General features: G+C 43.9%; 8 protein-coding genes, 1 long non-coding RNA gene and 8 other non-coding genes across 17 annotated transcripts in view; 4 read left to right on the top strand and 13 right to left on the bottom strand.

The window, feature by feature from the left end:
• Positions 1–22396: 22396 nt before the first annotated feature.
• Positions 22397–26212, bottom strand: CMTR2 (cap methyltransferase 2). The gene is made up of 2 exons (XM_033146125.1): positions 26073–26212; positions 22397–24766 (listed from the first exon to the last, which is right to left on the bottom strand). Exon 2 carries the CDS (start codon positions 24745–24747, stop codon positions 22465–22467), a length of 2283 nt encoding a protein of 760 aa, XP_033002016.1. The 5' UTR covers positions 24748–24766; positions 26073–26212; the 3' UTR covers positions 22397–22464.
• A 178-nt stretch (positions 26213–26390) lies between these two features.
• Positions 26391–69861, top strand: CEP295 (centrosomal protein 295). Its single transcript, XM_033146126.1, has 29 exons — positions 26391–26476; positions 33150–33282; positions 34002–34202; positions 35249–35373; positions 37055–37148; positions 39128–39259; positions 40597–40737; positions 42237–42420; positions 43823–43981; positions 45802–46026; positions 47872–47978; positions 49048–49270; positions 50006–50093; positions 50215–51226; positions 52179–52356; positions 52825–52977; positions 53643–53858; positions 55025–55131; positions 56038–56185; positions 56375–56611; positions 57834–57967; positions 58731–58875; positions 60081–60739; positions 61092–61265; positions 66680–66800; positions 67376–67576; positions 68053–68152; positions 68639–68738; positions 69573–69861. The coding sequence occupies exons 2-29, from the start codon at positions 33175–33177 to the stop codon at positions 69618–69620; spliced, it is 5520 nt and encodes a 1839-aa protein (XP_033002017.1). The 5' UTR covers positions 26391–26476; positions 33150–33174; the 3' UTR covers positions 69621–69861.
• Positions 55654–55737, top strand: LOC117046181. The gene has a single exon (XR_004426544.1). It is a non-coding gene; the product is annotated as a small nucleolar RNA U2-19 (small nucleolar RNA).
• A 1419-nt stretch (positions 69862–71280) lies between the features above and the next one.
• Positions 71281–73969, bottom strand: LOC117045245. The gene is made up of 3 exons (XR_004426414.1): positions 73324–73969; positions 72451–72485; positions 71281–71881 (listed from the first exon to the last, which is right to left on the bottom strand). It is a non-coding gene; the product is annotated as an uncharacterized LOC117045245 (long non-coding RNA).
• Positions 72018–72138, bottom strand: LOC117046177. The gene has a single exon (XR_004426540.1). It is a non-coding gene; the product is annotated as a small nucleolar RNA SNORA32 (small nucleolar RNA).
• LOC117046179 lies at positions 72557–72687 on the bottom strand. Its single transcript, XR_004426542.1, has one exon. It is a non-coding gene; the product is annotated as a small nucleolar RNA SNORA18 (small nucleolar RNA).
• Positions 73677–73751, bottom strand: LOC117046172. The gene has a single exon (XR_004426536.1). It is a non-coding gene; the product is annotated as a small nucleolar RNA Z40 (small nucleolar RNA).
• A 441-nt stretch (positions 73970–74410) lies between the features above and the next one.
• Positions 74411–74544, bottom strand: LOC117046175. The gene has a single exon (XR_004426538.1). It is a non-coding gene; the product is annotated as a small nucleolar RNA SNORA1 (small nucleolar RNA).
• A 475-nt stretch (positions 74545–75019) lies between these two features.
• On the bottom strand, positions 75020–75158 carry LOC117046174. Its single transcript, XR_004426537.1, has one exon. It is a non-coding gene; the product is annotated as a small nucleolar RNA SNORA8 (small nucleolar RNA).
• A 104-nt stretch (positions 75159–75262) lies between these two features.
• TAF1D (TATA-box binding protein associated factor, RNA polymerase I subunit D) lies at positions 75263–82442 on the bottom strand. Its single transcript, XM_033146128.1, has 7 exons — positions 82394–82442; positions 80634–81037; positions 79577–79752; positions 79211–79268; positions 77765–77826; positions 76419–76581; positions 75263–75285 (listed from the first exon to the last, which is right to left on the bottom strand). Exons 2-6 carry the CDS (start codon positions 80988–80990, stop codon positions 76566–76568), a joined length of 669 nt encoding a protein of 222 aa, XP_033002019.1. The 5' UTR covers positions 80991–81037; positions 82394–82442; the 3' UTR covers positions 75263–75285; positions 76419–76565.
• On the bottom strand, positions 75538–75663 carry LOC117046182. Its single transcript, XR_004426545.1, has one exon. It is a non-coding gene; the product is annotated as a small nucleolar RNA SNORA40 (small nucleolar RNA).
• Positions 76917–76992, bottom strand: LOC117046185. Its single transcript, XR_004426548.1, has one exon. It is a non-coding gene; the product is annotated as a small nucleolar RNA SNORD5 (small nucleolar RNA).
• A 189-nt stretch (positions 82443–82631) lies between the features above and the next one.
• Positions 82632–92939, top strand: C4H11orf54 (chromosome 4 C11orf54 homolog). Its single transcript, XM_033146127.1, has 9 exons — positions 82632–82693; positions 84606–84700; positions 85164–85262; positions 86244–86317; positions 87333–87434; positions 88479–88655; positions 91073–91222; positions 92144–92260; positions 92566–92939. Exons 2-9 carry the CDS (start codon positions 84643–84645, stop codon positions 92737–92739), a joined length of 951 nt encoding a protein of 316 aa, XP_033002018.1. The 5' UTR covers positions 82632–82693; positions 84606–84642; the 3' UTR covers positions 92740–92939.
• A 2532-nt stretch (positions 92940–95471) lies between these two features.
• Positions 95472–105503, top strand: MED17 (mediator complex subunit 17). Its single transcript, XM_033146130.1, has 12 exons — positions 95472–95864; positions 96941–97107; positions 97569–97785; positions 98739–98875; positions 98957–99041; positions 99412–99564; positions 99934–100064; positions 101728–101912; positions 103270–103407; positions 103783–103900; positions 104515–104674; positions 105089–105503. The coding sequence occupies exons 1-12, from the start codon at positions 95618–95620 to the stop codon at positions 105295–105297; spliced, it is 1947 nt and encodes a 648-aa protein (XP_033002021.1). The 5' UTR covers positions 95472–95617; the 3' UTR covers positions 105298–105503.
• A 1129-nt stretch (positions 105504–106632) lies between these two features.
• Positions 106633–118706, bottom strand: VSTM5 (V-set and transmembrane domain containing 5). Its single transcript, XM_033146131.1, has 4 exons — positions 118417–118706; positions 114479–114811; positions 109605–109742; positions 106633–106957 (listed from the first exon to the last, which is right to left on the bottom strand). The coding sequence occupies exons 1-4, from the start codon at positions 118505–118507 to the stop codon at positions 106914–106916; spliced, it is 606 nt and encodes a 201-aa protein (XP_033002022.1). The 5' UTR covers positions 118508–118706; the 3' UTR covers positions 106633–106913.
• A 6248-nt stretch (positions 118707–124954) lies between these two features.
• LOC117044953 (high-affinity choline transporter 1-like) lies at positions 124955–132325 on the bottom strand. Its single transcript, XM_033145746.1, has 6 exons — positions 132176–132325; positions 131385–131533; positions 130714–130857; positions 129415–129568; positions 127512–127729; positions 124955–125466 (listed from the first exon to the last, which is right to left on the bottom strand). Exons 1-6 carry the CDS (start codon positions 132306–132308, stop codon positions 124960–124962), a joined length of 1305 nt encoding a protein of 434 aa, XP_033001637.1. The 5' UTR covers positions 132309–132325; the 3' UTR covers positions 124955–124959.
• Positions 132326–140191: 7866 nt separating this feature from the next.
• The window catches only part of LOC117044954 (transmembrane 4 L6 family member 1-like), an 11335-nt gene continuing 11203 nt past the window's right edge, over positions 140192–140323 (bottom strand). The window contains exon 5 of the mRNA XM_033145747.1: positions 140192–140239. Within this exon, the coding sequence (XP_033001638.1) occupies positions 140219–140239 (21 nt within the window). The 3' untranslated portion in view covers positions 140192–140218. The remainder of the gene's footprint in view (positions 140240–140323) is intronic.

A 140323-nucleotide genomic window follows, 5' to 3' on the forward strand; every position in this document is an offset into this window, starting at 1 on the left:
AGCAGTTCAAAAGCATATCAAAGTGCAAGTAGATAAATGGGTACCGCTCTGGCAGGAAGGTAAACGGCGTTTCCGTGTGCTGCTCTGGTTCACCAGAAGCGGCTTAGTCGTGCTGGCCACATGACCCGGAAGTTGTACGCCGGCTCCCTCGACCTATAGAGCGAGATGAGTGCCGCAACCCCAGAGTCGTCCGCGACTGGACCTAATGGTCAGGGGTATTATTATTATTATTATTATTATTATTACTACTACTACTACTACTACTACTACAAGGTTTCAATTGTTGGAATAGGCAGGCCAGCTTCTTGGTTAAGGGCCCTAAGTATGGGTCTTTAGGATAACAAAGGAAGTGGCCCTGTGTCAGAGGGAAAATGGGTCGCCCCTCCCTCCCTCAACTGGTTGGTAATTAAAAGGAGGGAAAGCCAGAGTTGTGTGATAGAAGCTAGAAGCAGGCTGCAGGTAGAAGCCTAAGAGGGAGAGAAATGCTTGATTTCTGCTGGAATCCAATTTTTCATAGGGGAACAGTTAGGGTCAGAGGCGCCAGCTTGCAAGGGCAATTCGGTGGGGCGACATCGCAGGTGTGAGCATTGCTGGGTGGGCTTTGGGAAGGTGGTGGGAGGGCTCTTGGACCCGCCAGAGCATCATGCCTCCCTCCCTAAGCCGGGCAGAAGCTTCCTGGGCTTTGGGAAGGAGGCACCATGGGAACATATAGGGGACTAGCCTAGTTCCCCTAGTCCATCAACTGCATACCACTGTGGTTATGGGAGAAGCAAGACCTTCTGTTGTGTTAATGTTGTGAGCTCCTCCATCTTGGGCTCAGGTTATATATACATATGAAAAAGTCATATATCCTAAAGATATGACCATCTTCACTGTCCCTCATTCCAAGGAAACCAAACCCCAGGTAAGTTCCTGGAACCCCTGGAATCTCTCACCACTCAGGGAATAGGGTGGCAGGCAATACCACCTTTTATTTATTTTAGACTCGTGATTTATGCCCCCTCCCACAGGAAAATTCTGAATATTGCAATGCTATAGCCCCAATTCTGTAAGAGAAGCAAAAGAGGTACTTTTCTCTGGTACCAAGTACCAGAATAAACTCTTAAGCAGCTGCACTGTATTCTTATTATTCGTTTGTAAAGCACCACATGTTTAATAAGCATTGTACAGAGATTAAAGGACAAGAGACTTTGGGGTCCCTATCCTGATACACAGGATATATGTCTCTTTCATGCTGAGATATTCTTTAAAAAAAAAACATTTTTAAAACAAGTAGGAAGGGCGTCCCTGGACTAACAAGGTTTAACAAGTTAAATCCATAATCCCAAAACAAACCACAATACAGGGTCTTTTTTTTTTTTTAAACAACCCATTTCCTTCACAACTATCAAAATGCATTGTATTGGAGAAAAGTGATTTGCAAATAAATAAATCTGTATGTTAGGCAAGCTAGCTTAGAAGAATGTGTATATTAGGAGAACTTTGAACTAAGACGGCAATGAATTTTTATGAGGACTTTAGAAGAAGAAGAGTTTGGATTTGATATCCCGCTTTATCGCTACTCTAAGGAGTCTCTAAGCGGCTAACATTCTCCTTTCCCTTCCTCCCCCACAACAAACACTCTGTGAGGTGAGTGGGGCTGAGAGACTTCAAAGAAGTGTGACTAGCCCAAGGTCACCCAGCAGCTGCATGTGGAGGAGCGGAGACGCGAACCCAGTTCCCCAGATTGTGAGTCTACTGCTCTTAACCACTACACCACACTGGCTTAAGTTTTGGATTTGATTTCAAGGGCAAACAGCAACCCCGATACCCAGCTGTCTAGCAAGACTATTGTCCTGCCCTCCCTCACATCTGAAAAGCAACTTGAGCCAGGAAGGAACAAGAGATGCAAAGGAACTGGGTAGGTAGGAAGACTGTTTCAGATGCCTGAAACAACTTAAAAGGCAGCATTCTAAATTTCAAAGAATTTATTTACGTTAGCCAGCCAGCGCTTTGCGTGAAGGTGTCATAGACCCTGCACTAAGGATGACTGTAGGCTACTTTGCACTGTGGGAATGGGATATTGCTCACTGTGCAGCAAGCGGGCTATTAAAGAGCTAGTATCAATGTTCTCCGCCGGCCCAGTTGCTCTGCAGCTCGCAACTGCGAACTGGCCTGCTTTCTTGCAGAAAAAAAGAAACAAACCCCCGAGCCATTTTCTAGGCACGGAGGAAAACTTGTGTTCTCGGCAGCAATTTTCAGATGAGTAAACTGATCTGTGAAACGAGACTGGCCTCTGCTTCTTTTATCACTGCGGCAAGTTCAACACAAGTGACTCTCTCCAAGTTTGGCTCAACAGTGGGGGCAAATGTGTTGCTTAGGGGCCAGGATGTGGAATGAACGAGAAGTGGACATTCAAAGGGGTGAACGTGAGCTTGATCACGTTGCATAGCTTTTTGCAGACTGTAAACTGTTTCCTTGATTATTAAAATTGGTCATGTATCATACCCTCCAACATTTCTCTGACAGGTTGTTTGGCAGGGGGAAGGGGTGGGAGAGGAGAGGAGAGGAGAGAGGAAGGCAAGGAAGGGAGGAGGGTGGCGCAGTGCAAACGCATTGGGTTGACTGTACTGCTGCTTTGGCACCATTCTGCCCTCTCTGCAACTTTGCCTCCCTCCTTTGGTAAGCACCTGCTGCGAGGTCCAGGCAGCTATTCCCAGGTCTGCGCTCTATGGAGCAGTTGCAGTAACTGGGGACCACTTGTCCTCTGCCAGTTTATGTACCTTCTCCCAACTGGCCACACACATGCAGCCAGAGACTAGGCCTGCTTGGAAACGTCCTCTGCTTGTCCCTTTTCAATCCCCTTCTGGTTCTGGGAGACAGTGATGCAGGAGAGAGCATACCCTTCAACATTTCTCCAGTGAAAATAGGGATGTCCCATTCCTTCATGATAATTTTACTGTTTATACCCCACATATCTTACTGGGTTGTCCCAGCCACTCTGGGCAGCTTCCAACATATTACATTCCCTTTTTAAACACACACAGCGGATGCTTGCTCAGGTTCGCTAAAACCTCTATAATAATACTGTGCTGGTATTTTCCCCTTATTCCCCCTTAAAAGATAAGACACGACACAGTCTTCTATAAAGGTATAAAAGGTTTACTTACAGACATCCTGTTCACAATAGGATCCCAGAAGGCAGACTTTAGCTTAGAAAAAGTAACATACTTGTTGGAGACTATTCCATAGGGGAGATAGCTCCTTTTGTCCTCTCTTAGCTAAGCAGATGTTGCTTGCTTGAAGAGCGAAGTCAAAAGGGGAAGATGGTGTCTGGCCCCTTTGCTTTTGTTACCTGAACACAGGTGAGGCCACAACCACCTCCAGTCACATGTAGAGGAAGTCTGTCCCAGCCCAGGAGAAACAGGAAGTTCTGACTGGCTGGCCCAGACATCCCCTTCTATGTCCACTCTAGCGATGTTGTACTTGACTGCTCTTGTGTTTCACATCCCACATATAAGAACATAATAAAACATTAAACATTTTTTAAAAACCTTTCCAATACAGGATTGCCTTCAGACAGCTCAGGGGGTCGGATAACTCCATACCCTCCAACATTTCTCCTATGAAAATAGGGACGTCCTAAAGAAAAGCAGAACATTCTGGGATCAAATCAGAAACAGGGTCAGCTTCTGTAAATCAGGGACGTCCGTGAAAAATAGGGAGACTTTGAGGGTCTGAGAGGGTGGGGAAGCGCCTAGATCTTCACTTGCCTGCCCTGCCTCTTCCTCCAGCTCTGAAGGTTCCCCTACCTCTGATTCTTGCCTCCTGTTCCCCATAAATCACTGACCCCTCTCTCCCAAGTCAGACTCCACTTTTCCTTCTAACAATACACACTTACCTGCGTCCTGCCAGTCTCTGACACTTGGTGAGGGTAAGGATCTCAGACCTGGGAGGTTGTTTCCATTGTCTTTTAACCCAGCAAGCCAGCCATTCAGCGCAAGCAGCAGAGCAAAACTAACAGGAGGCTAATTGTATTCTCAGCATAATCATAGGTAGGCCTAGCTAGAAAAACAGGTCACTGGTGCCTAATGACCATTATGGTCCTTGGTATTGTACTCAGCAGTTTGAGTGTGCAGAACAGGTGGGACAGAAAAAGGTGTGTCCCCCTCCTCCACTATTAATTATAGCTACAACAAAACAGTGTGCCCTCATTAGTTATTTTCTACGTTTAAAGCATGCTTGCTGACTCCAGAAGGAAGAATAGGTTGACGTTCCCTTGGCCGCAATTAATTCAGCCTCCACATAATATAAATCTCCATCCACAACAGGTTTTTTTTTTCCATTCTTAGGGACAGGCCTTGACCCAGTGGCGTAGCGTGGGTTGTCAGCACCCGGGGCAAGGCAAGTAATTTGCGCCCCCTAACCCGTGGATTTTAGCACTCGAGTCTCTTCCACTAGATTAGTTAAAGAAACTTTTACCCCCTAAGCACATGTATTGTTTGTTATGAAAATACTGATGTAATTAAAGTAAAATGCATCTAAATACAAGTTTATTTTCAAACACTTTATTGAGTGCGAACATGCAGCCTGGAACATGCTTTGCACCCATTTGCTGCAGATAAAGCTTGACCAAATGTGAATGATCTGTAAAGGATTTGATAGATGGGCTGCTTACATGAGCCGGCTACCTTTGCCACCAGCCAGTCCTTAAGCCAGATGGCCACATTTCCCATCTGCGAGAGCTTTCAGAGGCCGCATGCCAGTGGTGGGCGTGGCCAGAGGCCAAAGTGGGTGGAGCAATGAATGAATTTTTTTACCTTCGTACAGTAGGCGAGTTTCTCCACATGCCTTTATCTGTCTCCCATCCAGGCAGGCAAGAGGCATTATCAGAAATTCAAGGACACCTTCCAGCCAGATCAGTGTTTTCTAAACTTGGGTCTCTGGCTGTTTTTCCCCCCCAGATTACAATTCCCAGTATTCCTGACCATTGGTCTCATTAGCTAGGGATGATGGGAGTTGTAGTCCAAAAACAGCTGGAGACTCCAGTTTGGGAAACGCTGATCCATAGCATCCCTGGCTGGCTGCCCCACACCCAACAGGAGCCTGCTGTAGGGGCACCTTTTGCTCCCCCTCTCAGAATTTCACCCTGGGTCATGGCACACACGGCACCCCCCATGCGACGCCTCTGGCAGGACTTGAACCTGGGACCTTCCGCACGAAAAGCAGACGCTCTGCCACCGAGCCACGTGCCCCTTCCCTCATCTCTGCACATGAGAGCATTCTTGCAGCTTTCTATGCGGGTCACAAAGAAAGTAGTGCCAGCCTTCTCGCGTTTTAATTTATTATTAATCCCATCATTGGCATTTCCCTGTGGCTCTGCCTCTCTTTCTTGCTTCATTAGCTCGAGGTCAAAAGCGCGTAATGATCATCACAGCAACAGGCCAAAGCAGCAGAAAGGAGCCGGCTCAGGTGCTCTTATTATCGACTGCAGCTGTTAACAGGAAAATATTTCATGTTTTGTTTCTGTGCCGGATGAAAAGGCTCTTTCAAGAGCCTTGCTATAAATGAAAATCCATGCAAGCTGCATCATATGGTTTTAGCCTTTCCTAATTTAAGTTTCATTCCCCCACCCCATTTTCCTTCTATCCCCGTGTTATTTTAGCAACCGTTTATAATCCTGCCGCGCTAATCAAAGCCTTTATGCAGTGCCCTCGTTTTATTTCCTTCATAGGCGCTGGTCCCTAATTACCTGCAAACAGACATACACATATATAACTCCCCCAATGCGTTCGTCTCCGGTTTTATGTCTTGGACATGTCTTTTCGTTTTTGATTATGCATTTTTTACAGTTGGGAAGCCTGGCTGGATGCAAAAGCAATCAAAACCGTATTGTCTGGCAGAACAGTGGGGGAACTGCCACCAGGACGAGTGCAAAGGATTAACAAGCCCTCTCTTTGCATCGGTGTAAAAACAAAAACCGGAGAAAAGGCCACCCAAAAAAAAAAAAGCCACTTCCTTTGTGCCATGGCGCTGCTCGCATGGAGTCCTGAGCCGTGCGAACTCCACCTAAAGCAGATTTCTTGATTTCAAAACAGGTTTAACTTGCAGGAGCTTGTCATTCTTCTTCAAACGAGAAAGCCCCATCAACTCCTCCAACTACCGCTATAGATAGATTCCTGTACTGGGTAGCCTATAATAAATGTCCCTAAGTGTTCAAAATCACAGCTGCAAGAAAGGAAAACTGCAGCACTGGTTTGAGAAACGAATAGCCGCTATACATGAATTAACAAAAAAATCTAGTGTTTTGACGTATTTAGTTTCCCAAAAACATTTTAAGGTGACACGTAATCTCATCTACAAACAGGCTTTTGCATTCACAAGGTCCAGAACCCCTCATTAAACTGGATTCTCCTAATGCCAATTCATCCTTTGCTGATGGTAACACGCAACTTGGAGGCATCCAGCGGCATAGCGTGTTCTCCTTCCACCGTTGCAAGCAGTATGCCTCTGAATGCCATTTGCTGGGAATCATATGCCAGGACGACTGTTTTACCCATTGTTGAGGTAGAACATATTAAATACAATTATTTAATCGACACTGAAATGGAGTATGGCGAAATGTGTATTGCTAGCATTGGAGTTTTTTCCATTACATTATAATAAGTGCTATCTGAGGTTTAACTGGTTGATAATGAACTGTTATTGTTCTCTGCTAGATGTCACAAGGTGTTTAACCTTAAATCACATGGGAGGCTATTGAGTTGCAAATCGCCATCTTGAGGAGTTGGGGTTTTGTTCCCAGGCTCTGTGGGAGTAAAGATATGTTAATGAATACTGCTCCTGGCAAAATGGAAGCTGTAAGGAGTGTGTGAGAGAGAGACCTTTGCTTCTAGGTTTGTTTGGAATTATCTTTTATTTCTAAGAATATGAACCTATGCTGGACATGCACATGACCTTATGGAATATTTTGGATGTGTCTTTGATGGTTTTATACCTGTTTTTGAAGTAGTTCTGGCAAGTAAAGTTTTGAACAATACTCATGGGTCTGGGCAATGTTTTATTCCAGAAGGAGTCTGTTTTATGCATCCAGTTACTTCATGCTATGAAATATTAACATCTGCAATAGAACATGGCTCTTGTGGCTAGTTTATACAGTATGACTCTCTGAGAGGCAGACCCTGTTTGCAAATGCATTATTTGGCTTTATTCTTAGGTGCATACTTAAAAATGTCTCTGTCAATCAGTCTGGGCATTTATAAATTGCATACTGTGCTGAAAAATTGTATTCACTTGGTGAGAGCCGACCACCAGCAAGAGAGGCTAGGAGAGTCTTATTAGTTTGGTTATTGACTCAGGAAGGCAAGTTCCACCTCTTCAGTGCCCTTACATCCATAAGGAATAAGATGCAGTGCTAACCTTTATGTGTTCAGACCCAGAGACCTGCCCCCTAAATAAACACACATTTGACTCAAATTTTAGTTTTGGTTTTTGGCAGAATTTAGGCCACAACTTTATTGATTACAGAAAAGTGAGTGGTTGCATAGGCTCTGGTTTGACCAGCTCCCTACACCATTGCAGGTAGCACTGACCCAGAGCTGTATAATAGGTTAGCCAAGGGTGAGCACCTGAGATAGGTGAAAAGACCGAGAACAGACTCTGTTCAACCCCCGATGCTCCCCTGGACTCATCCACAGGCTCAACCCCCTCTTTGGGGTTGACCAAACCAAGTTGAGTCCCTGGATTCCTTTAACGGAATACCCTTCACATAGGGATGGCGAGACCGTTCTCCCATCCCTATCACCTGAACCAGAGCCTATCCGCAACCTTACAAGTTGTGACGATTTGCTACACGGCAGGCAAAACCCAAATGGCAAAAGCCAATCAGCCAAGTGGGGAAAATTCCTGCCCTGCCCCTGTCCCAATGACAGACGACACACGACGGCATAGCAAGGTCAATCGTAAAATGCCCTAAAAATAGGGAGAAGTGGGTGGGTGTTCCAATGCACGAGCCAAAAGAGGAAGCTCTGGGTCACGTGCATAGGTATATATAGGTCCCTTGATCCGTCTAGACTGCACCCCATTGGCCAGATTAAACCCAGCAACGAGGGACCTACAAATCGGGTGTTGTGGCTGTCCGATAGACCCAACCACAACCAGGAGGTTAGTCTTCAGATCTCACCGCAACACGTGCCCTCTTTTAGGGAGGACACACTTTCCCCCAAGACAGGAAATATACATGCATCATGGTTTACCAAACCAGGAGCTATTGTACTCATGCCTTGCCTGTGGTCTTCGCATTGGCATCTAGTTAGCCATTGTAAGAAACAGGATACCTGACTGTAGATTTCCTCCATCTGGAATGGCAGGGCTTCTCCCATATCCTTAATTCAAACTCCTCCCGTGTGTTGATAATGAAACAGATTGACTAAGGCGGCTATATATAGCTTCCTGGTAGGGCTCTAAGCACAGGCCTGCAGCAAGACTTCACGCTAAGGAAAAGGGGAATCTGAAGCTCAGCTATAATTAAGAACAATGCACAGTCAGCTCACTGTGTCCTGTTGCACACAACACATCTAGGAAGAAATATGCAAGCCCTGCGCTTAAGATGCAACCCTGTGCACACTTCCTTGGGAGTAAGCGCCCATGTTGCTCACAGTAGGATTTATTCCCATGTAAACAAGCATATATTTGCAGTACAAGGCTACCTAAGATGTATGGGTCCCAGATGTTTCTGTGTAAAGCAGTAGGAATGTGCAAATACATTCCAGTTTGGCATCCCAAGGCGCCATTTCTCTGTGTTGCCTGTACCTGTTTGAGCAAGATGCTAACTAAAACTCCTAACACACATCCCCGATTCCTTTCAGAGACACACAGGATTTGATTTTGCAACTGGGGTATTTCCATGCCCTGAATTTCATTTCCACAAGAGATAAAATATCAGAAATATGCAGCAAGGAAGTTCTGCTGAAGTCCAAGTGGATTTAATTTCCTAGCCCAAAGAATGCCTTGCAATCAGTTTTACATAATTGGTTTTCTCGGGGAACTTACATACTGATGGAATCTAATGTGAAAAGGATTTTCTATTACTTTACAAGTAATAAATCTGCAGCATGTCTGAACTACTTCCATCCTGAGATTTCCATGCAGGGCCGAGGAGTGAGGAACCTTGTCTTTAACTAAAACCTTGAAATGAATTACGACTGCTGCCCTGCATTTAATTTCGGAAGTGTGTGTTGAAGGAAAGGAAAGGAAGTTTGCAAGCTTTCGAGTCCTGAAGAAGTCTTCATCGGGCAAGATGTCGAACAAAAGCGGGAAGGGAGGAGGAGGAGGAGAAAGAAAAAGCGGAGAGCTGTGTAGTCATGAAATTTTGTAGAGGACAAGGCTACCGATGTCTAATACCCATGGTGAAAGTGGGGGTGGAGAGTAGCAGAGGAAGGCTATCCCAGTGGTGTCCCGAGGGCTGTCTTAAAGGGATCGGCCGCCCTGGCGCAACGATCCCTCGGCGCCCCCGGTGGGCCGCGTCTCCGCCCACCTCCCTCCCGCGCTGGCCGCCCCTCGGGAGGGGGGGTGGGCGAGCGGGGGATGAGGGGCGTGGCGCTGCAAGCCAGCCGCCCTCCAGAGCCCCAGCTGGAGCGCTAAGGAAGGGCGTGCAAAGCCCCGCGCTGCTCCAGCGCCACGCCCCTCATCCCCCGAGGGGCAGCCAGCGCGGGAGGGAGGTGGGCGAGCAGGGGGTGAGGGGCGTGGCGCTGGAGCGGCGCGGGGCTTTGCGCGCCCTTCCCAGCGCTCCAGCTGGGGCTCCAGAGGGCAGCCAGCTTGCAGCTTGCCCACCGGCGCACGGGCGCGGGTTGGGGAGGGGGCGCCCGGTATGCCGGCGGGCTCGCGGGGGCGCCCCTGGGGGGCCCGGCGCCCTGGTGCACTGCGCCACCCAGCCCCTATGATGAGACGGCCCTGGGTGTCCCGTGTCGCCATCTCATAGAATCATAGAGTTGGAAGAGACCACAAGGGCCATCCAGTCCAACCCCCTGCCAAGCAGGAAACACCATCAAAGCATTCCTGACAGATGGCTGTCAAGCCTCCGCTTAAAGACCTCCAAAGAAAGAGAATCCACCACACTCCTTGGCAGCAAATTCCACTGCCGAACAGCTCTCACTGTCAGGAAGTTCTTCCTAATGTTTAGCTGGAATCTTCTTTCTTGTAGTTTGACTCCATTGCCCCGTGTCCGCTTCTCTGGAGCAGCAGAAAACAACCTTTCTCCCTCCTCTATATGACATCCTTTTATATATTTGAACATGGCTATCATATCCAGGACCGGCACTAGGGCTTCTTGCGCCCTAGGTGAACCACCTTCTGCCCCCCCCCGCCAAAGCCTGCTTTAGCGGGAGGTGGGGGTGGTGGAGAGGCAAGCAGCAGTTTCTCCGCTGTAGCGGAGAAGCTGCTGCTCGCTCGTCCCACCGCCCGCCCCGCAAGCACACGGCCGCCCGTAGGGGTGGGGGGAAGCCGCCAGTGGGGCCACGCGGCTACCCCCGCTTGCTGCGCTCGAAGACGGGGCTGGGCGGCCGGCTTGCAGCCCGCCCGGGAGCAGCATGGGCGGCAGCGGCTGTGCCGCCGGCGCGCGAGCGCCCGCCCGCTCACCCACCCATGGGGGTGCCTGGTATGCCGGCAGGCTCACGGGGGTGCCCCTGGGGGGGCCGGCGCCCTGGTGCGCCGCGCCACCAGCCCCAGTGGACGAGACAGGGCTGGCTAGCCCATCCTGCCCAAGCCTGGCCAGCATCCCCTTCGTTTTGGCGCCCTAGGCAATTGCCTAGTTTGCCTAAATGGACGCGCCGGCCCTGATCATATCACCCCTTAACCTTCTCTTCTCCAGGCTAAACATACCCAGCTCCCTAAGCCATTCCTCATAAGGCATCGTTTCCAGGCCTTTGACCATTTTGGTTGCCCTCCTCTGGACACGTTCCAGCTTGTCAGTATCCTTCTTGAACTGTGGTGCCCAGAACTGGACACAGTATTCCAGTTGAGGTCTGACCAGAGCGGAATACAGTGGTACTATTACTTCCCTTGATCTAGATGCTATACTCCTATTTATGCAGCCCAGAATTGCATTAGCTTTTTTAGCTGCTGCATCACACTGTTGACTCATGTCAAGTTTATGGTCTACCAAGACTCCTAGATCCTTTTCACATGTAAAAGGATGAGCAATGCCCCCTCTCTTGCCAAATGACAGACAGGGCACCCCACAAGGTGTCACCACTTGCCTTCTCTCTCACCAGTGACAGGGGAGTGTTCCAGCCGTGACAGAAGGGGCACGGCGGGTGTGGGACCGCCTCTTGCACTTCTACCACCTGAGGCAGGTCCTTCACTCTGCCTTGTCAGTGGGCCAGCTCTGGAGAGCAGCATTGGTGAGAAATTTGATTCAGTTCCTATACGAAGGGGAAATAACACACGAAAATGCATTACATTTGGGGAAATTGCTTTGCAAAAAAAAAAAAAATGTGCATATTAGGCAAAGCTGCATACCTTAAGGCAATGTCTCTTGCAGTTCACCTAAGCCAATGGTGGCCACCATCCCTAGCTAACAGGACCAGTGGTCAGGGATGATGGGAATTGTAGTCCAAAAACAGCCGGAGGGCCATGTTTGGCCACCACTGACCTAAGCAGATTCCCAGAGGGAGGAGGAACCCCACTAATGGACAGGATAGAAGGCAAATACTGGATTGGCTAGGCTTGCCGTATGTCAGGAAAGTTCCTGACATGCCCTGGAATTCGGGTGTAAAAAAGGCGTCAGGGGGGAATTTTGCCGAAGTGGCAAAATGTCAGGGGAAACCCAGAAACAGCTCCAAAAGCTTAAAATCGCTTTTTTTGGGTAGGTTTCTCCGAAAAAAGCTCAACAATTCGGGGTTGTCCCCCCCCCAAAAAAAACTCAACAATTTTGGTGGGTTTCTAAAGAAAAGTAACCATGTTGGGGTCTTCCTTAAAAAAAAAGTTCAACAACTTTGCAAGTATCAAGAGTTGTACTTTTTGGAATATGGCAACCCTAGGATTGGCTAGACATGGCAAGGTGTGTATATGTTGTTGAACATGATGTATTGTATTTGTAACAAATACAAATACAAAAAGGGGAAAGCAAATTTTCTCAAGCATACAAAAACTGAAGTGAATAAAAGTAATTAGTTTGTAATGTAAGAGTTCATCCAAAACACACGCGCACAAAAAGACACATCTCTTTTCAGTATTAGGAACTAACAGGGTACTGACACCAGGCAAGTTATAATACCTAACTGTTTTCTGTCCCTCCTCCAAACTCTGATGGGTGTCACATTCCAAAGGCAGGGGAGAGATATATCTCATCATCAAGAAATACTAATGTTCTTTTGTGAAACCCCTTGGCATCCATTAGTTTGTCAGGCATAACCCCAGTGATGGACTGTCTTGATTATCATGTACGAATCTATCTAAAAACATTATTTACTTGCGTTTTATGGATGTCTTTCTTATAATTACACTATACAGAAACACACAACACACCATGTTTACAGACAGCTTATCATTATCTTATTTAAAATGTATGTTTTTCTAAAACCCCACTAAATTATAGTTCTCACCCAAGTTGCCTATCACTGTTCAGTTTCATGTTAAAATTGGAGGCTAGGGAGAGAGCCAATTACAGAAAGAGTCTGCAGTTCTGAGCATCATTACCAGGAAGTAAATCCAATTGAAATCAATTGGGGTTACTTCTTACAGGAATGGTTTATATTTTTTTAAAAAAAATATAAAAATATTGCATGCCATGTAAAATCATAATGCCCTTTTTTCTTAAGTCATGGCAGCAAACTCAGTCCAATTAACTAGCTTGCATATATTATCTGTGCTCTGAAAACACGCCACTGGGATGGTGGAATGGACACAAAATGAAAATACATTGTGTTTATTGATATTTAAATGGGAATTTTCCTGCCCCCAGTGATTTCAGTGTGTTTCAATTCCCAATAAGCAGAGTACAAGAAGGGGAACCAATACAAAGCAGGACTCACCCAGATGTGTTATTTTTTTTATTGTGCGTTTATGGTGATTTGTACATGCAATAGAATTTGGATGCTTATAGGCGATCTAGTTTTCAGTACTTTTCACCAAGGTTTTGGAGTGAACATACTGCCTTGTTTCCAGTCGGTTCATTCACTGCAGCTTCCTGCTGAATTTCTATAAATTTTCCTACCACTAATTTTCCAGTTTATTCTCCGCCACCCCAATCATGCAAGATAATACAATAACACTGGGGAAATCATCAACAAGCAAGCAACAAAGTGAAATGATTTGCGGATGGTCTGGTATAAATTGACCTTTAACGCATCATTACTGTGTCTATGGCACCCACAACTCCACCGGTATAGAGGGCCCCACAACACATTGGCACATAAAAACATTTTAATGCTGTTTCTTTGCCAAATGGTAAACTCTGTAAATGGAAAACTCCTGCCCACCTAGCAGTTCGAAAGCACATCAAAAGTGCAAGTAGATAAATAGGTACCACTCCAGTGGGAAGGTAAACGGCGTTTCCGTGCGCTGCTCTGGTTCGCCAGAAGTGGCTTAGTCATGCTGGCCACATGACCCGGAAGCTGTACGCCGGCTCCCTCGGCCAGTAAAGCGAGATGAGCGCCACAACCCCAGAGTCGGACACGACTGGACCTAATGGTCAGGGGTCCCTTTACCTTTACCTTTACCTTTTAAACTCTATAAATACACAAACGCAGGGTGGGGGCAACAACATGTTTCTGCTCAAGTGGAATTTAATACATAAAAAGTGATGTATTTTTCCATCTTTGTTTTTTCAGACTGCTGACCTTATTAAGCGCAGAAAAAATATTCCCTTCTGCCTTAGTTTCTCAGTGTGTAGAGGGGAAAGTGTTAGCAGCACAGAATACTGATGTGAAAGTAATCTAATTAGGCTGCAAACCCACACTAGCTTACTTTAGAGTAGAGATGGACAAATCTGACAATTTCTGATTTTCTCCATTTTTCATTTTTCCAGTCTTAAGTTCAGTTTCTCCACATTTCCTCATCAGTTTGCCTTTTCTATTTTATTTTTTTGGCAAGCCCTCATGAAAATTCATCAGCATTTTATTGCAGATTTCTCCTAACAACACATTTTTGTACGCAATTTTGCCCGATTTGCATATTTTTTTTGCAAAGGAGTTAACCCTCATATAATGCACATCTACATATTCTAAAAATGTGTGTATCTATATTTGCCTAAATATATGCATTTTTTGTACACATTGGTTTGCTGGAGAACTGCATTTCAAAATTCGGAGAAGTGTGAATTTCAAAGGAAGACAGAGTATTGGTTTTCACCTTGCTAATTAGGTTGGTTCACCTTTGATTTCTCCCCAGTGATTTTTCTTACCTCAGAGTAAATCCCACGAAATTTTGTGGGACTCACATCCAAGCACCCTTGCTTTGGATTTTGCTGTTTGTGTTGCAAAGCTTGGTTTTGAGAAAATATACTGATAAGCAGCCACTCCACAAGTGCCATAGTACTGGATATACTTAGCACACAGGGCAATTGTGATCAAATTATTTTGCTGAAGAGGTTATGCAGAAATGTCCTGCTGCTCATGTATACCTCCACATGGTGTGCTTTCATACAATGACTCCCATTCCATTAGGAAGAACAGAAAGGATACCTGAATACATGAATAAGTTTCATGTATGCGGCAAGAATGTTACTCGCCCAAAAATGGAAAGAAGAAGAAGTCCCAGCAAAGGAAGAATGGATACAAAAACTTATGGGATATGCAGAAATGGCGAAACTTACTGGAAGAATAAGAAATCAAGATAACAAACTTTTTAAAAAAATAAAAGAAGGGAAATGGTTTATTTTCAGATAAATTGTAAACAGATAAAAACACTGGCAGGATTATTGTAATAACCTGCAGTTTCATAAGAGTATATATTCAAAGAAGATGAACAAGCGAGCAAATTAAGTTAATTTGAATATGCAGAAGATATTTAAAATAAATTTAAGGAACTGCAGAAAGAGGGGGAATGAAGGCAAGTTTTGAAATGTCAAAATGACTGTAAAATCAGTGAAATGTATACATCTGAAAAGTATAAATAAAATAATATAAATATAAAAAGGAAGAACAGAAAGGATACAGGCAGTGACTGTTTTGTATGGCGGGGGGTTACATTCTGGACCCCCACAGATATTGGCAGAGCCCATGTAAGGCCTCCCGGCCCTGTTCAGCCCCTGCCCTACCTGTTTTTGTAATGTTTTCATGCCGCTTCCAGGTTCGGCGCAATGTGCACAGTATATGCCTATTGGTACACACCTAAAACAGTCGCTGCCTGTATTGCAGACATTTCCAGTCCAATACATTTTGGCACCTGAGGCAAACCACAAAAAGTGCCACCCCTGCCAGGGAAGAAGAGGTGAGTGGGGTTCTACATCAGGAACAAGCGGGGGATCAAATCAACGTTACCTGATGGTTGAAGTGGGACTCAAAACCCAGGGGTCCCCAGAGGGCAGCCCCTACCATTTCCTTCCGGGGGGGGGGGTTGGAGACCAGCAGCACCTCCTATTTGTGGAGACACTGCTGTAGAGGTGGCATTGGGAGGGGGGCTGCTGAGGAGGGGGCAGATTCGGTCCCCCAATGAACACACGACAGTGGCGGCAGCAGGCGAGACATTCCTTGGAGGCTGGATCTGCTGCCCCTGTGGATCCTGCCGCCCGAGGCACTCGCCTCACCTTTCCTCATGGGTGGGCCGGCCCTGACTTCAGGAAACTTTGGAGCTGGCATTAAAAACGCCACACGAATCCCCTCAGTGACTTAAGGGAGCTCCTTTACATTCAGGCTTAGAGAGGGATGGAGAACAAACTGAGAAAATAAGCAGCCTCGGCTCCCCTTTGCTCAAAGGCAACACTATCACAGCTCAAAACCACCTAGCTGCTTTCGACAGATTTCCTTTAACACACATTTGCTTCCCTGTTTTTGCAGATAGCTGAGAAAGAGCGTCATATTAGGAAGCCCCAAGGCTAAGAAATGACGTTAAAGCAGAAGAAGCAGGTCGTAGGAGCCTGTTAAGGTGCAATGGTGCTTTGCCTGACTGCTGGCGCCCTCTAGGAAGTCGGAAGCGTGCAATTCTTGGCATCCTCAGCACACCAATCTAAACACCCCAGACATAAATTGTTAGTAGTAATTTTATTTTCCACGGGGTATTGTTGGAACAGCCAGCAAGGGGACGGCTGGGGATTTCTAACAGGCAGGCTGCAACAGCCTCTTGTTGTTGTTCAGTCGTGTCCGACTCTTCATGACCCCATAGACCAGGGCACGCCAGGCACCCCTATCCTCCACTGCCTCCCGCAGTTTGGCCAAACTCATGCCAGTCACTTCAAGAACACTGTCCAACCATCTCATCCTCTGTTTTCCCCTTCTCCTTGTGCCCTCCAACAGCCACACCCAATGGCAATTCTTTGAGGGCTGCTGTGTCATTTAAATTGGCAGGAAATTGAATTACGCTGAACTCAGATATGCAATTTCTGTGTACGGAAATACCACGTTTTGTTTGGAAGTAGTACTGTAACACTATTGTTGGCCTGGTGCGGACCACATACGTAGCCATGATTTGTTGCCTTAACCTGGTTAAGACAATTCGGTGAAAACAAGGTTTGGGTTGCACTTGCAGGAAATCAGGTTTTCTCCACCATCCCACCACCCGTGTGGCAGTGCTTTTTCTCTGTAACTTCCTACCTTCTAAGTTTTATTTTGGAATATGCCATCAGGAGTGAGAGAGAGAGAGTAAACTTTCACTAGATACTACAGATTACCAGAAGTGGCTTTTATGACATGTGAAAGAGCACATAAAATTTTCAGGCATTGGAATAAAATGCTGACTGAACGTAGCCAAAATCCTCTTCCTGACTCACTTTCTCCCTCTAAATTCCCTGCTTCCTTTCCCGGTTAAAAGCTCAACATCAACTGAAGTGAGAACTGTATTTATACAACTTCAGGGAAGTCTTTGGAAATTAGGGATAATGCCAATCTCACTACTTTCTCCTCCGCAAGCCTCGCAGGGATAAGATGATGTCCAAACGTAATCTGGTTGCATTTGCCAGTTGTTTTGTTGCCAAAACGGCACCTACTTCGAGTGTCCACATTGGTTAGACTAATACACTTCACGATGAAATCAGTGCTGACAGCAGGGAGCCCATCTATTACAGGAAATAATTTGAAGGATCAGAGAGCGGCTTGTTAAAAGCAGTCAAATGTTGGCAGAACTATCAATGTTTATTGGCATTTTTTTATTGTCTCAGAGGTAAAATAGGCAAATTAATGAATGCAGAATGAAATATTATTTCTTATTACCGGTGCATTTAGTTAAGCCATAATAAACAGGAAGGAATCGAGGCTGTGGGAGAAGGATGGGGAATTTCTCCCTTCAGGAATTAAAAGCCAGGCACATTACAGATGTTGAAGCAAGCTATTGCCTTTCTGAGTATCCGCCAGGTGAGGTATCAGCCAGGTGTGGATGCCCTACACGGCACCATCGCTTCTTTTGTTGTAGTAATGGTGGCCCTCAAGTGGCACCTAGGTCCTTTCTCTCACAAAGAATCTCTCCTGACTAATTCTGCAATGGAATCCTCTGTTAGATTTTTAACCCTTGCTGGATCCAGGAGCCCAGGAATTAGAAGGGACTCGGGCATCATACAGACGGATTCCCCCCCCCCCAAAATGACAATAGTTATTATTGGGGTTGGAGGATATACTTTTGGTTGGCTTGTAAGCCTCCATGCAGTTCAGCTGCGGTTTATCACCCCCTCATCTGATGCTCAGGGAAGGCATGATTTATATCCCTATTGTTGTTGTTGTTCAGTCATTCAGTCGTGTCCGACTCTTTGTGACCCCATGGACCAGAGCACGCCAGGCACGCCTATCCTCCACTGCCTCCCGCAGTTTGGCCAAACTCATGTTAGTAGCTTCGAGAACACTGTCCAACCATCTCATCCTCTGTCGTCCCCTTCTCCTTGTGCCCTTCATCTTTCCCAACATCAGGGTCTTTTCCAGGGAGTCTTCTCTTCTCATGAGGTGGCCAAAGTACTGGAGCCTCAACTTCAGGATCTGTCCTTCTAGTGAGCACTCAGGGCCGATTTCCTTGAGAATGGATAGGTTTGATCTTCTTGCAGTCCATGGGACTCTCAAGAGTCTCCTCCAGCACCAGAATTCAAAAGCATCAATTCTTCGGCGATCAGCCTTCTTGATGGTCCAGCTCTCACTTCCTATTAGCAGGGCTTTTTTCAGCTGGAAGCCATCGGAACTCAGTTCCTCTCAGGTGGACGCCATTGCCATTATATAAGAGAACAAGGGAGGTGTTTATGGCGAATTCCAGCACCTCTTTTTCTAGAAAAATAGCACTGTCTATTAGGGCTCTGCATGAACTCCAAGGATGTGTCTACTTTAACCTCCCTCCCCCCTTTTGCTGTTGCTTCCAAAGTAAGTGGGATCTTGGGGGGGGGAGGACCAGCTCCCCAACTGCAGGATGGCCACCCCGATCTAAATTTTGCAACACTTGCCATGGCGAGTGCCGAGTCCAGTATGTGGGGGGCACATTACTGATTCAGGGCATCTCCTTCCTACCTTAAAACCCAGAACACCAAGCCGGAGAGATAATTTTGCACTAGTCTTAGGCAGGGAACACCTGCTCTCGACATAGGTTTCGAAACTGCGTCTGGTAGGCCCTCTAAATCTGGAAGCCTGTCAGTCCCGACAGGAAGCAATGCCAGGAACAATAGTTCAAGTGAGGTTCTCGAGCAGCTGCAGGCACAGTGGATTGAGAGCTAATTGGCCTATTTATTGCAGATAATTATGCATATCATTATAATTGAAGGAGCATCATTTTTATGGCTGCTTTGCGGCTTCCCGGGCTTTTCAGGTCGATTGTAGCAGGGTTCTTTTTGAAAATGCACGTGACAGATGCATAGTGTGGTCTGTGTGAAATAATTGTGCATATGCTCGTGGCATCTGAAGTTTTCCAGCTAATCTCCAGAGACGGAGAACATAATTATTTATACCCAGCCTCTTAACTTCCTCCAAAATACTCAACTGTTGTGCAGATCCACCTGCTCTGGAGAGAGGGGACAGAAAGCAATTTAAATGAGAGACTTAAATGGGACTTCTGCTTATATTGTATAGACACATACCCTAACAGAGAACCTAACAGAGATCCAGGGGTCAATCTTTTGGTCGTGGAAATGGCACCACCTACAGACAAAAGGGAGGTGGCAGCAGGTTTGGGGGACTCTGAAAGTTTACAGAACTAGGGGGGAAAATAAGGAAGAACCCACACAGCTCAATGAAGGCAGTGCAAACTTGGCAGGCATGGTGGTTCCTAGCTCCTTGTTAGAGAAAAGGGGAACAGAAAATCAGGGGAATGGAACAGAGTCTCCTGGCACAATACCTTGCCGGCTGGCTGGCTAAAACCAACTCTCACATGTTCTCTCTATTTCTGATGTTCAGGTTGGGAGTGCCATTCCTTACATAGCCAAAATGGAACCCCACTCTTCTTTGAGCTCCACAATGGACAAAAGGAAGGATACAAATGACAAGCAAATCTCCACGCAGGCCTCAAGCGCATTCCATTAACGTGGGACAAATTATTTTCAGCCTAGCTTCTTTCACAGCTTGTCGTGAGAATAAAGGAAGAAGGGAAAAAAAGAGGGACCCTCTCCTAATGTGGACATTGGTCAAAACTGCACACAAAGGTGTTTCTACCTGGAGAAATTCACACCAAATGCCTACAAATTCTAATGAGGATTTTAAAAATATGTATCTCAGATTGCAATGGAAAATGTGAAGAACTGAATTTAAGAAGTCCATCAGTATTGCCTGATGTGGACACGAGTTTGAGCACAGCAAAAATATTAACTGGGTCAGCAGAAAGCATTATTCTCAAATAGAGTTAACATTACAGGCTAAAACTAACTGGAAGCAAAATGTTTATAACGAGTAAAGTCCCACAAAAACCTTAAGTTATTTTGAAGTTTCTATTACAATTTTGTTTGCAATAACCCAATCAGTTCTACTTTTCTTCAGCAACTTCCAAACCTGTGTGGTGTTTCTTCACAGCCACAACTTTTTTTTTTTAAGTATACGCTTCAAGAAGAATCACACACAACACAGAAAAGAAAAATTGTATTTTCAAAATCATTTTTTCTTAGTTTCCTCTAGATCAAACGTTCTTGCTGTTCATAATTTACAAAGATCATAACAGAAATAAGAGTAGCCAAATCAAAGTAGCAACATGAGGCTCCAACCATTTGTTTCAAAACAATGTCAACCATCCTTTTGACAGCTTAAAAGAAATAATTTAAAAAAAAAAATCAAGGGAAAAACAACATCTGGAGTTTTTTTAAACCAAATCCAGTTTACCAAGCACACCTGGAAACACCCAGTTTCCTCAAAATACACTACATTGAACTTACAGGTGAAAAGGAATGAAAATTCTCTGGAAAATGAGGGAAGTCTCAGAAGGGCACAGCTCAAAAGCCTGAGCTATAAGATTGTGGACACTTGTGGACCAATAATCACAACTAGAGATGTCTGGCAAGAAGCAGAAGGCTCAAAACCTTAGTTATTGCAAAAAGGAAAAGAAGTGTCAGCTGGCAGGGGGAGGATGCATTTTACAGTGGTGAAACTGCACACCTTCGCTTTCCCTCTACAACCACTATGCACCCAACACAGCTCATGCAGAGTGTTCCTCTTCTTTATCCTGCAGCCAGCACTCCCAAAATCTGCTCCGGAGGGTCCCCCAATCCTCTAGAGCAGATTTTGGGGGTCATGTGGGAGGCTGCAAGGAGGAGAAAAGGAGGGGGAAGGCCTGTCCTCATTGCACAATGGCAGGGTTGGATACAGATGTTAGCTCAAGGCCACAGGCACATTAGGAGCACAGTTTACTAGGAAGTGATGGCGTAGCCTCATAGTGAAGCAGAGCTTGCAGAGGAGAACATCCCAGGGGATGCTAGTTATATTGTCCTGTGTTGTCCTGTGTTTTTTAGTACCGGTATTTTTAAATTATGTGGAGTGCCTTATTTGAGTTGATATAGCAACCGAGGAATTTCGTTGTTTCCTGCAAGGGGACAATGACAATAAAGATTTATTCTATTCTATTCTATTCTATTCTAAGGTCTTTGTTTGGCAGTTGTGCAGAAGATACGACTTCTCAGGTGGAAAGGCTGCACGCAGCTTCCATAACAGCATTGGGAGTTTCAGCCAGCTGAATGCTCTTGCTGGTTGACAGATACTCAATAGCTGCTTGTTATTCACATGCTAACACCGCCTGAACAGCCCCTTGCTGGCCAATGTTCTTCCAGACCAGCTGCTCACAGTGTGGTTAAGATCCAATCCTGCATTTCTGAGCCATCACAACACACTCATTGAGCCCGAATGAGGAAAGGGTGAACTGAAACCATGAAAAATGAAAAAATGCATCCAAGATTCACACTATCCCACATTAAACAGGCAGTTCCCAAGCCAAAACAAGGCCAGAATTCCATTTATCTTGTATTGCAAAGGGGAGGTGGAAGAACAAAGACCCGCCCTTTTTTGACAGACAGTAAGAGTCTACAGGGACTTTCCTGATGACTCAATCTTGTGGCTTTTATGTTCCTAACAGAAGCTCTTCCTGCACATTCACCTGAGTTCTGTCCCCGCTTCGCAGAAGGGTAATCCAGGGCAGGAGTGGAAAGGCCTTGCAGAACTGGAAAAGTGGGTAAACGTTTTATTGTAAGATGACATATGCTGAAGTGCTCAACAGCACTGAAAAGGCACGATTAGGTTCACAGTTTAAAAGGGGAGTGTTTGAAGCACGTATACAAAACCCAGGTGAGTCTACTGGAAGGGATGCCTTTAATTTCTAATACCACCATAGAAGCACCTGTCCATATGCAACCAGAGAGTCAGATGCATGAACCAGCCAAGAAGGTAGGGGTCTTTATCAAGTGATATCAGGTGAGGCAACCCTGTCAAATGGGTCATTATTATTAATGCTACTCTCCACAAAGGGCAACGATCAGTTGGGAAATACTCGTGTGATTTGCTCTGCACATGCAGCCACACAATGAGCATAAACTTCCCAGCTATGTGCTGCTCCTATTCACCTGAAGGCACCTTTAATGGAAGCCAGTGCCACTTCTGAAGAAGCACTAAGCTAGGCAGATTTGGTCCCAACTTATAAGTCAGTTAGGCATAGAAAAGGACTCTTTCTCCATTACAGCTGTGGCTCCTGTATTAAGAAAATTTCCCCAGGGCCTCACAAGTTGCATATAAACAGAGAATAAAGCAGCAGGATAGTAAAGGACAGCAGAGGAGGACTTATTGTCTCAAAATACCATATATTAAAAAAAGGGTTCCCTATGGTTCAAAAAGAAAGAATTGGTTTTTTCCAGCAGCTAGGTGAAAAGGAGGGTGGCAACCTGCCGCTTTGAACGAAAAGTCATGTCATTTGCTGTTGCTCGATTTGGACAATCAAATGCAGCTGTCTCTTTGCAATGGAGGTATTTAGGTCCCACAGAAACTCCAGCAACTGCCCCTTTAGAAGGTTTTCCATAGGCAAAAACTGCAAGACTTGCTGCGGGGAGTCCGAGTCAAGCAGCACAGCCATGAGCTCCCTCAGCTGCTGCAGGTATTGGAAAACTGGATCTGGAAGACCTTGGTAGCCAGCACAAAGCAGCACAGTGCTGGCCCCTACGAGATGAGATGAGGTTGGGCAAGCAAATGAGATGTGCTGGAAACAACTGTGCAGTATGAAGACTAAGCCAGCAGTGAAGCGCGTAAAACAAGAAAGAATGGGCAGGAGCAAAGCATCTCCTTCCTGAAGCTCTGGGAATGACCGCAAAAGGCACTCCAGGAGCTGCTGCTGGTATTTTGGTTCCCCGTCGTGAAGCAACGAACAGCCGAAAGTTGAGAGTGATGCAGACTCCAAGAGTTTAACTTCCCAGCCAGATGGGCTGTTGGCATCACAAAGCAATGGGAAGCCTACAGCCAAGCACTTTCTTTGGCCAATGCAACCTTCATTTGGAACCTCCATAAGTTCAGACAATTCAGACAATATTAGTGACTCCGTAAGAACATTGCAAGACTGGCACTCTTGCTGTGCCAGGCTTCTGAGGGCGCCAACGCTTGCCCTGCCAATGAAAGATTTCTCAAGAGCTTCATTGAGGCTCTTCAGGACCTCACCATCACAGAAGGGAGAACACTTCACTCTCGGCAACCTCTGCCCCTCCAAGATGTACCATAACTGACACTCCAGGCTGCAAGAAGCCCCTTCCAAGATGCAATTTTTCCCGACGTTACCGAGGAAATGTTCTTCAGCCCATTGATTAAGACAGCCCTTGGCCACTTTTTCCTCCCATGTCAGAGACTCCATAATCTTCCTCTCATTGTACGTGGAAAAGTATTTGTTCCTCTGCCCACACCATTTGGAGTTCATGCTACAGCCCGCACGGGGCTTCTTCACAAGCCAGTTATTTCTGGCGATAGGCTTCATCTGAAACCGCTTCAAGAAGAACTCGACAGCGCAATCCCGTAAAGCGTTCAGCCTCGCCTGCTCCACCTCGCCCATGCGCTCAAAGAGTCGGAGGTTCTCAGCAATGGTCTCGATTTGGTGCCTGTGGAAGAACGAACAGCACTCTTCGTGGACTTTAAGGAAAGATTCCGGAATGGAGTGTTGGGGGAAGAGGGCCTTCTCGACCATTTCCGTCCCAAAGTTCTGCATCATCTTGGACAAGAGCAAGTGAATGGCCTCCCTGCCCAAATAGTGAAGGCAGACCACATACACCTCAGAGTTCCCAGCTTTACTAGTGGCTGGTTTAAACACGTGGACCTCTTCGAAAGAGCAGTTCAGCAGATACAGCAAGTTAACGGAACAATGTTCAAACAGAGTGAACATCTTCAGAACGAAGGAGCCCCCGAGGCCAAGGGTCATTAAAGCAGTGACCATTTCGCAGTAATGCAAAGAGGAAACCAGGGCTTCTTGCTCGCCTGGATTCCCTTGGCAATCAAAGCTCCCGTCGGATGTGACCAGGTGAACGGTGGCCATGTTGCTGATGAACTGCTGAAGTCCCGTAAGATGTTTGAGCGTCATCACATCCCCCGTGTTCTCAGGGCCAAAATACCACCAGGGCAGAGTGTTTGCGATAAGCCTGTCATCCATAATCATCATAAGGGTATCATTTGCTTCATGGTACGGGTTCAAGGTATTAGCTACCCAATTCCAGTCGCAAGGGATGCGGTGAGACTTGAGGTAATGGTTGAGGCTGGCTATGAAGGCGCCAGGAGCCTCACAGAGATGGACAGAGTTGAGTTCCCCATTTTGAAGAGCATCACTTGGGAGGAGTGGGAAGCTGCCCAGGATCTCATGGAATTTGCACCAAGCTTGGGTACACAACTCAGCATTTACGGCTTGCTTGATGTGAGCAATGATCTTCCCTGCTTTGTTGGTGAAGGATGTGTGCTGATGCCACTCATCTAATTTCTTGTCGCTCAGCTGGTTCTTGACTTCATTCAGGGAATCCTTCAAGGAGGCAAGGGAACTGAACTCTTTGTGATCACAGCTAAAAGCCTGGTTAGGCTCTGGCAGCTGCCATTCATTGTTGGGTGGTTTGGTGTACGAGAACTTCTTCCCAAAGAGCTTCTCAATTTCAGCAATGATATGAGAGCCAAACTTGTCAAGGGTTGTGGTTTGCTGAGCGTATGCTGCCGCCTTCTGCTTGTTCATTCTCAGACCGAGGCAAACCCTGGAGAAAAGAGAAAACCAAATGAGGAGGGAAAGGACTCAGGGGAAGACCACCTGCTTTGCATGCAGATGATCCCAGGTTCAATCGCCAGAATCTCCAGGTAGGGCTGTAAAGAAGAAGAAGAAGAAGAGTTTGGATTTGATATCCCGCTTTTCACTACCCGAAGGAGTCTCAAGGCAGCTAACATTCTCCTTTCCCTTCCTCCCCCACAACAAACACTCTGTGAGGTGAGTGGGGCTGAGAAACTTCAGAGAAGTGTGACTAGCCTAAGGTCACCCAGCAGCTGCATGTGGAGGAGCGGAGATGCGAACCCGGTTCACCAGATTACGAGTCTACCACTCTTAACCACTACACCACACTGGCTCTCCTGGCTGTGAATGTCTCCTGTCTGAAATTTAGAGGAGTCACTGTCAGTACGAACCAGGGGTGAGGAATCTTTTTCAGCCCAAGAACCGCATTATTTTCTGGGCAACTTTTGGAGGGCCCCATGGCTGAGGTGGGTGGGACCAGAGGCCGAAGTAAACTTTACCTTTGTACTGTAAGCTGGTTTCTACTCTATCCTCCACCCAATATCAGACAATCAGACAATCTCAGACAAGGAGGCAATATCAGACTTCAAGACCACATTCCAGGCAAAAAACAACAACACAGGGTGTGAAGTGAGCGGTGTGGCATGGGGAAAGCTCTGAGGATCAAACAAAGGTGTGGGGGTGGGGGATGCATTTGGCCCCCAGGCCTGAAGCCCCTCACTCCTGGTATAGACAATGCTGAGCTAAATGGGCATTGTAAAGCAGCTATACGGGAGAGGGTTTTCGAGGGAGGGGGACGTTTAGTAATGGTTGATAAGCTCTGCTGACAGGCCGTTCCGCTGACGTGTGATGGGAGTTGTAGCCCAGTAACTAGAGAGCCAGAAAGACAAAGCAAAGCAACAAAAGGCTCTACCAATATTCCAAATCTGCACCCCAGTTTTGGCAAAACGCCCCCTGCATGATTTCTGTGACAAGCACTCACTACACGACACAATTCCCAAAGGCAACTGAAGTTTTTTTTTTAAGCCACTGAAGCAATAAATCAGGTATGCATCACATACCCAAGGAGTACACGCTTCTTGTAATTCGCACGTTAATTTAGCGACAGCAAAGCATTCGTGTACATTCATTAACGCGGACAAGACCTCGACCCCGCCCCTTCCGCTACAACCATACATTCAAAGAGGATGTCCTTTTGATCTCCAATCAATACCCATGATGAATGAGGGGGGGGCACACCAAACCATTATCCGTGTACAGTAATTAAAAGTATTCACCCCCTACGCTGAAAACCCTCTCCAACAGCTGCGCATGCGTGCTTCCCTTTATGGGTGAGGCCGGGAGAAGGCTCCTTCCATTTCCGCGCAGGCGCACTTCGAGGCTCTAGTCTTTTTCCCTTTCGGGTCCGCACCGAGAAATCGCCTTTTCCGGACCAGCCGCGCACGCGCAGAACGCGTTCCTCCCATCACCCTGTCGCGAGAGCCCGCCCGGCTTCCCGCGCGGCTTGGGCGGTTTCCACCCAGCGGCCAATCGGAGAAGGCGAGGGGGGGGGGAAGGCGGTTTGGGCCGGCGGATGTGACGTTAGCAGCGGCGACCAGAAGCGGAAACTCTTGTGAGGGGGGCGAGTCTGTTCGGAGAGTCCGTTTTAATGAAGAACCTTGCGGGCAGCTTTAAGGCCAACGTAGGTATCGAGGCATAAGCCGCTTTGTGAGGTCTGCCCGAAAAGTAGTATATAAATATTGTAGAGAGATAACAATAAATTGAATAAATAAGCTTTCATGAGCCATAGCCCACTTTTTATCAGATGCATGAAGTGATTATCCGAATGTGTAGGTGCATCTTTACGGCTAGCATAAAAAGAGCAGTTGTGAATCTGCTGAGTGGATTGGCTCAGCTCTTCCTCTCCCCACTTTGGCCCAATATGAATCGGCACATTGTAATCAACTACACGTCTGCTACGTTAGGTGACTAACTTTAGGTACCTGGCAAAGTATGCTGTGACCCATGGAAGCTTGTTGGAGGAATCTGCACAGGAGCAAAGAAGAGGAGATCTCAAAAGCACGTTCAGGAAAATACAGTGAAGCCCAAGTTGTTTGGTGAGAATTCGCCCCTCTCCTTGTACATCTGTTTTGGTGCAGAGATCCTGACTTTGTCTTAAACTGAAGTTCCCTATTACAGTATGTTCAAACCCTGTTTTGTGTCAAATAATCTGCTTATTATCCTGGTTAGTTAACCAACATTATGCTGATTTTTTTTAAAAAAAAATCCTGCCAGTAGCACCTTAGAGACCAACTAAGATTGTTCTTGGTATGAGCTTCCGTTTTTATTTTTTATTTTGTTTTGACTATGGCAGACCAACACGGCTACCTACCTGTAACTGCAACATTCTGCTGGTTTGGGTGCAGCAGGAAATAATGCTTTAAAACAAGCCCTGTGAGGGAGAGGAGTGTGGCAGGGTGTGGGAAGGAATATACCAGCTCAGAATTGCCTTCCAGCTTCATAAACTGGTTTGTGGAATGTACTTCTGAACAAAGCCATTCAATCAAATGCTCCTCAAGAAGAACCGTAGTATTCTAAATGCATTAATACTTAATGTACTGTTTTTAGGGCGCCTTGGAAGTCTTTACTTCTCTTTATTTAAACAGTGGCATATATTGTATCTTGATAAACTTGTTAATTTTTTAAGGTAGCATAAGACTTGTTAATACATGGAAGGAATTCACATTAAATCTTCGTATACTCATCTCCAAGGGAACAGTTTCTTCAACATTTTTCAATATGTGTAGCGTTATTGTGTAATATATGTGAATTAGCTTTTAGAATGCTTCAGATTTGATACAGATGCTAAATGTTAATTTGCTATTCTTTGCCTATTTTGCCCTCACAACGGGCTTCCGGCGGCTGACGCCATTATGGGTGGTCGTGGGTTGCTTCGGCTGCGAAGCACCCAGTTCATCCCGGGGGTCAGGAGCCCTGCAGCCGCATAGCGGGGCTCCGGTTGGGGTGCGGGAAGAGCGTCCCGTGCCCTGGGCTCCCCGGCTGTGCCCGTTGTGGCTCCGAACCCTTCCCCCGCACCCCCTGTAAAGGGGGAGTGGGGGTGAAGGGACTACGGAGCCGGGCTTTAGGGGACATGCCCCAACCGGGATGGAAATGCGGCGGCAAAGCCTGTGATGAGCGTCTAAGTTCTACCTGTCATTAAGGAGCTGATAAGAACCCAGAGGCTGTGAGTAATTGATTGACTCTTTGTATTCCTGGAATGCTCTGGGGGAAAGAAGAAAGGCAGCCCGCCTCCCTCCCTTCGAGTGGTGAAAGAGATTAACCCTTTAAGTGACTGCTGCTACAACAATTACAGAAAGTACTTGGAATTTGAAAACTGAGTCTGTTGAGATCTCCCTTCGGGGGTTAATTGGGGAAAAAATATCTCCGTTTGAAGTTTTGGTCTTTATACTCCGGCTTCGGAGAAATGGCGGCGACTTGGTTTGTCGTGGGAAAAATTGAGACAAAGGAAGGAAGAGACAGGAACTGAAATCTGATACTCACCCTCTCTCTCAAAATGCTGGACTTTGTGATCGCACTGGCATCGAGCTCTGATTTAAGGGATGAGGAAATGCTCACTATTTTGCAGATGGAATTGCTTAATCGGAAACTACAGGTCTTGAGTGGAATTATTCATAAAAAGGATGTACTTTCCACAGAGGAGGCTTTTCAAAAGTTCTACACAATGGAATCAAGCCTTGGCAAAGAGCTGGGAGGGGCGCTTGGAGGATGGTCGGAAATGGCTGGGCGAATGGAAAAGGAACCTGAAACAGGAAAATTTACAATATCCAGACCCCGAGGTGGCAGCTCGGGGGCAAGAGACATGGAATTAAGATTTCTACAAGAAGAAGGAGCAAAAGAATCGCCCAGAATGGAGATGTGGAACGCCCTGAGGCTCGATGCTGGGTTTGATGTGGACGCTGCCTGGATCTGTGGACACTCAGAGGAAGACAATGAGGGACTTGGCTGTGGAGAAAGACAGAAAAGGACAATGGACAGAGGGGGAGTGGGTTGAAGCCTCAAATGTATAATCTGAATGGTCTGCCATGGTATCCGAAATCGGAGTGTGAAGTCTGTTAATCACAAGTTTATTTTAAACAAGTAAGGAGATATTGAATTTTAAGTTATAAGCAGCATGATAAAGGATAGAAGAAATAAGTTTAGCTATAAGAATACTTGGTTAAGATTTAGGTTATAATGCAAAGATTAAGACAATGGTGTTTTTTCTTTTTAAGTAAAGTTAAATTTTTTAGAGAGAAAAGTTGTTAAGAAAATGGTATATTGATTTAAAATCGAAGGTGTATAGGCGGGGGAAGTCAAACGTCAAGATTCAGAACTAGAAATTTTTTTTTGTAAAGTATATAGATAAGAAGAAGAATCCTGACATTATGTGTATATGTATTTGTTTTGGTATTTGTAGGTGTGGGGTTGGGTTTGTGTTATATTATCAAAATGTCAATAAATTCTGTTAAAAAAAAAATATTTTGCCCTCACAACAGCCTCAGTTTGAGAGGGAATAGCTTTTCCAAGGATGCTTGGCTAATAACAATGAGAGAGAAAATATTTGGGGGAACGTATCACTGAAAAACAGCATAGTACCAATGGAGTATATTCTTATATGCTCAATATTGGGAGGGCAGGTGTTACTGTTTTGCAAACTCCCAATTCTGCAGTCATTCACTAGTCGCATTTGACCTCTATCACTCCATAACTCTGCCTCTGAACCAGACAGGGTTCTTTATTATTTATTATGTTGACTTTCCTCACTTCATCTTAAAGGATTCATCACTAATAACTGATTTGCAGCTTATGAGGAATTCAGCTTTGCTGTATGTACATCAGTGTTAGTTGCCTGTAAATACTTGCATACATGTGCCATGAACTGTGATTGGTGGTGTTGTGTAGGGCGTGTGTCATGCTTTCTTGCTTTGCGGCATGAATAAGACAAGGCAAACTGTTCCCACATGTCAAAAAGGAATGGGGCCTTTTGGGTTGTGGTGCCAAGCCTCTGAAATACCCTTTCTCTTTCATCTGGGGGGGACCATGCCTTATGACCTTTGGAAAGAGGTTGAAAACATTGTTCTCCAAAGCTTTTAATGAAACCTAGCACTGTTTCCTACTCTGGCATCGTTTGTTGTTTCTTTTAATTGTTAATTGTTTTAACTGCTCTTACCTTGCTTTTTGTGATTTTATAGTGTTAGTGATTTCACTAAGCATCATGATCAAGAGGCAAAATCAAAATACTTCTATCAGGATTAGGGACCAGCTGCGGCCTTTCAGATGCTATTGGACTGCAACTCCCGTCAGCCCTAATCACCAGGGTCAATGGTTGTGGATAAGGGATTTTTAGACCAGGCTTCCTCAAACTCGACCCTCCGAATTGAGACTACAATTCCCATTATCCCTGACCACTGGTCCTGCTATCTAGGGATCATGGGAGTTGTAGGCCAAAAACATCTGGAGGGCCGAGTTTGAGGAAGCCTGTTCTAGACCAAGAACATTTCGGCAGACTTAGGCTTTTCCTCATTCCTGCTTTAGATCAATAACACAGGGGCGTCGCTAGCCACTGGGCTGCTGGGGGAGGCAAGCCCAGTGGCACCCATGGGGGCGGGGCGTCGCTCCGTGCGCATGACGTCATGACGCATGCGCACGGAACAACGCCTCCGCGCGGGCCAGTTGGCCCGCCCCTCTCCCGCTGCGCTCCGTGAGCGGAGCCGTCCCGGGGAAAGGAGAGGGGTTGGGCCAGCGGGCCTGCCCCTGTTCTTTCGCCCCGGGCTCCGCTCCCTGAGCACAGCGGGCAGGGAGCGGCACGGCGGCGCGTGGGGAGTGATGGGAGGGGCCGCCGCTTGTCACCCCACGTGCCGCCGTTCGTTCCGTCGCCCCGGGAGCAGCAGCACCGCACACACTGTGCGCCGCTGCTGCTCCCACGGTGATGGAGCGAGCAGCGGTGCGTGGGGGTGACTTGCGACGGCCCGTCCCACCACTCCCCACCGGTCACCCAGGGAGGAACAGCGCTGCAGGAACGGGGTGCTCGCTCGGCCGAGCGAGCACCCCGTTCCTGCAGCGCTGCTCCTCCCGGGGTGACGAGCGGCGGCGCGTGGGAGTGGTGGGAGGGGCCACCGTTCATTCCGTCGCCCCGGGAGCAGCAGCACCGCACACACTGTGCGCCGCTGCTGCTCCCACGGTGACGGAGCGAGCGGCGGTGCGTGGGGGTGACTTGCGGCGGCCCCTCCCACCACTCCCCACGCACCACCGGTCACCCCGGGAGGAGCAGCGCTGCAGCGAGCACCCCGTCCGTGCAGCGCTGCTGCTCCCGGGGTGACGGAGGGAGCGGCGGCGCGTGGGAGTGATGGGAGGGGCCGCCGCAAGTCACCCCCACGCGCCAAAATGTTACGCCCACCTAGGGGCGGCCCGCCCCCCCGCCCCCACCCTACGACGCCCCTGCAATAACATACATTTGTTGCAACATTGTGAATTAGCCTTGAGCATGATTTTAAACTGGGTTTCCTGAATCCAATCTTACTGCTGTCCCCAACTATATCTTGATGTTTATTCCAGGGCTGATATAGAATTGGTTCTTTTTCAATAAGGAAATTAAAATTTTAATTAAATTAAGCATACACACCACAAACATGTTGTGCAATCCTATGCTATTTATTTAGAAGTATGTCACCTGGAACTAATCAGGGCTTACTTCCTAGCAAGTTTGTTGAGGATTGCATTATGAGTTCTCTTAAGCTAAGCTCCCTTCACTGTAAACATGTTTAAAGATGCTCTCCCTCCTCCCCAGCTGTGTTTTCTTTGAACTGTTTTCCATGTTATAGAAGATGCTCTGTGAGTTTCTACAGCGTAAGTGACATTTGACTGTTTACCCTTCATAGTATTGGGTGGGCTTTGGAAATGCTGGGGTCTGATGTGGCTGCTCTTCTCAGAATAGCAACATGCCCTTGCCCTAAGGCAGCAAACAGGTTTCTCTTTGCTTTGAAATGTATTATAAGCTACAGCTAATTTTGCATGAATATGATTACCGTAAGTGTTAGTAAGGGCAGGTTAACTGTCAATGTGTGGGGGGTTTTGTCATTTATTTTGGAGCCTTAGGGCAGTAAAACAAAAAAGCTATTTTGCCTCAAGCCACTGAGTTCTGGAGAATCCTCATCGAGTTCTGGAGAATCCTCGATGTATTCATATTTGTCACTTCAATGCAAATGTCTGCTTTTCATATTTTTTTTTTTACATAGTTAAAATTCTTTTTTATTCTTTTACACAATTGGCTAAGGTTAGAGAGCTCCCAAGACAGTCTTGTTTGAACATACCATGGGTAAAAGATGCATTAAGGAAGATCTTAAGGTTTTGCTTGTTGGTTAAACTTTGTGAAATTCCACCCACTGGAGGTCTTATGAACCCTCTGTGGCGCTTTTCTTTTGAAGCAGCTTGTGCGATACACTTTTGCTTTTGAAAAATGTAAGCTGAATCCTGTGCCCATTTATCCACCAGAGTAATTATGTATCTATGTGAATTCTAAAGTATGGAGGGCATATGCTCCAGAGGCAGTGTGACCTTGAGGTGCTTTCATATTGCTTGTTATATTTTCAGCTCTCCAGGAAAGCTTTAGCTCAGTTCTTCAGAACAGTATTTTGATTGCGGTGAGAAATTTGAAAACAAGATGATAGTGTGTCTGAAAAGCATGGTGACAAGTAATCAAACCCCATTCGTTTTACTTTCTCGTCCTTTTATGTTTGTACATACTTCATTACTTTTAAAAGCATTCCATTTGAAAGGGTGGAAGTAGTCTTATTTATACCCTATTCATGAAGTGAATGGGGTGTTGTGCTTGCAGAAAGATGTACGGCTAAAATGTTCAGCATTTGCTTAGATAAGGGATGATTGTATGCCATATTGAAGTGGGCTAAATATGTATTGGGTAAAAAAAAAAGAACTAGAATTTAATTTCATTGATGACTGTAGAGAAATGGCTCAAAACTAATGTTAGTCCAGTCTTACGACTTGCACATTGTTCTTGTTAATTAAAGTCAGGTGGTGCCAATGCCAAATAGTGTCCTCCACTACCCACAAAAAAGTTATTTGGATTGGTTTGGATTGGTAGATGGAGGAAGGCAGGTATGCCTACAGAAGGGTAGCTGATTAATCTCAGTCTCATTTCCTGCCCATGCTGTTGTCTTACCTGTACATAATTATTGTTGCCATGAGAATAAGCTTTTTGGTTCCTGTTGCAGACACCTGTTGATTTTGTGCTTTATCTTCACTAAGTTAGAGTGAAACAAAGTTTATTCCTGTTGTATTTTGTTTTGCTAATGCAGAATAGAACATTACACGTCTGCAAAGATGAAAAGAAAAGTGGCCAAAGCTGTGGGACTTAGACTTAGTCCTAATGAAGAAGCTCAGCTGCTGAAAGAAGAACATGAAAGGAGAAGGAAATTAAGGCTACAGCAGGTGTGTTTTCATTGTTGGGAATGGCCTTCCTTTAGGTCAGGGTTTCCCAAGCTTGGGTCTCCAGACTACAGGTCCCGTCATCTTTGACCACTGGTCCTGCTAGTTGGGGATGATGGGAGTTGTAGTCCAACAACAGCTGGAGACCCAAGCTTGGGAAGCCCTGCATTAGGCAATTGAATCAGCAGGCTTCCACATTTCATTCTGCATGGGAGCGGACCGATTCTGAGTCTGACAAGCTGTAGCATTTGCCCCAACCTGGGAGCTGCAGAGATTGACGGGGATCCTATCTTCAGTTGTATTGCAATTCTTGCCCCCCTCTCTGGTTCCAGGGTTGAGAGAAGAGCTGTCCATTGTGTCACCAAGACACCAGAGCACTTCAGCCACATATACTTTCCCACTTGAGCAAAAAAAGGGTAGAGGGAACTTGACTACAGTGTTGCTGAGGTGTCAGCTACACAAGGTCAAATCAGCTAGGGATGATGGGAGTTGTAGTCCCAAAACCTCTGGAGTGCCAAGTTTGCCTATGCCTGTTCTATTTCCTTGTTGCTGGCCCTCATTTCACAAGTGCCCTATTTGTCAAGAAGCAGATAACTGTCTAGCATGGTAAAGCAAGTGGGTTTAAGTAAGGTGAACAAAGAATTCAAGTAAAATAACAATTTAAAAAGAAGTCTACATTCCTCTACAAAATATAAAATCAACAAATATTTTTTTCCTTCCAGGTTAGAGAGCAGGAGAAGAATATTGCTTTGCAGATAAGGCGAGATGTTAAGCAGAGAAGAGATGAGCAGCTGCATCATTTGGCAGAAGAACTGAAAGCAGAGTGGCAAAGAGCACAAAATGAAAAGATTCAAGCCTTGGAGAAGCTTTATCTGTCAAGCTTAAGAGCTATAGGAGAAGGGCATAGACAGGCAAAGGAAAATGTAGGTAAATTATGGATGTGATACTATAGCAACCAAGACTTTCTGCAAATATCTACTCAACTGAAATTAGAAAAGCTGTATATTTTACTAAGATATATATATATATATATATATATATATATATATATATATATAATCATGTAGTAATAAAACAAGTAGGCAGGTGTTACTTTTTTCTTACATATGTATATGTGAAGGAAGGCATATGGAAATTCAGACTCATGAATTTATGTGTCATACATTTAAACATGCAAATGGAGCAAAACAAGGCAAATAGTTAAATGTTGGGCAGGTGTAAAATGATGGTAGTAGACAGCTGTGCTGCAGGCTTCAGTTTTATTTGTCAAGGGGGGTGGCACTACTTAATCTGTTGATAATTGAAGTATGTTAAATCCTAGGATAAGTGGAGCTGTGAAATGGTGCAACTTGTATATTGAAGAGGCAGCTAATGACAAATGAGTGGATTTGAAATTTATAATTATCATTGGAACCTTCGAAAGCGAATGAATGGAGAAATGGTGTGGAACGCTGATATTTACAAAGATGCTCCCAAACCGAGAATAAACCTTGCCCTTTTATCAGTGCGAAATATTAATGCCATCAACATTTTGATCATTAAACGTCCACTTAAAGTGGAGCAAGTAATTAACATAGCACCATCTATAGAGACAAAGAAAAGGTATTAGAGTAAAATTCCAAAACTTTCAATGGAATTAGAAAATTCCATTTTACTCATAAGTTGATACAGTACCTTTACTCTAGTGGGTCCTGCTTCAATAGCAATGAGTATAGACCCAGTCCTGGTGGAAAGGCAGCCATTAGAGCTAACACTAGCACCACAGCACATTTTGATGGCAAAATTATTCCTTAGATTAAGCCCCTGCAAACATTTTCTATTAAAAGCTGGCACAAAGACAGGTCATGACATCTGCACAAAAGGGAAGTTTACCTGACGTCTTCAATACACTTTTAAGGTGTTTGAATTAAAATGTTGATGTTAATTTGTTTCTATGACAACTGTTCAACGTATACATTTAATTTCAAAGGAACCAGATTTGGAGGCTCTGGCCAAGCTGGCAAAGGAAAGGAAACAAAGAGCAGAAAAGAGGCATAAGGAAGCGCTAAAGGAGCAGAAAAATAAAAAAGAGAAGTTGCTGAGGGAGCAAACAAGGTAAACTGCTTTAATGTCTCAAAGTCACTTGCATGTATGCACACGTAGGGTTGCACCTGGGTTTATGCATTTGAGCTTTCCCTGCACAGCCCAATAGTCTCTCTTGAGTTGGGGTTGCAGCAGAAGCTTGAATTGTTAAGAGGGGAGGGCATGGGGCCGCCTTGCTTTAGCATGTGCCTTTCTGCTTACTTGGGGTACTTTTGACAAAACCTTTCAGTAATTACAGTATTAGGAATTGCATATTCTGAAGAATATTACAGTTGTTTTTTTGGAGGTTTTTTTTTGCATTTCTGGTACATTTCAGCACAAGAAAAACAAAACAAAAAAACCCCAAAAGTAATAGGAAAAAGAAAGTTACATATTACATATTCTATTACATTAAAAAAATGACGATCACTGATGGACTTCCCTTCCTCTCCTTCCATGGTTCCTTTTAACTTCCACTTCCTGAGATACATTGTTTGTGCTGTGCAAAGATACACCTATAGCCCGATCCTATGTATTTTCATTCCGCTTTATGACTTGCTGAATTCTTTTTCCCCCCTCCAATTTTTTTTATTAATTTTTCCAACTGTCTTAAACACTATACAGCTTAACAATATTATTCTCCTATAAATCTATATCTTATCCAAATTAAATTCCCTCCACCCCTCTTCTGGCTTCTTTACATTACTCTTACTTAAGCATGTTCACTATATATACATTCTATAAATGTCTATAATTCCTTAATTTTTTTGTATTATACTTTAAACATACATTCCTTATTATATTACAGCATTACATCTTATGATCTAACCAAATATTTACAATAAACGCTATTTCAGTCCTGTGAGTGTATTTATGTACAGTTTTCTCTCAGTATACCATAAATTTGGACCATTCTTTTTGGAATTTCTCATCGTCCTGCTGTCAGATTCTTCCAGTTAGCCTTGCTATTTCCGCATACTCCAATACTTTCTGCTGCCATTCTTCAATTGTCGGACTTGCTGAATTCATTGAGATTTGCTTGCAAGCAGTTGTGCATAGAATTACTGTCCTAACAGCATTTGATTTCTGTTTTGGTCTAAGGACTACAACAGCTGTGCATTTATTTATTGCATTTATTTTCCCCACCTTTTGTCATAGAGCTCAATTGGTCTACATAGGTCCCCTCTTCCCCATTTTATCCTTGTAACAACCCTGTGAGATAGGTTAGGCTGAGAGTGAGTGACTGGCCCAAAGTCACACAGTGAGCTTCATGGCTGAGTGAGGACTTGAAACCTGGTCTCCACTGGCTCTTGTCTGCAGACTAGCCTTCCCCAACCTGGTGCCCTTCAGATGTTTGTGACTACAACTTCCATAATTTCCATTGGCCATGTTGGTGGGGGTTGTAGCCCAAAACATGTGGTATAGGCCAGCCTATTCCTTTTTGTGGGAATTGGAAGGACAACGTAACAAAGGGAACCAAGTCAAAATAACCTGCAGGGTATTGTGGGAAGTTGCATTCTGCTCTCTGGTTCTCGCCCTTTTTAAAAACACTTGTCACTGAGTTGGATAACAGCCTGCTGCGTGTTAGTTTTATTATCTTTGAAATTCAGTATATAGCCAATTAATAAAAAATATTGATTATGTTTTACTATTTATTATATGCACAAAATCTGATTTGAATGCCTTATTTCTTGCTTTCCCCCTTCTAAACAAGGAGAACAAATGCACGGAAGAACGCGTTGGATGTAGAAAAAGAGAGAGCTGCTAAAATTGCAAGCCTACCGCCTCCTCCCCCTCCCCCCTTTGAAGTGAGTATTCTTTTCAAAACTTTAAAAAATGTTGGAGCCTAGCTCAATATAAGTCTCATCATAGGGACTAATGCATTCCTTTTTTAAAAAAGATTAAGAGGCCTAGAAGTTGGTTTATACAGGAACAACATATAGCTCGTGTTGAATGGCATGACCCCCTACGCTCCCCCTAAGTCTGTTATGGAGGGTCAGGATTGCCCCCAGAAGAGCATGCACTGAAAGGACAGAGGGGTGGGGAGTTGCTCCATCTGGCAATCAGAAATGCTTGTGCTGCCATCAGAAGAGTGCAGTGTTGAATTCCTCCCATCGTTCTTCCTGCCTCTGAAAATCACATGCTGGAGTTAATCTCGTGATAGATTTCTCTTTCTGGTTAATATGTTACCTTTTGAAATACATTGGTGTAGCATGTTGGCTAAGTGTGAACTATAATGGAGAGCCCACAATTGAATATTGCCTAAACTGTACACGCTCTGAGCAGTTTTTGGCAGCCATTATTTCTTGGCCTCCCCCTATGATCTGCACTATAGGGATGCCAGCAGTTGTTGTTGGTGCAATAGCCACCTATCACCCACACCCTTGTGAGAGGGATGCATTGATGGAGCTGATCAGTAGGTGAAGGGAGATCAGAAAACCCCCAGTGCCCTGTTAACCTCCTGGGTGGTCATACTGTCTCAAATTACTGAGTGGGTTTTGTAAGGGTCATTGGTATATTGTATGCACACAGTGCTTTTAGTTCGTTGAAGAGGTATTTGTTAGGGATATGTATGTCCCCCAAGATTTGCCTTGTACTTAAAAAATAATAATTTTAATCTGTTTCTGAATTGCTCTGCTCTCCGCTTTGATCTGCATTCGCTATAATTGGGAATCTAAAAATGCCTATAATAGTTTGCCTCTTTAGACCAAAGTGAATGAAATTTTCAGGCACAGGGACCCTTCCAAAGTGGATTAAGCCTGCCACATCGCAGACAAATATGTCCGGGGCTTTGGTAGGGGAAGTGAAATGGATTCACTTTCCTCCATAATCGCTTAGGGGAAATGGAGTTTGTGTCTTTTTCTTACTGTAAAATAATTAGGAGGTGACCAGGTGGTGTATATTTTTACTTGTACACTTTTAAAAACTCTGCAGCTTCACACCGGCTTTTCATTTTTGGTGCTTTCTGTTCTGGTATGCCTGGCATGTATTCAATAGGCCTGACCGTATGAGGCGAGCTCTGTCTATCGCGCCCCCCCCCCCCGGGGCAAAACAATGTAGGGTTTTGTTGTTGTTTTTTAAGAAGAAGGTACATGAAGCTTTTAACTAAAAAAAGCATCCTTCACTGCTGTGTTTTTTATATTGTATTTCTCTATTGTGAACTGCCCTGAGATCTATGGATGAAGGGCAGTATACATATTTAATTAATAATAATAATAACAAAAACAATCCAGCGCTCTTCAGTGCTCCACAGGCAACATTTTGGATAGCCTTATTTCTGCAAAGCTCATGGATGTAGAGAAAGATGAAGACCCTAGGAAAATAGAGAGGTATACGGAACAGATATGATACAGTGACAAAGAATTTGCGGGGATCCTGATTTGACTCAGGGTTATTGAAACATTGCTTTGACTTGGGATGGGGAGAACTCCTGAATCACCTATATTTGCCTTCTTATTTGACCTTCCTGCAGAGCTACGCACACTCCTAGTATTTATTGTGCAGATCAATTTTTTTTGGGGGGGGGGGAACCCTAAACATTAGTATAATAATAATGACACACATATATTCACATAATGTTATAGCCTGATATATGGGAAAATGTGGAGTTCCTCTTACAGACATGCCTAAATCTATCTCACTCTGCTCAGTTTTGGTGGGAGTTTGGAGACATCTTTCTTTAGATGGGTTTTACATTGTTTGTAATGGGTAACCTTGTACTGTTCATGTTCTTGGTTGTTTAGCACATCCATCCAATTAAAACAAATTTATTCTTCAAACTTTTCAGAATATTGAGTTGAAGAGTGTTTCTACAGTGAAAGTCTGTGATACTGACACTTTTTCGATCACTCGCCATCATCTCTGTGATCTTCATCATCTCTGTGATCCATATGTAGATAGAGAAATGAACATAGACCAGGTGACTGATTTTTACTTTGCATGTGGCATACTTTGTATAACAGCAGTAGCAGTGTTCCAGAAGCACTTGCTGAATTTTTGCTGTCCGTTGTGGAAAATTGACGATCAGCATGAAGCATTGGGAAGCACAAATATTTGCCTTTCTGTTGTTCAACAGTTGGAATCCCAGTGTCCTTCTGGATTATAGCCACTTCTTTTCTTGTGGGTATGGAACTCATAAGTGGAATACTTGAAATTAACGTATGTCATTCCTGCAAAAAAAAGTGCAGTATTAAAACGGGAGCTTTTCTTACTGAAAACCTGTAAAAGATTGAGACTGTTGATGCAGCATAGCCTTATTTGCAAAAGAAAACGAAGGCAATTTTTGTGCACGCTGTTTATGTTCGGCTATATCAGGCATAGGCAAACTCCGGCCCTCCAGATGTTTGGGACTGCAATTCCCATCATCCCTAGCTAACAGGACCAGTGGTCAGGAATGATGGGAATTGTAGTCCCAAACATCTGGAGGGCCAGAGTTTGCCTATGCCTGGGCTATATCATAGAACCTAAATAGCAAGTCCTTAAATAAGTTTGTTTCACCCAATTTTCCTTGTTACTATGTATCTGTGGGAAATTGAACTTAACTTTCTGCATGGAAGCAGATGCTCTACTGCTGAACTGCAACCCCTTCCCTTATTAAATGAAGTGGAATATTTGAAAATTCAGGACACAAAAGGAAGCACCACTTCAACATGGTATGCAACTGGGCGGAGTGCTGCTTCCGTTTGGATGGCCGTTGCACAAACAGGGTCCTGGACTAGATGGGTCTTTGGCCTGATTCAGCAGACTCTTCTTAAGTTCACGTGTTCTCTGCCTCTCATTGTTTCTTTCTTCCCACTATTTTGTGTTTAACTCTAGCAGCAGATTCTCATTTGATTAAACCAGAAGCAGGGACGTCATACTCTTATAGCAGGCTCTTATGGGGTCCTTCAGAGGTCCCCAATATATTCTGCTGCAGTCCTCCCACACTTCACACAACTTACTGAATTATTTTCCATTCTGCAAAGCTGTTGCCCCTAGCAGGGCACACAGTTGCTGCTCTGCTAGGTCATGGCATCGAATCAGTTGCCAGACTGTGAACAATACATTATTTCCTTATGGTTTACTGTCTAATTGAGCTTGAAATCACAGAGACTTGACATATTGTTTGAGGGCCACTCTTGGGTAGTTGGGTGGGGAAGATAGTCCCAAATGTATTTGGTTTCAGTACCTTTTACCTACAAAACTGTACTTCTGGGTATAGTCTTTTGAGGCACCGTAGAACTTGGTATTCCTAACTTGTTGCTTGTTGACTGCCAGCCAGATGCTCGGTTACTTGCCAAGGTGGAAGCCAAACGGAAGGAAGGACTGCAAAGCAATGAAGAGAGAGAGAGGAGGGAGCAGCAAGAAAAAGCTCGCCTAAGAGGGAAGCATGCCTTGAAGATGGTCCGCCTTGCACGAGTAAGCAAAGCCGAAACATTCTCCCAACATCAGATGAGTAATAATAGCAAATTGGGCACTGTATATTTAATGAATTCAAAGTACAATCAGCTAACCTTTCTCCAGAAAGATTCTGAAATAATGGATTGTTTAAAGTTCAAGCCCTTAAAGCGTTCGTAGTGCTTATCCTCAGTTTCTAGGTTCACAGTGTGCAATGTTCTTTCCACTGTCAAAGATGAAATATAGTTGAACATTTTAGAAAGCCACGCTGAAGTAATTCAGGCCTCAGGGTAGGTAAGGTTTGGCATTTGTGGGCATAAGATTGATGAAACGCAAAGCATTCTAATATATGGGAGAAGAGGTTTTTTTTTTTTATTAACTGCATTGTGCAGGTACTTCAGAGTTGAACTTCAATACAGCTAGAATTCTTTTCAGCATGGCCTACTTTCACAGAATGTAGCTACCTATTTGTTCTGGTGTAGTTACACAAAAATATAAAGGAGTGGATCCTGAGTTCAGGAAGCTTGCAGAAGGAGTTCATTCTTGCTTCTTCGATAAAAGCCTTCCTGAAAGGTGCCTCTTCTCAGTTTTCAGCAGTTCCCCTCTCTGCCAACTCAGGACCCAAGCCAGTGTGGAATAATAGAAAAAGTGTACCGTGTTGAAAATCACAGTAGAATTATGTCTATAAAAACAACAACATGAAGGCTTTAAAGCTAATGTAAAAAGCAGGTAAAATAAATGCCCTTCTTTCTAGTGTTTCACTTACTTGGGGGTTGTCCCATAGGCCTGACTAATAGTGGGTACTAAGAAGTGCTTGACATATTTAAAAGCCCAGCCCTTGTTCTCTCTGCTCTGTAACTTGTTTAAAATTTTCAGCTTCCTGCACTTGAGATTTATTTCTTGTGGCTGTATTAATTCAGCAGATGCGCCAGAAAGCTAGGATACTAAGAGGGAATAATGTGGACTTGCCTTCACAGAATACTTAATGGAATTTTAATGCACCTGATGTTGTGGAGAAAGGAAACAATATTTCATTTTAAGTGGTGATTAACAAAATATGCCTTCTGAAATTATACACTTAATTTCTTCAAATGAAGCTGACGTTTGATAATGGAGTATGACTAATAAATGTCTGCATTTAATCTATAAATCGTGTGCAGTAGATTACAGTCCCCCTTTTTAAAGAAATTGCAGGTTGCTTTTAAAGCGGTACATTTATCAGAAAACTCAACAACGTCATTTGTACTTAATGAAATGGATAGCTTCCATTTCCCTGCCTACTGTTGGTGTGTGTGCGCATGCATATATTCAAACTTGTCTGTCCAGCAGAGTGTAATTTACATGAATAAATGCCGCTCCTCTAAAGTTAATTTTATGACCTGCTAACTAAGAGTCTTCAGAAAGTACCCAACATTAAGCAATCACCATCGTAGCTTTAAAAGTATCTTTGCTGTGTCAAATAAACCGGCTTGGCTTGCGCGACAGCTTATTAATAGGACATTTTTTTTCTGCTGTTAAAGGACAGGGAAAAGCTGATGAAAGAGCTTGAACATATGCAGAATATGGACCTTGCACGCAGAAGACAGATTGTTGCCCAGATGCCACCTCAGTTGTTTCTGCCGCCCTACAAGCGTGTGGAAATCAGGGAAGAATGGCAGAGAGAGCTGGAGTGTGCATTCGAAGACATGTATACTGGAGACAGGAGTAAGTATTTATAAGTGACTTTTGGACTGTTATGGGGAATCCAGAGATTCCTTTGCAGCTTATTGGAGATTGGAGTAACGTCAGGCAGTCTTCCCTGAAAGACACAAGCTTGCCCACCGTTATGTTTTACATTGGTTGAGTATATTCTGTATTGCACAGTCATTTTCCGAAGGGCAGTGGTGAAGCCCAGCAGGCCTGGCCAGTGCATCCCGTAATCTGAATGCATATTTTGGCATACACATGATGCTGTTCATTGGTTTTTCTGTGGCAAATTTCAGGGGGGACTTCACTAGACAAATTGATCAGGAGAAACAGGAAATTAGAAAACCACTGCTTTGGAAAGATCAATGATATAATCTGTGTAGTCCCTAGCCAGGTCCATGGGTGTTGCACAGAAGCTCATCTTCCATTGAAAGCACCACACCAGCTCAGATTGGGGGAAAACTACTTTAGGCTCACAGCAGGGATGGGGAACCTGTGACCCTCCAGTTTAGGTTGGATTCCAAAGTTCTTTCAGTCCCAACCAGTACAGTGAACTAGTTATGAACTTAATTCGTTCTGGAGGTCCGTTCGTAACTGGAATCGTTCTTCTCCTGAGGCGCACTTTCATGAATAGGGCCTCCTGCTGTATGAACACCTCTGGTGCGCAATTTCCGCTTGCATCCCGGGGCAAAGTTCGCTACTGGGAGTAGCTACTTCCGGGTTAGCGGAGCTCGTAACCCGAAGCATTTGCAAGGAGGATGGTTCACAACCAGAGGCATTACTGTATAACTAATGGTCAGGGCTGACTGTCCATCTACACCTGCAGGGTCACAGATTCTCCCACCTTTGGCCTACAGTTGAATATTCTCAGTTACTAGGATTGTTTTAGGGCTGCTCTGGAATCGCCAAATTGCACCTTGCGCCCCCAGTGAACTAATTTTCACATATATAATACAGGACTTTTTTGGACAGAGCATCCCAGGTAGCTTATTTATTTTCCCTACCATAGGTAGTGTACTTTGTAATGTACTGGTTTAAACTCAACCATTTCAATTTGGGGATCTCTAAGGATTCTTAGATGGGTGACACTGCGTTTTTGCTACAAATGTGGTATTTACAATGAATTCTGGCATCCATATTGCCCGTGTTGCTACTAGTTATTGACTGAAGTTTCATTACATGTTGCTTCACTACAATATAAATTTATGTTAAGTGATAGTCATTAGTGGTAAGAGAAATAGTTGTTCTTCTGAATTGGTTTTTAGTGTAATTGAATACCTTGCTTTATAGCTTCACTTTCCTTGGCATTGTGTGATTAAAAAAACATCATTAAATGTCTACTGCTCACTTCCTCTGTAGTTGGGATTTTCGGTAGAGAATGTTGTGTGTTGGTTTCATACGGTCTAATTTCTTTACACAGAAATGAAAGGAGACCTTATTTTGCACCTTGACCCACAGCCCTTACCAACCTTCACTGGTAGATCTCAAGATGATGAGCTGGAACTCTCCCAGGAGCCAGGTTCTGTGTTTGAGGTGCCACCAAGTTTGCCGGATGAGGTGAAGGACAGTGAGCCAAGTAGTAAGAGAAAACTTGAAAACTTTATTCTTATTAATTAATATTCACTTTGAAAACAAGTATGGCATATCAGTTAGGTTCACTACTGGATGTAAGATGGTATGAAGCAGTTGTCAAATGATAAGGATAGAAATAAACATTGATGCATCTTGCCAAACACCGGCATATGAATATTGGGTGATACCAAGTGCTAGTCATACTTGGAGTAGTCCTATTTGAATCAGTGAATTTGAGAAATTTCAATGGGTTTAGTTGGATCCTGTTCAGTGGTTTCAGAATTGTCTGTTAACCATGTGACCTTGGTGAGGAATGTGCAGTTTGGTGGCACTGCAAAGTCTTAAGAGTATACCGTATTTTTTGCTCCATAAGACGCACTTTTTTCCTCCTGAAAAGTAAGGGGAAATGCCTGTGCGTCTTATGGAGCAAATGGTGGTCCCTGGAGCTGAATTGCCCAGGGGCCAAAAGAGGATCATGCTTTTTATTTTACAAAGAGAAAAGGGAGTGTTGAAAGGACCCGCTCAGCAGCTGATCAGCAAGAGATCGGGAGAGAGATAAGAGTCCCGGCTCCCTTTCAGCCCCGCCCTCCTTTGTTGAATGTGCTGCAGAGGGAGGTTGTTTGTTTCCCCAGGACATGTGACTGGCTGATTAGATTATCTGTCTGGAAACTGTAGAAATGGCTCCCTTTCCTTAAGATTTTTCAGAAATGTGAGTTAAACCTCATAAAAATGGGGCTTTTCCTCTTTGCTTTTCCCCCTTTGCAAAAAAAGCTGCAAAACCTAGCTGATCCTGGGGGGGGGGGGGAACCCAGGGCTTTTCCCTTTGCAAAAAAAGCTGCAAAACTTTTAGCTGATCCTAAAAAAAGCCTTTTGCCTTTGCAAAAACAGCTGCAAAACTTTTAGCTGATCCTCAAAAAAGCCAGGGCTTTTCCCTTTGCAAAAAAGCTGCAAAACTTTTAGCTGATCCTCAAAAACAAAACAAAACACAAAAAAGGGCTTTTAGAGGAGGAAAACCAGAAAAATATTTTTTTTCCTTGTTTCCTCCTCTAAAAATGAGGTGCGCCCTATGGTCCGGTGCGTTCTATGGAGCGAAAAATACGGTATGTGCCAGAGATTGAGAGTGCATGTGGCAGGGCAGAGTACTGAAACATTTCATATTTGTAACAAGAAATAACGATTGACCTGGGTTGGTAAACTTCAGCCCATTTCATGAGTTTGTAATCTGTTCAAAATTCAGAACCTTGGAACTGGAAGGCACTCCAAAGGGTCATCTAGTCCAACCCCATGCAATGCAGGAATCATAGCTAAATAATCCCTAACAGATGGCCATCCAGTCTCTGCTTAAAAGCCTCCCATCATGCAGAGTACACCACCTTGCAAAGTAGTCTGTTTCCACTGCCAAACAGCTACTACTATCAGAAAGTTCTTCCTTATGCCTAGTCAGAACACCTTTTCTTACCATTTGAATCCATTGGTTTGGGTCCTACCCTCTGGAGCAGCAGAAAACAAGCTTGCTCCATCTTCCATGTAACAGCCCAGAGATATTTGAAGATGGCTATCATATCACCCTCTCCATCTCCTCTTTCCCAGGCTAAACATAGCCATATCCCTCAACCGTCCTTCCAAAGGCTTGGCTTCCACATCTTGGTTGCCCTCCTCTGTATATTCATCACTTGAAAGTGACTCTGGCCTATACAGGTCCTGTCCAGTTATGCATATTGACCGCATTTGAATGTCGCACCAAACCATGAGTTGCATGGGTCACTCTCTTGTAAGAACAGCTTCCTTGGTTTTCTTGCTCATGTGTGCACTGTTTGTTTATTTTAGGTAGTGAAGTTGAAAAGCCACCCGAGCCTCAGTCAAAATTGGCTCTTAAAAAATTGCTAAACAAGATCAGGAACCAAAAAGACCATTGGACAACAGGAAGTGAACCAGAAATTACAAGTGAAATTGAATCAATTGAATCTGGAACAATTTCTAGTAGAGAGAGAAGATTATATGACTCCGAATCTGAGCCTGAACCAAAGAGTGATCCTGTCTCTGAAGCCAGGGGTATGTTTGTGTGGGGGGGTTTTGCACTTAGGAGTTAAAACCAATCATGATGATGATCAGGATTCAAAGAACTGTGAAACTTATTATTATTATTATTATTAATTTATTATTTATACCCCACCCATCTGGCTGGGTTTCCCCAGCCACTCTGGGTGGCTCCCAATCGAGTGTCAAAAACAATACAGCATTAAATTAAATATTTAAAACTTCCCTAAACAGGGCTGCCTTCAGATGTCTTTTAAAAATAAGACAGCTGCTTATTTCCTTGACATCTGATGGGAGGGCGTTCCACAGGGTGGCCGCCACTACCGAGAAGGCTCTCTGTCTGGTTCCTTATAACCTCACTTCTCGCAATGAGGGAACCACCAGAAGGCCCTCGGTGCTGAATCTCAGTGTCCGAGCTGAACGATGCGGGTGGAGACGCTCCTTCAGGTATACAGGACTGGGACTGTTTAGCACCAACACTTTGAATTGTGCTCGGAAACGTACTGGAAGCCAATGTAGGTCTTTCAAGACTGGTGTTATGTGGTTCCGGCGGTCACTCCCAGTCACCAGTCTAGCTGCCGCATTCTGGATTAATTGCAGTTTCCGGGTCACCTTCAAAGGTAGCCCCACGTGGAGCGCATTACAAGCAGTCCAAGCGGGAGATAACTAGAGCATGCACCACTCTGGCGAGACAGTCCGCGGGCAGATAGGGTCTCAGCCTGCGTACCAGATGGAGCTGTTAGACAGCTGCCCTGGACACAGAATTACTCCTACACCCCTTCAAATAACACTTTTTCCTGCCAGCAGAAAAAAAAACTAGATAGGGAACAGGGTGAACCCCTTCTGTGAGCTGAAACACCTCTTTGAAAGCTGACCAGCAGTGGTGGCATCAGTATAACTGTCATAAATTATAAATATGACTTTATAAATTATAATATGACTTTATATTTAATTTGTTATCAAAAGAACTAAGGCTATACTAATCTGGTAAACTTTTTTTTTTAAAAAAAACCTATTGGAGCTTTATATAATCACCAAGAAAAAAATTGTTTTAGTATCCATTACTTTTTATTACTTCAAATTTTTAGCTTATTTATCTTGACATTCAGTTCAAAGTGCCGGTTTTGCTCTATGATGCTTTAAATGGCTCTGGATCGCAATACCTCTCGCACTGCCTCTACAGTGGTACCTCGGGTTACATACGCTTCAGGTTACATACACTTCAGGTTACAGACTCCGCTAACCCAGAAATAACGCTTCAGGTTAAGAGCTTTGCTTCAGGATAAGAACAGTAATTGTGCTCTGGTGGCACAGCAGCAGCAGGAAGTCCCATTAACTAAAGTGATGCTTCAGGTTAAGAACAGTTTCAGGTTAAGAACAAACCTCTGGAACGAATTAAGTACATAACCAGAGGTACCACTGTACTCAGGAACCACCCGGGACCCTGTGATCATCACATGAGGCCTTTTTCATGTGCATCCATCATGGGAGGTCCAGAGGGTGACAACACGAAAACAGGTCTTTTCTGTGGTAGCACCCTATTTCTGGAATGTTCTCTCCAGGAAGGTTTGCCTGGTGCCTTTATCTTATATCTTTCAGCACCAGGCAAAAACATCTCTCTGCTCCCAGGCCTTTGGCTAATTAAACAATCTATATGGTCTTTTAAACCATGTGTGGAATGAGTATTGTTTTTGTTTACTATGTTATGTATTTTTTGTGTTTTTATATTGTGAACTGCCCTGTGATCTTAGATGAAGGGTGGCATAGAAATTAAATGAATTATGTAAAATGATGCAGGGTCTAACATAAGTCACTATCCTTAATCTACTACATATTCATGTTTTATGTGTGTCTACTTAGAGCCGTCACAGATACTGGACCAAAGTATTGTTGCTGGAAATGTAGGTCTGGATCACCCACAAGAACAAGTAACTAAACTCAGAAAGGAAGCAGAAAGACAAAACCAGGTATAACTCTTTTCCAGTCTACAGCAGTGAGGCAGTTCCATTATGATATGCCCTCCCTCTGGGGTTGTGTGAATAACGAAGAGCAGAATGTAAATTAACACCAATAAGATGTGCACCTATGTCACTAGGGTACGATTTCAAATTACTGGAAACTGAATGTCAGAAAACTCATTTCAAGAACAATTAAAGCTAAACGCCAGAATAATTTTAAAAAAGTATGAAACACAAAAACAGCCAACTGCTTCCCACAGTGACCTGCACAATACCTTTAACTATTCTCTACACCTGGGATGGGAAACCTTTTTGGCCTGAGTTTCCACATTCCCTTCTGGGCAGCCTTCCAGGGTCAGAGGCAAAAGTGGATGGAGCAATGAATGTAAATATACCTTTGTAAAGTACGCTAGTTTCTACACACACACACCTCTATCCTCCAGGCAAGCAATTATCAGAGTTCAAGGGCACATTGCAGCAAGGCAACAACACACAAGTGGATGGTTTGGGGTGTGTGTGGCCTGCCTCCCCCCCCCCTGCCCTTCGTGAGATTCCTATCCCTGCTCTACTCTGTGGGGTGATAGGAATGGAAACCTACACAATTGATAGAGTTCTCTGGTTTCTTCTGACAGCCAAGAATAATTGCTAATGTAAGCTTGTACTTGCATGGTTTCAAACTTGTGACTGTCACAATGCCAGGAATGTATAGAAGTCAGTCTTAAATATCCAATTAACTTCAATTTAATCTCTAGGTTTCACTCTTCCTTTTCTTAGACATCTGTGATCGCTATGATATGATTGCAATATCATACAATTCAAAGCTGTATTGTAAACTTAAGGGTGTTATTATTTATTCTCAGTATTGTTTCCATAGAAAGTTTAATTACAGGGACACAGTGTAGTTTTTACTAATTACAAGCATCGCTTGATGACTAACTATTTTATGATTCTATATTTTATCCAAATTAATACTTGTAATAAATGTTGTTCTGTCAAAGAATTTATTTAATGGGAGGTTCATTGTGTACCATGGATTCCTTCTGTAACTGACGTACAGAATTGCTATTCATTTGACTAGATAGAGCACCTAAAGCAACAGCAGTTGGCATTGCTTCAGCAAATTGAACAGCAGAAAAACCGTCTGGAGGCGGATTTTCTGAAGGCTCAGATGCAGCGCCAGGAGCAGGAATTTAAAAAAGAGCAAGAAATGAAGGATCAAGAATCCCAAATGGAACAAGTGAATATTAGGGTCCCTTTTGTACACCAGCAGCAGGAAGTACAACATAAGGTGAAGGAGAAAAGTTGTTCTGTCTGACATAATGCTGGATTTGCTAATTCTTTGGCTGCACACGTCATGCTAAACTAATTCTGTGGCTGTTCACATCGTACTAAGCCAGGCTTCCTCAACCTTGGCCCTCCTGATGTTTTGAGACTACCGCAGTTCTTCCCTTGAAATGGTTGATTATGCTCAAAGAGACCGTGATTCGTAAGCCCAATCATAAGCCTTTGCTTAAGGTCGTGGTTTGTTTGGAGTGAAACAAATCATGACCCCCAGTTTGGATGTATTTCTAAGGGTGGATCCACACCATACATGTAAAGCATATGGCTACCCTCAAAGAAAATCCACCTCAGTAAATACTGTCATATTGTGACTGCTGTTGGCTTTGAAACAGAAACTGACTGTTCCCCACAGAACTGATTCAAGTGATTGCCTTTTGCACAGTGCTTGATGTTTTCTTCATTTAATTTCTCTTTAGCTTGAAAGAGCCATAGAGCTACAGAGCCAGTGTGGTGTAGTGGTTAAGAGCGGTAGACTCGTAATCTGGGGAACCGGGTTCGTGTCTCCACTCCTCCACATGCAGCTGCTGGGTGACCTTGGGCTAGTCACACTTCTCTGAAGTCTCTCAGCCCCACTCACCTCACAGAGTGTTTGTTGTGGGGGAGGAAGGGAAAGGAGATTGTTAGCCGCTTTGAGACTCCTTCGGGTAGTGATAAAGCGGGGTATCAAATCCAAACTCTTCTTCTTCTACAGGCAGGCGGCAGTTGTGTAGAGGGTGATCCTATGGAGGATGATCATATACAGATGATTCGCGACTATCAGCAACGCCTTCTAATCCAAAACAGGTATTTTTCTGTCAACACAAGAGATTCCTGTTGGATGCTATCTTGGCAGTTCTTCTCCAGAAAAAGTGTTATCTGCTCAAATATATATATATGTGTCTGTGTCTGTGTCTCTTTGTTTTAGGATGCACAGAGCGTCGGTCGAGGAAGCCAGGAAGCGTCTGCATGAGTATCAGAACAAGCTGAAACAGAGATACCGCTTAGTTTCTGCATCATTGCGTGGTCCTGCTAACAGACTTGCACAGCAAGATTCTCTCCCTGACGTGCCATCACAATTACAAGGTTATCGTGGTTTGCAGAGAGTTAATCTAGCAGCAGAGCAGCCATTTGGGACTGCTCCTGTACAGGAGTCAGCTGAGCATTCAAAACTGCCTTGGATGTTGGCAGTGCCATCATCAGAGCAGGGGGGAACAGAACAACGGTTTGATGTGGGCAGCGGGCATGTGTGTACTCTGGAGGGTCAAAGGCCTTTTCAGTTGTCACAGGCTTACGGTTCGCACCAACAGACAGAAAAACTGGGTGCGGTGGAGACACCTTCGGCACAGTCATTGGAATTTCACAGCATTCCAGAATCATTAATGCTTAAGTCACAGGACACTTCTGTTACAACTCAGCCAGTGGCTGAAACACAGCGTGCCCCGTTCACTTTCCCTGTGGGCAGCTCTTCTGTGTCTTCAGAAACACTCTGGTCTGATAAACTGACGTCTCATGCACCTCCAGCGGAGAAGATTCTCCTGCCAGCAACTTTAAAGCACCAGCACATACCTCCCGAAAGTTGGACAAGAACAACCTTGGAGCAAGCTTACCTCCCTCCTTTGCGGCCCCTCTCGCCTGTGCTTTCCTTTGTTTCTAGCGAGAGTCAAAAGACTCAGGAATCCTACGCGTTAAAAAATGGAATTGGACCCACACCTGGTTATTCTGATATAGTGGAATTAAGGGACAGAATGATGTCTTCCTCTGAGAGCATTCAAGCTCAGCAAGAACACTTGAAAGAACTGCAAAAGCAGCTAGATAAGCAAAGGGAATCTCTTCTTTCTCGGCAGAAGGTACAAGAGGACTTGCTCATGAAAAAGCATACTCATCTGAAACAACAAATGGAACAGCAGCAGGAAGCTTTAAAGGAGTTTATTAAAAAGGTATGCTTTCAATACATGGCATGAAAACGTTTTGGCTGTTCTTCAGTTTAATTCAGAATGAGAACTTCTCTCTGATTTGTTTCCCTAAACTTTGCGTAGTTGCACTTTCGTTGCCATTCAACTCTTGTCTTAAGACGTAAAATTTCTGGAAATTATGAAGTCTGTTTTTTAGGGGCGTGATATTTTGGGGAACACTGAAATGTATCCTAAATATTTCTGGTTTTTAAGTATGTGAAGAGTATAATTTACCATATAATTTTGGTATATTAAATTTTAAATGCCTTTGTTCAAACAACTACTGTGGCAGCAATGTGAGTTGGCTGTAACAATATTTTAAAAGCACAGCTTTTGAAAGTATTTCACTCATAATTTCGGGATAAAATATCAGTTTCCCTTCAAAGTTATGAATGCTTCTGTTTCAGGCCTCAGAAAACATTTCTGCTTTTCTCTCTCACCCCCCCCCCACACTTCCCATTAGCTCTATTCTTGCCACAGTTTTAAAATAAAATGTTCCCCCCTTCTTCAATATATTAATGGAAGAGCATTTTTGCAATCATTTTTTAATCTTAGCTTTTTTATTCTGAATCAGCTCTGTGAACATAACTGAAAGTCCCTGGAAAGGAGGTGACATACACAGTTCAGTGGTAGAGTGCATCTTTTGCATTTTGGAGAGCCCAGATTCAAAACATTTAATTTTTAGTAAAATGATTTAGCCTCTTTCTGGCAGACACACTCCTGGGTAGTTGGATTAGTAGTAAGGCTGCTCCAGTTCTATGTATAGGTTGCAATTTGGTGTGCATTTACTTGGGAGTAAACCCCATTAAACACAGTAGAACTTACAAGTAAGCAACCATAGAATTGCTCTAAATATCTAATCCTCTCTTGGATGTGTGTGATGCCTTACAGTGGGGGAAAATGCTTGTGTTTACGTACTCTTAATTTCTACTTATAGGCAGGACAGTCCAGCACATGCAGAGATATGACGGAACAGCGAGAGACTGACGACTTCCATCTGCTGCCAACACTAGGAGCAAAAGACAGCAACGAAGAAGTGGTTCAAGTTGCTGAAAGGAGCAGTCATGCTGAAAAGGACATTTTGTTTCATAGTGTTTGTCCAAATCAACAGATTGGTAAGGACCTATTGTTATGTCAAGTTAACCTGCTTTTGTGTCTGTTTTGAGTTCCCTTCTTCTTTCAAATTGATCTGTTTTCAGACTTGGAACAAAATATACTGCACAAGCTTTCGAGCTCTCCAGAACTCTTCATCAGGGATTCTAGGATGAGCTGGCTGATCCCATTTTTTAAAAGAGGAAAGCCTGACTGCTACTCAGACCTATTTCATGCCTTAAGTGAAACACAGGTTTTCAAAAATGGGGATCAGAATCCCAGGTGTAACCTGCAGGCACCTACCTAGTAGGGTAATAGTATTTCCCAGCCATGGGACAAAGGTAAGTATTGTTTTCCTTCGATTGCCGAGAGAATGACATGCCTCAGGCTGAGTAGAAGTGAAATGTTAACTGGGTATCTCTTAGTTTGTAGCTCAGTGTTTCAGCTGCTATATCAGTTGCAGGTCACCTGAACTTACGTTTACTTTACAGAGCGATTGCAAGACACCTGGGGAAGAGAACAGACATGGAGACTTTCAAAGCCACCTTTGTCAAAAATAAAGCTAGGGCTTGATTTGGAACAGCATGAACTTAGCGTTATACCAGAACTTGACACACCGCGAAGTGGCAGACTTTCCTCTACAGGTAAATTGTGAAAGTGTGGTGTTGATCAGAAGTTCTTACACGATATGGCTCATCCTCTCTTGCTGTTTTGCTGTAAAATCCCAAAGCTTCTGACCTTTCATAGACTTGTCAGAAATTGCGGAGCATAATTCCAAGGTAATGATTGGCAAACAAATCCAATATCCTCTCCTTAAGTAGTTGAAATATACTCGGAGTCAAGTGTGGATTTCATGCTCTTTATTCAGCTCATTGTAGCAAGGAATGGAAGTTCCCCAAAAAGTCTGCTTTATATACATTATTTACACAATGGGCCCCACGTGATTGGCTAGTTTCGGAATACTCCTGTAGGCCAATCAGGTTGTGGATTCACTTCCACCTGGAGCTGGATTGGGTGGCTCCTGTGGGCCAATCAGACTGCTGCACTCTGGATTCTATTGTTCTAGGACCAATCAGGCTGCTGCATTTTGGATCCTATTCAACTCAGTACATAACAATAGTGCTTAGAGCAGAAGGAACCTACAAAAATAGGGTATTACCACTACAAAATCTGTTAGGGCTGCACAGCAGCTGAATTAAGCTGCTTTCAAAAGGGATCCTTTTTTAATCTTCTAATTGAAATAAGGTATTTGAAAAGTTCAGCCAAGTGTTGGTCTTTCCTTCTAACAACTGGCAACTGACACTTGCAGGTTACAGAGAACCTCTTACTGGAGATACTTGCCTGGCTTCAAGAGCCAATAAGTGGCAGTCCAGCATCAGTCTAGATGAAGATCTCCATGAAGAAACAGATTTATTAAGGATTACGGCGGATGGCCAAGAACCAAGTTCTGATGAAAGTGAGATCCAGTTCAATGACTTATGGTGTGATAAGTCAGCGATGGAAGCCGGTGGCTTGTGTGACTCGGGTGAGAAGTGTTGCTTTTTGAAGCATGGATGTATTGGGGGCCCTTTTGATTTGGAATCTGCCTCGTCAAGCCTAATGATGATAATGTTAGCTTAAGCCAGTGGCATCCAAACGTCTTTCAACAAGGGCCAAATTTGATGAAGTGAGGGGCCGTGGGGGCCGACCAAAGTTGTTGACCAAATATTGTGTCTGCTTTATATTAGATCCATGGAAAGCTAATGTGCCATGGCACTGCTTCTGAAGAACACCTAAGCTCCAAGGGGAGGCCATTACATCATTGCATAAAAGCTCCCACAACAAGTTGATTCATTTTGGTGCATGGGTAATATAGTTGAGAGCTTTCGTCCCCAGTAGAGCACCTGATGGCAACACAGTGCCATTCAATCACCCCTCTTGGTGCCTGTTAGGTCCACATGCCCCATCAAAAAAATAATCAAGTTTTGTTTTTGTTTTTAAACACACAGATTTTTTGGTGGGTGGGGGCATTCTTTTGGGAAAATGGTGTTGCCTGTTTTGTTATCTGTGTTTTATTTGTTTTGGTATGTGTAAGTGTTTAGTCCGGTTTTATGGGGGGGTTCGTCTGTGAAGAGGGTTTGTTTTTGTTTTTGTTGATTTATTTAACCAATTTATATTGTGCCTTTCCTCATAAAGGAGACCATGTTGCAACAGTGGCAGCAGTTTCTTAGTTTTCCAAATGTGCCCCCAGGCCCCCAAATGTTGGGGACTTATGATCAGCAACATAGCAGTTTGTTGAGCCCAAGCCGTTTATTGGCCTGTTATCAAAAGCAGCACCTTGATCTTCACCCCTAAAATCAAACTGATAACGCCATAATGTATTAAATGGTTGTTGGAACATTTTCAGCTCTGAATAAGTTAGGTTTTCTTTCTGTCCTGGTATGAATCATTCTAAGTCCCTGAGAGCACTCCTGTTCTGCAGAGCAGTAGCTGCCGTTTCCAAACGAAGTCTATGAAGGATGTGCTCTCTGTGCAGGTGAGATTGCAACATATGAAATGGGAGCAGAGCGTGTACTCTCTGATAGATGGAAGCAAACCTGGGCAGAAATGAAGAAGTGGGAATGGCTTAGGGAATAAAACCTGCTCAGATTCAAATGCTAGATGTTTTCCTACTCTTTGTCATTCTGATTTATTTTATTTTTGTGTGTTCAGCCCACTCCTACGAACTCACTCTTAGAGATGGAGGCTTACGGAGCGCTGATGATACCGGAAAGATAATAGCTACATATCCTGATCCTTCATTTAGTCCTGATTGTATGGTTAGTCACCACTGGGTTTTAACATGTAATACGCAACATCTATTTTAAATAAGCTTGCTTCCTTTTTCCTGATCTTTGTGTTAAAAAAATTATTAATTGGAACTGTTAATTACAAACTTGCATTTAAATGTGAGAGCTGTTCATTCTTGGTTTTGCTTTAGGGAGCTCTGAAAAGCTCCATTCTTCTTCCTTAACTTTCATATCTAGTTTTGTTTTGCAAAATTTTTCTGGCGACAAAATATTAAATGGAATGCAGCACTGCTGAATATAGCACCAGTTGTGCAGTCTGCCTCCCTCATTTGTGGAGTTAAAATTCTCATTGAATTGTCCTTGACTATTAAAAAAAATACCTGGAAAACAAGGCATTATATTTTGAATAGTATTACTTAGTTTAAGAACCTAATGTTTGCATCTCTTATACTGTATAACATTAAAAAAGGAACAAACCACTTTCCATTAGTAAATAAGCATGACTGTGTCTTGCATTGCTTCACTTTTCCTCTGAGAGCATCTTACTCAGTGACTCTGTGATGAGAATTAGCCAAATCTGAGCACCGAAAAGATCAACTGGTCTGTGCGGTGCATGATTTGTAAACTGTTCTGGGAAGCAATAAAAGTCTGAATTGAGAGCATGGTGATTTGTGATGTATGGTTACTGTTGAATGAATGAGTGAATGAATGGAACAAGTGAATGAGTGAGTGGAATTTGAGTGAGTGAATGAATGAATGAATGAATGAGAGACAGAGAGACTTTACTGAGCAATGATGAGCCTGATGTGTACTGACAATTGAATACGTGGAGGTTTTTACACTTGACCTGAGCTCAGAAAAAACTGTGTTGCATTTCCGAGCACTTGGGGTTCTGGAATTCATAATTGTTATGTTTCATATGTATTATTGCCCTAGGTAACACTTTCTACAGAATGGTGCCCTTCTCCATTGAGTCCACAGACATCTACACAACAGGTAGCATGTGGCTATTTCTCTTCAGCTTCACTTTCTGCTACCAGCTTCATTGCGAATTCCAATCCTGACGGAAGTCTTGCCAATACAGGTACATTTTCTTACAAACTGTAATACAATAGACTGGGTTTTCCTGTTTATTTTACACGGCTGTGTCTGACATGAAAGTGTGCTGTGGAGTAGTCTGATTAAGTTGCACAGCTCTTTTAAATATGGATCGAAGCATTTATTTCCTTGATTTGCATTATGAAGTTGAGCATGGTTGTGCTATGTCTTGCAGAGTCGCATTCAGGCAGGAAACAACCGGGTCATTTCAGTTCTCCTTTGAAAGAGAAAGCAAATACTGCTTTGGATCCTTCAGTTTCTCTGCTGTGTAAACAGGATGATCCTTCAGAAGCTTCTGGCTCCCATCTGTTTGGAGAAATGTTGCACTCGGATAGACATAAAATTCAACAGATCATAGACAAATATACAAGAGATTTCAGCTGGTCATCTTTAAGCAACGTCTCTTCCCATGGTAATGTTAATAGAAGGTGAAAAATAGCAAATTCAGAAATATTCAGAGGGAATAATTTTTTTTAAAAAAAAGCTTAATTTTGTTTCTTGTCCTGTGTGTTGTCCAAGCAACATATTCATCTTTATAGGGCTGGACAAAGGTGCACGGCTAAGGTCATAATACTATACCATAGCTTGATAGCATGAGAAATAGGAGGTATGTCTGAATTTCACAGAACAAAGACCAGTAGAGTCTGCAACATGTTGTTTCAATGAACCTCTGTTTTGATATAACCTCTCCACCGCCTTCTGCTTCTAGTTCCTTTTTGGATTTCCCATTCTTGTTGCTGTTTGTATTGTTGGTCAACAGTTTTGTTATACTAAAAACACATCTCTCTATACCCATTTCAACCCGGCTTCAGTTCTGGGTTTGGCGTAGAAAACCACCTTGGTCACCCTGCTTGGGAGAAAAGGGTGGGATGAGGTGCTGATCTGGTTGATTCTCCTTAGTTTTTACACCTTGTGACTTGAAGCCTTGAGAGTTGTGGGGAAAGCCCTATTTTGAGTCTTGACAATGACTATAACTCCTATATGGGATATAGGGGCTTACTGGTTGGTTATGGCACTCTGTCTCCTGGAAGTATGGCTCTCTTCCTTGTTGACAATTTTCTGGCATCAACTTAAGACACATTTTTTAAATTCAGGCCTTTGAGAGATTGCATAGGGTTGAGTATTATGGCTGTTGCTGCTGTGTACTGGTGGAAATGTTTTTGCTGTATAACAGAATGTGGAACCTGTGGTCCTGCAGATAAAGTTGGACTAGAACTCCCAGAAGCCCCACCCAGTGTGACTGACAGCCAGTGGTGTGATGAGCGTTTCTACTCCCAATAGCATCTGAAGGGCCACAGGTTCCCCATTCCTGCTGTATAGTTTGGAGTGTTAAGAGTTTTAATAACCATGCCCTGGAGTCCTACAGGGCTAAGGACGTTTTAAAAGTATGATAAATTAATACACATTTTTAAATGATTGCGACCATTTGGTGCAACCTTTTAATTGTTGAGACTGCTGAATTGAGTGGAGATTATCCCAGAAGACCATCTTTGAAAGCATTAAAGAGTGTTTAGCTGTTTATTTTAAATGCACATGCTGCCTCATTGCCAGTGTGTTTGATCTGTGATGTAAAGCATCCTGTTTTGCCAACCGTCTATTTTCCCTTTAACCTTTTGTTTTTTTGTTGTTTTAAGATCCAGCAGTTGATACTACTGACCTTGAGAAAAGTTTTCCAAATTTCCACCGTGAGCTTTTTAAGCCTTTGGAACCAAGACCTGACTTTGATATGCTCTCAACCTTGTCTCAGAACAGCAAGAACCTAAGCAAGGTATTTTTAAAAGTGTTTATTCCTACACATCACAGGTTATTACAGTTTAGAATTGATTACTGTTATTCTCACATAAAACCATTTCTGGTATTTATAGTGGCGCTGTGGGTTAAACCACAGAGCCTAGGGCTTGCCAATCAGAAGGTCGGTGGTTTGAATCCCCGCGACGGGGTGAGCTCCCATTGCTCGGTCTCTGCTCCTGCCAACCTTGCAGTTCGAAAGCACATCAAAGTGCAAGTAGATAAATAGGTACCACTCTGGCGGGAAGGTAAACGGCGTTTCCGTGCGCTGCTTTGGTTCACCAGAAGCGGCTTAGACATGCTGGCCACATGACCCGGAAGTTGTACACTGGCTCCCTCGGCCAATAAAGCGAGATGAGCACTGCAACCCCAGAGTCGTCCACAACTGGACCTAATGGTCAGGGGTCCCTTTACCTTTATAGTGTTGAAGCAGTTTGTGATCTTACAAAATTCAGGGGAAGTAGGGGCAAGTCCAGGAGATTCCTTTCCTCCTTACCTGGTGGGTGACAGGCTTTAGCGCACTTTACCCCTAGAGATGAGATTTTCACAAGGCCTTCTTCTGTGGGAATGTGAATTATCTTCAGATTACTGCATAGCCATGTAAGATTCCACAGTGGATGTTATCAGTTGGCTTGTCATTTAACAGATATATTACGTGAAAGTAAAATTTGAATGTCTCAATTCTTAAATTTCTCATAACGTACTTGGTCTCTCTCTGCCTGCACACGTTTTTCTGTCTGCAGAATTCCACTTTATTGAAGAGCCATGAATTAACAGCTTCCAGCTTGGAAGAAGGAAGCAACAACCTTTCTTTTCTCAGTACAGGAAAACTAAGCGATATTCTACCGACGCAACAGAGGGGCGAGGAGGCAAAGGAGCAGAGTCAAGGTAATTGTTATGTTTTGCCTTCAAAGGACAAAAACTGTTCTGGTTGCCGGTTAATAGAATCCCTCTTCAAGTTGGGGTTCTTTCAGTAGAGACTGGTCTATTTCTATTAATCCTTTTGGATTCCAGTGGTTCAGTTGGTTTTAAAATCTTTTGACTTGGCTGAAACTCTTAATTGATTTTCTCAGTAAATCTGGTGCCAATGACATAATAATGGTAAACATTATTAGCATGCTGGTATGAATATTTGATAAGATTAGTTGTTAGCTTCCTTGATGTTCTGTAGCTTCCATGACACTGGTGTCTGGCATTTAGAGACAAGTCTCTCTGCCTGGCTAATCAGCTTCTGCACGGTCTTCTCTCATTATTAGAGAGAGCTTTATTAGGGAACTGTTATAACTCAGAAGGGGGCTCTATAACCACTGAGCCTCTTGGGCTTGCCGATCGGTTTGAATCCCCACGACAGAGGGAGCTCTTGTTGCTCTGTCCCAGCTCCTGCCAACCTAGCAGTTCGAAAGCACACCAGTGCAAGTAGATAAAAAGGTACCACTGCGGCAGGAAGGTAAACAGTGTTTCCATGCGCTCTGGCACTCGTTACAGTGTTCCGTTGTGCCAGAATCGGTTTAGTCATGCTGGCCACATGACCCGGAAAGCTGTCTGTGGACAAACTCCGGCTCCCTCAGCCTGAAAGCGAGATGAGCGCCGCAACCCCATAGTCATCTTTGACTGGACTTAAGCGTCCAGGGGTCCTTAAGATATAGGTCACCTTTTCACCTTATAATTCAGCGGTTAGTCAGAAAGTTAGTCTCTGACATCTCTAGTCAAAGGCTGAGATAGTAGGTGATGTGAAAGACCCCTCTGCCAGAGAACCTAGAAAGCCGCTACCTGCCAGAGTAGACAGTATTTGGCTATGTAGTCAAGTAGTCTGACCTGGTAACATAGGAATCTACCTTATGCAAAGTCAGACCATATGCCCATCTAGCTCAGTACTGTTGACACTAACAGGCAGCTGCTCTTCAGGGGTTCCGGGAATCTTTCCCAGCCCTACTTGGAAACACCAGGATTTAACCTGCAATCTGTTGCATGCAAATCATGTATTGTACTAAGCTACACGAAGAAAAGGGGGGGGGGAATCACTCCACCTCATCTTGAAATTCAGTTCTGCTTTGAGCCAGGTTAGAATTTTTGTTTTTGTTTCTCCATTCCAGGTGCTGAAGAATCATTTGAACACGTACCTCTGCAATCTTCCTTAAGAGAGTTTCCACAGAGTGGTGATAAGTATGGATCTTTCCACGCAGAGTCTGAACAAAACCTTGAAATGAGTAAAACTAATGGGAGCAGTATCTATATCGCACCAGAGAGGACACAGTGTGAGGAGCAGGAAAATGATGAGATCACCAACCTTTATTCTTCCATTGAAAATTTCCGTAGCCCAAGCCTAGCAGAAGATGGAGGCTCATTTTATCAACTAGTTCCAGATAATGGTACAAGGAATAGTGCTCTTGGGACCACAGAGTCGGAGAAAGAAGACATGTCAACGAAAGAAGAGAGTCTGTGTTTTGCCGAACTGCCCACTGCGTCAACTGACAGCAAGTGTAAGGCAGTTACAGAAAAGGCGGCTATAAATGAGGATGTAGAAATTCATCTCTCTCAGTGTACATTGCAAACTACGGGAGATCAGAGTTCTCTAATAACAGAGACAATGCAGAGTTTGACTCCGGAAATGAACTCTAAGATCTCAGTGAGCCCTGTGCAAAACTCTGTGCAGCAAACTGGCAGTGTCCCAGATGCATTTCAGCAACCAAATTTGACTGCTACGCAGGCTGAAAGTTCACGTTCCTCTTCGTCAAGAAACGTACCGGTCTGGGTGAGTGAACTAAAACTATAAGTAGCATGTGCTATCAAGTTGGGGCTTAGTCTGAAACTGTCCAAATCATGCCTTTCTTAGCATATTGATGAAAGTAGAGCCTTGACCTATGTCACAGAGAGCTGGCACAAGGTCTGCGGTTTACCTATGAACCTTCTGAAATGTCATCTGCGGCACCTAAGCTACCATTGGGGTTTCTGAATTTTCAACAGATGTAAAGGAACATTGAGCTAAATGTCAGGTTAGCTTGCCATCTCAAGTGCTGCAACAATACTGGTATGTGTGGTGTCTGTGCAAATTGTATTAAATCATGCATATCCAAAACATAGCATTCTATCATTTTAATTTCTAGGAAACAGTTACAGGGCAAGGGATTATGGAAGAACCCGAGTTGACTCTAATAAGCTCCAATGACATCAGTATTGCAGAATCAGATTTGGAATTCTTTGGACAAGCAGAGAGCAGAAAGGAGAAAACTGAAAACTTGTCCTATGTTGATCATCCTGAAGCAATAAGCTGTCCCATGGTAAACATTTTGGTTCTTCCCCCTCCTCAATAGACCCATTTTATGTGGGTGAGGTTATTATTATTATTTAACTAGTTTGCAAAAAGGGATAATCCGTGAAACTTAAATTACAGCAGTATTTATTTATTAACAAACAAACTGATTGCCTGCCCTTCATCAACAGGTCCCAGGGTGGGTTACAACATTTTAAAATTCAGAATTGTTGTTGTTGTTCAGTCGTTCAGTCGTGTCCGACTCTTCGTGACCCCATGGACCAGAGCACGCCAGGCACGCCTATCCTTCACTGCCTCCCGCAGTTTGGCCAAACTCATGTTAGTAGCTTCGAGAACACTGTCCAACCATCTCATCCTCTGTCGTCCCCTTCTCCTTGTGCCCTCCATCTTTCCCAACATCAGGGTCTTTTCTAGGGAGTCTTCTCTTCTCATGAGGTGGCCAAAGTACTGGAGCCTCAACTTCAGGATCTGTCCTTCTAGTGAGCACTCAGGGCTGATTTCTTTGAGAATGGATAGGTTTGATCTTCTTGCAGTCCATGGGACTCTCAAGAGTCTCCTCCAGCACCATAATTCAAAAGCATCAATTCTTCGGCGATCAGCCTTCTTTATGGTCCAGCTCTCACTTCCATACATTACTACTGGGAAAACCATAGCTTTAACTATACGGACCTTTGTCGGCAAGGTGATGTCTTTGCTTTTTAAGATGTTGTCTAGGTTTGTCATTGCTTTTCTCCCAAGAAGCAGGCGTCTTCTAATTTCGTGACTGCTGTCACCATCTGCAGTGATCATGGAACCCAAGAAAGTGAAATCTCTCACTGCCTCCATTTCTTCCCCTTCTATTTGCCAGGAGGTGATGGGACCAGTGGCCATGATCTTAGTTTTTTTGATGTTGAGCTTCAGACCATATTTAGCGCTCTCCTCTTTCACCCTCATTAAAAGGTTCTTTAATTCCTCCTCACTTTCTGCCATCAGGGTAGTATCATCAGCATATCTGAGGTTGTTGATATTTTTTCCGGCAATCTTAATTCCGGTTGGGGATTCATCCAGTCCAGCCTTTCGCATGATGAATTCTGCATATAAGTTAAATAAGCAGGGAGACAATATACAGCCTTGTCGTACTCCTTTCCCAATTTTGAACCAATCAGTTGTTCCATATCCAGTTCTAACTGTAGCTTCTTGTCCCACATAGAGATTTCTCAGGAGACAAATGAGGTGATCCGGCACTCCCATTTCTTTAAGAACTTGCCATAGTTTGCTGTGGTCGACACAGTCAAATGCTTTTGCGTAGTCAATGAAGCAGAAGTAGATGTTTTTCTGGAACTCTCTAGCTTTCTCCATAATCCAGCGCATGTTTGCAATTTGGTCTCTGGTTCCTCTGCCCCTTCGAAATCCAGCTTGCACTTCTGGGAGTTCTCGGTCCACATACTGCTTAAGCCTGCCTTGTAGAATTTTAAGCATAACCTTGCTAGCGTGTGAAATGAGTGCAATTGTGCGGTGGTTGGAGCATTCTTTGGCACTGCCCTTCTTTGGGATTGGGATGTAGACTGATCTTCTCCAATCCTCTGGCCACTGCTGAGTTTTCCAAATTTGCTGGCATATTGAGTGTAGCACCTTAACAGCATCATCTTTTAAAATTTTAAATAGTTCAGCTGGAATATCATCACTTCCACTGGCCTTGTTGTTAGCGAGGCTTTCTAAGGCCCATTTGACTTCACTCTCCAGGATGTCTGGCTCAAGGTCAGCAACCACATTACCTGGGGTGTATGAGACCTCCATATCTTTCTGGTATAATTCCTCTGTGTATTCTTGCCACCTCTTCTTGATGTCTTCTGCTTCTGTTAGGTCCTTTCCACTTTTGTCCTTAATTGTGGTAATCTTTGTACGAAATCTTCCTTTCATATCTCCAATTTTCTTGAACAAATCTCTGGTTTTTCCCATTCTGTTATTTTCCTCTATTTCTTTGCATTGCTCGTTTAGAAAGGCCCTCTTGTCTCTCCTTGCTATTCTTTGGAAATCTGCATTCAATTTCCTGTATCTTTCACGATCTCCCTCGCATTTTGCTTGCCTTCTCTCCCCCGCTATTTGTAAGGCCTCATTGGACAGCCACTTTGCTTTCTTGCATTTCTTTTTCATTGGGATGGTTTTCGTTGCTGTCTCCTGTATAATGTTACGAGCCTCCATCCACAGTTCTTCAGGCACTCTATCCACCAAATCTAAATCCTTAAACCTGTTCTTCACTTCAACTGTGTATTCATAAGGAATTTGATTTAGATTGTATCTTACTGGCCCAGTGGTTTTTCCTACTTTCTTCAGTTTAAGCTGGAATTTTGCTATAAGAAGCTGATGATCTGAGCCACAGTCAGCTCCAGGTCTTGTTTTTGCTGAGTGTATAGAGCTTCTCCATCTTTGGCTGCAGAGAATATAATCAATCTGATTTCGATGTTGCCCATCTGGTGATGTCCATGTGTAGAGTCGTCTCTTGTGTTGTTGGAAAAGAGTGTTTGTGATGACCAGCTTGTTCTCTTGACAGAACTCTATTAGCCTTTGCCCTGCTTCATTTTGAACTCCAAGGCCAAACTTGCCAGTTGTTCCTTTTATCTCTTGACTCCCTACTTTAGCATTCCAATCCCCTATAATGAGAAGAACATCCTTCTTTGGTGTCATTTCTATAAGGTGTTGTAAGTCTTCATAGAATTGATCAATTTCAGTTTCTTCAGCACTGGTAGTTGGTGCATAAACTTGGATTACTGTGATGTTAAAAGGTCTGCCTTGGATTCGTATCGAGATCATTCTATCATTTTTGAAATTGCATCCCAGTACAGCTTTCGCCACTCTTTTGTTGACTATGAGGGCCACTCCATTTCTTTTACGGGATTCCTGCCCACAGTAGTAGATATGATAGTCATCCAAACTGAATTCGCCCATTCCTGTCCATTTTAGTTCACTGATGCCTAGGATGTCAATGTTTATTCTTGCCATCTCATTTTTTACCACATCCAGCTTTCCAAGGTTCATGGTTCTTACATTCCAGGTTCCTATGCAATACTTTTCTTTACAGCATTGGACTTTCCTTTCGCTTCCAGGCATATCAGCAACTGTGCGTCCTTTCGGCTTTGGCCCAGCCGCTTCATCAGCTCTGGATCTACTTGTACTTGTCCTCCGCTCTTCCCCAGTAGCATGTTGGACGCCTTCCGACCTGAGGGGCTCATCTTCCAGCGTCATATCTTTTATATGCCTGTTGTCTTTGTCCATGGAGTTTTCTTGGCAGGGATACTGGAGTGGCTTGCCAGTTCCTACTCCAGGTGGATCACGTTTGGTCCAAACTCTCCACTATGACCTGTCCATCTTGACCTGTCCATAGCTTCCTGAGTAATTCAAGCCCCTTCGCCACGACAAGGCAGTGATCCATGAAGGGGAAAATTCAGAATTAAAAACAGTTAAAACATATTACATTCAGAGATGTGTCCTGAACCACCTGTCTCAGATGTTGAAGGTCAGGGTCAAAAGGTGTGTCCTCTGCATTTGCCAAAAGCTGTATAATAAAGAAGCCAGAAGCAGCTCTGTGGGGATGGAATTCCACAGCTGCCACAGAGACTGTCCTCTCCTCTTCTGGGCCACCGCATCCAAACTTCTGAGGGAGGTGGAACTACCAAGAGGGCCCCCTCTGCTGACCTTTAACAACCAGGAGGGTTTGTAGGGAAGGAGACAGTCTTTCAGATATTTCGGTTTAACAAGATCCTTTCTGTTAAACTGAACTATAAAAAGGGCATGGAAATATTTGCAATCTTAGCACACATCTAGCGTAACTTTGGAAGAAATGTGGTTTATATTAAAGATGTATGATGGAAGAGAGAGGGAGTGTGCTAGATAAGTCTTTAGCCTATTGGGTTTTAAGTGTGTGCATGATTGCATAGTTGTGTTCTTGTCCTGTTTAGCAACTTCTTTGAGCTTACCCTCCTTCTCTGGACATTTCTCACCAGCCCAGCAACAACCCATGGACAAGTGCACAGAGATACTTTTTATAATAATAATATAATAATAATTTATTATTTATACCCCGCCCATCTGGCTGGGTTTCCCCAGCCACTCTGGGCAGCTCCCAACCGAATATTAAAAACTTCCCTAAATGGGGCTGCCTCCAGATGTCTTTTAAAAGTCAGGTACAGTGGTGCCCCGCTAGACAAATGCCTCGCTAGACAAAAAAAGGCATTCGCTAGCGGAAGGCTGCCCCGCAAGACGAAAAAGTCAATGGGGCTGCCTCACAAGACGAAAAAACCGCTTTCTGCCTTGGTGCTTCGCTAGACGAAAAAATCGCTAGACGAAGACACTCGCAGAACGAATTATTTTCGTCTAGCGAGGCACCACTGTAGTTGTATATTTCCTTGACATCTGATGGGAGGGCATTCCACAGGGTGGGCGCCAAGAAGGCCCTCTGCCTGGTTCCCTGTAACCTCACTTCTTGCAGTGAGGGAACTGCCAGAAGGCCCTCGGAGCTGAACCTCAGTGTCTGAGCTGAACGATGGGGTTGGGGACGCTCCTTCAGGTATACTGGATGGAGGCCATTTAGGGCTTTAAAGGTCAGCACCAACACTTTGAATTGTGCTCAGAAACGTACTGGGGGCCGATGCAGATCTCTCAGGACCGGTGTTATATGGTCTCAGCAGCCACTCCCAGTCACCAGTCTAGCTGCCGCATTCTGGATTAGTTGTAGTTTCTGGGTCACCTTCAAAGGTAGCCCCACAGAGCGCATTGCAGTAGTCCAAGCAGGAGAAAATTAGAGCATGCACTACTTTTGCACAGTTGTGTGTATGTAGCCAGCTGCGGGAGTGTGAGAAGTTGGGCCACAGATTCCGGCACTGCTATTTCTTAGGGGGGCTTCATTAAAATTAAACAACAGATTGGAATGACAGAGTGAGGGGAGGAGTAGTCATTCCCACCTACTCAGTATGTATCTATGAGACGCCTTTGGAGGGGCATTCAAGCGTTCCATACTTTTGCTGTTTGTGGGAGTTAAGCTGCTAAGACAAACTCCATCTCTTTGCACCTTCCTGTGCTTGTGTGTCTATTCCACCCTTTGAGCCTTTGCTATACAGTGTCCAGTACACACACAATATTTGTGGAGTTTATAGGTTCCCCCAGTAAGTTTTTTCCTACAGCCAAGCAACATCAACTGTGGCTTCTTGTGCCCCTCCAGTTCTCCAGCTGTTCTGTACATGCTTGGAGTCCTCTGTGTTAAGAATCATCGCACTGCTTGAGATCGAATTCGTATCTCAAATCCAGTGAATTCCAATTTAAAACATAATTTCTACTTCCATTTGGTTTTAAAAAAATTGCAATTCCTTTTGTAGCAGTACTTTATTTCTCGTAATGAAGTGACATTAAATTTTACAATCATTATTACAGCCAATTTTACTCTCTTAGCAGAGCAGAGAATTTTTACCTTTAAATTCAGAAGTGGACGACTCCATTTGCTCTCAGCCTGACTATGCATTAGCAGCTTGGAGCACCCAAGAGGATTCTTGTCAAAACTCCAAAGAAGAAGGTAGGTGTGCAGTAGCTTCAGCAAAAGGACAAGAGCTGAGGCAGCATATCAGCTTAAGTCAGGAAAAGAATGATGGATGCTTAGCTAATGATTTATCCATCTTTTCAGGAGAGCATTGTGCTAGGCCATGCCAAGACCAGAAAGGCACAGAGCTGTGCTCTGCAAAGCCTTTATTAGACATGTTCTCGCCTTGTTGTGGGCAATAAAATGTTGTCTTTAGTGCATTCTGAATTAACTGATTATAGCCCCTGATCTAGAAATCTACATGCTTTTGGCTCCTTTGGTTGCATTTTCTTCCCGCCTGTAGAAACTGGTTGGTGAGAAAACATGTGTTTTTCCCTTCATTGTTGTGTGTGTCTGAAAGGCATGGCTTAAGCTCACCAATGGGTCTCTTAATGTTTTAGTTTAATTATTTTCTTCTTCAATAAGCCGTGATATAATAATTAGATCTGTAAAAGTTTTAAAGCTGTAGTGGACATGTACTAAAAACCGTACTCCCACATGATATATGGTAAATGAAATAAGGTCTCTCAAATAACATCATAGGTAGATGTTTCACCTTCCCTCCCCTACAGCATTGTTGCCAGAGTTCACGTCTGCTACCGAGAGCTTGCAAGAAGCGTTTTTTAGGCGGAAGAAAGATTTCATTGAGAGATCCTGTAAAAGAGTAGAGAAGATCAAAAGTAGAAAGCGAAGTTCTGAAAAGCCTCCAGCTCAGGCATCTCAAAAGAAAGAAGTACATCTTCATAAACCAAGAGAGAACTTGTCGCCTCCTGGTAATTTTATTAGCAAGCCATTCAAAGCTTTAGAAAGGAGGAGAGAGATACCAAACAAGGAATGGAATAAGCTGATACGTTTTCTTCTCATAGTTATTGTTATTAAGGGGCCTTTTTTCCCTTGAAATACTCAACTACTTAAGAGATGCTTTACAAAGTATACTGCTCACCCTGGGTCCTTATAGAACAGTGTATCAGTTGTTGAGGAGAGTGTTGTTACTTCCCATGGGCATGTGGTCGGCCGCTATGAGAACATGATGCTGCATTTAGATGTCCCATTGGCCAGATCCTGCAGGCTGTTGATAATGCCTTCCACACTTTGTTCAGTGTGGGTTAAAATTCAAACATTGCTGCAGTCCATTTCCCATTCCGTTGTGAATGAAAAATATATAGTTGCTCTGGATAAAAAAAACTCTGCCTATTGAATGTGGTCTCATGAACTTTGTTAAACTTAGTGTGTTCTGGTGAACTCCAAGGTGCAGCTGTTGTTCATCTGAAGAAAGTAGAAGACTTTAGAGTGTGTTCCGCAGAGGACAGGAAGGCAGCAGAAACACAGATGTACCAACGCACTTCAAGGTATTGTGGGAGCCACATTGGGCAGAAACCAAACTAGTTTAGCTGATCAAGCTACTAATTTTTGCTTGAAGGTAGTCTCCCTTTTACTTTGAGAAATTGTCTGATTTCCCCCTCCCCTCCCTTCCTTAAAACAAAAACATGGAGGTGCATTCGAAAAACATCCAAGTTGGTTGGAAGACACTTGCACTTAGCAACGATCCTCAGCTGTCAGTCACATAGCATCATTATACTATCACCCGAATGACAGGTGGATGAGGCTGCCCATCTGTCCAATACATGGCTTTGCAAGTCTCCAACCACCTCCTTTGGCCTTGGAGATTTGCAAACCCTCATGCTCCCATTTCAGACTGAAACGCGAGCTGCCTTAAAGCCCCTCATTATTCATGAACACTGAATCTTTCTTACTATTTTATTGTCTATTCTCCCCTCTGGAGAGTGTTTTGGGCAGTCCACTGCTAATGTGCACTTTTTAAAACCTTTGGGCAGATTGTATAATAATCTAGCCGAAGTGAAAACCAGAAAGCAGGAGAGAGAACGACGAGAAGACTACGCCAAAAACCGGGAAAGAGCAAAGGCATTTCAAAAGGTAAATACTTGCAATACAGGGGTGTGTGTGTATGTGGAGGTACCCATTCTAATTATCCCAAACTCCATGTGGTTTTGAAGCAGGGTTTTTTCAGCCTGAGGCATGCATTCTCTCATGGGCAACCTTTGGGGAGGAGAAATATCGGTGGTAAGCAGGGCAAGAAGTGGGTGGAGCAATAGGTTGCCTTTGTACAGTAGCCTACATTATTGCCACACAAGGATTCTACCCTGCACTCCCCTCCATCATGGCAAAAGGACATTAGGGTGTGGCCTAATAGAGAAACCATTGAGCCTCCAGGTATTTCTTGCCTGCTTATTGCAGCTGGAATAATCCCAGAGTGCTTGACAGCAGAAAATGCAAACAGCATTTAAAATAATAAGCATAACAGCAAAATCAGCAGAGCTCACAATGGCCTGAACAGCTGAGTGGGTCTTCAGTTGCTGCTGACAACTCAGCTGTATTCAAAGAGAAAGGGAGTCCCACGATCAGGGCACCTGCCTCAAGAATGCTCATTCCCATGTTGACATACAAAATGTGGCAGTCAAAAGGGCCCCATGGAACTTAACAGATAGGCCCTAAATATCTTCTCCCCTATATATCTGCCTAAGCTGTATGCACTGAATTGAAAAAGCAGCTGCTACATTATTGTTCTGTGAAATCTTAAAAGTCATACATATGCTTGCCAAAATCTTAGCTCTAGTGTATTTCTCAAATTTAACTATTAGGGGAAAGAGCCCCTTGATTATCCTTGAAACCCATTGAGTGGGTTATGTGCATCTTATTTGCTGAATCTCTCTAGCTGACACATGACTTTTTCCTCCCATCTCAATACAGAAAACATTGGAAAACCTAAGAGCCAGAAAAACAGCAGCAAAAAAATAAGTGTTCTTCAGAAGGGACTTGCAGCTGGAAGAATTCTTCGCTGTAAAGTAAAAAAATGACTGAAGGTCACCTTTGTAAATATATGATGTGCCAGCCTTATATATATATATATATATTACATTCAAGTCGGATAATTTGCCAATATGGCCAAAGCTGTATAGGGTGAATTGCCATATTTTCTACAATTATGACTTTTTTAAATCAAGGAATGTTTTTTTTTTAACTTCACATCTCCCCCCCCCTTTTGTATCACTGTTATTTATAATAAAATTTTAACATTTTGGTATTGAGCTTGTTTTAGCAAGGGAAAACTATGTTCAAAGGATATACTTGGGAGAGAAGGCTATGAAACTTAAAACGTATTGCACTAATTTAGTGTATTTGGTTTTGTTAAACCACCACCGTAAAGTTACAAGTCATTGGCAGAACAATGAGAGTCACAGCTATAACTGAAGGGGAGGTGGTAGTCCTTTTAAACTATCTTCTAATTCACTTTGGGCTTTCAGTGTGTAATGACCAGCACATGAAATGGGGCTTTAACCCAAAAGCAGCTATATGCAAGCACCAACAGCTCCCATCCTACCTTTTGGATATTCTAACACTGGAACTGGCAGCAGACAATGACAGGATATAAGAGAAAGTAGGGACCTGCTTCTGTCTGGCATCTTGGGACGGTAGCCCCAAGCAGCACCCACCAGTAAAAATAACCACCTGCCATTTCATGACACCTTACTCTGAAATGAAGGTTACAGGTGGGTAGCCGTGTTAGTCTGCCATAGGCAAAACAAAATAAAAATTTCTTTCCAGTAGCATCTTAGAGACCAACTAAGTTTGTTCTTGGTATGAGCTTTCGTGTGCATGATCCTCCCTGCGGCCTCTGTTCACAAAAACCTGTTTTTGCAAATGGAGGTGGCGGGGAGGAGCAAGCAGCATCTCCTCCGCGACCCCTGCCTGCTTGACAGGGAACCTTCTCTCCATAAGATGCACCAGCATTTTCTCTTAGGAGGGAAAAGTGCATCTTGTGGAGTGAAAAATAGGGTGTTCACTGCCCTCTTGAAGTGCATGTCTTGAGAGCCACAGCATGTAAGTGTTCTTAGTGGGGCTTAACATGTATGGACTCAAAAGTATGTAATTACCCCCAGCAGCTTCTGCTCTTTCCCAGGGGCCCACTGCCAGCTCAGCGAACTACAGACATGGCTTGTTTGGCAGGGTGCTTTATATGCTAAGCCCATCAGTCTCTACCTCCTTGGTATAGAAGGGAAGGGAGGTTAGGTGGGGGAAGGTGGACACATGTGAGGTTGTGGATTCTTTCTTGGCCATCCACTTTGCTTAAAAACCTCCACCTGTTGCAGATGCTTTCAGCCAAGATTCCAGCATTGCAGGGGGGTTGGACACTACAACTCCAGGTAGATAAAGCCAGCTCCAAGCACAGTGGTTATGTTGCTGTGTCCAACACTAGGCCACGTTCAGTGTTTTATCAGTCCTGCATTGTACATGTTGATCAATAATTTGAGACTGCTACTCGCTGAAATCCCAGAATCTCATGGAGTGGTCAAGTGGGTTGTATAGGGTGAGAAAAGTCCAGCATTTGTAAGGAAAAGTGAGCAAGAATGAACTCAAATAAGCACAAGCTTCATTGATACAGAAAACCAACACACCATTCCAGCAAGGACTTGTTTATTGAGCAGACATTTAAGAATTATAATTCCGTAACCGTTTCGCTTTTGAAGCTTTAAGAATGCCAATTTGTTTAATTTTAAAGCTGTCTGAGCACCCTGGCCGGTTCTTCCATTTTCTATCCAGCTGTTAAGGTACCTAAACGTGTAGAAAAATAGTGAATACATTATAAAACCAGCGTGGTTTCATTCCCTTCCAACCACCCCACAGTTAATATTGGAGGTGTACTTCCTCCAATTTCAGTGATTTAAGAGTTCATCCCAAGCCCATTTGAGGAGGCCAAAATTCAACCAATGCCATTTCCAAATTTCCCTGCGAAGCAGCCGCCTAAAGTGGATTCAAGCATATGTCTCCTCTGGGATAGACCACAGAGTACATATAAAGTACCCTTGACATCTTTCAAAGGATTTCCATATCAGGTCATTGCGTTAAGAGCAGTTTGTTCAACAGCATACAGCCCTCTTTGAAGTGACCTTGCAACAAGCAGTTCAAACAGCACCTATAATATTTACCTTTAGCACCAGATGGAGCTTATTTGCCTAAATTGCTGATTCCTTTTCAGGCTTGTGGATTGTCCAGCAGCACTGGAAAACAAAACGTTAGCACAAGATTAGAATTAAGTAGCTCGAGGAAACCCAACTTTCTTACAGGCCCCTATGGGAGCTCTTTGAATTGCAGCAGTGGTTCAAATCTATTGGCCACTTGCTCCTAGCTTTTGTCGGATGTTTCCAACAGATTTGATGCTACCATAGCAACAATATAAAAATCTGTAGGAGTTACTTTATGGTCACGTCCACAGCATACCAGAAATGATATTTCCTAGCAGCCTTGGTAGAGACCAGGTAATGGCACCCCAACAGTTTTTTAAAATTGTGTTAAAAATTGCAAAACCACACATTTCACAATATAAGTCATGTAAGATGTCTAAGACTAAAAATAAGCATTACCTACAGTTCTCAATAGCCTTGTATACAGGCAACTCCCTGTTTGCACAGGAACTGCATTTTGGGTCATTGCGCATGTTAGCGCTATCTGGATATTATATTTAATATGAAGAAACAGGAGGTTGGTTGTCTATTACTGTGGATAGCAGTTTGTTTAATAAAGCTTGGTTACAAAAACAATATAGCAAATACTTAAAGAGTAACATTACCTTTTCAAGCAGATCATTTTCAACCAAGTCCATGCCTGCAGACAGACAGAAAGACAGACATTAATGCTCAATTTCACACAGTGAGAGCTGCAAGTACCCAATAATTTGCTGTCTTGCAGTTTTATCCCACTAACCTAACATACAGTTTAGTGGGTAAAGCGAAACCACAAGTTTCCTCTGCGAGGTATTTCCAACGATAGGAACCTACGGCAAGGTCACATCGGGATAGACCTCAACATTAATGTTTAACATTTTATTATGTTTTTATATGTCGGAAGCCACCCAGAGTAGTTGGGGCAACCCAGTCAGATGGACAGAGTACAAATAAAAAATTATTACTATTAGGCTGATAAGGTGTCACGTTTCTATAAAAAAATGTTTTGCCACACAAAACAAATTATTTTCTTCCTATAACTTTGCATTTTAGTTAATACGTTGTTGAGATGTGCAACTTTAATCAAATAGCATGTACATTCTGTTACCTTGATTCCAATGCTGCAATGCCAACTTGAGCTATACTGGAAAACCATAAGGCATTTGCATACATATTGTTTATGTTATTTATATTCCCTCCTTCCCCAGGGTCAGGGGGGCCACATGCCAGAACAAAGAATGTGAGTTTTACCTTTGTATTGTAGGCTCCTTTCTACACATTTCCCCTCCCTATCCTCTATCCAGGGAAGAAGCATATCAAGAGGTCAAGGACACACTCCAGCCAGCCAGAAACGGGAGCACAAAGAAAGGGCTAGTGAGGTATAGTCTAGGAAGAGTCAAGGGCCAGACAGAGACCTGCACTTGTCCTTTGGCCTCATGGTTCGCCATCCCTGCCCTAGGCCTTAATGTTAAATGTTAAGCTAAAATAAGGTCACATACCTCAACGTCCTCGTTTCCAACTAGAGCAGCTTCATGCCATTTGAAGTCTCTACCTGAAAGAGCCAGCTGCCAGTTTGCAGCCACAAGAGAGCACATGTCAAGCAAAAGCTGTTAGGGTATCCCAACGGTGCTTCAACAGAATCTGCTTCCTGGAAATTCCTCATGCTATTCACCATACGGTTTGCAAATGAGGGCTTTGCCTTGCTTCCAGGCAAGAACTGAGAGCCGGCTACACAGCAGTACATTCATTGGTCCCACATGCCACCTGGCTTTCAAAGGTCCAGGAAGTCTCCTTTGCAAAGAATACAACAGCCAGCAACCTACGTACATAATTTGGACTAGCTGTTCCCATTGTCTGTTCAGAATAGCAGTTTATCATTCACTCTTTTCAGAGCAGTTGAACATCTTGCCAATCATCATTAACAATTCTTTACCATAGCTTCTACTATGAAAAATATGATCTCTTCATTTTGACAGATATAGTGCCTTTAAAGTTCAGTCTCTTCCAAAGAGATGGAATGGAACATATCTGCATAATTCCCTTTATACAGTAAAGCAGGTTAGGCAAGCAGCAACCAACAATTAGAACGTCATCAAGCTGAAATATATCACTTCTAGCAATGTTTTTGTTTCAGGCATAATAGTTTCTTACCAGTTTAGGCGATAGGTGTTCATTATCTGGATTCCTTTAAAAAAAGAGGGATTAAAAAAAATCAGCATAGAACTTCATTTATGGGCCAATATATTGCCATGAAAGTTTTAACACTTCAAGCATGTATCCCGACTAAACAAGGTACAGTAGATCATCACCAAGTACAGTGCAATATGAACCGCAGGATAAAGTTTCGTCTGTAGGGAGCTGGTGAGTATACTGTCCTGCTTGGGACAAAATGACTTATTTTTTCCTCCTCTGAATTCTATGATTGTGGCCTGCTAATACTGGAATGTATTCCTCCACATCCAGCGGCCTGCTGGAGAGGAGGGAGGATACTATTCCTGGCAGAACTGATTGTTTGAAGAGGGCCACATGAAAACAGGCCAAGGGCCAAGATTGTCCACCCACAATTTAGCAGGGATGTCGAGTAAAGCTTATTACAGGTCTCATTGTCACCAATGCAATTTGTCTTACAAGGATGGAAGCACAACCTGTGTTTTCTGTAGCCTTGTTGCTTACTTCAGGCACAATGAAATGTGCCTACATTTTGTATACCCAACAAGGCAGAGCGTGTTAAATTGGCAAATACCAACCCCCAGCATCACATTTAAATGAAAGACACATTACCTTTTGCACAAACCTGCTGCTTTGATGGGTAGACATCACATCTCAATTGGACCATTTCATGATGGTTCGGGAATGAAAACATTTTCCAGTGTTTTTCCATGCACTAAATGGTACAAAATTATACTGAATCAGAACCTAGCTTGTACAGTCAACATGAAGTTATTAAGTGATCGTAATCACATTTCTATGGACATTTAGGATAACCAAATCCATAATGCTCCAAGACAGCTCTAAAGGCATGCAGATTCCTGCTTTCGGCCATCAGTCCGTCAAGTATTTTGACAATGTATTCCAAAAGCAAAAATTCCTTTTGTATGTGCTTATGGGAGAACTTTGAAGAACCACCCAGGGAACAAAGAATAAACTAGAATCAAATAACGGCACACTTTATAAATCCTTTAAATAACAGATGTAATCTGTTTCAACAAAAATACCAGGTTTACCAAGCACAGTAGCTTGAGAACCAACGATGCCATATGCTGAATTATTATTGCACTGCTTTTTGAACATGCCATCAGGAATAGACTGCTGGATGCAGATACCATACAGTGCAGCTATTGATTTATTCCTCTACCCCGATGTATTCCAAACTAGTACACAGCACAATGCAGAACATGAATGGATCTTAACATACCTCTTTTGCAAGCCAGGATTTCCCCCAACCATCACTGTCCAGAACACTGAAAACAATAATTGGGAATAGAGTCTTAGAAATGGATTTATTTCACAAACTTTCTTACGAATATTCAAAATAGTGACCAAACAGTAATTTAATTACTACAGAAACTGGTTGACAAGAACTCATAAAAATTACCACCCCACTGGATCCTCTAATTGCCTGTGGCCTCTTTGACATAAAGAGCTTTTATGGGATATCAGAAAAACTCAAGTTGTCCTATGCAAAGAGTACAGTATTCCTGGGACTAGCAAGTCATGTTCCTTCCTATTAGTAACACAGCCAATACAAATCAGCTGTGGGTTGCAAAAAAGGATTTATTCTTAGCACTTGACTCCATGGTTTTTTGTCTATGAGAATAGCCAAAACCTGAAGCTGTGCTCAAGGTAGAAAAAACATTGCATGTCTGAACTTATCACCTACTTGAAATTTTCAGGTTGCTCTAGGTCATCACCAATTCAGACAAACATCCTGATTCCTTTTCAAACACACATTTCTCCAAACACAAACCTACGATCAGCCAAACCAGCATCCCACCCCCACCCCCTTTTCCAGCTGGGATGAAGGCCAAGTGAAAAAGCAAGGTAGGTATTTTATGGTGAAACTGCTTCTGGAACATACTGTACCACACTAGATGTTGCTTCCAGTAGCCTTTTCACAAGTTTACAGTTCATGTCAGCAGCAAGGTCCCATTCCCAGTGTCAAGAAAGCATGTGAATGAAGCTTTTAAAAAACAGACCCACATAAATCTTTAAAATGTGGACATTCAACACTGAATGGAATATAGTAAATATGTTACTAAGGAACACACCAATGGCACAGCCGCCTCCTTCAGCAAATACAGGGGTCACATTTAAAGTTTCTTGCCAAGGCATTTTTTGGATGGTTCTTTAGATGTACCAACCATGGCTGGTGTATTTGTGCCAGTTAAGGAGTTTAAGTGTTGTGCTTTCCTATACCTCTTGCCACTCTTATTGGCTTAGGTATGAATGTGATGCAGGAATCATTGAATGGGATCTCTGTGGGCCAAACCACCAACTTGTTTTGCCATCCTGGTAGCCAATTTGCTGCCTCCACTCTCCACCATCTACAGGAAGCCAGGAACTAAGGAAAAGACCACTGAAGGAAAAAGGATACCTAGTGAAGCAGAACAAATCCAAGGCTAGCTGCAAACAGTAGGAACCAGTGTGGATGAAGTCATCTTCCTTGCTGCCATCTGCTGCCACGGACAAATGCTGCTTCCTCTTTTCTCAGAGCAATTGCTTATCATGGCTATCAGTAGCTTCAGTTGCTGGTAGTGCTGGAGGAACACATGTCAAACATAATCAACATTTAGCTTTGGCTGCATTCTCTTCAACTGGCTCATAAATAGTTTGTTGATCTATCTAGTGCCATCTGCATTGACTAGCAGTGGTTCTTCAGGCTTTCAGATTTGAGATCTTTGGCATCAGCGTTACAGGCATTCTTCAAATGCCTTTCTGATGCTGTGTGCTGATTTTATCATCAAATTTTGTTCAGGCAGCCTTTTTCTGAAGTTTTTACTAAAAGCATCCCACCCCAACACCACCAGATGTACATGCACTCCAGTACATGCACTTAAGGCATACCCAGAGCAACACACTTTCTGCACTCAGTTCTGGTCAGTGTGTTAGGTTTTAGTTCATTTCTGAATCACTCAGCAGTTGAACTGAAAAACAGTCATCACATGAACTACTGTGCAGAATCTAACCCCACTTATGAATGCCACTTTATTGATTACTCAGCCAGGTCCTTGGTTAATATACACATGGTTTGAACACCAACATCCAACTGCCCTCTTTCTCCATTTCATTCCTATTTAACCCCCCCCCCCAAAAAAAAATCTGGTTCTGTTCTATCTTGAAGTGCTGCTGTCCTATCTCCTTAACATCTACACCTTATTACAACAAAGTCAAAGTACAGGGAAATGAAATTCACATGTTCTCCCCCTGCCTATGCCTCATTTTCTTCCTTCCTCCATTCCCTTGTCTGTTTTAGATTGTATGTTCCCGGGGACAGGGCTCTAAAAAAGCTCAACAACCCTGGTGAATACAATGGGTAGATCACTGCCAGTGTTTTTTTTAGTGGGAGTAGATTGTAGTCTCTCAGAAGTTGGACATCCCTGGTCTAGAGGAACTCCATCACTACCCTCCTACTCTAGTGTAAAGCAGGAAAATCTCGCAACTTAAATCTAGGCAAAAGAGGCACCAGTTTTTTTTACAAATAAATTTTTATTTTATTATACAAATTAAGTATTGTGTGCATGCACTCTCCACCTTATTGCAGCAGCAAGATCAGAATCTCCAGCTTCTAATTGTAATTTATTTAAACTACAGTTAGTGAGAACAAGCCCAAGTCTGAAGTCATGTTATTTTAACATTTTATTTTAAAGGCATCCAGTACTGAAAGCTTCACGCTCATTTCTCTTACTTTCTTTGCCACATTCTGTAAATCGGCCCACTTACTTTGACTTCCTCTTGCGTGTCTTCTTTGGAATTTTGCTACTTAATAAGAAACAGCTTTTTTCCTATGGCAAAGAAACAGACAAGGTAAACGTTAACACACAAACATGTGAATATAGAGATCAAATCAACCAAATATATGGAAGTTTCTCATTACAAAGTTTTATTCAAATGAGTACTGTTCAGAGCAGGCCTACTTAAATAAATTTGAGTTAGTCGTGTCCATTAACTTCAATGAGTGTACACTGAGTAGGACTAGTGTGAAGTACCACCCATGGTTTTTTTTTTTTAATTTAAAAAAATGGCCACCAACGGAGCATGGCATAACAAAATGGCTACCGCATGCAAGAGCTGAAAACCATAAAATGGTATGTGCATGCCCTCCCACGTCAAACGGGGGGAAATGGGCGGGGTGAGGCACCTACATCACTCACCACAACTTGTTTACAAAAAGCCGTTCTCTGCACCTCTCTGTTCAGAAAACAGGAGTGTGAATGTCCAGTCCTGGCACCCTACTAAATGATTGCATGTTTAAAGAGCATGTGCCCATCATAGGAGAGGCCAAGAAGGTGCAAAAAGTATGTTAGACATTTTTTAAGGGGAGACTTTTGAACGGCACTATACAAAGTATGGGTTCCAGTTCCCACAGATGCTATGTTGTCAGCTAAGCTATAGAAATAAGGCAGGTTGGGGAAACGGTTTAATCACACAGCACCACTAAAGTCAAAGACCAGGATGTCCTGATGAGAAGTATCGTTGCTGCATGCAAGTGTGAGTAAAGTACAGCCTTCAAAATTACTGGTCTAAAATCTTGTTGAATTGTTCTCAAATTAAGTGAAGTGAGAAATGCAGCTTATGCGTTTTGCAGATCGCAACAAGTTAAAGCAGATTTTCAACCTTTTTGAGTCCACAGCTCTCTTGACCAACTACTTTTGTTTCTGCGGCACCCCTGTGGGGCCCCAGAGCCCAGTTCTGTCACCCCCTTGCCTGCGGAGCTGGCAGCCTCTCACCCTTTTTTGAACACCCTTCCTTGTGGAGTGTTCCCTCAGCCTCCTCTCCCCTCTTCTTGGGAATCCTCCGGGCAGCCACTGTCCCACCTGCCCCAAAGAGAGGTGCCTCCTCACACTGCCCCACAGGGGCCTAGGATTTGTCTGTCCATACCCAACAGCAATGGCTGGCTGGGCTTCCTTGCCCGCTTGCTTGCTTACTCTGATGCTCCTTCAGCTCCTGGCATCCAGCACCCCAACCAGCCCCAAAGACAGCATTCACCTGGGGAGCTTGTAGCCAGGGATGCTGCAACAAACAGCTGTGCAAGCCTTTGGGAGGCAGACAGGGAGAGGGAGCGAAGGAAAGAGGGAAGGAGGCTAGTGTTGGCACCCTCTGGAGCCGCAGCCCACTGGTTGAAAACCACTGAGTTAAAGTGATTGACTCAAGTCAGCGAAGACTTACCACTATCTTGGCACCTATTTCTTCTTTATCTGCAGAACTCTCAGCTTGGTCATCTCCACTGAAATACAACAATTGCCCAGTTATCTGTAAGTTGTATATTAGAATAGTAGAAACATTGAATAATTCATATAGCACTTTCTAGCTTTCAAAGTGCTATTTCAGGGTGTGTCTATAAGAGGAGTATACTTTCTACGGTATAATCTAAACGCTGTGAACAATCAAATATTGATACAAGCAAGGGTTGAGGAAGATGGCTTAGCATGACACAGATAAGCAGATTCCCATTTTCAACTCTTCCCTTGCATTGAAGTTTCTAATGAGTGCACACATGTGACGCAGAGCTTTAGAAAGCGTAATTATACATACTTTGTCTCCACAATGGGAGAAAGAGGTTCATCCTCATCCACGTATTTGTGCTTTCTTGACTCCAAACTTTCGTTTTCTAGATCATCCACAGCATTCAACTGTGTCAAAGATTTTTTCAGGGATGTCTCTACTTTCAGCTTTTCAATGTATCTGAAGTATCCATTTAAAGCTGCTTGCTGGGGGAGAAGAAATTTGCTCTATGAACATAAACCAGGACAAGATTCTGAAAGCCTACAAATTTGATGTTATGCAGTGTACTAATGAGGCTTTCTTTCAACTGCAAAGGAGTTTTTCCCAATCAAAACAAAATAAATAAAAAAATTCCTTCCAGTAGCACCTTAGAGACCAACTAAGTTTGCACATGAAAGCTCATACCAAGAACAAACTTAGTTGGGTCTCTAAGGTGCTACTGGAAGGAATTTTTTTATTTTGTTTTGACTATGGCAGACCAACACGGCTACCTACCTGTAACTTTCCCAATCCAGTTTGTTACTCAGAAAGCAAATCATTAACACTATGCAGTACAAAAGACCAGAGCATTGTTGTATATAGTTGCTTTCTCTAAATCAGTTTCCCCAAGCTCCCAAACTTCATTTTCTAAATAAACGCACAAACACAGGTTACCTAAAAATAGAAATTGACTGCAAATAGCTAACTGTGGTGATTGAAAATTGCTGCTGACAAAAGTAGATCCAAACATTAATAAACTGACAGCAGCGTACTAGGTTTATCCTTCTCATTAGGATTATTTTAAAGGTTGTTCATAATTTTTATTTCATTTCTGTGTATAATGTTAATGTTACTCTGGTTGATTTTAATATATTTATAATTTCAAGCTTCAAGGTGTCTTTATTTTACATCTTTCTTTACTATGTTGCAGGTTGTAGGTAGAACTATACATACATAAAAGAATGCAAATTTGTCACTGAATCTTTCTCTCTGTTCACTTAAAGAAGGTAAATTCCCAGGGGTGTGTGGAGTATTTTTTTTTATGGAAAAGGGCACGGTAGCCTGAATAAGTTTGGGAACAGTCTGGTCTAATTTAACTGCTACTTACCTCATACAGACACACCATTCTAAAGGGAAGGTGTTTCACTCCGTACAGTCTCTCCACAAAAGGAAAATTAATTTTCTCAGTACGTTTCTGTTTCTTTCCTGGGACTGTTGGCTGCTGTCTCCTCTCACATGTTTCTTGCTCCTTGCCTTTTGCAGTTTTTCTCTTTGCGACTTTCTTCTTCTTCTTCCTAGCGCTTGGCCTCCACTTTCTACTCTTCAGATGCTGCTTCCTTGTGAAGTAATCAAAGAGGGCTCTGAGGTCAAGTTTAGGTTTAGGCAACTTAGGCTTTAGAGAGCCAGTCTGTGTTTTATTGGCAGATGGAATCTCAGGAGACTGACCAAGACTTGCTGGCAGCATAGCTTTCGTTTTCTTTGAGGGCTTCAGTGAATGCAAACCAGTTAGTCCTGTTGAAACAAAGAAAATGATTGCTCAGATCAGAGCATACCAGTCTAATACATAATATCTTTAGCAGAGTGCACTTACAGCAGTGACCCCCTCACCTTGAGCCCAAGGGGTTGTGTTTCCTAGAAGTGCTTAGGAAAGGTTGCAGCCCTCATTTTCAATAAGCCTACAGGGACAAGGTAGATTCTTCCTAACCTGTTTATTGTACAGGCTTACAGTCTAATCCTATTTTTGTCAACTTTACATACTGCTGATCTTTTAATCATTTTATCATTTTACTGACTGTTACAGTCAGTCATACTGCAGACCCACAGAGGAAAAAGGCAAGACTGAGTATATGGGTGCTATGGACAAAGCCTTTCCAGCTAGCAAACAGTTTATCATGGGGTCCCACTAAAAGAAGAACGTAGATGGAAACACATTAATATAAGTAGCAAAGCCATCAATGGAGGGGCAATTGATTAAAGCTGAAGGACAGTGAATAGGTTTTCTCTTTTTCAGGCTGTGTCTGAAATACAGAAACCATTTAATCAGACGCTAACCTTAATTACAAGTAGCTGAAGAAGTGTGCATGCACATGAAAGCTCATACCAGTAACAAACTTAGTTGGTCTCTAAGGTGCTATTGGAATTTTTTAAAAAATTTGTTTACAATTTTCAGCTGTTCCTATTTTATTTATTTATAAGCTGCATCAAGTGCCTGTCAGGCGCTTGCCATATATTATAAATATGTAATAATATAATAACAATAATATAGCACTTTTTATCCTCCAGATTTACCAAGGCATTATTGTTAAGAGGCGGGCCTGCTCAATCCAATGAGTTTGATTAAATCAGCCTGGTGCCGCAGCTAGGAGGCCAGGCCTTTGTATTCAAAATCCCCAACCACACATCATGGTTTACCCCCACGTTTTTGGGCCTCTTACTGATCTCTCCACCTAACCCACCTCGCAGGGTTGTTGTGGACGTGAAATAATAATAATTTATCATTTATATCCCGTCAAACTACTCTACGATCACCACCTTGCGCCCTTTAGGAGAAAAGTCAGGATTTAACAGTAAAGACGAAGCGCCTCCCAAACCCTTTTTATTTATGTGGTAAAGCTATTCTCGAGCATTAACCCGCCCTCGGCTCCCCGGTCTACCAACCAGGACTAGCCCAGGCCCATCTTTAATCGTTAAAGGCGACGAAACAGCGGTCGGGAGGGGGGAACTAGGCCTTTCACCTCTTATAGCTCCCCTTCACCCCACAATATTCTACGCACACCCTTCATTAGGCGCCCCTAAACCTTTTCCCAACAGGCCTATCTCTCCACAGGCCGCCAACCGAGCCGATGCCGACCGATTACCACAACACACCTCCTTCATCCAGCCGGTTCAACAGGGCCGCGCAACTGCCTCCGGGCCGCTTAAGTACTCTGGGAGTTTCCCCCAGGTCTCGCGAGAGTTCGGTTTCGGCCCCGATGGGAGGAAGGGACCGGATGCGCTGGAAGGAGCAGCCTCGCGTCGCCATCTTGAGAGCGGCGACGGGCAGAAATGGGCGTGGCTGGGTGCGGCGCTCCAGCTGCGAGATGATTGGACGAGGGGCAGGTGACGCTGCCTAAGGAAAGAGGCAGTCAGAGAAAGGAACTTGAGACAGGAGCAGAAGTTTGCATTCCTGTAAGTAAAAGCAGCCATAGGGCGGGGTCTGTGTGTATGCCAAGAATTGTTTGCATGGGTTTAGGGGGATGCTTTGGGGTGAATGCTGAAATGCATTGCATGTTTTGCTCAGAAGTAAGTTCATTGAGACTGCATGAGGAATTGGGCGTGGGTTTGTAAGGCGAGGCTACAAACCCAGGCGCTTTGCTAACTATTGTTAAGGTGCTACTGGAAGGATTTTTTTTTTATTTTTTATTTTATTGTTAGCATTGCTATTTTTTTAAACTTCTTGCCCACCCAAGGTGCCTAGAGCGAGTTGCATCCATGTAGACATGCAACATTTGTTACTTGTTAATTTGGACTAGATGTCCCTCAGGATCCCTTCCAACTCTCCAACCACGTTGTGGTTAACTTTGAAATCCCATTCTCCCTTACCTGAGAGCGAACTCTGTTGAAAACAACGAGGCTTACTTCTGTGTAGACCTATGCAGGTTTGCACTGAGAAAGTCTTGAACTCAGAGGGACCAGGAGTTCTGAGCAAGCCTTAAGGTTGCACTGCCCCGTTGCCTTGTTAATGGATAACTGCAACCTTCGTCCCAGAAACACACAATGGAAACTACATAAGGCAGTTGTTGGGTGAATGACAGGGGCATCCAGGTGGGGATGTTGTCCCCTCCATCCCATGAACCACAATCCCTAGAGTACCTTAATTATGCTAATTTGTAGAATCTGAGACAAGACAAAATGTCTAGGAGCTATTCTCCTCATTTTTGTGTGTCAGAAGTTAGCCTACTACCCGTATCCTTTCAGTGTGAGGCTAAGGCTGCAATCCTAATCCCATTTAGCTGGAAGTAAATCCCATTGACCCAGGTGGCGCTGTGGGTTAAACCACAGAGTCTAGGGCTTTGCTGATCAGAAGGTCAGCGGTTCGAATCCCTGCCATGGGGTGAGCTACCGTTGTTCGGTCACAGCTCCTGCCCACTTAGCAGTTTGAAAGCACGTCAAAGTGCAAGTAGATAAATAAGTACCGCTCCCTGGAAATGGCGTTTCCGTGCTCTGCTGTGGTTCACCAGAAGCGGCTTTGTCATGCTGGCCACATGACCCGGAAGCTGTCTGCAGACAAACGCCAGCTCCCTCGGCCTATAGAGCGAGATGAGCGCCGCAACCCCAGAGTCGGACACAAATGGACCTGATGGTCAGGAGTCCCTTTACCTTTTTAAGTCCCATTGAATTAAATAGGATATACTTCTGAGCAAAGCCGCAAATGGGAGAACATGATAGTGGTTTGTATAAATTAGTGGTTGAATGCGGATTGTAATTTAGGTGTGTTGTCCTTTTACAGTGGTACCTCGGGTTGCATACGGTTCAGGTTACATACACTTCAGGTTACATACTCCACTAACCCAGAAATAACGCTTCAGGTTTAGAACTTTGCTTCAGGATAAGAACAGAAATCGTGCTCTGGCGGCACAGCGGCAGTGGGAGGTCCCATTAGCTAAAGTGGTGCTTCAGGTTAAGAACAGTTTCAGGCTAAGAACGGACCTCCGGAACGAATTAAGTTCTTAACCAGAGGTACAACTGTATTTGGTGTATGATTAATGGAGCAGTGTCAGGCTGCTGAGTTTCGTAACCCTCTTAGTCAGAGAGAATGGAAAGGGAACAAGATTTCAGAGAGCAGCTGGGGAAAATAGACATGTTGAAAGCTTGGGAAATGTGCAGCCTTGAAAACGGACTATTTGCACAGCTAGGTTTCTAGTTACTCAGGATGCAGCCTCGCATAAGATGATCGTTGCCTATATCCCAAATAGTAACTGAAAAGGTGTATTGTAAAAAGCCTGTGCAAACACGCAGAGCTTGTATTTAATCACTCAACCTATGTGTTCATTAACAGACCTTGTAATCTGCTCTGGGGTGTACTCTGATCTCTCCGCAGCTTAGCTGTTCAGTTTGCTACATGAAATAAGAAAAAGATGGCCAATGTTGAGATGTTTGCTTTTCACGTACCTACCCTGGAAGAACTTGTTGGAGGTGAGTAGATATGGCTCTTTGATGTTACAGAAATATTGTGACGTATGAAATGGGAGGAGAAACCTCTGGAGTTTCCAGTGGAAGTGAGTTCCATGGTTTAACGATGAGCTGCAGGAAGAAGTAGTTTCTTTTCTCTGTCCTGCTTCTTCCAACATGCAGCTTCTTGGGATGTGTAAGAATTCTAGGGAGGGAGAAAAACTTTTCTTTATCCACTAGTCCCATATATATATGCCTAATGAGAAGAGGCAATAACTAAGCTCTTTCCTACACAACTATTGCGCCACCCTGAAGGCGTTTGAATATGGGTTGCTCATTTTAATGCAATATCCTTGCCTTGCTGAGTTGGTGCTTTTGCACTTTGTCGTCTAGCTGACTTGGTGCTTTTGTTTCGTTTCGTTGCAGATAGCTTGTCCTAAGTATTTCTAAAGACAACAACAATAATGCACTCTTTACCTTCTTCTAGTTTTGCAAAATGGACTTAAAGAAAACTTTGCAGATGTTCAGGTTTCTGTAGTGGACTGCCCTGACCTGACTCAAGAACCCTTCACATTTCCTGTTAAAGGTAATTAGCGAAATCTATGAAATATCGATTTCACAGGAGACTTCTGTTCAAGGTGCCAGCCAGCCACGTCCTTTTCCAGGATACTCCATTGCATTCCTCTTCTTCCCCTGCTCCCACTTTTGTCTCCTTACCCTCCTCAAAAAGTTAATCCTCATTGTGTTGAACATGCGTAGTCCCCATCATGGGCATATTCTGGATTTATGTTGGGCGGGGCAGAATCTCAGTTAAGTATTTTTATTATTTTACTTGATCTAGGGAGGGTAGCTGCCCCCTGCCCTCCCCCCAGCTATGTCTATCATCCCCATCAGGGTGTTTTTGAGTGTCCCATTTTTTCTTGGGGGGGGTGTTCTTTTTAAAAAAGAAAGCACTTCCAAAACCCTCCAGAATTCCTCTGAGGCTGCTGATACTTCCAGGGAGAGGGAACTTCAACCCCACCAAAAAAAGGAAAAAAAAAAAAACCACTGGCCTACAACTCCCATAATTCCTGACCATTGGGTGTTCTTGCTAGGGCTGATGGGAGTTGTAGTGTAACCACACGCTCCCCACTGACCTACATAATAACACTTACAACCTGAAATGGGAGGAGGGGGATGTTGATATAACATAGGCAGGTTCTATTCTGCAAACATGTCATAAGTTGGAGATTCCTCAGGTTATCATTGTCTCAAAGATGGGAGAAGATGGAGTCCTCAGTGGCTGTGCTTGAAGAAGAAAACCTCTGCATTTTATACTGGTGATCTGTTTTCTCTGCTAAACTAGGTCCAACAGTTTCCGGCCAAATGATGGCAAGCAGAGCATAGAGGCAGCAGCCTTCCCTATTATTTGCCCACCACTGGCTAGTGCAGATTCATAATGGCGCTAAATAGCTGATAGGGAGCATATTGCCCTCCAGATGTTCCTGGACTCCCCACCCTGACCGTTAGCTATAGACCATTGGCCATAGCTTTCTGAAGAAACTAAACTGTTTTGGTCGCCTTACAGGTATTTGCGGCAAGCCTAGAATTGCCGACGTGGGTGGCGTTCCATACCTTTTGCCTCTTGTACAAAAAGATAAGGTGAGTTGTTACCACCTGTGGCCACATAATAGATCTGCCTGCAAACATGGGATTGTATCTAATGTGAGTTGTACTCAAAGTTAGATCTGTTGAAATTCATGGATAATGACTGATGTAGGTACATTACCGGTAATTTCCGTGCATGGCGTCCCAACAAAGCAGACTTCAGCTGTGCAATGGAACTACTTCTTCTTCCTCTCCTCTTCCCATGCCCCCAGATCTGAGAGCCAGTGTGGTGTAGTGGTTAAGAGCGGTGGATTCGTAATCTGGTGAACCGAGTTCGCATCTCTGCTCCTCCACATGCAGCTGCTGGGTGACCTTGGGCTAGTCACACTTCTCTGAAGTCTCTCAGCCCCACTCACCTCACAGAGTGTTTGTTGTGAGGGAGGAAGTGAAAGGAGAATGTTAGCCGCTTTGAGACTCCTTCGGGTAGTGATAAAGCGGGATATCAAATCCAAAGTCAACTTCTTCTTCCAGAGCAGGGGTTGGCAAGGTTTACCTCGCCTGGGCCGGTTCACTCCCACGGAGATTGCTCCGTGGGCCAGATCGTGTCTGCGCAGACGTGATTTTCGGCATTGGCACCTGCGCAGATGCAATTTTCGGCACCACAGAAGCAAGTTCCCACTCTGCGCTGTGCCAATTTAGTGCAGCGTGTGCGCTGTTAAGTCCGGGGGTGGCTCGTGGGCCGTTTAAACGATCCCCACGGGCCACTTGTGGCCCATGGGCCGCAGGTTGCCGAGCCCTGCTCCAGAGCATATTTGGGGAGTGGGAGGGAGCATGGAGAGAGGAGGGGAGAGGGCAAGTTCCATTGGGCCAGAGGAAATACTTGTGCAGGTGGATCTACTTTGTTAGATATGTCCAAGTGGGCTTACTCTTGAGTGGGACTTAGCTCTCCCATTGAGCTATTGGTCCTTCTGTTTTGCGCCTCCAAAGCATGTCCCTGGGCATAGCATGAAGATAATCCAATGGAGAACAGCAATCTTAGTGAAAAACTCAACGCACCTTTCTTGTTTAGGTTTATGACCTGAACACAATTGCCAAGGAAATGCAGCTACCGGGAGGTTTCTTTCTCGGAGCCGGAGCGGTTTCGTCCAGAGTTGTCGGAGGCAATGCTGAGGTAGGTAAACATTAGTTCTTAACATGCATGCCAGACTCGATCAAGAGAGCCAGTGTAATGATCGAGAGGGCTCACCTGGAGAGTTCTGGGTTCAAGCTCCTGCTCAGGTGACCGTGGGTCAAGGCCAGGCTGCATGTGACGTTAAAAACGTGCCTTCCTTTATTTATTTAAACGAGCCGTATGCCGGCTGCTTAATAAAGGATAAACACATCTCTAAGCAGCTTATGTGAAATTGTTTAAAATGCCTATTTAAAATGCCTTGTAAACTGCTGAGAAACTGCTGCGATAAAGTGGTACATAAATTGCTTAAATAAATAAAACCAACAAGCTTTAAAAGCAAACAGGAACAATAAAAGGATCAAAATAGAGTAGGGTTGTCATATTTTTTCAGTTTTGCCCAAAGTTTACGTTTTTTAGCCATTTTTAAGCGAAGTCGACTGAAACACCACTGCCAACATGGGCTGCCATACGTCTGGATTCTCCCTGAATAATTTTGCCAATTTCCACCCAGGGGCTACTCCCTACTGCAGTATTCCATGTATGTCCGGGAAATTCTGGGCATATGGCAACCCTAAAATAGAGGGCACATGGTAAGCTTCCAAGGGTCTTATCCCTGACCGAGAAGTAGGCCCCTTTGGGTACTTGCGCCATGTAAGTTGGTACAGTATTTCAACTTAGAATGCTCAAAATCCAGTAGTAAACACTAAATCATCTCGCTACATAGAGCTTCTTTCAGGTTCCCTTCGTTAGCCAGGCTCAAATCCTGGTTGCACACTACTTAATTTCAGTGGAACCTCGGCTGAAATCCCTATATCTGCTTATCAGCAGGTCAGCCCCACCCTGAACTTCACATGACTTATTTCTGGTTAGACACATTTTGGACTGCAGAGTTCAGGACCTCTGTCTTCCTCCGAATAATACATTGTACACTTAAAGAGACCTTAACCTGGAGTGTCAGTGGGTGGTTCTTTTTATGGATTGCGATGCCCGATAAACAGAGCAGGTCCATTCAGGAAAGTTAATTTTTTCTCTATCTCTCTCTAGCTTATCCCTATCGTTCAAGCTAAAAACGAGAAAAAGCCAGCTATCAATCGGAGTTACTTGGCCAAGATTAATTCGGAGGATGGTGGGTGCTTGCTGGAACAGTACAGCTCCAAATATAAGGATTGTGAATTTGGGCTGCTGGCCAACTTGTACGCCAGTGAAGGCCTTCCTGGCAAGGTATATGGTCTCATTGACTTTAACGCACAGAGTCTTTACATGTAGTTGAAGGTGGAGAGCACTTGCCTAGAGTGCTGGTTGTCCCAGATCCAATCCCCAACATCTCCAGGTACGGCTAGGAAAGACCCTACCTGAAACTCTGGAGAAGCCTGGTTTGTGGAGGCTTGTGGTGAATAGCCTCCATCATAAATTTGAGTTGTGTTAAAGGAAACTGTTCTCTCTGAGGTTTCAGGCGAATGATGGCACTGCTCTGACAGAATTGCTGCAGGAGAGGTAGTGATCCTGCTGCGGGAGAGGTAGTGATCCTCTTCATCCTGGAGAGATGTGACTAGTGGGGTGCCACAGGGTTCTGTCTTGGGCCCAGTCTTATTCAACATCTTCATCAATGACTTGGATGATGGGCTTGAGGGCATCCTGATCAAGTTTGCAGATGACACCAAATTGGGAGGGGTGGCTAATATCCCAGAGGACAGGATCATACTTCAAAATGACCTTAACAGATTAGAGAACTGGGCCAGAGCAAACAAGATGAATTTTAACAGGGAGAAATGCAAAGTACTACACTTGGGCAAAAAAAATGAAAGGCACAAATAGAGGATGGGTGACACCTGGCTTGAGAGCAGTACATGTGAAAAGGATCTAGGAGTCTTGGTAGACCACAAACTTGACATAAGTCAACAGTGTGATGCAGCAGCTAAAAAAGCCAATGCAATTCTGGGCTGCATCAATAGGAGTATAGCGTCTAGATCAAGGGGGGTAATAGTACCACTATATTCTGCTCTGGTCAGACCTCACCTGGAATACTGTGTCCAGTTCTGGGCACCACAGTTCAAGAAGGATACTGACAAGCTGGAACGTGTCCAGAAGAGGGCAACCAAAATGGTCAAAGGCCTGGAAACGATGCCTTATGAGGAACGGCTTAGGGAGCTGGGTATGTTTAGCCTGGAGAAGAGAAGGTTAAGGGGTGATATGATAGCCATGTTCAAATGTATAAAAGGATGTCATATAGAGGAGGGTGAAAGGTTGTTTTCTGCTGCTCCAGAGAAGCGGACACGGGGCAATGGATTCAAACTACAAGAAAGAAGATTCCACCTAAACATCAGGAAGAACTTCCTGACAGTAAGAGCTGTCCGACAGTGGAATTTGCTGCCAAGGAGTGTGGTGGAGTCTCCTTCTTTGGAGGTCTTTAAGCGGAGGCTTGACAGCCATCTGTCAGGAATGCTTTGATGGTGTTTCCTGCTTGGCAGGGGGTTGGACTGGATGGCCCTTGTGGTCTCTTCCAACTCTATGATTCTATGATTCTATGATAGTACTTGCTGCTCAGGAGAAATAATCTTTCTAGCAATGCGCATGCGATCATATTTAAATGAGGACTTGTTTATCCTCTTGGGATGCACATATAATTCTTCTGTGATGAACCTGAAGCCTGCCTCTACAGCAGTGGCTGACCTGCAGTTCTTAACGTGCAATATATGAAAGTACCTGTGTGGTTAGTTTTTAATTAATGTAGCCTACGTAATAAGTTGGTGAAGGATTTTAAATATGATAATATGAACATTTCCTGTAGAAATACCCTTGGTAAGAAACGTTATCCCTTCATATAGAGCCTACAGTGACTGTAGACAAGTGGTTTTCATAAGGATTTTAATGTAGATATTTTTAAACTATGTGGTATGAAAGACCAGAAACAAACTGTCTACTAATAAAGTAATTTAAAAAAAATCATTGGAAAATGGGGTGTCTATAAAAGATATGTGTTAAAATACAATAAAAGTTTTGTTTCCATGCCAGCATTTGAGGGATAAAGGGAAAGGAAATAAGATGGAGGAAAGAATGTGGAGTTATAATTTTTCTAAGAATGTACTGGAGAGTATGTATATGAGAGTCTGCTGCGTTGTAAACATTCAAATTAATATTAGTTGAAGCAAAGGGATTTGACAGGAAGTCAGTTTGGAGGAATTAGAAGTAAAGTTTGTGAAGAATAAAAAAACATTTTTTCTTCTTTCTTTCCTTTTCCTTTTTATTTATTAATTTAGTTTGTGTATTAGTTAATGTAATTTATGCAGAATTGTGAAATCAAAACACAAACAACCAAAATATCATTGTATGTAACTTTATTTATCTTTGTAAATGTATTGGTTAACGGTTGGATTAGATATTTATTTTTTAATTTTTCTTCTTCTTTTGTAAATCAAAATTATGCAATAAACATCATTTAAAAAGATGGTACTTGCTGCTCAGGAAAGAAGCCTTATGTAGCTATGAAGCCTTCTTACAATGTTACTGAGAGCTTTGCTGTATATTAAAATATGCTGTGTCGGTGTTTTTTCCAAACAGGAATCGAAAGTTGCATAATCAACATTTTCGTACCGATTAGTGCCCATAATATAAACACAGTTTCTCTCCTTTTTTTTAAGGTCATTGAAGTGAAAGCAAATCGAAGAACTGGGGAGCAGAATTTCATATCCTGCATGAGGAAAGCCTTAGAAAAATATTACGGTGACAAACCAGTTGGCTTGGGAGGTACATTCGTTATCCAGAAAGGAAAAGCAAAAATTCATATTATGGTAGGTAATAAATAAGGAATGGTTCTCTTCCCTTGTCCTTTGAGATTACAAAAGCGGTACAACTGCCATGATAAACAAGGTCTAAGTTTCTGCATAGGAGGGAAAAAATGCATGTAGAAAATATTCTAAATTGCAAACTTGTGTTTGCTGTATGCAGTTTGAACTTACAGCCGCTTCATGAGTGTCTCAGGCAGCCAAACAAACCACAGTTAAGGAAAGGTGGAGTCAAAATGTTGAAATGAATCAAGGTTTGAAAGCCAATGACTTCAGACTCTGGTTTGTTGGCAATAAACAAACCATAGTTACTATGCAGGGTGGCCCTGTGTCCTACTTTATAGCCCCCTATTTTCAAAGAGCTGTAAGAAGATAGTCCTCTTTTTAAAGTTGTCCTCTGTTTGAAGGACTGACCAGTTTAAGTCTGGTTTAAAGTTAATAAAATAAAATAAAAACCCCGCAAGGAGTGGCTGGGGAAACTCAGACAGATGGGTGGGGTATAATAAATTATTATTATTATTAGGAGAGAGCAGGGGTCTTGAAGTGCCTCATCAACACTTTGTACCTGGAAAGAGAGGTAGGCCGGCTGGTCCCAGTCTTCCCCACAATGGTGAGATGTAGGGTTGCCAGGTGTCCACTATTTGAGTGGAGAGTCCACTTTTTTCACATTATGTTCACTATTTCCCCCCCACAAAATAGTGGACATTTTTTTATTCAAAAGCTTTATCATGAAATGGTATTTTAATACGTGTTAAAATGTTTGTAAGAAAATATATAATTTAATTTAATTTAACCCGCTTGTCCGCTATGTTTTGGAAGCAGACCTGGCAACCCTAGTGAGATGTAGGATATTTTTTCCGATGGACATTACCAGGCCGACGTTCCCAACTTTTCCTTTCCTCAAATGTAGTTGTGTTTTCCCTATAGCCCCCAGAATTTTCTGCCTGTCCCTTGAAAACAGACGAGGAAGTGAACAACTGGCTCAAGTTTTATGAAATGAAGGCTCCGCTAGTTTGCCAACCTGTTTTGGTTTCCCATGATCCAGTAAGTCACTTTATTGCCATACGGCGTGGGCTCTCTTGGGTGTGTTCTGCGGGGAAAGAAATGTTGGCTTGTCTAACTACGCAGGCATTACTGGTGGTCACAACCAACCCCAGTAGGGGAGCATTCCAGCCTATCGCTTTCTGTCTGCAATCTGAATTGTTACAGCACAGCAATCGGGCAGTGCTTCTTCTTGTTCTCCGATTCTCTTTTCATAAATCCATTATAAGGAAGCATATAACGGAGGGCTGGGCCTGCGGCATGGCCTTGTCCCTGAGATTGCTTTTACTTCTTCCCGCATTCCCCAGGGCTTTGACCTACGCCTTGAGCACACGCACTGCTTCAGCCACCACGGCGAGGGAGGCCACTACCACCAGGACACGACCCCGGAGACCGTCGAGTACCTGGGGTATTTTGAACCCGCCGAGTTTCTCTTCCGAATTGACAAGCCCAAAGAGACGCACATGGTTGGCCGGGATTAAAGCGAGACGGGCTCAGGTTGCAGCGGGAAGCCAGCCCAGCCAAGGAACAGGAAGTCTGGCGAATTGGTAGAAATTTGCCTTTAACCGGGATGAAATGTCGGTCACAAGATGGACTCCAATAACCACAGGAAGATAGCACTTATTTTGGTATATGGCATATAATTAATGTGTGATTGGAAATACAGCTGAATTTAATCTGATGACAAGGAACACCTGGAGTCAATTACTTAAATATCAGGATTGCCGGGAGGGTTGTCTCTACCAGCTGTTTTCTGAACTTCCTACTTTCTTTCATTATTATTATTATTTTTTTACAAACAGGCCATTGAGTTGAAGATGAGGTGTTCTTCCCCGTTTTGTTGTTATTTAGTAAGTTCAGCTGCCACATACACACATATAACACACACATTGCCATTTTGCCCATACCTGAAACACCTGAGAGGGTGGAGGAGAGAGATCCGGGGGGGGGGGGTCCTGTAAGCTCTCCTCTCTTTTGGAGCCTGCCTGCCTCCTGCCCCAAGCCACTTCAGGAAACAGAGGGTGATATCTTCTCTTGGAGCAAATTCTGGGCCTGAGGCTGCTGGTTGCGAAACCTCCCTTGCTTTAACACCACCAAATTCAAAAGTGCAAGGTTTCCTCATGATAGTCTCAGCCACACATCCTTGAAGACATATCCCTCAGTAACTCATCCAACGCCTACAAATTTGCTGCATAGAAATGATGTGACCATCCCCAAACAGGATTTTGATGCAGCAGAGAGAATACATGGAAACACACCATTTTTAAAAATTATTATTTGGGCAAGTCTCCAGCTTACAGCATAATTCTAACCGTCTAATTAAGCCCTATTGAATTCAGTGGCGTTTACTTCCTTGTACTGGAGCACTGAATTTATTCTGTTTTCCTCCTGGCTTTAGGTTGCAACAAAACCACATGTCAATTGCCCATTTCAACCAAGGATGCTTCATTTGGGTGTGACGCTTTTTCTTAGCACTTCTTGTCCCAGATGAAAAATCTTAAAATTGCACTTGAATCTTATTATTATTTTATCCATTTTCTTCCAGGCAGGATAGGCAAACTCCTCTCCCCCCCCCCCCCCAAATGCACATAAACTAAAAGCTGGTTGGAAAGTGGCAGTTCTGAGTCATCTGCTGCACTTGGTTTGTTTAGACAATTTTCTCCTTGCAAGTAGCGCAGCTTTATGACTGTAGAAGAGGAAGAGGAGTTTGGATTTGATATCCCGCATTATCACTACCCGAAGGAGTCTCAAAGCGGCTAACATTCTCCTTTCCCTTCCTCCCTCACAACAAACACTCTGTCAGGTGAGTGGGGCTGAGAGACTTCAGAGAAGTGTGACTAGCCCAAGGTCACCCAGCAGCTGCATGTGGAGGAGCGGAGACGCGAACCCGGTTCACCAGATTACGAGTCTACCGCTCTTAACCACTACACCACACTGGTTGTCTTGTTCAGTGTAGGAACCTCTGCTGTGCTAGTACAGTAACCCCCCGATGGCACCTCAAAGATTGAAGCAAGTTATTTTTATATTAAAGTGGAGTGGCTAAGTTTTTTTTACCCCCTAGGAGCTGATTAGCAGTGCAAAGTGTGGCCACCCCACAGACACGTTCGCAGGACACACAGAGCCCCCACCCCATGCAAAACAGCTGTTTCTGCTTATCAAATTATGCATCTGATGGGGAGCCTTTTTTGCTCCTTTTTGCCAGCAAGGGGAAATTTGCGGGGGGGGGGGAACCTGACTCAGCCCCCTGGGCTTGGTGGTAACTACATATGACTGAAAGGAACTTTGGATTGGAGTTTTACAGGACCGAACCCCCAAATTAGCACGCACAAGGCTTGTAACATACAACTGCAATCTTACAAATGCTTGTCTCGGAGCATCTTCTGTGGAATTCAGTGCCAGATTTGCTCCAGAATAAACCTTGGCGGTATTTCACTGCACACCTGCTGCACTGCAGCCCTACTTCCAAGGTCTCTGCTGAGTCTTATGGAGCTTGGAGCAGGGATGGGGCCTGCAGCCCTCCAGTTGTCGGACTCCACTCCCATCAGCACCAGCCATAACAAGACAGATGATCGAGATGATAGGCGATGAAACCCAACACCAACAAGGCGGGCAGCTCCCCCATTCCTGACTTGGAGCGTGGAAAACCCAGCAAGTATACTTTTCCGTGCAGAGCAAACGTGCAAATAAATCAGGCATAGGCAAACTCCAGCCCTCCAGATGTTTGGGACTACATTTCCTATCACCCCTAGCTAACAGGATCAGTGGTCATGGATGATGGGAATTGTAGTCCCAAACATCTGGAGGGCCGGAGTTTGCCTATGCCTGAAATAAATAAAGATGCATGTAAAAGCATGCTACTCATAAATAACTGCCATCACAAGCTTTAGTTCAGCTCTCCCCAACCCGGTGCCCTCAAGATGCTAAAAACTACAACTCCCAATGAGCCGCGCTGATGGGAGTTGCAGTCTGAAATATCCAGCGGGCGGCACGTTGGGGAAGGCTGGTTTCGCGGTCCCCACCACCGGCCTCCGTTCCATCCCCGCCCCTTTCGAATCCCGAGCTCTTCCGGGAGCAACCTCCGGCGGCCACTAGGGGGAGCCTGAACTCCTTTTTTTCTCTACGCACTTCTGCTTGCTTCAGCCGTATCCCTCCGCAGGCACCGTAGTCCTTAATGCGCATGCTCGGCAACGCCAGGCGGTATCTTACACACACACAGCCGCTGAGGAGGGAAACCTGAGTCGCTGCTCTGCCTTGTCCCTCCGCAGGCACCGTAGCCCTTAACGCGCATGCTCGCCGAGGCCTTCTCGTACTCGCACACCTGAACACAGAGCCTCTGAGGAGACCCAGGCTGGGGCGAAGATGTCGGGGGTCCCTGCGGTGCGGATCAGCATCGAGTCCGCCTGCGAGAAGCATGTTCAGGAGGTGGGCCTGGACGGGAGCGAGACCTACCTGCAGCCGCTCTCCATGTCGCAGAACTTGGCCCGCCTGGCGCAGCGCATCGACTTCAGCCAGGGCAGCTCCGGCTCCGAGGAGGACGAGCCCGCCCCGGCCGCCGGGGGAAGAGAGTGGCCCGGAGCCGCAGGAGGGGAGGACGAGGAGGAGGAAGGTAGAGAGCGAGGCCTACCGTAGACTTGGGAAGGGTACCCTTGAGGGTCATGTAGTCCAACCCCCTGCCATGCCCGAACCTGAAGCATTATTATTATTATTAATGTTATTATCATTTATTGCATTTGCATGCCACCCTTCCCCTGAAGATCGCGGGGCGGTCCACCACATTATTATTTTTATTTAATTCACACACACACCACCCTATATCCGAGGGTCTCAGGGCAGTTCACAGAATAAAATCAAGAGATAAAACCACAAAATACATAATAAAAACAACAACAACCCAATAGCCCCCCCCAAAAAAAAACACATTTAAAAAGGGCATAAAAATACAAAGCAAGAACACAAATCACGCGATGAAAACAGAGGATTCTGGGCCATAAACATGCTTTTGTATGCACTCAGTTTCTGTGTTTTGCTACTAAGGATTCCTGGACTTCTCTGTGGCCCCTCCCCAACTCTGTGCATCCTGGAAGATGTTCAGTACACACCTCAACCACACGGAATCACAGATTAATGAAGTTAGACGTTTTCCAAGAATTCATCTAATTCAGTCCCTGGTTCAGTGGAGGATCTGCAATACACAGGCTGCAGCTGCAGCATCCTTGATGGATAGCTATCCAGCCTCTGCTTACATACTTGCAGGCAGTCCGCACCACTAGCATGTATCTCCTAATCTATAGGTGAAAACTGCTTTCCGGCACACTTCACCAGTATTGATACTCATTTTTTTTTATTGGGAAGCTTCTAAAGCTGCCCACTCCCTCTCACTGAATTGAAAAGGAAACAAGCATGGGAAATTGCATTATAGTGACTCAGACCACTGCTTCAGCAATTCTCCGGGGTTTCAGGTGGGTCTCTTCCAAGCCTTACCTGGAGCTAGTGAGGAATTGAACATAGGACCTTCTGCGTGCAAAGCAGATGCTCTACCACTGAGCTTTGACCCTTCACTAATGGGATGCAACTCCATGGCATGCAGCTTTCTTTTCATAGTTATAGCAGCACCTGTGCGCTGCTCTCTCGATGATTCCAGCAGTAGACATACTGTGCTTTTCCTTCATTTGTGCGCTCTAGGTTTGGTAAAGTTCCAGCCTTCGCTCTGGCCCTGGGATTCAGTGAGGAATAACTTGAGAAGCGCTTTGACAGAGATGTGTGTGCTCTATGATGTTCTCAGCATTGTCAAGGATAAAAAATTTATGACCCTGGATCCAGTTGTGCAAGAACCACTTACCCAAAAGCAGGTACAGCACACCTGTTCCGTTCAGACCACTATTAAAACTATTAGGAAAGATGAACTGTTCCATTTTGGTTAAACTTCATGACTTGTTTCTGTTTGTATTTATTGTTAACTGTGGGCTACATTGCCAAATATGAAGTAGTTTCCTTTTAAAGAGAGAATTAGAATTTGTCCACACCTGCTTTTAAGCTGAAATTTGATTTGTTGCCTAGAAAACACAATATAAGTTTCCTTTCTGCTTGAGGTTTTGTTTTGTTGTTTTTATAATGTAAAAAGAGAACCAGTGGCTCTGCAGATAGTAATGGACTCCCAACTCCCACTGGTACCAGCCAGAATGGCCATTAATTGTTGACAGTGGGAGTTGTGATCCAGCAACATCTGGAGGGACACAGATTACCCCATCCCTGGTATCGACAGATAAGGTCACATTTAAATAAAACTGCAGTTCTGTTTCTTCATTTCAAGAATCAAGTTTTGCAGTTGATCTCCAAGAAGAAGTCGTTAGCTGGAGCAGCCCAAATTCTTCTGAAGGGAGCAGAAAGGTTATCTAAATCGGTTGCAGAGAGCCAGGAAAATAAGCGACAGAGAGACTTCAACTCTGAGTTACTAAGACTGAGGCAGCACTGGAAGCTGAGGAAGGTCGGGGATAAGATCCTTGGGGACTTGAGCTACAAAAGTGCAGGTATGGTAGGCCAAGGATTGGTCTAAAGTTTGCTGAATCTAATAATAATGTTTTTGATCACCTCTTCCACGCATGATAGAGCTTTGTATCTCCTCCTTCTGAGTTGAAGCAGGACTGCCCAAGACATTTTGCTGCTTGAGGCAAAGAACAAGATGGTTCCTCACCCCCTACATTGCATGTACAGAAACTGCCTGGAGTGGCTGTTGAATCTTTCTTCAACATGAGCAACAGGACAGCATCCTCTCTCCACTGCAGGCTAGCTTAGGGGACGTGTGCAACGCTGTTCTCTAGCAGAGGGGAATTCGTGGATGCTCAGAAGGAATCTGCTAGCAGGGAGCTCAGTGACTCCCCCTTCAGATCTGCTGCCTGAGGCAGCTGACTCACTAATAATAGGGCTGGCCCTGCCAAGAAGCATAGAGCAGAAGGAGAAAGACATATTGGCAACTGAGGGGCTAGGTAGTAGATATGGTTGCCAACCCCTGTATTGTACCAACTACTCCTTAGCTTTGAACTATAACTAAGATAGTGTCCAGTTCAATTCTTGTTTCTGTCATGAATTTGTTGGGCATGTCACAGTCTCAGCATCATCTACTCTCCCCATCTCTCCCCCAGTCTACAATTTGGGGATAATAGTGCTGACCTACTTTGCAAGGTTGTTGTAAGGATTACTGTGAATGAGCAACACTGTATACTGTTTCCTTGGGATAATTCAAGTTACTATTTCATTGAAAATGTTACTATTTCAGTGAAAATACTAGGATGACATAGAAGAAAAATGCAGTACTCTGAATATTGGTAGCTTGTGATAGCAGTTATTTGTTGCATCGAGTAGTAATATGTTGTCTAAAACATTACAGATTATAAATTAGCATATATGTACTTCATTTGGTCTTATTATTGTGGTATGAACATTGCAAGAAATACCAAAACATTTGAACTATTTTTATTTTTAGGGTCTCTCTTTCCTCATCACGGTACATTTGAGGTCATAAAAAACACAGACATTGATTTGGATAAAAAGATTCCTGAAGATTACTGTCCATTGGATGTTCAAATCCCAAGTGATTTAGAGGGATCTGCCTATATAAAGGTTTGCCCAGTTGTTGTTTTTAACGTTTTGTTAGTGTGTTCTTTAAATACAAAATGACAGTTTTCTTCTTCTTGAATATAGGTGTCTATTCAGAAGCAAGCACCCGATATAGGGGATCTTGGTACAGTAAATCTTTTTAAAAGACCACTTCTGAAATCAAAGCCAGGTATAGTTATGGTCTGTATTTGAATGGTATGTCTCAAAGGACACTTTGTCAGCATGAAAACTGAATAGAGCTATTAGTAAATAGACCTACTCTTGAAAAGCCCAATATCTTCACTGATTCATAATACTCTGCTCAAAGATCTAGACGTGAAAACAAATGTGTTCTTTTTCGCCCACCCCCACTGAGCTCTGCATAGGCAGTGTTATATATTGTCTTCAACTTGAGTTGTATTTAAAAGATTCAAATTGTGTGCACATTTTATCAGCCATCTCTTTCTCATCATTTAGGTTGTATAATACTTTGAATGTCCATATAAATAGAGCTGCTCCTCTCAACTTTTCAATGGTGTTTTTCCCTTCCTCTCCTTCAGGGGGTCTGCATTGGCAGACGAAGCTGGAGACGGCACAGAATGTATTGCTGTGTAAAGAAATCTTTGCTCAACTGTCTCGAGAAGCTGTACAAATTAAATCTCAGATTCCCCACATAGTTGTGAAGAACCAAATAATTTCTCAGCCATTTCCAGGTAAGAGTTCCGAGACAAATTAAAATGAAGGATCTGGCAGATTTTTGCATGCGTGTAGAGAGCAGATCTCAAAAGATGTGTCATTTAACCCAGTACCTTTCAAGTCTTAAGACTCTTTCAGGTGCATGGCTCTAATCTGTTCAAAAGATACCCAAAACTATCATCTTGCTTGCATGGACTGATCTAGGCAAAGCTGCCAGCATTTTCCCGTTTCCATAGGCTAATGTTTATGTCTTATATTTAAGAAACCAGCAAGTTTGTGTGTAGGACAAATGAAGTAAAATATATCTAGATATGTTGTATGTGTTACTGTGCCCTTATATGTTAAAACTAAGCCATGCTTTCTCTCTGCCCCATTTCATTATGTAGGCTTGCAGCTGTCCATTTCCTTGTGTCACTCTTCAGATGACAAGAAATCCCAGAAATCTGCTTCTGATAAGCAAAGTCCAGAGGATCATCTTTACGTTCTAGAGCATAATTTGCACCAGCTGATTAGAGAGGTAATGTCAGCTTGCTCTGTCCTTCCTGTTAAGCTCACTTATAGAAAGCAGCTGTTGTTGTTTTAATTGCCTGCTAAGAGAGTGAAATATTTCCATTAAGAGCTGTGGAATTTTCTCTAAATGTTTTCTTTTTCTTTTTGGAAGGGTGGTAGTATCTAGGCTATGTTTACTTTAGTGGCTAATTCTGGGCACCATGGCTTCTTAAAAACAACAACTTAGGCTGTGCTGCTTTTTCTCACAGTGCTGCCAGTTAGATAAAACAATCAGCACTATCCAGCAAACATTGTCCCACCCAGTATCATTGAGTGGGACTTGTAGCAGATCTTGCAAGGCCAATTGAAGCGGGGAATGAAAACAAAATTGATTGCATGGGATTTGTGTCTTTTGATTGCTGGAACCAGCACACAACTAACTCTTCCCTTCCTCTATTGTGGGTTCTGTTTTTTGGTAGCAGGAACTTTTAGATGGTAAAAAGTTAAGAGCATATTCCATTTGCAGAACAGCTTTTTGACGGGTTCCTGAGAAGCATTTTTATTATCTCAGTGTGCAAACTGGCAACTTGTGGGTCTGCCTCTAATCATGACAGAATATTGTTCCCTATGGTTTTTATTCCATTAGCCCTCCTTGATCTCCATGTATGGCTGAGAACTTCTCCCCAGAGTGCAATTGCAAATGCATTACAGGAAGAATTAGTATCAAAGACTTTGTGGGTGAGGAAATGCACTGTTATTTTTCCAATACAGAGAGAGAAGTCATGTGATACACTTGAGTATCTATGGAGAGGTTTATCATAGGTGCATGAGGATCTAAGAAAGCGAATTGAATTAAAATTACAGATCTCTTGGAAGCAAATATCTTTTAAGCTCTCGTTTAGAACGATTTCCTTTGAGTGTGATTGCTGATAACCTCAAGAACACCAGTGTGGAACCTACTAATTATGATCCTTGACCATTGGTCATGCTGGCTGGGTGTGATGGGAGTTGGGAATCCAGTAACATCTGGAGGACTGTAGGCTCCCCAGAGCTGCTCCATGGTGACATAGCTGATACAGAGCAGGTGCTCCTGCAAACTAGGGAAAAGACAGAAGACATTCAGAAACTATAGCGGAGAACTTTGTTCATAGGTAAAGCAGTGAAGGATTTCAGGCCAAGTCTCTGATTGCTAGACCTCCTGATGAGAATTAATTAATTAATATACCACCCTGTACCCATAAATCTCAGGGCAGTTCTCAACATAAATATTACAATATAAAAAACACAAAATACATAATAAAAACAAATACAACCCAATAATCCCCACTAAGTCATATGATCACTCCCTCTCCTAGGTGGAAGGTGGAGACAATCTCTAATTGCCTCCTTTACATCAAAAAGAGAAGAACTACCGTAGGTACTTCTCCTGAGAGATGGCTTTCAGGATCTGTGTTCCCTATCCTGGCCAGTATTCTTGAGCCTTACAAAACCCAGGAGTAATTTTGCTTGTTTGATACAAAATCATGGTGTGTTTTTTGCTTTTGTGTTTTCTCAAATCGTTTAATCAAGTTGTGTACAGTTGTTACTCGGCAAACAGTTCTGTTTTGTTGGTCTTTGCACAGTTTCTGACTCAAGACTAGAATTGGCTTGTTCTCTTGGCTTCATTATAGCAACTTTTTTTTCCTCCTCAGTTTCACAAGCAGACCCTGAGCTCCACCATGATGCCTCACCCAGCTAGTGCACCTTTTGGCCATAAGAGAATGAGACTAGCAGGGCCTCAGGCTTTTGATAAAAATGAAATCAATTCCTTGCAACCAAGCGAGGGGCTGCTAGAGAAGATTATAAAGCAGGCAAAACACATCTTTCTGAGACGCAGGTATGCAGCTGCATCTTTTGGAGAGCACTTTCTGCATAACGTAGATACTTTGCAAGTTAATTCGCCTGTACACTTTGCTTGTGTGTCAGGGGTTGTATCCAATATCTTCTGTCAATTTATGGAAGGGATTCTTCAGAGAAGGGGCAGGGAATCTTTGGCCCTGCAGATGTTGCTGAATAACAGCTCTTGTGAGGAGAAGATGTAGGGGAGAACAGCAGGCTGGGGTGTGTGATGAGAAACTACCCCCCCTCCTCCATTCCACAGATGAGTTCCTTTCATCAGCAAACAGAGCATTGACTACACTCCCAGATGATTCCTATAGGAAGCTGTTTATCACAGGCAGAACTTTTAATCCATTTCCCATAAACATATTATGTAAGACTGTCCAATGTCTGTACTGGACCACACTGATTTTTCATTGTGTTTAATATGAAGTGTTATGTATATGCTATATAGATCAATGCACAATGATGTCCAAATGATAGACTGTGACCAGCTCTTCTGCTTGGGAGAGCCCTGCTGGTCGATGGCCAGGCTGATGTTCCAGGGACAACGTGGAATGAGAATTGAAAAGGAGTGGAGTTGATTTGGGAAAGGGGCTCAATTCAGGGGAGAATGCAATGAGTAGTGGGCAGCATTTCAATTATGTTGGGTGGTCCAGATATCTGTTCAGGAAAATCTAGACTTAGCCAGTGCGCTTTAGTGGTTAGAATGTCAGACTGCGCCCAGGCAGACCCAGTTTCAGATCTTCACACAAGCTGACTGGGGACTAGGAAAAGCTTGTTAAGCTGACTTATCTTGCAGGGTTGTTGTAAAGATATAATGGCTGGGAAGTGAAACACCATCCTGAGCCCCTTGGGGAAAAGGGTAGGATAAAAATAGAATAAAAAACAAAGTGAGGGAGCAAACCTAATATGTTTTACCTGCAAGGTAATGTTACTTAAGGAAAGCTGATTGCAGAAAAGCCCACTTTTTTCTTACTTTTTTCAGTGTATGTATGTTTTACTGGCGGTTGTTTCTGTCTTCCTTGCAATGCTCCAAGTCTTTTCCCTACATTTATTGTCTTGTTTTGCAAGACGTGCAGCTTCAACTGATCAATGTGCTGAATAATATATGCCTCCTAGTGTCTTCAGGAATACCTATAAAACATTGATGTGCAACGTAAGGTTCGCTTAAAGTTAGGCATCATAGTCTCGGTAGCATTTGAGATGTGTCAGGCTTTAAATATTATCATTATCAATTTATGTTTATGGGCATTTATGTCTAATTTGATCAGGCAGAGCTTATTATTTTTCCTCACCGGTATAAAAATGCAGTGCCTCCAAGTCTTCTGGGATCTTGTTCTTTTTGTTTTCAGAACTGCTCGAACCATCGACAGTCTTGCCAGCCGTATTGAGGATCCACAAATTCAGGCGCACTGGTCAAACATCAATGATGTCTATGAATCAAGTGTCAAAGTCCTGATCACCTCTCAAGGTTATGAGCAGATATGCAAGTGAGTGTGAAACGGGGGAAATGTTTGCACCTTGCTCCTTTGGTGGAGGAAATATTTGGATGTCCGTAAATACCCAGTTGGGGAGGTCATTCCCCAGCAACCAGAACTTAGAGGCTCAAATGCCTTTTTGAAACGGAATGCTAAAGGTGATATATTCCCAATGGTGTTTGCAGTGCTTATTTGCTGAATTGAAAGATCATTTTCCTGTTCACAGTAGTGCTCTACTTCACTCTGCTTTTAAGGATTGCTGCTGTTGAAGGATTTATTTTTAACTGTGGTGCAGTGCCATGCTTTTGACTTTCTCAGGCAATTTAGGTAACCACTGTTCCGCCACCCTGAAACACCAGTTGTGCTCATATCTTATTGCTTTCAAAGGTCCATTCAGCTGCAACTAAATATTGGCGTCGAGCAGATCCGAGTAGTACATAGAGACGGAAGAGTAATTACGCTATCCCACCAAGAACAAGAGTTACAAGATTTTCTTCTCTCTCAGGTAAAAACCAGGAATCTTGCCTTTCTGTGGTGGGCGTGTGAGTGCAGCAGGACCTTGGATGTCTCCTTTTTTTAAACGGAATTCTTGGGATTGCAGATGTAGATTTAATAGTTGTGGGCGTTCGAAGTTCTCATACTGCAAAATATTGCACTAGTGGCAAATAGCAAGAACAGGGAAATTATGCCTGTGACTAGGGACCTGTTTTCAGTCCAAAGTTAGGAGTGCGAACTTGTTGAGCCAGCTTAATTCTACCAGTAGTATGCTTAGAAAGTATGCTTCTCTGTTAAATTATTCTTTTTGCCTTGGGAGCCTTCAGCTGAGCCAGGATGGCTTTTTGTTTGTCACAGACAACCAAAAAGTGCAGTACTGTGTCACTTGGCATCTCTGAATGTCTTTCACTCCTGTTTGGTACCAGAGCTCCTGCACTGGTGACTCTTGAGTGTGGAAACTGCTGTAGATTAAATGCAGAAGTGCATTTATGTTACAGTAGCTAATAAAATAGCTACTCTGTGTTTTGAGAGAGTAATGAGAGAGTATGTGGCAGGAGGCAGAAGCTATGGGGGGGGAAACGCAACTGAAATATCCACCCATTCATTTTTAAAATTTTATTTCAGATGTCACAGCATCAAGTGCATGCAGTCCAGCAGTTAGCCAAAGTTATGGGATGGCACGTGCTCAGTTTTGGTAATCACGTGGGTCTGGGCCCAGTGGAGAGTATTGGCAATGCGTCGGCCATAACTGTGGCATCGCCGAATGGAGACTATTCTATTTCAGGTACTGTGCTGGGAATTAAAACTTGCTGAGAACCTATATGCTGCATGCATGTGAGCATGCATAAATAAATTGCAGTTAAAGGAACCAGGACAGTAAATACAACATTAAAAACTCTGCAGTTGTTGGTTTTTTTTAAAAAAAAAAAACCCACAACCCACTCGGATTGGAAAGTCAAAAATGGCACAGTGTGACTTAATGAGGACGTGTGTGGTTCCTAAGAACTGCTGAAGGCATAGTCACCAGATTGATATTTTTTATTTGGTTTTATTTTATATATTATTTACGTATTTTAACAAATGGGTTATGTCACCATGGGAACCTTTGGGTTAAAGGGTGGATTACAATTTTAATTTTAAAACTTTACAAAATGGTGCGTAGTTAATGCTGTGGCATTGCTTCGTTTGTTTTCTGCAGTACGCAACGGTCCAGAAAGCGGCAGCAAGATTATGGTTCAGTTCCCACGCTCCCAGTGCAAAGACCTCCCCAAGAGCGATGTGCTTCAAGACAGCAAATGGAACAACCTTCGTGGCCCATTCAAAGAGGTTCAATGGAACAAAATGGAAGGACGCAACTTCGTGTACAAAATGGAGCTCCTCATGGCAGCCCTGACACCCTGCTCCTAGGCTTAGGGACGAAACGAAAAGGACTATGTTTTGGCACAAAAGGAAATGACTCTTAAACACTCCTGATAGTTGCAAAGTTGCATAACCTGTGAAACGTCATCAATTTCATTTTTCTCCTCCCCCCAGAATAATATCAAAAGTCTTCCTTTCTGGAAGCAATTTCTCCTGCTATTTCTGAATGTTGAATTAAACTGCCGTTGTCTTGCTCGAGTCCCAAGTTCTTGATGAACAGTTCACAAGGTTTGTAAAATGGAACTCCTCTTTGCTCCCATCTTTACAAACAGGTTACCTGGACTGCTTCCGTAGAAAATGTGGTTATGCCCAGCTTTGCAAGGGCAGCCCAGAACAGGCTGGACCATTTTCATTTAGAGGAGGTCTTTGCCATAGCAGTAGTTATTTCTGCAGTGCTCAGATCTGCATCTGTGACTCTTGATAACTTGAATATAGGCTTAGATTTAATTTTTACACGCCTACTGTGAAGGTGAAAGATTGCAAAGTGGAAGAAAACCATATCAAGCTCTTACCGATCCCACCTTGAATTCAGGAGCAACTTGCCACTAAATTCACAGGGGATCTGAGGAGGTGGGGGTTAGATGGGATTGGCTCTGTGTGGTGTCTCGGTCCTAAAACCAATGAAAATGTATGTTCAGGTAATAACTATTAATGATGATCAAAACACTTAACAAGGTAACTTATTTGTCAGTTTTATTCCTGAAACATTCACCAACAGCCACAGCGAAAGACAGTTGCGAGCACCACTGAGTTTAACCATTCTCTTGGAATGCTTTTTGTCATTGCAAAGACATACAAGCACAGGGAATTAAATGTAAAATATCAACGCAAGCTTGTGGCATAGCGTCTGCAGTACTGTATTTAGAAGTTAGAAAGCCATATTGAAATCCCCACTGAGCCATATCACTCTTAGCCTGACCTACCTCACAAGGTGGTTGTGAGGAGAAAATGAGATGACCCTCATCTACAGCGTCTTGAGTGCCAGAGAAAAGAGGAGGGATAGAAATAAGTAAATGGGATGCTCATCTTGTCATCTTAACGTCAAAAGGTCAATGAGAGAACTTGACCTTCAGCGTCCTTATAACGTTGGTTTATTCTTTAAATTAATCGCCCAATCATCGGTAACCGTTTTTGGTGTGAGTTGCCCACTACTACTTTAATTTGTTTTTTAAATGTAATAAGTTAATAAACTTAAAACAGTTGCACCTTCTTTAAAATGCTGCATTCTTTTTCCTACCTATGCACGCTCAAGATTGTCCACTATCGTGGGTGCAGATTTTAGCACATGAAGTCCTCAGTCACGTCATGATGTTTGCGAATGCAAAGTTTTAAGCATTTGTTCTTGATACAGGTTGAATAACAGAAGCATTCTGTCCTGTTTACATGTTCTGTCCATTGTAAATTATGATACTGTGAAACCACAGTATCTCTCAAAGCGTCTCTGGACCAGCTTCCAATTATGGTAATCTTTGCTTTTCTGGTTCAGGAAATACCTTGCAACAAAAGAAACGTACATCTTGTGTCTTCTGGGTGCCTGTCTCCTCTCTTACTACTGTTCCTTTTTGAGGTAGAAAATTGTCTTGTACATTTAAACCGTTCCACATTTAACACCCCATCATTTGCAGCTCAGTCTCTTCAGTTGCGCTTGCTGGAAATGAAAGGAGAACGTAGTTGTTTGAGAACAGATTGACTGGAAAGGAACCATTCCAAAATAAAATTATAGCTAAGAGATAATGGCATACAACTCGTGAGCATAGTGGAAACCTGCTACGTATCTCTTAAACAGGGCATTAGTGTTGCATAATCTCCCCTAAACAGGCCTATGTTTATACTACGCCTCGCCTCCGAAATCTGTACCAATTAAACCAAGAATTGTGATGGTAAGCCATTCATTCAGTACCAAAGATGCAAGTGTCAAGTGTGTGCACTACATCTATAGCAGCTTTGCAGATGCTGTTTCTCTTGATATCCCTACTTCCTTTTCCAGATCTGCTCTGGTGTCAGTTGTATGGAGAATAGCCAGTCATGGAACATGGAAAGGCAATGGAGTTGCTGGGAGAAGAATGTAGGAGAGTCAGGCCAGCTCAGTATCATTTATGCTAAGTGGCAATGGCTCTCCGGGCACTGCCCTTTTCCCAGCCCCATGGGCAGATGCCAGGGTTCACTGCAAAATAATTGCCAAACTGGTTTGAAGCAATTTGGAAAAGGTTGCATTTTTGGTTAACTAAAAACCCCTGTTTGATGTATCAATTACTCAGGTTGGGTGGGCACTGCAAAACACAGGATTTTTACTGCAAAATGGCTTCAAAACTTTGGCACAGGTTTGGATGGGATCCTAAATTTTGGAGTTTTGTTGTTTAGTCGTGTCCGACTCTTCGTGACCCCATGGACCAGAGCACACCAGGGACCTATATGCAAAGGAGAGGCTCTTTTCACTCAGCAAGGGAGTTAAGTTTCGGTGAGGGGATGAGGTCTAGAAGGGGATAGATCCTGCATTAATAGGGAATCTGTGCTCGGTTTGACTCCAGTTCCCATCAGCCTCAGCCAAAATGGGCAGTAGTCAAGGATGGTGGAAGTTGTGATTGTCCCATTCACAAAATGATAGGAAGCTCATAATGTTTGTTTTATAAAACTGAGCAGCGGGAGAGTTTGCGGTCTTGCAAAGGAGGCAGTACTGCAACATGTCAAAAGAGGAAGGGGCTGTTGCTTTAAATGGACTGGGCATATGCCTCAGTAGCATCTCTTGTTTTTAAAAAATTATCTGTCAGTGATGTGGAAGATCTCTAGCTGAGACCCTGGAGAGCCGCTACCACCAGTTGGAAAAGAATTGTCTCCTGTCTAAGGCAACTTCTGACATTCCATGGAAAGGGATATGACAAGTCCACTTGTTTGCACAAGGGCTCTGGCACAATGGGGCCTTTCTTCTCCCCAGGTGTTCTCAGCTGCCACTGCCATAGTTGTAAAGCAAACAGCCTGTGTTTGTCTATGTCTTTGCATGCTTGAAATCACCTGAAGATCTTTCAAGCCAAATAGATAATGCAGTTTGCAAACAAGGTGCAGAGGAACTGAAGAAGGGGGGGGGGGAGATTAAGTCTGAATACTGCAGCACTGTTGCTGGTACAGTCAAACCTCGGGTCCCGAACGCCTCCATTTTGGAATGTTTCGGCTCCCGGAAGACAAAATATTGGAAGCAAATGCTCCGGTTTTCAAATGTTTTTTGGAAGCCGAACATCTGACTCAGCTTCCACTTGAGTGCAGGAAGCTCCTGCAACCAATTGGAAGCCGCACCTCGGTTGTCGAACATTTCAGAAGCGAACGGGTTACGTTCAGCAACCGAGGTTTGTACCATATACTGTACTCACTTTTACACTCAGGGCAGATTTGTTTTTAATGTCCTACTTTCAGGGCATCCTTTCCACATTGATTTGCCTGCTGAAGAATTCCTGCCTCCTGAAGAGGTGGGGAAGAATGTCACAGCTGTTTAATATACTGTTGCAGCTGTCTCGTGTGTAACTGTGCTTTGGCATTCAACTTGAGGTCTCGGTATAGATGAGAATCCCTGGGTCCCGATGTCCCTTAGACACATTCCCAGGGTTGTGCATTGTAAAAGATGTGCTCATTCACTCTATAGGCCGAGGAAGCCAGCGTTTGTCCGCAGACAGCTTCTGGGTCGTGTGGCCAGCATGACTAAGCCACTTCTGGCAAACCAGAACAGCACACGGAAATGCCATTTACCTTCCCACCAGAGCGGTACCTATTTATCTACTTGCACTTTGACGTGCTTTCAAACTGCTAGGTGGGCAGGAGCTGGGACCGAACAACAGGAGCTCACCCCATCACGGGGATTAGAACTGCCGACCTTCTGATCGGCAAGCCCTAGGCTCTGTGGTTTAGACCAGAGCGCCAACCGCGGCCCATTTTTAAAGTTACAGATGTGCATTAAAGAAATATGCAAGTGCTTCCCAGATTAATGTCCATGGAGCTAAACTCTTCTTAAGAGGAATGGAGAACTACAACTCTTGTAATTCCTGATCGCTGCTATGTTTTTTTGGAGCTGATGGGAGCTGGACTCCAACTGCAGAGTCACTGATTTCTGATTCTTGCTGAAGAACAATGTTTGCAGCTCGCAGCAACAACAATTCAACAAAGCAACCTCCAAAGACGCAACAATTTTCCGGGAATGGATAGCAACACCTGCCCCCTCAAAAAAAATCAGGAGCTATCTCTGGCAAACAGGGTCAGTTGGAGCAAGAGAAAGATGATTTGGTTCCTTTACGTGCTGCTGCAATGATTACCTTTGATCCGGTGCCTCTCCTTCTGAAACAGCTGCATCAATTTATTGCACAGCCACATGAGGCAGACTAGAATGGCAGACACACCTGTGAGGAAGGCAAAAATGACGGCTACGAAATGCAGGTCTTCATAAATAATCTCTGAAGGAAAAGGGGAGACAGACAACACAGTGGAAGTTGACTTAGGACACTTGGGGAAAAAATCACAAGTCACTGAGGGGTGCCTCCAGACTATCGCTATGCTGTGGGATAGATTCAAGTGCATACCCATTACCGTATATTCTGGCGTATAAGACTACTTTTTAATCCAGGAAAATCTTCTCAAAAGTCGGGGGTCGTCTTATACGCCGGGTGGAGAATCTGCAGTCGAGTATACCTCAAACTCTATATTTTAACTGGAAAAGTTGGGGGTCGTCTTATATGCCCAGTCGCCTTATATGCCGGAATATACGGTATTTAAAGGTAAAAGTACCCCTGACCATTAAGTCCAGTCGCGAAAGACTCTGGGGTTGCGGCGCTCATCTCGCTTTACTGGCCGAGGGAGCCGGCGTACAGCTTCCAGGTCGTGTGGCCAGCATGACTAAGCCACTTCTGGCAAACCAGAGCAGCACACGGAAATGCCATTTACCTTCCTGCCAGAGCGGTACCTATTTATCTACTTGCACTTTGACGTGCTTTTGAACTGCTAGGTGGGCAGGAGCTGGGACCGAGCAACAGGAGCTCACCCCCGACCTTCTGATCAGCAAGCCCTAGGCTCTGTGGTTTAGACCACAGCGCCACCCACGTCCCTGCACCCTTTATTTAGGTTTGCACAATTAAAAGGGTTTAAAGTCCTCTGTCGCCCCAGCACAACAAATGCACTAAGAAAAGAAAAAAACAACAACACCTTTTGCAGCTAGGAAAGTGATGCTGAATTGCACTGAGAAGTGTGGGGTGATTAATGGGAGGATGTGTAATCAAGCAAACCAGGGGGAATGTTCCTTGTTGAATAACCTCCCCACAAACAAATGCTCAGTAAATATCGGATACCATTTAACCATGGTGTAAGCTTTGTGCAAGCAAATCAGGATGAATGCTGAATAAACAGGTTGTCTGGCAGGATCCCAGCCCAGCTTTGTTTTCTGCCAAGCCCTCTCTGTTTCCGAATTTCCCCACTGCCGCTGCCATCCATCACCCTTGTGACTTACCAAGAGTTTGCTCTGCCTATGCAGTAGAGCAATGATATAGAAATGAGCTGTATCTGTTTTGGGTTTTTGGTGGAGGAGGGGCAGTCAAAGCAATTGCATTTTGAAATGTTTCCCTATGCAAAAAAAGAAAGCGTTCGCCATCCCATGCTCATTGTTTACTTTCAGGGAGGAGTTACAGGTAGGTAGCCGTGTTGGTCTGCCATAGTCGAAACAAAATAAAAAATTCCTTCCAGTAGCACCTTAGAGACCAACTAAGTTTGTTCTTGGTATGAGCTTTCGTGGGATGCACACGAAAGCTCATACCAAGAACAAACTTAGTTGGTCTCTTAAGGTGCTACTGGAAAGAATTTATTTTTATTTTTTATTTGCAAAAAGAAAGTGGGACTTCCGGCGGCGACGCCATTGCGGAGCGGTCGTGGGTTGCCTCGGCTGCGAGGCGACCCAGTCCGTCCCGGGGGTTGGAGCCCCGCTACCGCAAAGCGGGGCTCCGGTGGGGTGCGGGAAGAGCGTCCCGCACCCTGGGCTCCCCGGCTGTGCCCATTAGTGCTCTGAACCCTTCCCTCGCTCCCCCTGTAAAGGGGGAGTGGGGGTGAAGGGACAACGGAGCCGGGCTATAGGGGATATGCCCCAACCGGGACGCAAATGCGGCGGTCACCCCCGCGACGAGCGTCAAAGTTCTACCTGTGCTTAATGGAATTAAAGAACCCGGTGGTCGTGAGTATTCGAATGGCTTGACTTTATGTTTTTCGGACGATCCGGGGGGAAGAGGAAAGGAAGCCTGCCTCCCTCCCTTCGGGCGAAAGAAAATAACCAGTTTAAGTGACTGCTGCTACAGTAATGGATACAAAGTATTTTAACTTTGAAAAGTGAGACTGATGAGATCTCCCTTTGGGGAGTAAGTCTGTAGAAAATATCTCCGTTTAAAGTTTTGGTCTTTGCGCTCTGGCTTCAGGAAAAATGGCGATGGAAAATTTGGATTGACGTGGGAAACAATTGTAACAAAGGGAGGAACATAGAGACAGGAACTGAAATTTGACACTCACCCCCTCCCCCAATATGTTGGACTTTGTGTTTGAACTTATTTTGAACTCTGAACTAACGGATGAAGAAAGGCTTACTGTCTTGGAGCTGGAACTGCTTAATCGGAAACTGAAAGTCTTGAGTGGGGTAATAAATAAAAAAAATCCATTTCCCACAGAGGAGGCTTTCCAAATGTTTTATTCAATGGAAGGAAACCTTGGCAAAGAGTTGAAAGGGATGCTTGAAGGATGGAGAGAGATGACAGGGCGACTCCGAGTAAATGATCCGTTCTTTGGGGGTGGCAGCCCCGGGACGGTAAGATTTGCTATATCCAGACCCCGAGGTGTGAGCTCGGGGGCAAGGGACAAGGAATTAAGATATCTACAAAAAGAAGAAGAATGTTACAAAGAAGCGGAGGAGCCGAAAGAGGAGGAGATGGGTACCCTGATGCTCGATGCAAGGATTGATGTGAACTGTGCCTGGATCTGTGGACATATGGGAAAAGAGGACAATTGGAAGATGGGTTCCGGCGATAGACAGAGAAGGACAATGGACAGAGGGGGAGTGGGATAAAGTATTAAATGTAAAATTTAAATGGTTTGTCATGGTATGCTGAAATCGGAGGGCGAAGGTGGTTAGTTTTAAGTTTATTTTGAATAAGTAAGGAGATATTCGAGGTTTTATGTTATTAGCAGCAAGATAAAGGACAGAAGAAGTTAGTATAGATTTTTTGAGAATATTTTGTTAAGATTTATGATAAAGTAAGAGGATTAAGATGATTGTTTTATTTCTAACTGAAGTTAATTTTTAGAGAAAAGTGGTTAAAAAAAAAGAAGATTATGGATTTAAAACCGAAGGTGAAAAGGCAGGGGAAGTCAACTGTCAAGATTCGGAAATAGAAATTTTTTCTTTACGTATGCAAATAAGAAGAAGAATCCTGGCAATATTTGTATTTGTTTTGTATTTGTGGGTGTGGGTTTGGGTGTATGTTTTGTTACGAAAAATGCCAATAAATTCTTCATAAAAAAAAAAAGAAAGTGTTCACCATCCCATGCTCATTGTTTACTTTCAGGGAGGGGTCAGGGATTGATATGTGGGAAGCATTCAGAAACGGGGCCACAAACCTGGCACAGGTTTCTCTCCCCCAGGACTGAAATGGTCTGACTTAGATCCTGGCTGCATCTCGCTTTCATTGAAGTCTCCATCAGCAACGAGAAAGGCAAAGGCAGATAGCACACAAACACAGAGAGAAGGAGAAGCCACTGGCCACCTCCATCCTCTATCTGTTGAAAACCTGATCTTTATCAGGTTTTTAATTCTCTATTTCCCATTAGGTGTTTGTCCTGCTGTAATGCCTTAGGGTTCCAAGATCAGGATAACAAGAGGTAAAATGGCAATCCCCCTGAATCAAAGAATATACATCTATTCATCCAATAAACCTTTAAAAAAAACAACACACATGATCCATGCTGGCATTTGACAATGACCCAACCCTGAACCACTGCTGGTAATTTGGTGGCAACGAATTTGCTAGATAAATAAATATCTGTTCATTTATTAGTCAGATGGCAGCTTCTTGGCACATTTTCGGACATTTACCTGAACAGGTGAATGATCTATCTGTGGACAATGGCGTTCCTGAGCTTCCCTGCATTGAGCAGGGAAGGTCTGCAAGAGGCTTCTAACTCAAATTTACCTGAATGTGTGAAAAAGCACCTCGTGGCAATCAGGGGCCTACCTGCTTTTGGGTGGCAAGGCTGTCAAGTTTCAGAATTGAAAATAAGGGACCAGCACCCTCACCTGTCCCGGGGACAGTCTACGGTTCTCAGGGACAGTCCACACCGCGGTAATCCCCCCAGGCTACAAATTAATTTACACCAGGATAGAGCTCCCAGGAAAGAGAAATCAGGGCAGAGAAAAGAAAGCACTTATTCACACAGCACACGGTTAACCTCTGGAACTCCCTGCCACAGGGAGCAGCGATGGCCACCAACTTGGATGGCTTTAGAAAAGGATTAGGCAAATTCATGCAGGAGGAGAGGACCACTGATGGCTTCTGGCCAGGTTGGCTCTGCTCTGCCTCCAGTTAGGGGCAGCAATGCTTAATCTGAGCACCTGTTGCTGAGAAACATTAGTCTATTTTATCTTCTTCTTTATATATCTGTCTGTCTGTCTATTTATATTCCACCTTTTTCTCCAAGGAGCTCCCTGGTCCTAGTCCTCATTTAATCCCCACAACAGTCCTGTGAGGTAGGCAGGCAGGCAGGCAGGGCTGAGAAAGGCAGGGACCCAAGGAGTCCCTGGACTCCAACTCTTCTTCCAGGAAATAAGGGAAATTTAAGGGATATCAACAATAAGGGATAGCTGCGGGAAACGGCTTGGAATAAGGGAGTTTCCCACAAAAAAGGGAGACTTGACAGCTATGGCAAGAGGTGAAATAAAGAAAGAAGGGAAACCTTCGCCACCTAAGGTCAGCCTTAAAAGTTTGCCTGCCCCCTGAAAACTCTCCAGCTACCACCTTTCCCATTTCTGCGCTAGCCAAGCATTGGTAAGAAATTGCGGGATGGAGATATTCAGCCCAGCTTTAGCTCCCAACTCCCAACTCCTGCTGAAGAGCGAATTGCGAGCAGTCGGCACTAGAGAAAATATTAAATCCTCTCATTTTCATACCATAAACATTCAACAGGATGGTGCCATAGATGGTGATCCCAAACTCTTCCCTCACCGTGACTAAGTAATAACCAGTATCTCTGATATCAACGTTCAGCAGCTGAAGAGAACCGTTGTCATAAATCTTCACTCTGTCTACGTAGCCGCTGGATATGTTGGCGTAGCTTCGCGGTTTCCACTCGGCAATTTTGGACGTGCCCCTGGGTGACGTGTGGGTCCACTTGATGACGGGGGAGCCCCCGAAGGTATGCGCAACGGACAGCAAAACGTTCTGCGCCACCGTGGTGTTCACGTTGGGTTGTGAGACCAGCAACGATGCTTCTCCTCCTTGAGCTGGGAAAAGAAAGCAAAAGGGGGAAATCGTCCTTCCTTCAGGTGCTGGATTGGCCTTGTCTGTGTTGAGCTTGTGTGGCATATAAACAATGCTTAGAGCATCGTCTCCCAAACTTGGGTCTCCAGCTGATTTTGGACTACACCTCCCATCATCCCTGACCACTGGTCCTACTAGCTAGGGATGATGGGAGTTGTAGTTTAAAAAAAAACTGCTGAAGACCCAGGTTTGGGAAACCCTGGCTTACAGCGTTCATCTAGGACCAGGGAGACCAGGATTCGAATCCCCACTCGACCACAAAGCTCTCTGGGTGATATTGGGCCGGTCACTACCCTCAGCCTAAGCTCAAGGGGTTGTTGTGGGGATTGAATGGGGGGGGCACACGTGTGTGCTACCTGGAGAGAAAGGTGGGATATACCGTAAATGCAATAAATAAAAATAAATTTGGTTGTGAGGAGGCCAGCTATTTAGTGTCACTCGGGATGGACAAATCTGTTACATTTGGCTTCTCTCTAGGTCTATTTTTGCTACACCTTAAGTTCCCGCAAGTCCACATCAGTTTGCTTTAAAAATAAAATAAAAAAATAGATCCTTATGAAACTCATCATTTTAGTGCAATTTCTCCCAATGCACACATTTCTGTGTGCAATTTTGCCTAATATAATGTGTTTTTGTACGTTATTTTCTCCAATACATACATTTTTGTACACATTGCTTGGCTGGAAAATTGCATTGCAAAGGTCAGAGATGTTTGTAGCCCTGTTTCAGTTTGGGTGTCGTGTCAGAAAGTTAGAACTTGAGAAGAGCCTGCTGGGTCTAGCCAATGGCCCATCTGGTCCAGCCTCCTGTTCTCACAGTGACCAATCAGATACCACAGAGGAGAATTCTACAAGCAGGACATGAGCACAAAACACTCTGCCCACCTGGGATTCCCAGCAACCAGCATTCAGAACCATTACTGCCAGTCAGAGCAGGCAGTGGGCTAGATCAGCCTCCCCCAACTTATTTTTTGCTCCATAAGACGCACTTTTTTCCTCCTAAAAAGTAAGGGGAAATGTCTGTGCGTCTTATGGAGCGAATGCATGGTTCCTGGAGCCAAATTGCCCAGGGGGGAAAGGCAGATCCTGCTTTTTCTGTTTTAGAAAGAGCTAAAGGCTAACAAGAGGGAAAGAGAGTGTTGAAAGGAACCGCTCAACAGCTGATTGCAGGAGATGGGGAGGGAGATAAGAGAGCTAGCTCCCTTCCTGCCCCGCCCAGGCCCCTTGCACAGTAGTTCCTTTGGGAGGGCTGAGGATCCTGGGAAATTCAGTTTTTCAGCCATTTGGGGCTTTCTGTTACTTTTCCTCTTGCTTCCTATTACCTGCTGGTGCTTACTGGTTTGTACTGGTTTGCTTTCCTCTTGCTTTCTATTACTTGCTGGTGCTTACTGGTCTGTACTGGTTTGTACTGGTGCTTACTGGTTTGTACTGGTTTGCTTTCCTCATGCTTCCTATTACCTGCTGGTGCTTACTGGTCTGTACTGGTTTGTACTGGTGCTTACTGGTTTGTAAGCAATGCTTTTCCCCCTTTACAAAAGCTGCACAAATCTGAACTGATCCTCAAAAAGCAGGGCTTTTCCTTTTGCAAAAAAAAAGCTGCAAAACTTTGAGCTGATTCTCAAAAAAAAAAACCATGGGTTTTAGAGGAGGAAAACCAGAAAAATATTTTTTCCCCCTGGTTTCCTCCTCTAAAAACGAGGTGTGCCCTCTGGTCCGGAGCGTCCTATGGAGCGAAAAATACGGTAGATGCCTTCCGGATAATTTTGGACTACAAATCCCATCGTCCCTGACTATCAACCATGGTGGCTGGGGCTGTCAGGGCATCAGATCAGAGAAGGCTGAGATAGATGGACACAGATGGCCCCGGTATAAAGCAGCTCCCTATGTTTCTAAGTGAAGAATACACCTGTGTGCTTCAGCCTCAAACAGGGCATTTTGCTGCCTGAGGTGGAGATTCTTTCTCCTACATACAGATGATGATCAGATTGGCCGTGGGATTTTACATAAAAACTTAGAATCATATAATTGTGAAGTTGGAAAGGACCACATAGGTCATCTAGTCTAACCCCCTGCAATGCAGGCTTTTTTTTGCCCAAGGTGGGACTTGAACCCACAACCCTATGATTAAGAGTCTCATGCTCTACCGACTTGAACAAAATATTTGGGTGGGGGAGGTAAGCCCTGCCCTGCATATGTTATCACATGATGCAGCGCATGCACACCATTTGAATGGAAATGCCCATCCACTTGGGGGGCAGGGCAGCTTGCTCAAATGTTTTACGGGGGGAGGGAGGGACTTCAGACCCTAGAAGCGGTCTCCTACGTCCAACCACACCTGAGGACAGCAAGCTAGCCGGTCCATAGGACAGGCCATGCGGCACAAATAGATCTGTTCTCCAGCGCATCGCCACTGCTGCCTGCCATCGGCACCTGCCGCATGAAGCACTTGCCTCGCTCTGTCCAATGGTAGGGGCAACCACAGCCTCAAATGACTGCAGTGTGGTTGGGTACACATACAACCATGTATAACTACACACACGGTTTGGAAAATGTGTAATATATGGACCTCCAGGTGCCCAAAGGAATAACTCTAGTGTGCAGAGAGATTGATTGTGTATTTGTGTGTGTGTGTGTGTGTGTGAGAGAGAGAGAGAGAGAGAGAGAGAGAGAGAGAGAGAGAGAGAAAGAGAGAGAGAGAGAGAGCGCACCAGGCTGTATTCCTTTTCAGGCCAAGCGCAAATACCTTAAGTGAAAAAAACCCAGAGAATAGCTCAGTCAGTAGAGCATGAGACTCTTAATCTCAGCATCATGGGTTCAAGCCTCACATTGGGCGAAAGATTCCTGGGGGTTGGGCTTGATGATCCTCGTGGTCCCTTCCAGCTCTGCAATTCTGCGATTCTATTATTCTAAATCTAAGCAACCTGCCATGCCTATTTTGGCCCACAGCCCAGCAAACGCCTACACTCCGCCACAAAGGAAGAAGGGAGCCGAAGGCAAAGGAGATGAAAAAGAAGATGGAGGAGGACAATTACTAGGCTGAAGTTTCCCCCTCCAGCAGTGCTAGGCTTTAGGAGCTGCATGCTAGTTGGGGATTGTTAGCAAAAGGCATTAATCTGCTTAATTTAAACGCGGCCTTTCTTTCCAGCAAACAACAAAAGCAACTTCGAAAGGTCATAAAAAAACAATTCCATACAGATGCATCTTGAACCGCACAAACAAACACCAAACAGGGAGGCAGCAGGGATGGAAGTGACGAGACTGTTTAGGAAAGGAACACACAAGGAACATGCCAGTGGCTGGAAACCAGGAGGAGAGCATAGTGCTCTTATGCTCGGGTCCTGCTTGCGGGTTCCCCCCACATGCGCCTGTCTGGCCACTGTGGGACCAGGATGTTCATGGGCTCTTCTGGATCAGAGCAACGGCCCTATCTAGCCCACTACGCCATTCTCACAGCGGCCAAGCACATGAGCCCTGTGGCAAACCTGCACGCTCGACAATGCGCCTGGCACCACAACCTGGTCTGGCGGCGGAAAGAGGTGTGGGGACTGCGAGGAGCCCAAAGCACTTACTCGGCAGAGCCCAGCCAGCCGTCAGGCAGAGGATGGCGACTGCTAGCCGTACGTCTTGTCTGCAGCTCTGCAGACAGCCGAGAGGCCTCATCAGAAGAAGGGGAACGTTTGCCGGCCTTCATTTAATCCAGTGTCTGGAGAACCGCATGTCAGAATCCAGATTGGGGTGTCTGTGTGTGTCTTGTCCGTCCCACAGCCGGTTCTTCTCTTCCATCCCCTGTTCCTGCAAGCCAGCAAACAATCGGATACCCGAGGTGTTAGTCTCTGTAGGTTCCCTCAGGTTTCACAGCCTTCCCTCAGAGAACCCACACCGAACTGTGAGGTTAAGCCTGGCTCTTTGCCTCGGCTCTCACGCCCTTAAAATAAATAAATATCTACCCTCCCTCCGATATTGATTTAGGATGCAATTGGCGGAGAACAGCAGCAGCAAGCAGTGTAATGTTCCTTTCAGGAAATGAGCCACTCAGCCGGCTCTGCCGCATGACAAGCGGATGAATAATTCCTCTGGTTTCTGTTCTGCCTGTTACACTGCACTGAGACGGGCTTACTTCTGAGGGAAACGCTAAACTGAGCCGGACTTCGTTCTGGTTCCGAGTAAACAGCCATAGGGTCGTATGCAGCTCAGAGTAGACCCATTGGAATGAATGAGCACGACTAAGTTAGGCCTATTTTCAGGGAGTAGAAGAAGAAGAGTTTGGATTTGATATCCTGCTTTATCACTACCCGAAGGCGTCTCAAAGCGGCTAACATTCTCCTTTCCCTTCCTCCCCCACCACAAACACTCTGTGAGGTGAGTGGGGCTGAGAGACTTCAAAGAAGTGTGACTAGCCCAAGGTCACCCAGCAGCTGCATGTGGAGGAGCGGAGACGCGAACCCGGTTCCCCAGATTACGAGTCTACCGCTCTTAACCACTACACCACACTGGCTCTCATAGGAGTAGGAGTGTTTGGGGTGCTAGGGGACCCTTGGCGGGGGACACGTCATGAGCAGCGGAGGAAGCCGCTCAGGCACACAGCGGGGCCTGCAGAGTCTGCCTTCCTCCTCCCACTCAGCCGCCCTACAGCTGAGGGGAAGGCAGCGGGTTGACCATTTGGGCAGCGTGGAGCCTGAGCGCACCCAAGCCACCCCATCTCTCCCAGGAGAGACACGTGGCTCGGGCACGCTGTAGACCCGACGGTGAGTGCTGCCCAGCATTTTGTCACCCCTCCTCAGTGGTGACACCTGGGGTGGCCCACCCCCACCGCACCCCCTTCCTCTGCCCCTGCACATCATGCTCCTTCTGGGTAGTTTGCCCACCTTTGCTCCCCACCTGACCCGCCGCTCAGCTGTGACTCTTATAAGCTGTCAGCATGTGACTGTGGACACGTGGCTGGCTAAACCAGGTGAGAGGTGCAGATGGGTCTCAAACCCTCGGTGAGTTAGGGACTTCCCCTGCATGCGAAGACAGGCTCCGGCAGATTGAGTGGATGAGACCAATGGGGACTTTTTTGTTTAGACACTGAGGTCCTCCTCTGAGGGTCTTCTGGCGGCTCCCTTACTCCAAGAAGTGAAGTTACAGGAAACCAGGCAGAGGGCCTTCTCGGTAGTGGCACCCTCCTGGTGGAACACCCTCCCTTGAGTTGTCAAGGAGATAAAGAACTACACAACTTTTAGATGGCATCTGAAGGCAGCCCTGTATCAGGAAGTTTTTAACGTTTGATGTTTTATTATGTTTTATATATGCTGCTGTAAGCCTCTAAGAGTGGCTGGTGAAACCCAGGCAGATGGGCAGGGAATAAAAAAAAACATTATTATTATTATTATTATTATTATTATTATTATTATTATTATATCATTATTATTGAAAAGGTGTTAATAAGAGTTGACACAATAGAAGTGTAAAATGTTATACATGGCATGGAAAAAGTGGGTAGTGACATTAAAAAACAGGATGTTAAACTTTTCCAATACGCAGTGACTACAGCTAGGATTTTGCTAGCACAAAGGTGGAAACAAGAAGAAATACCGACAAAAGAAGATTGGACAGTGAAACTAATGGAATATGCAGAACTGGACAAAATGACGGGAAGAATCCGGGAACAGCGGGACCAGAAACTCATCAAAGACTGGTTAAAGTTTACGAACTATTTGACAAATAATTCGCAGTTGAATACGCTAGTAGGACTTCAAGAAGCTTTGTAGTTAATGTGTAGAAATATTATTGTAATTATGGTAGATAGAGTGAGTAAGAGATTTATGATAATGTAAGCAATGGTAGATTAAAGAAGTATAATATTAAGATATAACTTTGAATGCCATGTGGAAGGTCTGAGGGAAGTCACGGCTATGATAGCCAAAACTGAAAAATGAATGTGAATGTATATTTTATTTTTTTGTAGTAATTTAGTATAAAACAATAAAAAAATTATATTAAAAAAAGAAAGAGTGGGTAGTGAAAAAGCCTTGATTCCCCCCTCTGATAATAAGATAAATTCATGGACCTAAATGTTGGAAGATCAAAGAGAGTACTTCTTCATGCAGTGCATAGTTGAACTATGGACCTCGCTTCCATGGGATGCAGTGATGGCCACCATATTGGATGGATTAAAAAGAGGATTGGACAAATTCATGGTGGACAAGGCTATCCATGGCTACCAGCCATGACGGCTATGTTCTACCTCCACTTTCAGAGGAAGAAATGCATCTGAGTACCAGTTGCTAGAAACTGCAGGAGGGGAGAGAGTTCATGTGCTGAGGTCCTGTTTGTGAGCCTCCCACAGGCATCTGGTCAGCCACTGTGAGAACAGGGTGCTGGACTGGGTGGGCCATTGGCCTGATCCAGCTGGCTCTTCTTATGTTTCTTTTAAGAAAGAGGGGTGGGCCTACCCTCTGCTACCATGCACCTCCCAACACATTGCCCCCAAGAGAATGTGATGCTCAAGTCTCAACAGACTTTGCTGTGAAATCTGAACTTAGATTGCTGGTTAAGAGCCATAGTTTTCAAAGGGTCCTTTCCCTTTGCATGTCTGTCTTTGTAACAGAGATCCATCTTTCAAGATCACTCTGAGTGCAGTTTTCCTGCAGTCTCTTGTGGTTTTTCAAGTTCCTATAAAGAGTGGGACCTAAAGTCATTAATAATGGAACAACAAACAGAGCATCGGCTTAGCAGGAGCCGCAACACTCCTTATCTGCCGTATGTTGCATTAGGGTTTTCAGAAATTTTGCACAAAGGTTACAGTTCTGTTTCTTTTTGTCTCTCTTCAAATGGTGTGGTGGGTTTTGGCAATTTTAGGATGCTTTAAGTTAGAAGTATCTATCTGTGGGAGATTTGAAATCACACATAACAATGCTAGTTAGTATGTGAGAGGGTTACGGACCACAGAGTTCTAAATTGTTAGAGAAGGTTCCGTGGTGTTGCCTCTCCTCTCCTCCTGAGAGGAAGTAAGGCTCATTTCATGTTCCATTTCTCTCTCTCTCTCTCTCTCTCTTTGTTGCTGCAAGCGACAGATGCAGACATGCCCAGGCATGTTATATGCCCACATCTTTGCAGACATTACTGGGATTTGAAAGGCAAGTCAATTGAAAAATCACATTTTTGGCATTTTTGGTTTGTTTGTTTTTTAAAAAAAGCTCAACAACATTGGGGGTTTTCTAAAAAAAAAAAAAAAGCTGAACCATTTCAGTAGTTGCCTCAACATTCTTTGATGTATTTTTTGCGCTAAGAACATTTACCTGCATTTTCTTATTACTTATAAGAACAATGCACAACTGTAAGTAAAGTGTATTTTAAACTTACTTCAGTGTGTGGTCTGTTTCTCGGCAGGAGGTGTAAAAGGAGCCAGTTGCCTGAAGTAGTTGGAATGCATTAAAAGAAGGTTTAAAGGCCTCTTCTCATGCTTCACTAAACCTGCCTAACAGTGGGATTTAAAGTATGCTACTGGGGCTCTTTATGTGTAAGTCCTGCATTTGTTAAAACAGGCACCAGCCGTTTTTCTTTTGTTTTCTAACCCACACATGTGGGTGTGTAGAGGATTAGATATAACTGATCTATCCCCTTACCAATACCCAGCATATTATTTACTTTAAGAGAATCCCTTTCCATGTTAACTTGTTTTCTGAAGAGCCTCTTGCATTTCAGCAATCAAACCCCTTTGCATGGCAAAAGATTGTGGGGAACATTTTAGGGTATACAATCAGTTAACTACAGACTTATAACATTGATATACACTGCCTAGCTTCCAGACTGAGTTAGAATTTTCATTTGAAAGTTTAGTTAATGTAGACATTGAAGTAAAGCATGAGGGGATGAGAGAGGTGGTCAAACCATAGGGCAGGCTTCCTCAACCTCGGCCCTCCAGATGTTTTGAGACTACAATTCCCATCATCCCTGACCACTGGTCCTGCTAGCTAGGGATCATGTAAACGGAAAATCCCAGGTGTGGAACGGCCCAGGCACCTGGCCCTTGGGGATAAGCCCACTGGTTTCTGCGGAGTTAAATAAAAGAAGTCCAGCCACTGAGCAAGGACAAGACAGGGTTTATTGCGCAATAGGTTATAGTCAAAACTGCACACCCAGAGCAGCGTTACAAGAACTTTTAAAAACTCCTATCATATCCCAGAATACAGTTTGGAAACATCATTACTACGTCACAAAAGGGAAGGGTTATACATGATTAACATATAGGAAAAACAAGATTAGCATATGGGGAAAACAGAGCAATATCAGGGAGATAGCCCTGGGCCAATGTGAAGTGGTGTTAAGTATTGGCAAGGATACCTTGAGCACTTATCTGGGAGAGAACAATGGGATTCCAGCTGAGGGATATTAGCCCAATGGCTTCCTGAAGTACCCAGAGATTACCTGCTGAGGCATTTCCCTGTGCACGTGGTCTCTCACCTACTGGATCATGGCAGAGAGATGGGTTCCCTTAAGGGCATCACTCTATACCCCAATGAGTTTGCTCGGGAGGAGACTTTGCTTGGGTGACCCCCCCCCCATAATTTCCGTAACAATCATGGGAGTTGTAGGCCAAAAACATCTGGAAGGCCGAGGTTGAGGAAGCCTGCCATAGGGCTTTTAAAGTAGACCATGAAAATAATGTCTTATATTTGCTTTCAGAGTCTTCAGATCCAACAGATTTTTCAGACGGACAAGCCTCCACAACTTGTGAACGGAAATATGTACCTTCTGAAATTAACATTGCAAAATTTAAATTTCAGTGGGAACAGAATGATGGCTGACTGTTGCAGGTTGGGGGCTTATTCGTCACTTTACAAAAGTGCCTTAGAGTGGCTTGCAAATAATAGTAAAATACACAGTGAAATATATGGAAGACAACATAATTAGAGGCACAATATGAGGTGATCAAACCATCAAAGCAGGTCTTGTTTTATATCATGCGTTTTATTAATACAGAAAGAAAACAAAGTTTTGGAAAGAAGATCCATCAGGTCCAGTATCTGGAAATCACAAACAGAAGGCACTGAGGCAACTGATCTCTCTTATTATTTGTGCTGAGCAGCTGCTATTTAGAAACTGGAGTCACTTTCACACCCTTCATTTAAACATGGCTTCCTGCAAAGAATCCTGGGAGCTGTAGTTTGTTAAGGGTGCTGAGAGTTGTTAGGAGATTCCTGTACCTTTTCTCAGAGCTACAAATCTCAGAGTTCCCTGTGAAGAGGCATTGACTGTTAAGCCACTCTGGGAATTGTAGCTTTGTGGAGCTCCTCTTGCTTTCCCTCCTTGGGAATCTTTAAAATGTCAGCCCTTCAGGCAACACCTTCAAATACAGGACCGTCCTCTATAAATTAGGACACATGCTCCACTCCTACTGTTGATGGTACTGTTGATAAAGGATGCATTTCAGAATTGGAATTTGCCCCCTCGTTACACAGAGGGCTACAAATTTGGCAAAAGTAACCAATCAATTAAGACACTCTATACAACTAAACGATCGAAAAGCAACAAATCTGTAGCTGCAGCACTGATAGAAGGAGGAGGAGGAGGAGGAGGAGGAGGAGGAGGAGGAGAAGAAGAAGAAGAAGAAGAAGAAGAAGAAGAAGAAGAAGAAGAAGAAGAAGAAGAAGAAGAAGAAGAAGAAGAATTTGGATTTGATATCCCACCTGAAGGAGTCTCAAAGCGGCTAACATTCTCCTTTCCCTTCCTCCCCCACAACAAACACTCGGTGAGGTGAGTGGGGCTGAGAGACTTTAGAGAAGTGTGACTAGCCCAAGGTGCATGTGGAGTAGTGGAGACGCGAACCCGGTTCCCCAGATTACGAATCTACCGCTCTTAACCACTACACCACACTGGCTTCAAAGGCTTCATGTTTTCCAGAAAGAACCCAGACATTGGATTAATGGGACTAGGAAAAAAGAAAGGTGTTGGAGGTTGTGCCACAATGGGAGAGGGCGCTTTGCTGCGACTATGGATTTTAATAATAATAATAATAATAATAATAATAATAATAATATCACACAACATGGAAGATGACCTCATTCAAACAGCTAAGGGTTCAAGAAGGATCATGGGTAAAATACCAATGCAATTTGTCTCCCATTTGCTCAAAACGGTGTTCTGGCGCAGGCATCTCTTTTTCGTCTCTGGGGTAAGGAAATGACCACCCTGTCAGCTCGCATGATCTTACAGACGTCCCATCTGCGGGGAAGGACGTTTGCCTTAAATAGAAAGGCGGACAGATGCGAGACGGAGACGATGGTCAGCAGAGATACCAGCATGGTGAACAGCTTAAATGGGAACAGCTGGACGTAGGCCCCGTCAACCAGAGAGCATCCTGGGTAATGGATGACCGGGGGGATGTTCAGGGTGGGCTCCCCCGCCAAGAGGCGCAGAAGGAGGCCCAAGAAGAACCCGGCGGCGGAGCCGTAAGTGTTGGTGTTGCGAATGAAGAGGACGCAGCAGAGCTGGGGGAAGAGGAGAGCGTAGACGAGTTCTCCACTCAGGAACCAGAGGTCATAAATGGAATGGGCGTGAAAAGCTAGACCTGCGGACATCATCCCAAAGATCACCATGGACATTCTCATTGCCCATAGCACTTCTTCCTCTGACGCCTGGAAATGAAGAAATATGTGTTTTATTATTTGTTTAGGTGCTATCACACTTCTATGTGGTGCTATCACATTTCCAAGGAAATTCAAGGTGGCGTGCATGACTCTCCTCCTCTCCATTTTACCTGTACAACAACCCTGTGAGGTAGGCTGGGGGCCGAGGAGCGGCGACTGGCCCACCCAGGACACCCAGGGAGCTTCATAGCTGAGTTCAGGTGGTCTGCTAGGTCCTACATCTGACACGACTACACTAAGCTGGGTAACTTTTACCAATATCACTTATTATTACAGTGGTACCTCGAGTTACAAATGCCTCAGGTTGCAAATGCTTCTTGTTACAAACTCCGCTAACCTGGAAGAGTTACCTCGAGTTGAGAACTTTGCCCCAGGATGAGAATGGAAATCGTGTGCTGGTGACGCAGTGGCTGTTATGTATTGAAGTTCTCACCCTAGGCCACTAGGGGTGTGTGTATAGAGTTCATTCTGCTGCAGTTTTCACTCAGGTCCGCACATGCAAATGAGGGATTGAAAAGTGACGTTCAGGGATTGGGTAACTACAGAAAGTTGTTACTGTTGCTTTGTAGCTGAGTTCTATATAAGCAGGCTGCTGAGCCCTTCAGCTCACTTCTGTTCCAGCCTGAGAATAAACAAGACCTGCTTGGAAATCACTGTGTCGTCTGCTGTGTCCACCCACCACTTAACAGTGGCAAAAGCATGCCTCTAGTTAAGAACAGTTTCAGGTTATGAACGGACCTCTGTAACGAATTAAGTTCGTAACTAGAGGTACCACTGTATTATTATTTAAATGGTCTTTCTGGGATTTGGGGTGGCCTTGAACCCTGTTGTTACCGGTTCCTGGAAATTCCCAGGAACCCCTTAAATTTAGAATTGCTTTATTTCATTTTGTTTTAAAAGAAAGGTCTCTGCTATATTCTTAATGGTAAAGTCAACTGCTTACTGCAAACCCCAAGAGCCATTTTAGCCAATGAGATAATGAGATGGCGAGCCTTGCAATATATTTTACGAAATGTTAATAATCTATTTCCTGTTATCATTTTGAGTGTAACTGTGTAACTACTGGCTTCCTATCTTTAAATTTTATTATGTTCCAGTGCATATTTCTGTTGTGGCCTTTCAAGTTTCTCTCTTCTTGTAGAGAGAACCTAGATTTGGCCTTGCATTTAACATTCAGTTTCTTTCATTTTCAATAGAAATATCATGGGGTGGGGGGAAGGGACAATTGACAGCATCAGAGCAGACATGGAGAAAGGATATAACCTTTTCCTCCATTGGGAGGGAATTCCTGCAGAAGTGGCTGAATTGCAACTAATCACCAAACTTAAAACCATGGAGAAACCTGGTCTGAACAAAGACATTGGATTCTTATCTCATTATACATGACAAAGCTATCTTTAGCCATCTCACCCCTTGCCTTTCCCTGCAAGACCAATTGCAGCCATTAACAGTCGTCAACAGGTTTTCCACACCTATCAGCTGATCACCCATTCCCACCACCCTTCTGAGTAATACCCCTCCCCATTCCCTCACTATATTTAAGGGTCTGGTGGCTTCCGTTTCAGTGTATCTGTAGAAGTGTGCATGCACATGAAAGCTCATACCAAGAACAAACTTAGTTGGTCTCTAAGGTGCTACTGGAAAGAATTTTTTTTTTATTTTGTTTTGACTATGGCAGACCAACACGGCTACCTACCTGTAACTGCATTATTTTATTTATTTTTATTTCATAAAAATCTATGCGCTGCTTGATTGTAAAAAAACAACAACAACCGTCAAAGCAATTTACGAAAGGAATAAAACTATTTGTAAAAACAGTTGCAAGCAACTATTACATCATTTAAAAAAATTAAAATCCGTGATAAACTAAAAACAGATTAAAATACATTCTACATATCTGGGTGGGCTTGTCAAAACAAAACAAAACAAAAAATTTTTTTTAGCAGGCACCGAAAATAATATAGTGAAGACACTTGCGTCCCCCACAGATCTCCCTCCGCCCGCTGGTCTCGATATTATTCGCAACAACTCACATCTTTCCTGAAGACTTTCCTGTATATGTTGTGAGCAAACAAGGTACCAGCAGAGAGCAAGGCAGAATCCCCAGAAGACATCACGGCAGCAGCCAGGGCACCCAATCCACCAAGGGCGATATACGTTGGGCACAGATGGTAGAGAACCAGTGGAAGGATGAGGGCAGACTCTCCTCTGTCGTTGGGACTGGGGAGGCCATAGCCTGTCTGATTCCAGTCTTAGAAAGGAAACAGAGAAGCGTCATGTATGTTAAGAGGTTTGGTCGTATTTCAGCATGAGGGTTAACGCATGCAAAGGAACAGGAAGTCTTCCCTATCACTTTTACCAACAGGGAGAGTAGGCTAGGTTAGGAACAGTGTGCCTTTGAACGAAACTGGCTGTCCCTAAAATTCATCACACCCAAGGCGGCAACTTCTTTCTCCCCAAGAAGAGTCAGGGAGGACTTGCGGTCCTCCGGTTGGTATTATGGTGTGTGCTAACCTGAATTTATATGGTTGGTTACTGCAGACCAGAGTTTCCCCGACTTAGGTCTCCAGCTGCTTTTGGACTACAACTCCCATCATCCCTAGCTAACAGGACCAGGGATGATGGGAATTGTAGTCCAAAAAACAGTTGGAGATCTAAGTTTGGGGAAACCTGCTGTAGATCATGGCATCATAAGCTGGCATAACTTGATATAAAATACACCCCTCAGTGAACTATCTCGGAGCTGGTCTTTCTCTAAAATGTGTCCTGGAAGGCATGGCTAAAACTTCCTGATCTCTTCATGCTTAAAGGTCAGCATACTAGTCTTGTGTTATAAAGCAAACCTAACTCCCACCCCCTGTTGGGGTTCTGCATAGAGTCTAGCATCTACCAAGCATAAACTCAGGATTCAGGAAACATACAGATAACCACTTAGTGGAGTCTCACTAGGGCCACGTCCTTTTGATCACAAAAAGGCAAACAGACAGGAACCTGTAGCAAATGAGCAATGTGTTGAAGGTGTGAGGACAATTGCTCATCCAGAAGACCTTGTCCCCTTTCTATAGCAGCACATTGGGTCAAAAGAACAGAGAAACTCAAGATGTTCAGTTGCTGAGGAGCCCTCAAAGCTCCTCTGGGACCCCCTCTTTGCTTCTCCACAATCTCAAGGACTAGCAGGGCTTTTTTCCAGCTGGAATTTGCTGGAACTCAATTCCGGCACCTCTCAGGTGGGCACCATTGCCATTCTAAGAGAACAAGCAGGGCCGGCACGTCCATTAAGGTGAACTAGGCAATTGCCTAGGGTGCCAAAATGGAGGGGGCGCTGGACAGGCTTGGGCAGGACAGGCGGGACGGGCAAGCAGCAGCTTCTCTGCTACAGCAGAGAAACTGCTGCTTGCCTCTCCACCACCCCCCACCTCCCGCTAAAGCAGGCTTTGGCGGGGGGGGGGGGCGGGAGGCGCCAGAAGGTGGTCTCGCCTAGGGTGCAAGAAACCCCGGCACCGGTCGTGAGAACAAGGGAGGCATTCATGGTGAATTCCAGCACCTCTTTTTCTAGGTAACTAGCATCGAGGACCAGCCCTATGAAGACCAAGGAATGGGCGAAAGAGATGCTGTAGCCTTGCTGGTGAAGTTTACTGATGGGAAGAGCATAACTCTCAAACAAATGTCCTCCTTATCTCTGACTTGCGTTCCACTTACTTCTGGCTAGGTATACCCTTCCCTACCCTATCTCACTTAAGCCTAGGTCTGTGGCAAATTGTCATGCTAACTCCCCCCACCCTTTAGGGTTTTGGGGTGGATTGGGATTGTTTAGCTTTTTAGGTCAAGGTGTGTATTCTGCGTGACTTGCCGCCTGCTTATATTGCAGCTCATTTCATTTATCCCCCTCATGTGTGAACTTCTTGTGGGGCACAAGAGCAAACACATATAGCTTACCTGTAGAAGCAGCGACAGCCCCAATGACAACAGAGGGGATGGCCATGATGAAGCACCCGAGTCCAGAAAGGTAGGAGATGAGCCTTCCTTCATTTGGAGAAGAAGCTGAGAGAACTCGCTGGAAATAGATTTGCCACGGGATACTCCCAAGAGCCTGGGAGAGAAGCAGAAGGTGATGAACGCATCAGTCAGCCTCCCACCACATACAGGCAGCCCCAAAGTCACTTCACGCAATCCAATCCAAGTGCTGTTAGGCCCTGTGGCCTTCCATTCCAAGTGAGTCTTGCGACGAAGGGCTCACTCCCAATTTTGCTGTGGTTCCAAGTGGTTTCCCTCTTGCCTCCTTTCTTCCCAGGGGAAAACCCTTGGGAATCTATTCAGCAATAGATCAGAACAAATGGCAATCTCACACCCTCCAACATTCCTCAGGTGACATTTCTTACTCCCGAACAACTGACCCTCCTTGAAACCCCCCCACCCCCATTTTTTCCCCTCCCCCCCAAAGCATTTCCTATCAGAAAAAGGGTGAGTGCCACCACCACTTCACAAATGGGATGGCACACAAACAACCCTTCAACGTCCTGAGGAAAAAAAACCTTAATCTCAATTTTATTTACAAAAAGAAAACCACATACCAATAAATAAATGTTAGAAAGGGGCAGACCATGGGAGAGAGTCCCATGGACTGCAAGAAGATCAAACCTATCCATTCTGAAGGAAATCAGGCCTGAGTGCTCACTGGAAGGACAGATCGTGAAGCTGAGGCTCCAATACTTTGGCCACCTCATGAGAAGAGAAGACTCCCTGGAAAAGACTGCCTGGTAAAGACCCTGATGCTGAGAAAGATGGAGGGCACAAGGAGAAGGGGACAACAGAGGATGAGATGGTTGGATGGTGTTCTCGAAGCTACCAACATGAGTCTGACCAAACTGCGGGAGGCAGTGGAAGACAGGAGTGCCTGGCGTGCTCTGGTCCATGGGGTCACAAAGAGTTGGACATAACTAAACGACTAAACAACAACAACAACAACAACAACAGAAAGGGGCAAGACTAGCCAGAGGTCCAAATCCTTAATTTCCCCACTCACTGTGGACCAAAATTGAGCAAAGGGCAGGGCAGTTCGGCTTGCAAAGTAATCAGTGTAAAGAGTAACGGGGGGCTGCTGGAAGCCGCTTGGAAATCCATTCTCAGATGTGGCTCCAATTCAAATTGCACCTGTGAACAGGTGTTTTTCCTCTGCAGACATGGTGTACATTTCCCCAGCTCATCCAATGCATCTGCCTTGGGAGCAGTTCTTACCAAATATAAGAAGTCATCGAGCCACCTTCCAAGATACTGCACTTCCATTTTTCCAATCCAAGATGCTTGGAAGACGTCGTGCACAGCAGTGTAGGAAATGCTTTCCGTTGCAGAGTTCATGAGGGCGAAGGGGATACAAACCCACTTGCAGTAAAAAGAGAAACATCAGAATTATTTCCCCACCAGGTTGCCTCAAGGACACCAGCCTTGAGCTCTGGTTTGCAGAACATGCTACCCACAAGTGAAAAGAGGAAAGTAAAATAAAACATCCTCTCCTGCTCACCAAAATCCATCAAACAGAGGACATAGGTGACTGATGGGTTGATAGCTGCTCACCCACAGACAATATTTGATCTTACGAGCAGCTGGTTGCTGATGATTACTATAGAGAACTGGCTCCAGTGTGCTTATAGAAGCTCCTGGTCACACCTGAAGCTCCAGCTCCACACATGTAGAGAGAGCGCTCATTCACTTTGATGGTGCTCAGATTCACTGCAGGCAAAGATTATCCCCAGACTCATAATTTTGTCCTAGCATTTTGTACCCATCACAGCCTCACAGAGACTGAGACCAAGCCCCATGTGTGTAGAATATGGTTATGGTTTAAAAATAAAATAAAAAATCACACCAGCATTTCAAGTGAGTAGTAAAATAACAATACTGGGACTTACCAGGCTGACTGTTATAAAGACCAGCTGGATTACATCTGTATATGCAACCGAGTACAGGCCACCTAATAAAGTATAGATTATAACTGTGCATGCAGAGATAACAATGACTAAAATACCATGGATATCCAAAATGACCTGCATGGTTGCACCTGTGGAAAAAAGGACAATGCTAAGCCACAGTATGAAATTTAATGCTACACCATTTCCCTTACATCATTATATTAGTGTGCAACACAAGTGACAGAATTGCTCCTTAAGAGATACAAGCATTAACATAGGGAGAGATGTTCTTCTAGACTAGATGTTTTCCCCCAACCAGATGTCCTCCAGCTGTCCTACAGTTCCAATCATTGGACTGTGATCATTGACCACACCACCTGGGGCTGATGGCCTTTGAACCCCAAAACATCTGGAGTGCCAGAGGTTGGGAAAGGCTGCTCTAGACATTATGAACATTCCCAGATGTGGAGACACTATCAGTTCTTGTTATTCTTCAGGGCGGGTATGAAGTAGGGTTGTTGCAGGACATGGCTGAGGAGGGGTTGTGGCTTGGGGAGAGTTCCACGGGACACACACAGAGAGATCTAGAGGGCCACACTGGGCTGCCTGGTCTGAGGTTCCCCATACAATTTAGGGCAAATCACTCCATCTATCTTTCCCCAGCCGTAGACATTTGAATTGGATGAAATGGAAATGTGGGCTGCACAGACTCACGGGCCATAATAAAAGCAGTTACTACTTTACTGAAACAAGCCTTCAGTCCTTAAGACAAGCAAGAGAAGTTTAGTTACCTAAGGAAGCAAGAATAGCTGCAAACCAGAATATGTCCCCTATCAGCGATGGAATAAACATGAGGCTTGCCATCACATTCCCATATGTTTCTTGGAGCGGATCCATCATTGTCACATAATTCTTTGATCTCATTGGATTGACAAAGAAGAGCCCACCTGTCAAAAAGCAGTTGTATTGCAAATATTATTGTCATCTGGGCGGAAGCAATATTTTTAGATACCCCAAATTTCCCATGAGGAGCTAAAAGCGGCACACGTGGTTCCTCTTTCCCATTTTATCCTTAACAACAATCCTTTAGTCTGAGAGAAGGTGACTGGCCTGAGATCACCTAGCAAGTTTCCATAGCTGAGTGGATGTTTGAACCAGGGTCTCCTCACACCTGGACCAGCACTCTAACCTGGGAATAGTCATCACAGTGACCTTCAGGGATTGTTGGATGGCAATCTGCTGGGTTGTGACTGAGCTGAAAGGAGTTTGAAATAGGGGGTGTCTCCTCCTCTGCCCTGCCTCTGCCACACCCCTGGAGCACAGGATCAGAGATGGAGGATTTGCACTGAAGTATTCCTGGCTGACCCAAGATAGGGAAATTTAATTGGCATAGCCCAGATTCAACCCAAGAGCCACCTATCCGGAAACCCCCTCATCCCAGCAGATCTTGTGTTTGGATTGCTCCCTGAGAGACTTTTCGTATATGCGACAAGGGCAATTCGTAAGGAAACAATGTGAATCAACGTCAAACTTCTGCATTCCCTTTGGACGAGGCTCTCAGCATTTCCAATCCTGATTTTCATCGGATGGAATTTTTACATATTTAAGCCTTTTTTTGGGGGGGGAACTTTACCAAGAAGGAGAGACAGAGCAAATCCTGCTGGGGCTTGGACCCACACGAGTCCTCTTGAAGGCAGGTAGACAATTTCAGCAGTGCCATTGATATATGCTCCTCCAACCCACGTGGCTGAAAGAAAGCAGGAAGAGCACACTTAAACTTGGAAATTCGCTCAAAATGGGGCAATCCAGCTAAAAATAAATGCTTTGCTGTGCTGCTTTTAGCCCCAATTCTTATAAGCCCCTGCTAAGGGAAGGACCGCATCTCAGTGACAGAATATTTGCATTGCACTTTGGGCATCTCAGGTCTCAATCCCTGGCAATGAAAACCTCTTTTGCAATAGTTTCTCTTTCAGACTGACGAGAGGTTTTATTTATTTATTGACTTTGGAAAAGAATATGAGAATATGCATATACAGCACCTTTGGTTGTTTGGACGATATTAGGATCAAAATATTTGAAAATTAAGGAAACTCTTGACACAATTAAGTCAGTTAGAAAGATATGGAATATAATGCTGAATTTAAAAAAACAAACCAGATTTGATCCACGCTAAATTGCCTTCATGGGGAACCCCATTTGAAAAATTGGGGAAAAGATGGCATGTATGGAAACATTGGATGGAAGCGGCATAATGACTTTGTATCAACTGATAGATGAGGAAGACGGATTTTATACGTTAAGTGTTTAAAGAGATAATTATCACCCGTCAGATGCATTCCAATAGCAATATCTGCAGCTTCAACGTCTTGTAACAAAGAACAACACCCCCATCTCTCCCTCCCTATTTTTGGGGGACTCAGATTTAAGAAAATGGGGGGTAATGGCCCTGTGTATAAGACGGCTCCTAATTTTTGACATTATTTTTAGGGGGGGAACCTACTTATACATAGAAAAATACGATGCTTTCTCCTGTTTGTTTGTTTCGTAGCACAAGAAAAAAATTAATAAAAACTAATTAAAAATAAAATTTAAAAAACCAGTGTTTGCATTGGCTGCTTTTTCAGCCTCTGAGACACCAGAGGTGTTAGAACAGTTGTCCAAATCTTTTGAAACAAAAAAAGGCAATTCCTTTTTATAGATATTTGTTATTAATAAATAAGTTTGATATGCAGACTGTAAGAAACAATTGGAAAAAAAGATTTGGATGTTCCTATAGACCAGTGTGACAGTGTTTTAGCTTCCATAGCAAAGTCATTGATGGATCTTAAACTAAGGCTTACACAACAGAAAACAATATTTAGAATCTATTGGACTCCATTAGTTTTGCATAGAAAAGGACTGTCGAACGCAGCTCTTTGTTGGAGGATAATGCATCTTGGAAACATGTGTTCTTACAGTGTCCTATTCCCACTAAGTTTTGGGTGAAAGTGTTGAACTGTATAAATACATCTGTATGGAAAAACTTAAAATATTCAGAGGGAAATATTCTTTTGAATTATACACTTATTATATGGAAGTTGACAAGTGGACAGACAATGAAAACAGATTCTATGTGCTCTAAGTATGCCCAAAAGACTGATATTGATGAACTGGAAAAACAAAAATCTGGCCCTCTTTAATCAATGGATGGAAGACATGACATATGAATGGATTGCTTATAGATGCAGGCTTTGTTTGGATAAATATATTGATATTTGGAACAAGTGTATACAGAATGTAGCAGCTTATTAATAATCATATATGCGTATAAGATATATTTTTTTTATTTTGTATAACTGAACAACTTTGAAATATTAATTAATAAATAAAAAACTTTGGAAAAGAAGTGCTTTAAAATTAAAAAAAAACCTGCTATATTAGTATAGATTGCACCTTCTTCTTTCTTTCCCCCCACTTTATTTTGTATAACTGAAAAAAACTTTAAAATATAAATAAATAAATAACCTTGGGAAAGAAGCGCTTTAAAATAAAATCTGCTGCAAAACGTCTAGACCTAAGACTCAGATGCAGTAGTTCAGTGGTAGAACACTCCCTTTGCATTCAAAAGGTCTCATGTTTAATCTCCGGCATCTCTCTGTTAAAGCTGGGAAAGACCACAGACACAAAAATGCGCACACAAACCAACACAAAAACTCTGACTTCCCCCTTCTGAATTTTGGCATTTTCCCGGGCCCCTTAATCACCCAGCCACATCTCCGGACCCTGCCTAAATATCAGGTTAGTTCCTTTTAAAAATTGGCAGTCCTGTGTCCCATTACAAAGCCCACCTATAACACCATGATGCCTCACACCATGAGTCATTAGAATTGTACAGTTGGAAGGGACCCCAAGGGCCATCTAATACAACCCTTTGCAATTGCAGGAATCTCAACTAAAGCATCCGTGGCAGATGGCCATCCAACCTCTGCTTAGAAACCTCCAAGGAAGGAGAGTCCACAACCTCCTTGGTTTGGGGAAATTGGTACTTACCGGTAGCGGTGAACAGTCCAAGGCAAAAACCCATTTTCCTGTTTCCCACCATGGCCAATTCACTGGGCTTCCTGCTTTTCAGCTTCTTGGCTTTCCAGGAAGCCCATATCCCAGTTGCTAAAGTAACAGCATAAAAAGCAACCAGGGCCACCGAGCCGCTTGTGCTCAAAGCCATCTTCTCCAGCTACCAGGAGCTGCGAGTTTCTGGCAGTGGAGCCAAGTTCAAGCAGCAAACGCCCGTGTCTTGTCAGACGAACCTTCTGAAAAACTCTTCCACTGGCCAACCGTTGCTATCTGAAGGACTAAACTGGGTGTGTGTGCACAGGGGGAGCAGACCAGTTTATGACGTTGTAGTCAAGGAATAGGACCCCGCCTATCTCTCTCTCAACAGACTAAACAATCTCAACTTGTGTGTCCTTAAATACTGGGGGGGGGGGGAGATTAATGGAACAACCAGAAAATATCCAGCATAGGCATAGTGCATACTAAGTGAGGCCTTGGAGCAATGGTTCTTAAAGGGTGTTGGACATCACACTGGATGGCAAGTGTGGCAGGAAGATTCAAGGACAATCGAAGAAACTTTTAAACATGTTAGTATAGTATAGCACAGAATACTATCAAGATCAGAAAAGATAAATGTTTCTTTGAGTTGATGAGGAGATGAGAGTTTGTCTCAGATTAGACCTAACATACCGTATTTTTCCTTGTATAAACACGCCCCCGTGTATAAGCCCCTCTTTTTGGGGACTCCAAATTGAGAAAATGGGGAGAGATTGCCCAGAAAATCACTCACCCGCAGGAATGCCACAGCCAATCGCATGCACATCGACAAAGCCACCAATCTTCGGCACGCAAGCAGAAAGCAAGTGCCAATCGCCCGCCCTATTGCCGCAGCAGCCAATAGCCTGCAGAACTTGCCGCACCGACCAATCACCCACAAATACGCCGCTGACAATCTCCTGCTCACGGCAGCCACCATACGCCCGTCCCACCTCTCCACTACCCATGTGTAAGATGACCCCAAATGTTTTAGCATAATTTTAAAATAAAATAACTTCGTCTTATACACGGAAAAATATGGTAAATGAGATTACCCGGCAAAAGCAAGCTCACACCTCTTGTTGAGTTTGTAGGCATACTTAAGGTACATTTTATGCAAGAGGCTGGTTTGCAATTATCTTTTGGGAATGATTCATGTCCTTGTGCAGCTGCATTGTGCTATACTTTCTGGATGCCCCATGATCATATTATAAAGTAGTTGTGTTCTGTGTTAGTTGTGGTGGCAAGGTGGCAGTGCAGGGGTGACAGCGGGGGTAGGGATGGGGCCTGGATCTGTGGGCAGCGGCAGGGAGGGGGGATGTTTTGCTTACAGTAGCAAAACATCCTAGGCCGCCCCTTATGCAGAAGGTCCCAGGTTCAGCTCCTGTCTGGAGATCCACTGCCAATGATTGCAGGAAATAATGAAATATGGTTATCTAACTTGGTACAAGGCAGTGTCCTATATTCCATTTTAGAGCACATTTCTCCTCGTATACACATTGTTGCAAACCATTTCTCCGATTTGATGCATTTTAATGTTACTTTCAGCATTATGTTTTGATGCACACTTTCTAATACGTTCCTTTTAATACAAATCTGTTTCTCTCCTCTTCTTTTTATTGGAGAGCTACACTGCAGAATTCAGAGACGCGTGGATTTTGTCACATTCCCGTTTGTATCTTGTTTTGGGAAGTACAAATCAGGTAGGTTAGTGAACCGAACTGAATTACTTCCTCATTGCTAGGAAGAGTGGATACAAATTAATAATGAACATTTAAACTTAGAAGGAAGGTGCTTTGGAATGGGGGGGGGGCATACAAGAGAAAGAAAGGGGGAGGGAGGGGGAAGAGCTCAAGCATTTTGGATGGCCTTGTGCAAGTCAATGTCTTTCAGCTAGGGAACTGCAATTTGATCTAGTTCACATTTAAATGTGAACTTATGTAATTCACACTTGCCTAATTCACAAAACAAGATGCAAACCAAAACATGCCCATCCTTTGCAGTTGCAGGAAATAATGGAGTCACAAGAACACAGGCCACAGTAATGGTTTGATTAATTTCAGTTTTACAAGTCTTTTGTAAATAAGAAAGACTTGTAAAACTGAAATTAATCAAACCATTACTGTGGCCTGAGTTCTTGTGACTCCATTATTTCCTTCATCTATTCACCAAGAACTCCAACTTTTTGATCATCCTTTGCAGTTAGCACTTTCCCGAATTTTGCAATGGAGTTCTCCAAACAAGGAACGTGCATGCAAATGTATGTACTAGGTCAAAGTGTGTAATAGTGAAAACAAGGTACAAAAATGCATTGCAAAAAATGTGTACATTGGACAAAACTGCATTAAAAATGTGCCAATTCGGAAGTACCAACAGTGGAAGAATGGCAAGTTAAAATGATGGAATATGCAGAACTGGCTAAGCTGACGGGGAAGATCCGAAACCAGCGTGATGAGCCGTTTGAAAAGGACAGGAGCAAATTTATACAATACATGGAAAACCATTGTAAACATTTGAACACGTCTGTAGGATTGAGTTAAAAATATTTTGTAATGGTAAATGAAGGAGCTAATTTACAATTAGAATGGTTAGATTTATTGAGATAGAAAGAAGGTAAATAAGTTGCAAGTGGAATGCTAAGACTTAAGTGAATATTTAGGAAAGCCAGAGAATGGGAAGGAGGGAAGTCAAAGCTCATTATGAGTAATGCTTTTGGTAATATGAATAATTGATGGAATGTGATATGATAAAAATGTGAACTGAATAATAATAATAATAATGTTGTTGTTGTTGTTGTTGTTGTTTAGTCGTTCAGTCGTGTCCGACTCTTCGTGACCCACAGCACGCCAGGCACCCCTATCCTCCACTGCCTCCCGCAGTTTGGCCAAACTCATGCCAGTCGCTTCGAGAACACTGTCCAACCATCTCATCCTCTGTCGTCCCCTTCTCCTTGTGCCCTCCATCTTTCCCAACATCAGGGTCTTTTCCAGGGAGTCTTCTCTTCTCATGAGGTGGCCAAAGTACTGGAGCCTCAACTTCAGGATCTGCCCTTCCAGTGAGCACTCAGGGCTGATTTCTTTAAGGATGGATAAGTTTGATCTTTTTGCAGTCCATGGGACTCTCAAGTGTCTCCTCCAGCACCATAATTCAAAAGCATTAATTCTTCGGCGATCAGCCTTCTTTATGGTCCAGCTCTCACTTCCATACATAATAAAATGTGCCAATTTACACTAAAAAAGATGATGAATCCTCCCGAAGACTTTAAAAAGGAAGAATTTGCAAACTGATGTGGAAACATGAAGAAGTGAATTAGAGATTGGAAAAATGAAACAGCCAATCTCTACTCTCAGCCTAACCTACTTTGCTACTGTTTAGCAATACAAAATTCAATTCCTTCATCTCCTTTGAGGAAGGATGTAATTGTCCTGCAGCAAATGGATATGAAGCAGAATGAGGTTTTCAAGACTGGATACGTGTGCATGACTGCCTGAGTGCACTCTGCCATGCAGCCTCCTTTTAGCCAGTCGTTCTTCCAACTAATAAAAGAAGCATGCCTCAAATAATAATAATACAACAACATTTAATATTTACAGGCAAGACATGATACAGACGGAAGCCCAGATAAGAAACAAGACTGGTTTAAATGTGCACGTCTCTAAAACAAGGTAAATTGTAAGGTTTCAGAATATACATCATTTGCTTGTCCGTTCTAGACACCATAAACCGCAATCTCAGTCTCTCTCTTTCCTGGGATTTAATCTCAGGCACCTAAGAACATAAGAACCTCTACTGTCTAGTGAAGCATCCTGATCGCACAGTGGCCAACCAGAAGCCTATGGGAAGCCTGCAAGCAGGACATGGGTGCAACTGCACTTAACCCCACAATTCAGAGGCGTACTGATTCTGACTGTGATGTAAAACACATTGTGTGTGTGTGTGTGTGTGTGTGTGTGTAAGAGAGAGAGAGAGAGAGAGGAGGAGGAGGAGGAGGAGGAGGAGGAGGAGGAGGAGGAGGAGGAGGAGGAGGAGGAGGAATAGGGCAAGATTTTTGTTTGCATGGTTAGTGTACAAAAATTAGCTCATTTATAATAATAGCTGTAGAATCTGCATGTGGGACAGAAGATTAAATGTTGCTGGGGGACTTTGGCTTCTCTTTGTATTGCACCCAGCAGCGTTAAGGGGCCTTTTATTCATCTTGCTATTCCACATGGCATGGGAGTATGTCTGAACCGAACAGCATAATTTGTTTGCTAAAAGCCAATGGGTGTAACCAGGATTTATGTTGGGGGGGGGGGCAGGACACCCAGCTGTCCTTTGCTTGCTTTCAAAAGGGAGATGGAATAAATGAAACACAAGAACATAAGGATACACTGCAGGATCAGGCCAATGGTCCATCTAGTATAATCTCAGAAACGTCCTAAATAAATTACACACAACCTGTTCCCCTACCTATATAGTGTTTAACTTTATATATAAAAAAGAATATTTTGGGATTCTTTCTGTGGCTATAAGAATCCACTGTGTTTCTGGTTCCTATAAATCTGGGGTGGGGAACCCCTGACCCTCCAGATATTCCCAGGTTACATGCAATTCGCATGATTCCTGACCATTGGCCATGCTGGCTGGAGCTGATGGGAGTTGGGAGTCCAGCAATATCTGGAGGGCCCCAGGCTCCCCACCACGGCTATAAATATACAACACACACTACCCTGACTTTACACATGTTGGCTGTTGGTTTCTTGTCTTTTGTCTTCTCCGTTGGCCGGTCACATTCCTGCAATATCCGTCTGCAAGCAAGCGAAAGAAGGGAGGATGAGTTCTCTTAACAAAATAAGTCAAGATCGCATAGTTTCACTTTACTTTTTCAGAAT

Source organism: Lacerta agilis, chromosome 4 (genome assembly GCF_009819535.1).
Source record: "Lacerta agilis isolate rLacAgi1 chromosome 4, rLacAgi1.pri, whole genome shotgun sequence".
In the NCBI taxonomy this organism is placed as follows: domain Eukaryota; kingdom Metazoa; phylum Chordata; class Lepidosauria; order Squamata; family Lacertidae; genus Lacerta; species Lacerta agilis.

Coding starts and splice junctions, on each gene's coding strand:
- CMTR2 (XM_033146125.1), bottom strand. CDS start 24,747: ATGAACAAGCAGAAGGCGGCAGCATACGCTCAGCAAACCACAACCCTT.
- CEP295 (XM_033146126.1), top strand. CDS start 33,175: ATGAAAAGAAAAGTGGCCAAAGCTGTGGGACTTAGACTTAGTCCTAAT. Junction 33,283..34,001: donor GGAAATTAAGGCTACAGCAG/GTGTGTTTTCAT, acceptor TTTTCCTTCCAG/GTTAGAGAGCAGGAGAAGAA. Junction 51,227..52,178: donor TAAAGGAGTTTATTAAAAAG/GTATGCTTTCAA, acceptor TTCTACTTATAG/GCAGGACAGTCCAGCACATG.
- TAF1D (XM_033146128.1), bottom strand. CDS start 80,990: ATGCTGCCAGCAAGTCTTGGTCAGTCTCCTGAGATTCCATCTGCCAAT. Junction 79,753..80,633: donor GAATGGTGTGTCTGTATGAG/GTAAGTAGCAGT, acceptor CTTCTCCCCCAG/CAAGCAGCTTTAAATGGATA. Junction 77,827..79,210: donor AAATAGGTGCCAAGATAGTG/GTAAGTCTTCGC, acceptor TCTTTGCCATAG/GAAAAAAGCTGTTTCTTATT.
- C4H11orf54 (XM_033146127.1), top strand. CDS start 84,643: ATGGCCAATGTTGAGATGTTTGCTTTTCACGTACCTACCCTGGAAGAA. Junction 85,263..86,243: donor CTTCACATTTCCTGTTAAAG/GTAATTAGCGAA, acceptor GTCGCCTTACAG/GTATTTGCGGCAAGCCTAGA. Junction 86,318..87,332: donor CTCTTGTACAAAAAGATAAG/GTGAGTTGTTAC, acceptor TTTCTTGTTTAG/GTTTATGACCTGAACACAAT.
- MED17 (XM_033146130.1), top strand. CDS start 95,618: ATGTCGGGGGTCCCTGCGGTGCGGATCAGCATCGAGTCCGCCTGCGAG. Junction 97,786..98,738: donor CTTGAGCTACAAAAGTGCAG/GTATGGTAGGCC, acceptor TTTTATTTTTAG/GGTCTCTCTTTCCTCATCAC. Junction 103,408..103,782: donor GGTTATGAGCAGATATGCAA/GTGAGTGTGAAA, acceptor TTGCTTTCAAAG/GTCCATTCAGCTGCAACTAA.
- VSTM5 (XM_033146131.1), bottom strand. CDS start 118,507: ATGAGGCCTCTCGGCTGTCTGCAGAGCTGCAGACAAGACGTACGGCTA. Junction 109,743..114,478: donor CATCCTGTTGAATGTTTATG/GTATGAAAATGA, acceptor CTTTTCCTTCAG/AGATTATTTATGAAGACCTG. Junction 106,958..109,604: donor GGAGAGGCACCGGATCAAAG/GTAATCATTGCA, acceptor TTTCATTTCCAG/CAAGCGCAACTGAAGAGACT.
- LOC117044953 (XM_033145746.1), bottom strand. CDS start 132,308: ATGAGATCAAAGAATTATGTGACAATGATGGATCCGCTCCAAGAAACA. Junction 131,534..132,175: donor AGCTATTCTTGCTTCCTTAG/GTAACTAAACTT, acceptor TTTTTTCCACAG/GTGCAACCATGCAGGTCATT. Junction 125,467..127,511: donor GGAAAGTCTTCAGGAAAGAT/GTGAGTTGTTGC, acceptor CTTCATTTCCAG/GCGTCAGAGGAAGAAGTGCT.